We start from the raw sequence: 115,371 nt of genomic DNA, 5'->3' as shown, positions 1-115,371 counted from the left end.
AAAGGATAAATGTGTGTGTGCTTCTGTGTGTATGTGCTTGTGAACTACAATGAGACATACTGTATTTCCTAGTATCATTTTATTTAGCCAGTGACTGAGTCAATGCTTCACAGAGTTGTATTTCACAGAAATCACAGCGCTTTTGAGAAATGTGACTAAAGACTTTGTACATCGGGAGAAGAAAGATTTTCCTTCATTACTCAAGATTAAGCAAAATGGATGGAGAACAAATGTGAACTTACATTTTATTACTTGAGACTTTAGTCTGGCCTGTGACTGATCCCTTCAAAGTAAATAAACAAGTACAATGTATCCATATAGCACTTTTTACATGTGAAAAACAAAGTCTCTCACATAAGCTACAAAATGTAAAGAATAGTGACATTTACAGAGTGAAAACTCTGTCAGTTGCTTCCTTGGCCTCAATTTAAGTTTATTAAATGAAAAGCAGTTCATTGGCTGCTGAAATCAGGTTGTGAGAACAGAAAAACACAAAAACATACAGCAAATGTACATGTGGATGGTATGTAGTGTTATTATTTTGCCAGTTTGGTTTTATCTGACCAGAGTATCTTCCTCCACTTGGTCCCCACGTCTATTCATCCAGAGTTACCAAATTACTATTTTCAGATGAATTCATAGTCTACCACTCCTGAATCAAATGGGTGAATTCCCTCATCCGTTCCTTCGTTGTGCATCTCTTCAGAGGTCTGGTAGGTACTCATTTGATCTGTGCTGGGAAAGAGATGCATCCAGAAGTTGCAGAGTAGCAGCTTTGTAAGTTTGGACATGTGTAACCGTGTTTAACCATATTTTTACTGTGTAAAAATGGGTTCTCATGGATTTCTTTCAACAAGAGCTTTCTTTTGAAAGCATCTCTTTCATAAAGCTGGATCTGAAGGGTGCACAATTAAAAGTTGTCATTTTTGTATATTATTATTCCACCTGAGTCTTGAAACTCTGCAGCTCCTCCAGAATTTATGCTGCCATTGTCCTGAAACGTTGACAGCTTTGGACGTTCCTCTACACTGTAACCCTGTTTCAAATGTGTCCTCTACTTTTTCACACAGGTTTTACAACTGTTTTCCTCTCTACTAGTGCAAATCTTCTAGATTTTATAGTTAATATTTCAGAAGATTAAAAAGATAAACAAAGACTGGCATTGCTGGATTATTGTTTTTTGTACCAGCTCACCAAACTGATTTAATTTTTGTGCGCCTATAACAGAATGCAGTGAGTGCTGAGGCTCATGCTGTGCATGGCTTGACTTCATACCTTTATTCACTCATGTTGCTATGCCAAGTCTTTTTTTTTTTTGTATTTGGTCTATTTAGGTGAAGAAAATTGTTCTCTCTCTTTATTTTTAGACCATTGCTTTAAAAAAGGCCCAAAAGAATTACAAAGAAAAATGTCAGGCAGAAATCCACATATAATGATTAATGAGTTGAAGGCAAGAACAAGCTGCTTTTTTCAGTTGATAATTCCAGTTTATTTCAATTAAAACTAAAACTAATTACGGCAATTTCATTCAAAATTGCATCCAGTGGTATTTGGTGTTGGATTAGATGAAAAAACTAAAGAATTGAATTTGGTTGGTTGGGTTTTGTACCCAATTTGAAATTTCACTCTCAAACAACAGATGTAATTTGTCTGTCTTTGGGTTTCTCTAAGAGTTAAAAAAAGAGCTTCACATACTAATTGATACAACATTTTATTTACATGCTTATTAAGAAAGGAGGGCATACACTGGGGAAAACAAAACTGCAAAATCTCTGACCATCTTCGAAAAATAAATGAAATGCAACTGACAGGTCTAACGATGTGGTTTGTTGTCCATAAAGGACAAACAGCCCCCACTCAGACTGTCTTTGTCCCTTCATATAAGTTTTAAGGCATTCAAACAAAATTGTTTTTTAATCATCACTGATTGCAAATTGATACAAATTATCTCATCAAACACATTTAGTGCAAATTGCAGAGTCTGCGCAATTAACATAAACAATATTTAGAAGTTATGTTTCTCTTTACACACAGATTGTTTGACAAAGGTTCTCTCATCACTGGATTGGGTAAATGTATTCCACCAGAACTTTCTGCAAAATAATTAAACTTTACTGAAATGCTCTCACAGATGGATCAAGAAAAACCATGAAAGTAACAAGATATTGGTCCACTGACACTGAACAGCAGCTTTTCAAAAACCAAGGTTGAATTGTATGTAATTATGATAAAAAGCACGACTTTAAAAATTAGAGTAAAATGCGTATCTTGTGGAAAAACTATGGTTTCTGAGAGGTGAATTACAGTTGGGAACATTTCCATGCGTAAAAGACTTTTTACATACAGATTCTCCCACATGGGTTTTAAACTCATGATTTCCACAAATGCAAAACAGGTGGGAAACGATGAAACAATATAACTACATATGAAACGAATGTGTGCAAACGTTTGACACATGGATGCTGTAGTTCATTGGAGTTGTAATTTGAGTGGTTGTATCACCAGGTTATGAAATTTATTCCAATTTTCCCACCCAAAAATTGAAGTGTTTCAGAAAAATTCACTCAGTTGTTTGTCGCTGAAACCAGAGAAGGGCCGTAAGAGTTCAGTTTGAATATAACTTGAAATGGGCATCATTGGTTTTCACATGGAAACAAAACTTATTCTAGCTATTTCACATGTGTGACATGTGTTTCATACTTTATACCATTAATGTGGTTTCAAAACAAGGTCCCTATGTGGAAAAATTTCTTACATGTTTAACATGTAAGGAATTTTGCTTATAAAATTTCATGACATTTTATAAGCATAGCATGTGATTAAATGTATTTAGTGACTTTTCTGCTCAGACTTGTGAGTTATTCATTTTCCTATTATAATTTTTTTTATATGGGACTCATTTGATTAACATTGAATTCTTTCAAATTATGCATTTTTAAGTAGTTTATTTGCTTGGTAGCAGGAGCTCAAGCTGTTTTTACATATTGATATTTATACCACAAGCTGTCCTCTACAAACACCAATATGTTGTTTACACACAGAGAGGCACAGCATCTCTTTTAGGAAGGTAATTGTGACTTTGTATTAGAGAAAAACTTTTGTATTGATATTCAACCAAACTAAGCAGAGGATAAATAGTTCCAATCAAAGTATTGTAATTGCTATGAGTAATGAGTCTGAAGTGAAACACATTGTGAACCTGATTTCTTCACAGAATTAAAACCAAGAAGATACAGATGTAGATAGACAAAAAGACACTCAGGTGGAAAATAAAAAAAAACACAATTTCTAAAATATGATTATCTATGCTACACATCATAAGTAAGACTAGTATGTAGCTCCTTGATTTTTTTTTCTGGCTGAATCCAGTAGATCTGGCTTCAAATTGTTTGTCAACTACTCTTCTTGGGTCGACTAAATATTTCAGCAGCCATTTGACTAACAAATTAAGATCTTTGCTTTGCATCAAATGGATATTGTTAATTTCTCCAACACATACAGCTTTTACCAAAACTTTTCCTAAATCGAATCAATATAGGCAAAAACATGAGGTTGTTCTGTAACCTGTGGGGAGTCCCATTTTGGGGGAACATTCACAATTTATTTCCTCCTCATATGGCCACCATATGTAAATGTCTGTCTGGATTTCCCATCAAAAATAACTAATCAGTGTTTTCCAGATTCAAGCGCTTTGGTCTACAGAGCTGTTACGTTGCAGAAACGCCTGTCCTTAAATGAACAGCGACCAACACACACCTTTCACTGGATAAAAGTCAGACTGTCCAGGAGAAAAGAGATGAGTTAAGATGTGCTTATCTTTACAAAAATGCAAAGGGCTGAGCCACCTTCCAAGCCTCCCACTATCATACTCACGCACACACACACAACCACATACACACTGTCAATTCCACTACTTCTGCTGCAGTCCAGCTGGCACTGTGAAAAGGATGCTTTGATGTTGGAAGAGACCAAAAAAAAAAAAAAAGAAAACCTGCTGCAATTGCATGATGGGAAGAAGCTGTAAGTGCTTCTGTCAGTACTAGAACTATTTTAACTACTGTGCTGCAGGCAGCATGGAGACAGCTGGAACAGGAAGATTTAAATAACGACAGAATCTCTTAAGAACAGGTTGCTTGTTTGGAGCACCTTTCATCAGAGGGAAGACTGGACACACTATTTCTGACTGAGAACTTAGTTTGAGGTGAAAATGAAATACTGATTATGTTTGTGTAGATGTATTTGCATCAGAGAGTGAACTAGCACCATACAGAGCTCATTTATCAATATTTTATGGATCTCTGTGGCAAAACAATACCAGTTAGCCAACTAAATCCACCTCCCTCTTAATTCAGGATCTGTCTGATTAGAAAGCCAATATTGAGGTGTTATAGCACCGTTTTAGACGGATTCTCTAATCAAAGCTCCCCTTGGCCAGACTGAGCTATTACAATAAAATGTGATCGGACTGTGGAAATAAGGGGGCATTTGTTTCACCAGACGTTGCTATAAAATAACCAAACATTACATCAACTATTTCCTGCTTTTTATTAGTACCACTGAGCTCCACACACACACTCACAGATCAAACAAGCAAAAATAAATAAATAAAAAGACATCTGTAGGACTCTAGACTTTGTCATTAGAGCCTCCTCTGAGACTGCAACCAGGTCTGTGTCCCATTTTCACATCGCTGATTATTCCTCAGCACCAGATCAGAATGAAGCAGTGATCAAAGACCAAGTGGATTTACTCCACTGGAATCCCCAGCCCCTCATGCAAAAGAGGTTTGTGCTCTGACACCTGTTGATCAAACTACAGAATTGCAGCCTCGTCTGAGGAGGACTGTTATTGATTCAGTAAGTCTCATATGTGTAAGTGAGCTTGATAAAAAAATAAAAAAATAAATAAAAAACTTGCAGAGATGGAAACATGAAAGAGTATTGTACTGATTGGGAGCTAAAAAGCAGCTTGGGAAGGGTTAACTCTCCTAATGCCATATCTCTGTGATGCATTTCAGATGTCCAAGGACCCATGAATTCCTGCCCTGATAAGCTGTCAGGAGCATCACCCTTTGAACAAATTGTGCATGTGTGCATCTGTGTGCTGAGGAACTGTGAGCTTGAATGGACAGCCTCAAGGTTAAATGCTTTTAAAAACAAGACTGCATAAATTCTGCCTAATAATTCATAATAACGACCCGCAGTTTGCTGGCTGCTTGTTTATCTCATGTTCATTAACATGCCCGGCTCGTGGTGCTTATTCTGTAAAACTTCTCCGAAGTGGGAGAAAGGGAAAATCATTAGAGGGCATATGGAAATGATTAGACTCTGCACAACTGGATCCATCCACAACTCTTCGGATAGAAACCTCAGAAAAACAGTGAGGGTTGAGAGAAATGTTCTGTTAATCGGTTCTGAACTGTATGTGTGTGAGTTTGAGACTGAGTGTGCCACTTCCTCTGCTGAGCTATTTTGACCTCTCTTGGCTCTCATTCTGTTTCCTTGGCCCGTAACTTCCTTGATCATGATCTCAGATTCCCGCAGAGGCCTTGAGTGTCAGGCCTTGATTTTTCATGTTTTCCAGCCCAAAACACTGAATAAGGTTATTTCAGTTCTTTTAACCACCAATTTCTTTTATTCCCATTGCAGCTTTCACTAATCACTGTTTTATCCCTTGCATAATATTATTTGCTCTCCGTTGTTGTAATGTTTTGTCATTTGGTGTCAATTATGATAAGGCTAATGAGGATATGTTTGAGCTGTTCCTCTAAATATTTGAAATGCTCTTTGGGGACCAATAAAGTTTTTTTTTTAACTGAATTGAATTAAATATACTAAACATAAAGATAATTCACCTTTTTTCTCAGTCAGTGACATTAAAACAAAGAATTTTTTTGTTGTTTTAGGTCCGTTGGGATTAGTAAAGCTATTTCTATTTGCTGAAAGCCAGAATTAGACAATTAATTCAACTCTATAAGATTGCTATGTCTTTAAATAATTTCAGAGTCAAGATGTGGATGTTTTCTCTTTCCCAACTTAATTCACAACATGAGTTAAATGGAGGCAATGCTGTGACTGTACTTTAAACAAAATTTCCTTTTGGTAATTCTAACTGATTAAATAGGAAACATTTGGTTTGACATCATATAACCCAATGTCCATTTTTTGGACAATATTTTATTTTACCAAGAGTTCTGCTGGACGGTGAGTTTGTTTCTAACAATATGTCTGATATGACGACACTCAACTAAAGTCTTCTGTAAACTCTCAAAAAAAAAAAAAAAAAAAAAAGGTTTTCTGCAGATTCATATTTTTGGCTTTTTGCTTTAAAATTAAAACATAAAATTCTGTTTCCCTACATAAGGAAGGGATAAACCACAGTCTGAGCAATGCTGATAAAGCAGGTGACACAAAACAGCAGTCAGGAAAATGTAGCAGCCAGTACAGTATCTCTTTTGTTACATACCTCATGTTGAAAGTGGAAAAAAATCTTGATTTTTTTAAGTTATGCGTATGTATGTTAATGTTTTCTAAATTGCCAGCATAAGACAAGTCTTTAAAACTCACTAGAAAAAAAATCACAGACTATACAACAACAGCTACAACAACAGAAATAAGGAGACTTTTGACAGGAAACTCTTACATCCACAATCTGATCCAACGTATTAGATCACAGTTTCCCAAACATTTTTTTTTCTTTCATTTCAACTGGAAAATTCAAGATAACCATTACCAAATAATGGTTTGTCCTTCAGAATACCCATAAATGTGGGGCGTGCTGTGGTGGCGCAGGGGGTTAGCACGCCCCACGTTTGGAGGCCCTAGTCCTCGACGCGGACGTCACGGGTTCGACTCCCGGTCCCGACGACCTTTACCGCATGTCTTCCCCCCTCTCCTCGCCCTCTTTCCTGTCTGCCTACTGTGGAAAAAAATACGAGCCACTAGCGCCGCAAAAACTCTTCGGAGAAGAAAAAAAAAAAAAAAAAAAAGAATATCCATAAATGTGACAAAGCAAAATGGATTGAAGAACGTGTAGGACAATAACAGCTGCTGCTTAGATTAATATTTTTATTCTGTTGTGAATTATAATCACTCGTCTTCTGGAACAATGGATAACTATGTAACAAGGATCATGAAAGATTAACTTAAAGCTCAATGTTCTAGTGTGCAGATAAATTATTTACTTTTTAAATAAGTTACCGTAATAGTAGAAGAGAAACTTTGTCTGTGTTCATAATTGTTCTCCTATAAAGTTGTTGCTGGTCTTCACAGGCACTAAATCTTTAGATTTATCTTTCCACAGCTCATTTCACCAAAGAGCTGGTTCTTTGCCTAAATGCTTGTTGGCAAACTACGATGTGAGTCTAATGCTTCTTTAGAACAGTTGAAAAGCATTTTTGATATGCTGCCATGGCAGTCAAGTCAAAATGGGCATTTTCCTCAAAATTGTTTTTGAAATTACTTGCAGGTGCTGAATGTTTGATTCATTTAAAATTTGAGTGTAGAAACCATCGAGCTTGTTTGTTTATTTATTTCTCAGATTTTTTTTTTTTTATTATTATTTTCAGTTTGCATTTTTGGGTGTAGTATTTTGCAACATTTTGGATTTAATTATAATTCCCAGTGTGAACATCACAGAAAGATGAGTATGATACACTTAAAGAAAAGGGAAAAAATGCAACAACAGTCCCTGGTCAGATTTGGTCACCTGAAGCGGTGTCTGTGGACTGTGTGAGGAATCCCAACTGAGATCCAATCAATTCGTCACCAGCGGGAGTATTGAGTGGTTGGGGAGATTAATGCAGACACTTGGCTCATTAGAAATGTCACAGGCTTACACTTTATACTTCATCCAAACGGTTGACCAATTGATCAAATGAAGGCATGTGTATTGCCTTCTCTTAGGATCCCGAAAGTTAAAAAAAAAAAAAAAAGAAAAAGAACTAAGGGGATCTATTATCCAAAATTCACTCTTTGCATGTTTTTGTACCTCCATTTGAGTTTCTACTGTTTCCATTTTATGGAAATAAGTCAATGTTTTTTGGTGTCTGGAAAACAAGCCATTTAAAAAAAAAACTCCCAATTATTAAGTCACAATGGGAGAGGACACCCCCGTTACCTAGCAACCCCAGCCAAGCCCAACCCCTCACCTAGCAATCTAACCTTTTACATTTGGTCAGCTAGCTTTATCGCTGTATGTGCTGTTCAATGGCTGCTGGAAAAAATAAATCATTTGTTGTTCACTTATCATCCAGAAACAACTGGCTGCTTTCTTGTTGTTCTACTTCTGCTTCTGGATCTGATTCAGAGTCAAAGATGCACATCTGTATAATTGTATAATTGCACATCTGCTTGCAGGTATTTTCAAGTGCAAGTGTAAAGGTTGAGTTGGGGGGGCATAGCCAGCAGCAACTTATTTGGATTTAAAGTGACAAGATGCCCTAAAACAGCTCATTTGGATAGAAGCTCAAAATAAGCAGAACTGAGCAGACTAAAATCTCACTATGTGAGGATGATTTTGTGCAAAAACTGTAATGTACATGTTTTGTGTAGCCCATCCCACCCTATCTTGCATAAAAGGTCCACTTTAATAACTTCTGAATGAAAAACTTTGCAATGCTAGGGTTGCAAGTTGCATTCCTAAGGCAACATATACAAGACATGTTGTGATAGGTATTTTCTCAACCTATATAAAAAGAAACACAGACGTTAGGGTCTCAATTCTTGCAAGAATTGAGAAGGCACAGAGGATCAGCTCCTACAAGCCGATCTCCTTGCGTTCTGCCATCCTGCTGCAGAATTTTTCTTTTTATTAACAGAGAAAGGGAGTGAATGGGAAGTGGGAGAGTGATCTTAACAAGAAGGGGGCTACCCTGATAACAAGCAAGGGAAACAGAAACTAAATTCTACACACAGACAGTTAGAGGTACTAAGGAGTATGTCAGGAAGGGCCCCTAAAGAAACATCTGTGAAAACATGCTCGAGGTCAAGGAAAGGTTAGTTATGTCTTACACAGTTTAACAAGTTCCTCCTCTCTGGGGTGAGAACACTAAACCTTAAAATATAAAACAACTAGTGATATAAAACTACTAATGTAAGAAAGATAACAAAACATAATAATTCTAACATGTTGCAATGTCTTGTATATAAATACAAGACATTGCAAATATGCATTTTGCATTTAATTGGCATTTTACGTGTCAACATTTTGTGGTAGACCATCAAAGACCAGGTAGTGCATAATGGACCTTACCACAGGGGCCGCTTTTCATTGGCTGATGGCCGTCTCACTAACACACGCTTCCCGTTAGCTAAGTACAGCATAATGGCAGCACTGATACAACTTCTATACCTTGAAGCCTGTCTGTTACACAGTCTTACGTTAGCTAAACAGATCAATATGCAATGTGTACTGTATCTGACATACACTAAAGATTTTATTTGAGCAGAAAAGGCTTTGGACTAAACTGTTACTCGTGTTAGCCACTCTAGCACCAAGTACAGTGTATCAGGCCTAAGCACACTCAAACATTTACCAACAAACTACAGGAATCACTGACTGATTTCAAAAGTAACCTACAAAACGATGAATGCCCGACTTATCCAGCCTTGCAAGAGCAATAGGCATCAGTGATCTTGTCCACAGCTATATTGATGTAGAGGGTGTGTGGATCTGCCGTTTTCCTCACCGAGCGAAAGCATTTTGCTGTGACGTGCACAATGTTGGAGGCATCGCGTGGCTCAAACACCTTGATCTCATCCAAAAAGGATGACATGAACGTCTTAGTTCCTCTGTCCATTGTAGTAGCTGATATATTGTGAAAATCCGGTAGAAATGATGCACTAATCGAGTCAGAAATACACTGCAGAGAATCAGTTGAAGTGGAAGACGCCATGTTTACATAGAAACAACGCGCCGCAAGGCTTTGTTTGTGAGACTTGGGGCCACGTGGGATTTTCTAGGTCGGTTGTGGGCAGAGCTTGGTAAGGTCCATGGAGAAGAAGAACAAAAAAATACATGTTTTTCTTCAACCGCCTTTACTTTGATGATTAATTCTTGATAATGGATGGAGAAACTGTTACTATTAGAGATGGTGATGGAGACTTGCGTGACGTTTTAAAGAGGAAAGAGGAAGCAGACCATATATACTGACTATTAATGAGGTAACTGGCTCCTACCAGGACTAACCAAATGGTAAGAGGAGAAGTAATGAAAGAATGGAAGGTATTTTAAAAAACTTTTTTACACTGGCATCTGCTTTGCTCTGACAGATGCCAGCGCAAAACAATCTGGCATCTGTCTCAGTGATTCCGCTCCTCTTTGTGCTCCTAACAATCTCACTCTGCTGCTCACTGATGCTATGCTGGTCAGAGTTGATTTAAAAATGGGTGGAACTAAATACAGGAGAACCCTGGAGGAAAACCTGTACATGTCCACAAAGGACTTGAGACTGAGGCAGAGGTTTACTGGACACCAATCCTAAACATACAGGCAGAGATACACAGTCAAAATCCAATCAAGAAATTACTTTAAGCTGGTTTTGGTAGATGTTCTTCATCCAATATAACTTGGCTTGGGAAAAATAATGGAAAATATTCCAGTCAAAGCCAGGAGATTCATTCAAAAGACTTACATCTGCAATTTCAGTAAAAGGCATTTCTACAAAGTGTTAGTGTCTAATTATGTGCTGCTTTTTGTATAAGCAAATTTCCAGTAGCATACATTGAAGTTTGTGGTTGCAATGTGGTAATAATATTAAGAGTCCTTGCATTTGCATTTTTTTCTACCTTCATTAAATTTTCTTCTGAATGATTCGAAGCAAAATGATTATTCCTGTTTCAGGCACAGCAATACCTGGAAAACATATTAAAAATGTTTAATGGTTTATCCAATCACGGTAGTAATCCTGTAGTAATGTTTTTATTTCAGTAAAAAAGGAAAAAAAAACATTGGTGTGGTAAGAAGGCACTGCAGCAACACACAGCAGCATGAGCATATCAGCAGGGTGACATTGAGAGGAACGGGGCGAGGAGAAGCTGCGTCGTGGCCCTGGATGTTTTATGCCCTGCTTAGGAAACTCTTGTTAGTTTTTGGCTCTGTTGAGTCTGACAGAGCTGGAAATAAGCTATTCCTCATTGCGAAGCTACAACGAGAGTCAGGACTAAGACAAAAAGGGACTCTCAGAAGAACACACCCGGTGCTCCTGCTGCCAATTACCTCACACACCACACTGACGTGTGCTTTCTGTTGAACTTTCTCCCTGAAATGTCAGTTTTGGTGTGGAAACAGCAAGTAAACAGTGTTTGACACTGATGGCTCCTTCTAATGACTGCAGCTTTGCTGTAACTCTGTCCCTGTGTTTCACTGATTGTGCTATTTCTGTGTTGTGTACTTTGCTTCTGGTCTATTTTTGAAATTGTCTCGTCTGGTTTAATGCAGGCTGGTGCTGCTGAACTGTCTCCTCTTGCGTGGCATCACTTTTTGTGTTATGTTGTGTTCTCGCTCGCTGCTTTTGTGCTCTGATAACCAGCAGGAAGCTGACAGGTCAACAGCCTTCCACCCAGAGGTAAGAAGAGCCTGTTCACTTAAAATGAAGCCTCCAACAATAGTAACAAAAGCAGGTTCGCAATCACACCTATTGCATGTCATGTCACATGCATGCAGCTCTGAATTAGTCCATTTCATTTTTAACTTGACAAATGCATTGTGGATGTCACCATGTTTGACTTTTGGCTGCTCACAACCAGCTTCATGGAATTTTTTTGTTTGTTTTTTGTTTTGTTTCTTTGTTTTTAACATCCTGTCTACCTAAAAGAAAAAAACTAAAATATAACCTAGTATTTGCTTTAGTCTATGGAGCCTTCCAAAGTTTTTCCACATTTTGTCAGCTCACACTAGCACAATAAATGAATAAATAAACCAGCTTAAAATTGCGAAGTGAAAGTAAAATACTGTTTTACAAGTTAAAATGTGAAAAGTGTTGAGTGTATTTTTTATCCAATCGCTTTTAGGTTGATACCCATAGATGTCGTTCAGTCAAATAGTGTAAATTACTTTAAAGTGGAAATAAGTTACATCAATAAGCTGGTAGTTAAGTTCATAGTTAGCAAATTGTATTACTAAATTCATGGATGCAATTTTGGGGTTTGAAATTTGATCAGAATGTGACATCTGTGTTATTAACAATTGTTGTCATGTTGCGTTTGCCGAAACATGACGGAGTAAGCGCTCTTTGCATCAAACAGTCTTTGACATAAATGGCTTGTGAACACTCTGAAAGAGCTTTATACGCTTTGTATCTTGGAAAACTTTCGCCTTTGTAAGTATTTATGCGCTTGGAAGATACTTTGGCATGATGTGTTTTTTCCTTGGTAGATTAAATGTAGATCAGTGTACAGATTTTTGATCAGTGTACTAAACTTTTTGAGTGTAACATTAAGATGAGTGTATTAAACAATAATGTATTTTTCCCTATTGTTGTATTTCAGTTACAAAAATCCATGTATAAAACATCATCAGTTAAGAAAAGTAAGGCTAACATTTAATATTATTAAAGTAATTTCTAATTTGAATTTTATTTGGAGACCTTTAATTAGTTGTTCACTGGCTATAGTCACGTGTTGTGAGGAAAACACAGTGGTGCAAAGTTGGGTTATAAAACAGCATCCCAGGCTTTGACTATCCCACAGAGAACGGTTCAGCATAGCGCTAAATAAACTACAGGTAGGGCAAAGACAGCATTATTCATAGAAGCAACCAAGAGCTCAGAAGGAAGAATGTATTGACAGTTCAATTCCACACACTTGGCCTTGAAGGAAGAGTTGCAAGAAGTGAAAAAAAAAGAGAAAGAAAAAAAAACATAAGAAGTCTTGTTTCTTGTTTGCCACAAGCAATATTCAATAAACATATAAGAAGGCGCTCTGGTCAGATCAGACCACATGCTTTCTGCGGTGGAAAGGAACTGTGCACATCATATGAAGTATATTTGAGTTTAAATATGATCAGAAGAGGAATGGATGAAAATACAGGGCAATCCTAGTAGAGGTTGCAAAAGTCTTAAAATTGATTTAACTTACAGCCCCCTAAGGCGCAGAGATGAACGCTGCTCTAGATGCAAATCACTTCAACTGATGACAGTATTACAGTGACAAGACAATAATATCACAGCATACAACATATGGAAATAAGAAGACGACTAAATTGTCTTATTTAACTCCCTCATGCAGCCCAGACAAAATTGAAAATCTGCTCTCACTCAGATTTGAAAATCATGTCTGAAGGCTGATCCAAGTGAAGGTTTAATAGCTGGAACAGCTGACTGGCTCTGTGGAAAGAGCCAGGAGTCGAGTTAGGTAGAGGACTTCCAAGGCTTCTGCAGTGTGCAGTGCCTCAGCTTCGTCCGGATATGGATGAACTTTAGAACAGCTGGATGCATGTATGGCTATTACACCTTGAAGGTTTTAAAAGTCCTTTCTTTATGTTATGTCCAGCTTATTCTGGACTTTGAATAAGCCAAAGTCAAAGTCCAGGGCTAAATTAAATTAAGAATTTGTGTCAGGATTTAAATATTATTTGTTCACAGATGTTTCCATCTTCATCAGTGATGGCCAACTGACGTCCATCAAAACATGCTGTTCTGCATGAATAAGACTGAACTTTTAAAACATGCAGGACACAGACTCTTAAGGACTGGCCTTGGATAGCACTCATATCATCAGATTGAGCTTAACTTCTCTTGTAAAAAAATATATGGTAAAATTGAGTTCTCTAGAGGTAGAAAGCTATTAGAGACATCCCCAGTCAACTTGTCTCTACAACTGGAAGGTGGTTCTACACATTAGTGATTCAAGGGAGCTGAAAAGAAAAAGCCATATTTTTATTTATTTATTTTTTAGATTTTTACTTGTAAAACATTTTTCTACTTTACATAGCAGGGATGGAGGATCCGACAGGTTTCGACCAGTTTTTTTTCCCTGCCTTGATCTCTGTTTTGGATTGTTAGATCTCTTTGGTCTCAAATGGGTCGAGGTTAGCTAGAGACTATAGTTTTTGTCAAAATTGCAAAAACGTAGCTCTGTTATCTTCACCCACAGACACACAACAAGATGAATGTGAATTAAAAGCAACATTTAAAAAAAAAAAAAAAAAAAAAAAAGGTTTTGTTGGCTCTAGTGACCCCCATCTGAAAGTAGACGACAGGAAACAGGGCAACGAGAGAGGGGGGAGACATGCGGCAAATGGCGCCAGGCTGGGAATCAAACCTGCGACCACCGCCACGAGGACCAAGTCCCCAACACGTGGACCACGCCCCGTCCCTGTGCCACCACACCGCCCCCATTAAAAGCAACATTAAGAGATCAGCTGCACCCCAACATCTCAGAAACAACAAAACAATAACGACCGCAAAATTGTGTTGCGAATGTTCACAACAACATTGATTTAAAATGGCGTATCTATGTCCACATGTGTTGCGGTCTAGCTTTTGCTGAGCAAACACAGAAAATTATTCAATATGCTTTTCAAAAACATGAGTTTTAAGAGAAGGAAAAGAATAAAACATTCAACAGTAAATTTTGTCCACCGCCAGACTTAACGATATGCGAAGTGAGCGGGGCGACGAATAGTTTTACTAGGCTACAAAGGAAGAGTAAGCAGCAATGCCAAAAATATGAACAACACCCAGTTTCAACCCTAAAAAATCTAAATAATATCAAAACGTAAATGCTAAAAACACACAGTAACGCAGGTGCAACAGTGTCTTAGCCACCCCTGCAACATTTTAAATTAAACCGCAGTCAGCATCGCTGCTCTGCGTTTAAAATGCACTGAACCAACAGCCGGTGAGGAGGAAAAGCAAGGCTCATTTCATCAAGCCAAAAACATAAATTCAGTCCTGCCTTCTATGTTTTATGGTCATAATCTGTGCTAGAGAAAATATTCCCTCTTGACTCCTGCAATCTGTTGTCCCTGCGTCATTTCTGGTACCTAATTTTTGTAAGTCCGATGGATTCCATTGGATTCCCCATGACAGGCAATTTGCGAACCGTCATGGACTAATAATAAAACTAAAATGCCTAATAACTTATTGATACGTCCAGGTTATGTGTTTTTATAAATATTAAGCTGTTTAATATCTGATACTTTGATTAATTGCTTTTATTCAGGATCAGATGATAATATGAAAACATTTTTTTTTTTAGAATATGACAATTTTTTTATTAGCCTGATAGCACTGTTTTTTTTATTATTTATCATACAACTATTGTGCAATGTTAGTTGATTAATTCAGCATAAAGAAGGTGTATCGATGTGTGGCTGCTTTTAATAACTTAAATATTAGCTCATCACGACCATCATTAGTTTACTAAGAATTAGTTTTGGCTGAGTAATTAACTTTTTCCATAATTGTTTGCCTTTTGTGGTGTACAAAATGTAATGTTCTTAAATATTTGCCGAAGTTAAACATTCGTCTTCGGCCTTGGACTCCATCCCTGTTTCACAGTCATGCACTGCTTTGAGTTGGACTGAGACAAATGGCAAATAAAGTACACTAAGCTTTGTGATGCGCAAGTTCAAAAGTTATAAGTACTTATGCAAGACACAGCGTCTTCCAAAGAGTGAACATGATCTAAGATTCTGTATGATGCTGCAAAGTGTAGACATGACCTCGGTCCTCTGCAGATGAATTGTTGTTTGTCTTCTTACAGATGAGGACACCATCTGAGCCTGTGGGGCTTTGGCAGGCCGAAGACATGAAATGTGTACAACGTGTTCCTCACCAGTTCCACCAAATACAGACTAGCAAAGCGACTCAAAGATTTATGAAAAAAGTCATCTGATAACCACGAAGAGACAGAAAAAGCTCCAACATGAAGTAAATTATAGGAAATAGAGACATCAACCTCCTCTGCTCTGTCTTGGAAAAGGGAGTTCAAACACTTGAGAACACCTTTCTCAAAAGGTTTGTCACCTTTAAAAGATTATTAAAGCATTGCCCTAAGAGAACTTATTTAATAACATCTCAAAACCCTGTTTTCATTTGATAGTTATTTAATCTGCAATTGATTCAAAATGATATTTTAGTTAGGAGCTGCACTAAGAGGTAAGAATTTGCGAGCAATATTTGTGGCCAAATTGTCAAAAATAAATCTACTTTCATAAATCCAATGTTAAGAGCTCCTAAAGGCAGCATCAGTATAACAACTGAACCGGAGCATCTGTTACAATAAGCATAACATCTTTATTTCTGTTGTCTCCCAAGCAAGCGTGGCATTGAGAGGTGATGTAGCTTTGATTTTCTGAATTGAATCATCTTGCTTTTCTCTCTTCCTGCTGTGCATGACCTTCTTGGTGCGAAGTGAAGCACAGCGTGGCGGTTAGCAGGAAGATGTGGGCAGATTGAAGTCCACATGCATAAATTAGCCTCCCTCTGTCACGGCTTCTTTTCTCTACAGGGTTAAACACACTGGAGCCTCTCGGTGAGTGTGCTTTGCCGTAAATCTTGCAGGGAATATGCAAGAGTCTTGCTCAACAGTACCGGGCAGTAACCTCTTCAAAGAATTGGGAGTTTATGTGTGTGTGTGTGTGGGATGGGTACTGCTGCAGTGAGAAGAAGACGGTGATGTTGCTGCCTTGGTTACACGGGTCAAAGTGGCATTATGGGGCAGGACAAGACAGCATAAAATGGGTTCAGGGTCGCTGGCAGCACAGCAGATTGAACTAACTACGCTGGTGACACAAAACTCTTCATCTGACACAAACCTGCAACATGTGGCTTGGGTTGTCCCTAGCGATGAAAGAGGTTGTAAAAGTAAATGAGTAAAAGTGGGTCTTGATTTATTTACTGCTTAAAAACAGGATTAAAATTTGATTTTCAAAGCCAAAAACCCAACACACTATATTAGCTGTCTTTTTCCAGAGTTCACTTGAAGTGATGTCAAAAACTTTATCTACACTTTGGCTCATAAACCCATATTTTAATAGGGTTGGCTTCAGAAATTTAGTGAGATCATTGCAGTACGCTGAGTGCTAATCTGATTAATCAGTTTTAAAATTTGTTTTTATGTATGTTTGGAATTATTTAATATCCATTTGGGATCAATCAAATATTTTTTATTTGATTGAATTATTGTACAGTTTGGGCATTCATTTGTTTGCCAGTTTTAATTTATTTGATCGAAACTGTCACAATAAGATGAAAGAAAATGACATAGGATTTTCAAGAATAGCCCCGGAACCACCAAATTTATCTTAACCAAGAAGTTTCTGGAACACAAGCGTCACTGTCCGCTGCAGAATAAAATCTATATCTGAGACTTGGAGCCTGCTGAAAAAGAAAGTAACAGCGTATAGTTTTATAAGACAAAGACTGAGCTGTTTGACTTAAAGAAAAAAGAAAACTTTTGTTGGGAGACGCCAATTTGAGACTTTCAAAATCAATAGCATTGTGCCAGTTGCCAAGCAAGGTAGAGGATGGCATTCGCAATTTTTAGCAGAGCTTAAAAGTGTTGATTTTTGACCATTTCCTTCATATCTAAAAGTGGCATTTGAAGTCAATCGGTTACAATGGAAACTCACTTGGGTTCCCCAAAAAGATACCCTTGAGATAGACATTATTAATGGATTTAGAATGGATAAAGCTAGATAACAATAAGCTTCTGGATATCTCAATCCCACAGAAAATGCATGAACTATGCTTAGTTGGTTGTTGTTTTCCAGAAAGCCAATTGATTTAAAAATGTCTGATAAGAAGAGAGGACAGACATCCAGCCAGAATTAAGCCCATTTTACAAATACTAACCATAATAGGCACTGAAGGCTGTAAAGAGCATAAAGTTGCATTCCTCCTGTAGTTACACCAAAGTGACTTCATCAAATCTCCTACAATCAGCTTTCATGCTCACCACCCACCAAACGTCATGCAGGTTCTGCTCTGCAGTCAAAAAAAAAGAAAAAAAGAGGTTGGGGTTTTCACTCAGATCAGACTTTCACAGGGTGAGCAACCTCACAATTACAACAGTCCCTGCATCTGATCCAAGAGCTCAAGGAGAAAGAAAAAAAAACTGAGTAAAGGAGAGAGACTATTTAGCCTTGTACCTCTGGCCTGGTAAGATAAAGCCACCCTGAGGGTTGTTTTATCATCAACTTCAAAAAGATTGCGCAGGGGGTTTTTTTAATATAGTTTTTTTTTTTTTCATTTGTGTGTTAATATTCTTTTTCTAGTTTTCATCCAGTAGTGAGCACTGGCCCGGTGTCAGGCATGGCTCCCCGGGCAGTCTGGCTCCTAGTCGCGCTGTCCGCTGTCCTGAAGCTGCGCTCCTGCTGGGCTTATACCTGTCCGGCCATCTGCCGCTGTAGCGCCGACACGTTTCAGTGCAGCAGAGACACTCAGCTGGCCTCCAGGACCGCAGCAACATCTGTGCTGCGACTGTAAGTAACCCAGCTTGTCTCTGGCTTTCAACAGGTACAAGTCACAGAGAGGAGTCTTTTCTTTCAGCTTATGCCATCCTATAAACTTTTTACTCTCCGCTGCGTTCAGTCCCTCTTCAACTTAACTTTTTTTTATTTTATTTTACTGTCACTGTAAACTTCCTCTTAGCACAGTTTTATATGATAAATGTAGAGTAATCCTGAGAGACAACTTAAAGAGACATTTTTGCTGCCTATTTTCCATTTTATTTTTTTTTATATGTCGCAGTATAGCTGTGGATTTAACTGCTTTCCTCATGAATCTTACAGAAGGCTCACCCAGCTGCCCTTGAAACAAGTTCCCACTCATGCCTTCAAGGAGCTGATCAACATTACCATAATGTAAGTGGCTTTCTCCTTTACATATAAAAGGAAATTTAAAGTGGTGGATTTATATTAAATTCAATTAGGGGGGTTAGAGAGACTCATTTTCTTTTAAACATAACAGTATGCATAAGAAAATAAAACGTTTTAATCAGTGTAATTACTCATTTCGCAAAGTAGTGCTAGTAAATACATGTTGCCAGACTTGCACAGTGACCTTAACTGAAAATGTATTTAACATTTTGACTAATGTTGAATGAAATTTATGTAAATAAAAAGCCTACTAACCTGAAAATACATCACCACTGGCCCTTTTCCGTGTGGGACGTCAGTATTTAATATCTTTCTGGCAATGTAAGGCATTATGAGACCAATGATTTATTTTATAAGACACAACACAATATGCTTCTAATTCTTTAAATTCACTCTGTTTTCCTGCTTATTGACGATAAATTCAGTTTTTAACATTCTAACGTACAGCAATTTTAATATTTGTGCTAAATCTTTGTGAGTACTCACTAGCGTTGCGTGATCTCAAGAAAATATTTAATTGTGATACTAATGCTAAACTTTGCGATGTTAATATAAGTTGGAATAAACATTTTCTTACCGTTTCGTTATCATTAACAGTATCTTAGCCACTAAACCTATTCATCAGATGTAATACTACAGATCCAGGTTCCAGTATATTCATACACGCCCACTTCTACTTTGTTATTGGTCAACCACACACTTTTTGTAGTTATCAACAAGCTTCTGGACTGGGTATCTGAAGACTTTTTTGTCACATTTGATAGATTTTTTCTAAGTTCTCAAGCTCAGATCCAGGTATTAAGCATAGTGCATAAACATTCTAGAAACCTAAAGTAGGTTTCCTCGTTTAATTTATTCCAAAGCCAGTTTTAATTTTAGATGGTTGTTAGAACATCCAACCAGCCATCTGAACCAAGTTGTCAGCAACAATGAAAGAAAATTGGTTAGGATGAACAGGAAAATCCAGGAACCAACAAAGCTCTATCGATCATGAAGTTATTGAAGCACCAGTCTGTGTTACCAGAGAGGCAAAGTTCATAACCTTCACAACTTTTGAAAACCCACCAGCCCAGCAGAGCTTTGTAGTCTCCCTCAATTTGTCGTTTTCTGTTTCTGGTCCAACAGCTTTGAAAAAATAGTCTTCTCTATGATTAGCACGTCGTCTCTGACCTTGTTCAAAATATATTAACTCAAGACCCATTTATTTAAACAGGTTTTTAATGTTTGACTTTTAGTATTCTTTACTTTTTTAACATAGTTGTATTTTTTTTGCTTTTACTTTGCACTGCTTCCTTTTTATTGTGTTTTGTATTTGTTCTTACTTTGTAAAACAAAACGAGGCATTGTTGGAAGGCGTTATATATAAAGTTTGAAAGTGAAATATCTTCTGCAGAAAAACATTCACTGTCAGATGAGCTAAAGATGTACAGTATATATCTGATCAGAGATCTTGTGATTGCAGAAGATGGAATAATTAAACCAGCTCTAAATTTATCTCTGCTTCCCAACCACAACAAGTGGCTGGTTGAAACTTGGGCAAAGTTGCTTATTTTAAAAGAAAAATTACCCGAAATCCATCAAATCTGATTTTTCGAAAAGACAAAATAAGCTAAGATTAATCTTTTAGAAAGGCTTTACCTCAACCCTGTTAAAAATTTGTTGACTATGGTTAACAGCTAAGCCTATGCAAGTCAAAAATCCTTTTAAATGGATTCCAAACTTTGAATTTGATTCTGTTTTAAGAAATTGTGACTTAGACTTAGACTTAGACTGACTTTATTGTCATTTTGCATGCACCATGTGTTACTTGCATTAAATAGATCATACATTGTTGTCTGATCCATCTGATTTATTCTTGAAACAAGCATAAGTCAGATGGATCATTATTCATCAGCCTGACAGGATTATTATTATCCTGGTCATGATGAGTGGATGTAAACTTAAAAAAAAGCCCTCAGATTCAAATTAGGAACATCTGTTATGGATCATGTGTTCCAAGGATCTGAATCAGATTTAAAGTTAAAACATAAAATTTAAAACTGTCTTAGTTGTAATAAACTCAAAATACATTCAAAGTGTTGTGAGTCATTCTTCTCCCTGGACTCTCATCGATTTATATATTTCCTTTTGATTCTAAAACACAAATAATTTTCATCATTGCTCGATGATGAAACATGAGTTAAATGTTTCTTCGGCTCCTCTTCTTGTCAACATTGTTTTAACAAGCATGTTTCTTTAAAAGCAATTGCTTGCGGTTGAAATTGATCTGTATTGCAATGTTAGACCACTGGCCATTAATCATCGACAGAAACTGACCTAATGCAAGACTTTCATGGCGATGTTAGAGAAGATTAGGACCACCAACTGACTCCTGAACAGTGTATCATTCATGTACTACCGCCCAACTGTCAAGTTCAAACATCTCAACTCTCTTACACATAGAGCAAAAAAAATCCTCCCTTTATATGGAAGGGGTGACTTTAATGGAGCCCGTGGGTTGTAAAATCCCCTGGAGCTCAGCGGTGGATGTCTCGGCAGCATAATTATCCTCGGCACAGCAGCAAATCCGCCAAGAAATGACTTAAAAGAACAAACCCAAGTGTTATGTTATCACTTTGTCGTATTAATCACACAGAAGTGCTGCAGGGGACCGCGATCAAATCAGGTGAGAAAACCCTGAAATGTAGTGAAACTAGGGAAACGGCGCACAGAAAGAGGGGGCAAGTTGGAATCCTGTGGTTACTTATGCAAAATGCCCACTTGAACTAAACTCTGAGAGGAGACACCTGGGCTCTAATCGTCCATGTTTCCTTTTTTTAATTATCAAAATTTTTTGCATGTGACTATGTGACTTTTTCATGCTGTGCTGAGCATGTTTGACTTTGCTCTGTTCCTCAGGGACACGCCTTATCAGTCTAAGATACTTATTGTACTTTAGTCTGATCTGCTAAATGGAGCACAAATTTAGTCTGTTTTAATATAAAAGAGGTCCTAACTGTCCAAGTAGCTTTAAACCTAAATGAAATGGCAGTTTTACAGCTGCAATCCTTCATTTCCTCCTCGTCATTAAGTCTGTAACGGTAGAATGACATGACAGTGTGCTTTTGTCAATGGTGATGCATGCTTGAAATCACAGCAGCACTTCATTTAGGCGATCATGTGAGGAAGCTTTTTATGACCTCTAAGCAGTAATTATGACACTATATGTGAAGCAATTAAGAGACGGGATGAAGGGAACGAGGATCCGCGGTACAGATGGAGTACTTTAATTGTTTCTCGGTTGAAGATAGAAGGACGTCGAAGTTAGACGTGCAAAAGGTATCGGCTGATTACAGCTGAGCGACAGTCGAAAATGATGATTGCAGGCAGAAGATGGAGAACGTTTTACGAAGTCAGCCATCACACAACAAAGTAATCAAGGACGAATACAAAAAAAAAAAAGGTCTTGGTAACTTTGTCTCCGTGTCTTTGTTTAGTCCTACTTTTCCAACATCTTCACCTACTCTTGTTGACCCAAAAGCATCAGTGATGTATGTTTGGAGCTTTTCCACACATGAGTTCCTGGCATGTGAGTGCTAGTGGCCTAGAAAACGTGAATTGGTGGTGGGATTTTGTTTTTGGAAATTTCCCTGATGGTTTGCATTGGTGTATCAATCATCCCCGTCCTATTTTTACTCTGAATGCATTAAAAGTTAAGCATTCCAAATCAAACCTAACACAGAAGGGGAAAAAAAGATGTTTTATTTACCAGCTTCATGTGAGATAATTCCAGTGTATGTTCTTAACTAATGACTGAAAGAGACTCATTCTTTTTTGTTGTTTTGCAGAGAGATCTCCCAGAGTGACTGCATCACACATATTCAGAAGCACGCATTTTTCTCCCTCCACAGTCTGGTGCAGATGTAAGCTAAGCAACATTTTTACCTTATACGAAATACCCCCCATCCACTCCCTGCATATCAGTTTCAAACATGATTGAAGAAATATTCATTTGCATGTCATTTATGTTTCATTGGATTATTCTGTCAGTTACAAGGCAGAGTGTTTAATCATTGAGTTTCAGTGCAGCTGATACATAAATATTTTGTGTGAATGTGAACGCTTTTGCATGTCAGACATCGCAATTGCTGATTTGTTTCCCAATTATTGTTTCTGCAGCTCAGTGCAGAATATCAACAGTCTGAGGGTCATTGAAAGGGGAGCCTTCACGGATCTGCCCAGGCTGGAATATTTGTAAGTAACTTTGTTTTGCATAAAGACGTGACGATAAGTTTTGGGATTCTGATGTTTTCACTGCAACAATACAAAATTTGCCAAGTATTTTTGTCTAGTTTGTCATGCAAATATCTTAGTACACTTTAAATAAGACAAAGACGACACTAACTCAAAAAGTAACTTTCCAGCAAGATATATTACTTACTTACATAAATAATCCTTGAATATTTCCGAAAAAAAGTCTTAGTTTTACCAACAATTTTAAAAAAAATATTTGCCAGTGGAACTAGTACTTTTTTAAAATCTATACTTCAGAATTATTTACTTAAAATAAGCTTATATATCTTGCTGAAAAGTTACTTTTAAATTTGTCTTGTCTCATTTCAAGTGATAGATATTTGCACTAGAAAGTAGCCGAAACAGTAAAATGTTGAGTTTTTGCCATGTTAAAGCTTCCAAAAAGAGACTTGGAATAAATTTCACATTTATTTCACATGTATTTACAAATGATCCACAGAGGATGAACCCAATGAAAAAAACTCTTATTTTACAATTATGTGGCCCTAAAAATGTGAACATACCAGGTTTTTCTGATGTAATCAAATGAGATCTTAAAAAACAGAAAATAGAGTATTTTCCACCTTTCCCATTACAGATGCTGCAATAACCTGATTATATAAATAACATTAATGAATCTTTTGATTCAATTTTCTCAATAATTCTTGTACCTAATTTTTGGTTCGTCTGGTCTGGAGGAAAGTGTCTGACATTTTCCTCCTGTAGCTAAATACATAGTTTGCAGAAAGTTACAAGAAGCTTTGCATCATTTTTATATGTCTTCTTATCTATTCATGGTCGCCTGTATCTGCCACTTGTCAATGCAGGAGCATCTCAAACACAGGCCTAACACACTTCCCAGACTTGACAACCATATCCACCCTGGCATCAGATATCATCCTGTGAGTATTTTCATTTCAAATCGGAGCTTCTCTGCCCCAGCTTAACGTACATTTGCAAGTCTTAAAATGCCTTTTCCTTAGGTCACATTTTTGGACAAGAGCCATTGCCTCTGAGCTCAGTTTTACTTTTATTCTGTCAATGTCACACTGCTATCAACCCTGACTGGTACTCTGTCTCACTGTGACACAGTTCAAACAGCCCTTATTTGTATAAATATGCATAATTTAGTCTAACCGAGAATGGAGCCAAGCAGCCTAAATGAGCGTTATCTCCCCCGCCTGCAGAGAAATGGCAGACAACATGAGGATCGACATCATTCCTGCCAATTCCTTCCAGGGCATCACAAAGGAATATGTCGACATGTGAGTGCAGAGGCCTTATTCTCTTTGTTGCTTCATTATCTGAGCTAAAAGCAGCAATTTGTCACTATTTGTTTTGTTGATGCATGTTTGCATATTTAAATGTTCGGCTCGCTGACCTTGGCAATATGTGCCACTGGCGAAGAAGTAGAATTAATAAGTGTGTCCTCAACAGGAACCTGGTTAGGAACGGCTTCAAGGAAATAAAATCTCATGCGTTCAACGGGACCAAGCTCAACAATCTGTAAGCAGTTTGGATTATTTAGAAATTTGCCTCATGCTAATGCAATATGCTGCAGCAAAGCAGCCTGTCGCAGCTAAGTGCAAAGGATTTCCTACTCCAATCATAAATTACTAATCGTACCAGTAAACAACCCTTATGTAAGACTAAACAAAGATTGGACGCCTCGTTGTTTTCTTGCCTTGTTCCATAATGTTGAACGTCAATGAAGACGAGATCCATACAGACACCCTGCAGTCTAAAAATAAGACCCATCCTCCTCAGTGCTGGCTCCAGAGAACAATAAGGAGATGAATAAATACACTGGGGGCAGCGTTGGTCATTATTATGTCATCTCAAGTTTCCGTTCAAAATGTGTGTGAAGCAGAAAACTGCAGCTTGGGTTTGAGGTTACTTGTGTTGCATTCTTCTTCATGTGTTTTGTAGAATATTGAGGGACAACAGGAACCTGCGTCATATTCAGGAAGAGGCTTTTGAAGGAGCCACAGGTCCAAGCTATCTGTAAGTGTTCCTGTAATTTATATATTTTCACCAATATATGGTGTTAAGGGATGTTTCAACAGATTTTTGCACAAATGCGTTCATCTACACGTATTTGAACGTTTTATAAATTTGCTCATAATCACAGAAGCCATTTTAGAATCCAGTAGCATATATTCACCGAGTGCATCTGATGCACCATTTTCAGCTGAGAAAGTGATCACAACATTCATTACGAACTTTTAATTTCAAAGGGCATAAAGATAAAATTCATTAGATTAGATTCATATTGCTTTTCTTACACCATGGCTAGATAAGCACAGTTCTCCAGACTTAAACATCCCTGGTAAAGATGTAAGATCACTGAAAATAAATTAATCTTCAGTTTACAACGTTAAATCTCACATGCCAGAAATTTTAAAAATTATTCCCTAATTTGATACGATTTATTTAGTAGAGAAAATTGGTCCAACTTTGAGTGGAATATCCAACTTATTTCTCTTGATTGTTTCAGAATTACTAAATATCTTTGCCTCTGTTGGTTTATTTTAATAAGTTTAAAATGAATGCAGTCAAATAGAGAAGCAAAGAAGAACCCCGATGTTACGTTTCTTTGCACAGAAACGTAACATCTGTGCAAAGAAACGTATAGTATATTAAAAGTATATTAGTTAACTTCCCTTGCTGATAGACTGGCTTTGCAAAACTGCTGAGCTCAAATTGAAAATGAAAAACACGCAGAGATCAAGGTTAATCCAAAGATAGGCGGCAGCATTTTATTGAAATAAATTCCCATCGTTGTCATTTTGTCCAACCCTCTCGGTCGTGTTCTGTGTTTCAGGGATGTTTCGTCCACGGCTCTCAGTTCCCTGCCGAGTAAAGGCCTGAGTCAAGTGCTATCTCTGAAAGCCACCTCTGTGTTCTCCCTGAAGAGCCTCCCGCCATTAGACGGCCTTGCCGAGCTGCTGGAGGCCGAGCTCACTTACCCGAGCCACTGCTGTGCTTTCCACACGTGGCGCAGGAAACAAAGGTAAGCGACCAGCACTCCCAGCGATGTGACAAATCCATTTATATCTGCATAAGAGGGGGCGTGCTGTGGTGGTGCAAGGGGTTAGCACGCCCCACGTTTGGAGGCCTTAGTCCTCGACGCGGACGTCACGGGTTCGACTCCCGGTCCCGACGACCTTTGCCGCATATCCTCCCTCCTCTCCTCACCCCCCTTCCTGTCTGCCTACTGTTGAAAAAAATACGAGCCACTAGCGCCACAAAAACTCTTCGGAGAAAAAAAATACGTATATATCTGCATAAGAGAACCAGGCCGTGTTGCTGAATACAGATCATCAGTCGGACGGTAATTAGCAGTCAGCTTTATTGACAATTCTTGCAAATTAAAGTTTTCTGCTCTTTTTTTTCTCCTTTCTTTCAAGGGAAAGTGCCTCAAGGAACTTTACAAAGTTGTGTGATCTCAGCAACTCCGAAATGTAAGTTACAACCTGGATCAACATTAGAAATCATCCTCTCCGCCATCTTTAAGTCTACTTGTGTATAATTTAATCTTGGTGTACAGACAGCTGTTTTGTAAAAGCCTGAGCTTTTCTCCTCGAGTTGGACTATCACACCGTTTACCAATAATATCTACTGAAGTTTCAATATAAAAAAGTTTAATGGGCATTATTACTTTTGCAAGTCACCATCTACCCTTAAAAATGTGCGAACGGATCTCAGCCTTTAACAACAACATCCATGAACTGTGACGGCTCTAATAAAACGCACCAGCTGCACTTATGATTCTGGTTTTGATTAATGTTTGCATTAACAGAAGGCATTTGTATTTTTTTTTATGTTATAATTTTGTTATGAAGAGCTGTGAGTTGGATAACATATTGTTTCATTATGTGTGGGAAGTGAACTGCTGACAATCAGCATCTATTTTGTTTCTCTAAATCAGATGAGATTATCTTCTTAATGCTTCAGATGATACATTTCACCAGTGAGGCACAAACAACCTTTAATGATAACATTGTTTCTTCGTTCTTCAGGGAGCCCACTGATGACGGCATGAATCTCGTCTTCGACATAAGCTTCCAATACCCGGACCTAGAGTTTGGTTGCCATAGCAGGCCGTTCGTAATGTGCACGCCGATGCCGGATGCGTTCAACCCCTGTGAGGACCTGCTGGGCTTCCCCTTCCTGCGCTGCCTCACCTGGCTCATCACGATCTTCGCTGTGGCCGGTAACCTGGCCGTCTTGGTCATCCTGCTCATCAGTCGCCACAAGCTGACCATCTCAAGATTCCTCATGTGCAACCTGGCCTTTGCCGACCTGTGCATGGGGCTCTACCTGATGCTGATTGCCTTCATGGACTTCAACTCCCGCCACGAGTACTACAACCACGCCACCAGCTGGCAGACGGGGCCCGGCTGCAGCACGGCCGGGTTCCTTACCGTGTTTGCCAGCGAGTTGTCAGTCTACACACTGACGGTCATCAGCCTGGAGCGCTGGCACACCATCACCAACGCCATGCACGTCAACAGGAGGCTGCGACTGCACCACGTGGCGGCCATAATGGCGGCCGGCTGGGGCTTCTCCCTGCTCGTGGCTCTGCTTCCTCTGGTGGGAGTGAGCAGCTACAGCAAGGTGAGCATCTGCCTGCCCATGGACATCGACATGATGGGCTCTCAGATTTATGTCATGGCCGTTCTCATCCTCAATGTGGTCGCGTTCCTAGTCGTCTGCTTCTGCTATGTATGCATCTATCTCAGCGTCCACAACCCGGAGCACGCCACCCGCCACGGCGACACCAAGATCGCCAAGCGCATGGCCGTGCTCATATTCACAGACTTCATGTGCATGGCGCCAATCTCCTTCTTTGCCATCTCGGCCGCGCTGCGCATGCCCCTCATAACCGTGTCCCACTCCAAAATCCTGCTGATTCTCTTTTACCCCATCAACTCCCTCTGCAACCCCTTCCTGTACACCATCTTCACTCGTGCCTTCAGGAGGGACATGTGCCGGCTGCTGAGCCGCTGTGGCTGCTGCGATGCCAACTCTGATTTCTACAGATCACAGACTGTGGCGTCGCAGCACACCTGCATCAACAAAGTGGCCGACAGAAAACCTCACTCGCTGAGCTTTTATGCCTATCACATTAAGATGAAGGGCTGCTTTCTAAGCAAGGGAGCGACATGATTGTCAGCGTGTGGGCTGGGAACTCAGAGGCAACATCTGCTCGCTGAAGATGCCGCGTTTGAGAATTAAGGTGAAGGTGGAGAGACTGCTGGCATCACGCATTGCAAATATCTGATAGAATCTCATCTGGTTTATTTTGCAAACAGAAAATGTTCATTTAAACTGAGGAGGTTTGAAGGTAAGGAAAGTGCATCCTCTCTTCTGCACAGGTATTGTAAAAAGAAGCAGATAGGCAGAGAAGAAGAAAAAATGAGCTTGTTGAAGAAATGTAAAGCATCACTGTTTGGTTGTACTCTAAACTATTGCTCAATGAGATATTTAAAGTGGTTCTAAAAGGTTTACCCATCCCTGTTAAAATGGTAGCTTTTTGTGAAGTACATAAATTAGATCCATGATTTATTTCAAACCTTTTTCCATCCTAAATGTGAAACATTTTCTACAACACAGATTTGTTTAGAGGAAACTGAGGCGCAATTCTACAATTACCCACTTGCATAACTGTGCACACCTGTGAGATAATACTTAGATGAAGAATCTTGATTCAATTTAGAGCTGCATGATAACAGGAAAACACGGAATATGCAATGGTATCGGCGACGGTTGCAATAATGCAGATAGACCCCAGTTAATGATTATCCCACTGAGCTGCTTAAAAGAAGAAAAAACAAACTAAACTAGCTTTTATTGAAAAACTTGCATCTGACCAGAGTCTGCAGTTTTGGATTACCAAATTCTGAAATATAGATTAGATATCTATGCACAGAGGGACACACAGAACAAAATGAGACTTTTCCATAAATGAGTCTGCGTAAGACTCAAACTGTCTGAATGTGAATCGCTCAGATGAAACAAAGCCTGGGCTTTTGCAAGGAGAGTGAAGAATTAAATAACATTTCATGTAAATAACATGAAATATTTAAATGTCATTAATTTATTAAAACTGGAGATAAACAGAAATAAATGTATTTATATGTGCCTCAATGAAATGTATTGAATTCATTCTATTATTTTTGACAACTTTATGTTCCTGTGCTGAACCACATCATGAATTTTAAATTTCAAAAATATATTTTAATTATTTCTGTATTTCCAAAACTAAAAATTTTATATCATTTAAAATCTTTATTTCATAAATTATTTATTTATTGAAACTGGGCAGTCTTCACTCTCCATACTTTTTGAGCATGGTGCCACAGATGCAGCTCAGAACACAAAGCAGCTCACACACAGTGAAACATAGTGGTGGCGACATCATGCTGTGGGATTGCCGTTCATGGTCGCAGTAGACCAAATTGTAAAAGGTATCAAATACCAGGCAGTTTTGACCTAAAATCTTAGTTTCTGCTAAAAAGTTGATTCTGTCCAAACATACTGCATACCAAAAATAAAAAGCTGCTTTGCTGTAAGGAAGTTTTGTTCCTAACGGTCCAGTCAGAGTCCAGAACCAAAAACCAACATTTTGACAGATGAAAAAGCACACACTGAAAATAATTCAAATGTTCTTCAAGAAGTATTTCTAGGTCTGCAAACCTAAGAAAGTCAATTTTTTTACATTTTCCCCTAACATTTTTCCAGTGGAATTGCACAGAATCTTCACATCCACATTAAAAGTTGGGAACAATTTTAAAAGGATTCCTCATTTTGTTTTTCAAACTCCTAGCATTTTCATAGGGGTGTACACACTTGAGATCCACCATGAATCCATTAATGATTTCAGAAATATCTTTATTAAATCGAGACTTTTCCATTTGTATATAATAAAAAGGTTTAAATGTCTTTTTAAATGGTTCTACTCAAAGTTGACTTTTAGCGCCACCTTTTGGGTTCAGGAGACATTTTGACAGGAGTGTTTGAAGACTGTAGTAACATATGAAAAGTCAAACTTTATACTGAAATGTCTGTTTTATTTAAATAAAATTGTGGTCATTTACTTTTTGTATTTATCAAATCTCTTCTTGGATCTTCCTTTCCACAGTTTCACACTTGGCTACCGAAAACACTCTGCAACAGGTGGAATTTCTTAGACATTTGGTGGGGAAAAAAACATACCAAAAGAAACCCCCAAAAACAAAGCAGAAGAGAAAGGGTCTTCGTTTAATAAAATTCTCTCAAACATAACATAAATCCCTTACATTTCTCTCAGTAAACTGGAGCAAAATAAACTAAAGGAAACTTCAAAGTTCCCACTTTCAGCCTTGGTTTGATAAATAATGACAAGAACTAACAGTGATTTGAAACAGAAACGGCTTAATGTGACTGTTAACTGAATTTCCACACTTCATTTTTATTCATGGTTTTCCTTTATGAAACGATCCGCTCACCACTCCGCTTCCCCTATAGCTTTAGAAAACACGTAGTCCCTGCCTCCGTAACTCATCACTCCATCCTTCAGGTGAAACTTCCAGCGATTTTTACTGCGGTGAATCTGCAACATGAACAAATATTGCAATATTTAATGTCCAGTGCTGGACTTTGTTTAGAGTCGGTTGTTCAGAATGAGGGAACGGACGTTCTTACTTTGTCATACTGACAAACGATCACATTGTCCGTGTCAAAAAGATCCAGGATGTCCTGTTCAACAACATCGTCCCCAGAATTAAGAGGATCCTAAATGACAGTGCATCATGATTAACAAAAATAAAGCCTACAATACAGCTGTAGGCCCTTTTTAAATATTTGGGACTCCAGTGAAGAAAATCATGAGAAGCAGGGAATTTTCCAGGAATACTTATTCAGCTAAAGTTAGCATAAAAGCAAATGATCCACTCAACCAGGAGGTCAAAAACAAAACAGCAGCTGCTCAATTATGGAGAATCAAAAAATTAAAAAGCAAACTAAATTTCTCCATCAACATTAATATCACGATTCTTTGCGGAGTTTGATGAAAACAGCATTAATTACAATTCAACGGTGAATTGGCTTCAACCTTCACAGATACCTTCTTTATTTAAAGGTGATAGTATTTATACTTAAAAAAAATATTTTGGAGGTGAAAATGAGGGTGATAAATACTTTAGGAAATGGAAAACAAAATTAGAGTAATTGTTTGATTTATGTAATCAAACAAAAATGCTCACGACGGTTTGCTCAGCCACCGATATATCCTGCATGTATATTTAAATTTAGTCTAAATATATTAGTTATTCCATTTATTTCATACATAATCTCACTGATTATTAAGAGTTTTCAGGAAATTGAACACAACTGCTGTGTTGCTGGGTGGTGCAGTAACAAAACATTGTGTTTGTTTTTTAATCTGCACCGTATTATTAAATTTGTTCCCACTCCAATTAACGGACTATTCTGCTAAACGTCACTACTACAGGCCTGTGGTCATTTCATCCCTTTACAGTTTTAGTTATTTCATAGCCAACTGCTTTAAGGGACAAAATTGTGCCAACACTGCGGTTTCATACCAACCGCATGTATTTTTATAGCCACCAGGGCGGCGCTGCTGTCCTCTCTTTGCTCCATCCTAAGCCTTTGAAAGAGGCAGAAGATTTTATCAAAGAATAAACTAAAGTAATAATGCAAATACACTGTTCAGTAAATACTTTGTTTTAGTGATCAAAAATAGAAGTTGATTTATTTACTTAATTGCACAGCACTGAGGAACTGCAGGCCTCCCTTTCTTCAGCTATGATCGGTGTTGATGTATCAACGATGAGGAAGAAAAGAGTTTCATGGCTGACACCTCAGCTCAGCAGAAAACACAAAAACCTTCATTTCATTTCCAAGAAAACAAAAACATCTGGGTGATCCCCAAAGAGTTCGAGATAATAATGAAAACCAAAGTGATTTTTTTTTAGGCTGGAGTAATTGTTTTACAGGCTAAATAAAAATGAAACAGCACTTCATAAAGAGTCAAACACGGTAGTGGTAGTGTGATAGTCTTGGGCTGCTGTGGGACCTAAAGGAGCCAAAGTTTCTTTCCTACATACTACAAGTGTGAGTTGGATTGATAGAACTGCGCCGCTCAGAGCAGCAGCAGGTCTGAACTTTGAGATTTTTTCCCTTTTTCAAACTTTCAATTTCATCTTCCTGGGGAAAAAGAAATTGCTTTTTTTGAGACAACCGTTCCTTCTCATTTGGATGCTGTGTAGCTGAACTGATTTTTGCCATAACCATAGCAACAGGGTGGCAGATGTTTATTGATTCCAAAGGGAATTTAGATACAGTATTGAAGAATTTGAATTTTTGTCCCTCCCTAAATAAATGACTGAAAACAGAGTAAAGCAAAAACAGGAAATTACCTACAACTGGACAAACACAATTCACACAGCTCAGTAAACGAGACAAAACATAAGACTGAACATGAAGGTCACCCTCACCTCATCTTCTACGTTGGCGAGTTCGCCCTCCGTGCCTTCGTCACTGCTGGAGGAGATGCTGTTGCTGTCGCTGCAGTTTTCCTCCTGCAGCACTCTGATTGCTTCTGCATTGATCAAACCCAGGAAGTCGCTCTCTTCCATGGGAGCCTCCTCTTCCTCCTCTGGGTCCGAGTCATCGGCAGGGCCATCCAGCTGAACGATATCGGACAGCTCTCTGTAGGGGTAGTCCAAGTCCAGCTTTGCAAAGAAACACAAGGAGGAGCTGGAGTTATGTGGTGCAACCTGAAGTTGATGCTCACTTGTTTCATCAAGTTCAAAATTAAAATGAAACAATCTGACAAGGATCTGCTACCTTTACAGCCCAAAGTGACATATTCTACTGTAGCATCTGCAGTTATTTTGAAAGAGACAACATTTTATTTCTCGTTTGGTTTATTAAAGCAATATGAACCAGCATTTTTCACAAACGCAAATTCTGCATTACTTTAGTCAAAGTTATGAAAACGCACATTGTATGTAAGAATTAAGTGGTATTCAACACAGTTGCTTGGAGGTTCAAAGAGGGAAAATGCTCAGTTACCCCAAGATCAGCTCCAGACTGGTTCCCAGCATTCCCAGCACCTAGTTTCCACACCCTGCTGGCTTTCTCCCTCTCCTCTTCTATCACTTCTTTCAGGATTTCGTCAATGTCTCTGCTTTGCTTCTTCTGTGCAAGAGCAGCCTCCTCTGCAGAGATCTGGAAGTCTAACAGCTGAGTGCAGGGAGAGGCAGGTTCAGACTGGGAGCTCGAATCACTTCCTCCCAATGTGACCTCTCGACCTGGAGGCTCCTGAGGAAGGCCGCTCTCCTGATTCAGGGTGAGACTGGTTCTCGATTGTGTGATGAAAGAATCGGAAGCAGAGCAGGACTCCGGCTCGTGAAGCGGGATGGGATTTGGTAGAGCTGCTGCTGCTGCTGCTGCTGCTGGCGCTTCGCTCTGTTCTGGGACGGTTTGAGCAACACGGGACGCAGCCTGCTGCCCCACTGGAGCTTGAGTAACGACGACAGGAACATTGACTTTGTAAAGTTGCCCTTCAGGAAACAGAAAAGGGAATTTTTACTTTCCAATAGTTACCATTTAAAACCCAAGAACAAGAAGGTAAGGAAGACTAAAGCTGTTCGGTACCAGAAGCCGTCTGCAGAGTGACGCCTGCCGGTATCTTAACGGAGTAGGGGAGCGCAGCGGGGAGCGAAAAAGTAGCAAGAGCTTTTGTTTTGTTCTGGTAAAAAGAGGAAATACAATGTTAGTTTTCAGATTTACATTTTAAAAAATTCACAGCAAATTCACAAAATACAGGTTCTACTAATAAAGATGTCTTATAGTAATGAAAATGTCTCTTCTTGGCAACATATGGCTTTATTTGTCCACATGTCTAATATTTAGGTTATGTGCCTAAGAGGTGGGGGGGGAGCTAAAATAAGCAAATGCACCATAAAATTATGAAATCAAGTTCATAATTAAATGCAATTATTTATTACATTAAAAGAAAAATTTATTGAAAAAATTCCAATTAAATTCTGAAAATATGCAGAAATTTTTTTGTTAAATGGTGGAAATCCCAGAGCTAATCTGTTCATTTTATGCTCTTATTTAGTATTATAAAGTTTTACATCTTTTTTTTTTTTTTAAAGGCAATTTGCTTTGATTCTTTGTTGCAATTAAGAATGATGAGATCAGATGCAACTGATTACCAAATTTATGAAAATTAACTTCAACCCAATTAATTTAATCCAAAAGACAAAAAAATAATATCACTTTTTCATCCCTTCTTGCGTCATTTTAACAATCAGAGGAAAGTAACGAGGACAAGGCAGCTGATTATTGTGATCCTGAAATAAAACAGTTGCTTCTATACATGAAGCGAAGTGGAGAAAGTCTGTTTCTTAGATAAAACCCAAGACCATTTTACCACATCTGGAGACAGGACTGTCTAAAGAAAACATGAAAAATATCCTGGGACTTGGACAGTGAAGCACCCAGATGATATTTATGTGTCAACTCAGTCATCAATTTCAATAAAATAAAACTTTAAAGAAGCCATACATTTAAAAACACACCAGGAGTATATTGCTTCAAAAGACAAAAAAAATTGAAGTGAGTCAAACTCCCAGGACTTTAATCCCATTAAAATCTCTGTGCTTTTCTTAATCCTTTATGAAATTATGGCACTTCAGCATGGTAAGATTAAATAATGATTTTGCTGAAGCTTTAAATATAAAAAGCAAAATACTTGTCAGTTTCAAACCTTTTTTGCCATGACTGAATAAAAAAAAAGAGGAATACAAGTTACTTTTCAGGAGCTTTCACAGAACTCACCAGGTATTTTAGGTAACTTTAATAAAAGTTACATTCAGTCACATTCAGAGCTTACCAAATATTTTCCAGAACTTTTATGGCTTTCTCCATAAATGTACCAAGATCTGGAAAAGTTCTGGATAAGTTTCTTGTAAGTTACCAGTAAGCTCCAGGAAGGTATGAGCTGTATGAAACTGACCGTTTCTATGACACTTACCTGGACCGGTAAGCTGTGGACGTTCTGACCTGTTTGCATCAAATCTGGAGAAAGAAAAAGAAAACAGAATCTAAACAGGTGACACCCAAACAAGCCTCCCTCCATTTAAATGATTTCAATAGTTCTTACAGTGACACAATGATTAAACTTAATTGACTGATTAGAGAGGTAAGATGCTTAAAGGTGTGGATCATCACCTAGACGTTCCTGGTTCTGGTCGGCCTGTGAGTAGCTGGCAGGAAGCTGGAGAACAAAGTTGGAGGAGTTGTTGTTGTTCTTCCTGAAGTCCTCCATTGCTTTGGACTGCATCACTTTTGACTCCCAAAGCTGCAGAGAAGACACAGCGGCGCGTCTTCCTGGTGTAGTTCACCCTCCCCCCGCTAGGTGGCCTTACTTTGTTGCGCTTGGAAACTTTTGTTTTCTGCTTTACTCACATGCCTCAAGTCGTCCAGCACTCGATCTTCAAGGCCTTCATCCAAAAACAGTTCCTTCATGCCGTCAATCACATCATCCATGATGGACAGGTAGAGTTTGGCCTGCGGAAATAATTAGGATAAAAAAATAAAAACAAGCCGTAAGATCAGCCAAATATGTTCTCTATAGATAGAGTAAATAAACATTTCCGAAATAAAGCAGCTTTTGGAAACAAGTGTGACTTTTCTCACCACTGGGCCTGAATTATTCAGCATCGTATAAGTCAGACTGCGTATCAATAACAGTGAACCTGGAAGCGTAATGCAGAAAAATCACGCTGATAACCCTCCGTCTGTTTCCTGATCTTGCACACAGGTGACAGTAATTATCATCATCAAGCTCCAGCCCAAAGGAGCAAAACCCGAGGTGACGTCATAGGCGGGTTAAAAAAAAACTGCGGTCCGGGGCGCAGAGATCCAAAAAGCCCTCCTTCAAAACACCAATGATACAAAACAACCGCAAATCATGATATTATTATCAGTGACATTACTGAGGTAACATCTGTATATATGACAAGTTGGGTTGAATATAGTGCAAAACTACTGTGCATTTGTATTAGCACGATATACTTTTGGGATTATTTCAGTGTCTTAGTGTTTATTTTTGAGCTATTTTTCTATTATTAGTTATGGAAGATGATTTTTGTATCCGATGAGAATCATTAAAATTACCTTTGCCTATTGATAGGGCGTTTATAAAAACCCCTCTTTGTGTTTTTATGTAGAAAATTATTTTTTTTCCTGCTTGCCGTTTAGTTACTGAAACTCTGAGAACATCTGCTGCATGGCATACTTTTCTTTTTCCACTGGGGCTTATTGTGCTACAATTATAGGAGCTCTTAGCACTTCCTTGTTTACAGTGGGGAAATACAAGGCAGGTCTAGACGAGGTCAGCCAGCAGTCCCTATAGACTATGAAGTCAGACAACAATGTGATCCGTAGGATTAATGTCTGGAGATGTGGAGGGATCCAGTTGAAGCATTTTCAGCTTCATAACACAATGATAGCTCCTATATGACCTGCTGTAGTCTGGGTTAGAAAGCTGAAAATGTAATGACTAGAAACTGCATATAAGACACATAACTTTTTCCCTCTTCACTGTTTGCAGGTGAGATTAACTTTGGTAATTAGAATTACCAAAGTTATTTGCTAAATAATCATTTTTATTTTCTTTTTAATAATAGCATTTTTCATTTCTAGAAGTTGGCAAACAGTTATTACCTTTAAAATGTTTTAAGAAAGCTCAGATCATGATGGTACATAGGTTTTTCAACCTGAAATACATTTAATAAGCAACATATGTGTTAAAGAGAGGCACACTTCATTCTGCCCTTTTTTTATGACCCGATGAAAAACTTGTGGACCTCAACAAAAATCCAGATTAAAAAACCTGGTTTGCAAACGCATCCAGGTAAAAATACTAAAAATGATCTTTTATGGTCTAATGAATGTATGTTCATAATACGTCCATAATAACCATAAATATACATTTAGACAGAGAAGGAAATGTGAAGGCAGCTTAATGTTGTGGTGGTTTACTGCAGGAGGGACTGGTGCGTTTTATTAAACAGATTTTATCATGGAAAAAAAAAAGATATTTCGTGGAAATACTGAGACATCAACCAGGAAGTTGGCCACAAAAGGGTCTCCCACATTGATAATAACCATAAGCATATCAGCAAAGGATAATGATCCTGATAAAGCTCATTATACTTAATAATCCCATTTTACCTCTGAAAATAGTGTTTTCTTCGTTTTTATAGGTAAAAGTCAACAGGTTTCCCGTCATTACATCCTCTTTTCCAGTTTAAAAGAAAATATATTTCAGTCCTGCTTTATGGTTACTTTCAAACAAAAAACAATGCAGTAAACTGAATCTAGTACACCACTGCAAGCTGAACCACTGAACCCAGAGTACGACATACAACCAGTTAAAAAATATCTATCGTTTTGTTTTGTTTTTTTTGCAAAAAGAGCCTTATCCTTTTCAAAACTTTATGTTCAATAGATTCACAGCAGCATAACTCCTGACCCCTTCTTCCTCTGAGCTGGCTGCTCGCCGATTACGGCTCTCTTTCCGGCCTCGAGGTCGACTCTTCCTCTGCCGAGGGCGAAAGTGCTGCAGCTGAAAGCGGCAACATGAAACACATCTCCACACAGAGCAGTTTACTGTAGCTGTCACTTTGCTACAGAGCTGCTCTAAATTTTGCACTTAAGTTTATGCTGCAAATATAGAAAAGTGAAGACTTGTTCTTAAGATACATGGCATAGCCATCCACTCTGGAACTACATGTTTAATTTATCAGCACATATCTTGGAAATAGAAATTACTCTGTCATTTAAATAAATTTTAGATTCATAAAATGTACCTTCAGTTTCAGCTTCTTCATAATACATACAACTAAACCCAGTTTCATTATTGAAGAGTGGTAAAAGGAGAGCCACTGTTGAAATAAAGCCATAAGTAGCCCTGGCTCACTGCAGTCAGATACAATCATTTTTTTTATTTTTATGGCCACATGCACAACGTGTGTGGCAGAAAACTAACATTTCACATTATCCTATAATGAAACAAGGTGGTAGCTGCATCATGCTGTGGGGAGGCTTTTCCTCAGCAGAGATGGAAAACTTTAGACTCACTTTTCAGCAGAACAGCCTGAAACGTACAACCAGAGTTACAATAGAAAGGATCAGATAAAAAAATATTCATGCGTTTGAATGAAATGGTCAAAGCTGAGGCCTCAGCACCATCTGGAATGTGTGAAAACTTTTCTAAACTGCAGTTTATGAATGCTCTCATTCAGATTTCAATCACCTTGAGTTATTTTTGCAAAGATAAATTTCCACCTAAAGAAAGAAAGAAATCAGTGTCTGGCTGAGCAAAGCAATCAGAATCATGCCCTGAAGGGTTTGATGTTGTACCAGCAGCAAAATGTGTTTAAACAAAGTACAGCATTAACTTGGAGGCCAATAACACATCAACACCACTCCTTGATCCTCTGTATATTTACACACTACTTTTTGTTGATTTATTACCTGAAAACACCATAAACAAGTTGAAGTTTCTGATTGTGACTTGACAACACGTCAGAAAGCATAATCTTTGTAGAGGCTGTAAACAATGAAGGGGTAACATAACCAGAATACATCGTTTTGGGACGTTCTTTTTCACAAAGGGAAGAACTGGATGAGTTCCTGCAAGTCGAAGCTTCTGCCAGGAGTGAGTCATGAAAAGAAGAGCCAAAACATAAGCCTTATAAAACAAGAGTAATCTGGTGAAACAATGGCGATCCGTGTGCAGCTCTCTCTCTCTCTATCTAAGCGTGCCAATCCGGCGTGTTCAGCTCCGGCTCTGATGTTTTCTCTGCTGGCCACTTACCTTTACACCATGTAGCACTTCGGAAAATCATTACCGGAGCGCTGCATGCAATCTGTTGAGGAACACGGTGTCAGTACTGGATATCTCATCCCGCTATCAAAGGTACAATCACTGAGAGCCAGAAGTACATCTCATTAAATCAACCTTTTGCTTTTGCTGCGTAGATTTAAACTCAAGAATTTGTCCCAAGTTTAATGGGTGGAAAAGAACAAAATAACTACTCAGTCGTAAAGGTTTAATTCAGTTTTTATTCTTGATGCACATAATATCCAGCGTAAGCCAGGTACCTCATACATAAAATAAAAAAAATAAAAAAATTACCTTCACCATTTTTAATTAATTCTTTTATTCAGACCTTATTCCCAGCCAAGAGGCAAAAAAGACCTCATAATAAAGATTTGATTTGCTTAAATAAAATTAAAGTCGTCCATAAAGCAGCCTTCGTTTAGAGTCAGGGGTCAGCTCTGTATTGATGATGACAAAATGCTGGTAAGTATGAAAGTCTAAAACTGCCACAATCAGATAATATACCCATAATTTTAAATGAAATTGTTAATTTTATCATATTAGTATGTAAAAAAAATACTAAATACACATCATGAAATGTCAAAAACAATTAAAACTTAGTAGTTTAATGTTGTATTTATGTTATATAATTTTTTGACTTCATTCCTATGCAGCAGCCCACCATGAAATGTCAATAGCAGCTTTTATAACACACACTGAACAGGACAGATAAGAATGTTAATGAAATAATACAATAATTTATTCTTTATTTGATGCCCTTACACTTTCTAAATTGTATCTATTTATACAATTTATATATGTATATATTTAACTCATATTTGTGGTTGAATTGTGGCAATTAATAATTAATTGTGCCTTGTCAATAATGAGGCTCATACTGTCTCACAGTAAAGTTAAGACATGAGTTTGTACATTCATTATTACCAACAATGCTTCAAATACCTTTCTTCTCATGTAACCTATCAATAATAGAAGATGCTTTAGTACAAATTTAAAGGAATGATTCTTAAGTCTGTTTGACAGAATTGTAAGAAACGGCCTGACCCCCAACTAAGATGATGAAAATAAATGATGATTTTAGCTGATTACTGGATAAATTCTGTTTAGCATGACTTTAATGAGACTGTGAGTCATTCCGGAGAGCAGTGCAGAGAGGATGCGAATGCAAGATTTTATATACACACAGTAGTATAGAAATATAATTAATAAATCTATTGTAAAATCTATATAAAGTGCTAGGCAAAAAGAATGTTAAGTTGTTTTAAGCCTAGAGACATTCAGTCTCAGGGTTAAGGATGCAGAATTTCATGGGAAATACAACCAGTTACGGAAGAATTATCTGAATCTGACAAAAACCTCAAAGCCTCTCAGTACCCTCACGTTTTTTGATCCTCATTAGGATGATTTTGGAAAGAGTGTCGAGCTAAAGAAATGCCGTTTTGGAAATTACTGGGTCATACAACCAGATTGCCTCTGTGAGTCTGTTTCAATCCATTTCTTCTCCACTTCCACCTTAAAAAAAAAGACAAAAACACACAATTAGAGAAACCAATATAGAGTTTGAGCTACAGTGGAAATAAAAAGTCTACAAATCCCTTTTAAAATCCCAAGTTTTTACAATGAGAAAAATATGATCCCTCATACAATCTGCACAAATTAAATTTGAAAATTACATTTTGCAGGGGAAAAAATGCAAAATCTAAAGCTAAAATAATGTGGCTGCACAAATTTCTTATATCTTGAGATGTGGCCGTCAGCATTAACCACATAACTCTGCTATTATTTAAAGTGCATCTGTTTAACCCTAAATGAAAGTTAAGCTTGGTTTTTTTTTCTGACATAGTCATATCTTACAGCCAAGTCATGGCCACAGGCATCTCAGCGTCAAAATGTATCAGTCAGGAGATGGGCACAAAGTAATTTACAAGCCATTAAATTCATCATAGAGCAAAGTAAAACCACTCATTATCAAGTGAGGAAAATAGGACGCATCAGTGACATTAGCAACACCAAATAGGAAGAAAATAAATCACATTATTTGTGTTTCTATTTTGCGTTTTTTCTCCTAAAAGATTTCGGTTTGTTTTTCAGTCAAGCAATTCAGGTCAGGGATGACGATGAGGGTCAAAAAGGCTCTGAAGTAATTTATTTTGGTTCCATCTCTTAGCATGTGTCCGCAGACTTTAATTCACCTTGTATAATGAAGTTTCCTGAGGACTCGTCTCACCTGACAGTGATAGCGCGTCCACTTGGTCACGTGTTTCTGCGGTTGAATGTCGTTCACAGTACCGAGGGACTTGACCCTGGTCTGCGACACGACTGCGCCCGAGATTTCACATTCCATGGAGACAAAGGGGTACCAGTCACTGGGGATCTCCTGATCAGATCCCAGCTCCAGTTTACAGGAGAATGAATGGGGATGATCCACTGCTGCAAGAGGGGGGGGAAAAAACAATGTGCTCTTGTAGTTAACAATGGTAACAGCAGCAAATAAATATGCAATGCCAAGTAAGCCAAAAGTCCTGAGGGGCTCATCAAAAATGGATAAGCAAGGGTGAAGCATGCAGCGGACCTTAGGTGCAAAGAGAGACAATAAAGCTGAAATCTGCAGAGATTTTGTTGCCAAGTTTTGATTTTGTAAAGCTAATCTACCAGTTCTGATTTTATCTTAATATCTTAATTTTTCCTTATCAAATATAAAAAAGCCAGAATACTTCTAGCTTTTGGGGAAAACCAGAGTAAACTTCAAAATGCTTTCTTAGTAAAATAAAATGACTTTCTCACAGACAGCCCAGAGCCATCTCTCCTTACATCACAGATAATCTACAAATACAACTAAATCCTCCAGGTTTGCAACAGATGTGTCTGTAGATAAAACATGACTAAAAATGATTTCAAGTTGCCTTTTGAAGACAGGTTATGCTTCACTAAATTTGTAGCTGCAAATTGTACCACAAGAAGTTCAGTGACTGATATGAGATCTATTCTAAATAAATAAAAACCGAGTTTAACAATAAAGGGAAGAATGGAGTAGATGCAAGATGACTCTTCTTCCAGCTGATCCACAGGCGCCCAGGTTAGTCATCATTAGTCTCTGTTTGTAGAGGAATTAGATTTTTATCTTAAAAAGTGAGATTTCTGAATGGCTGGTAACGCATCCTAACTCAGTATAATCTTTGACAGAAACAGTCAGATTCCTCAAACGGATAAAACAAAACACAGTCAGACTTTTGTTTATTTTCTGAACTTTCTGCAGCCGCCTGAACAAATACCCAGCATGCCTCAGTTGAAAATGGAGTTTCTCTGAGCTTTTGTGCTTTCTCTTCAAAACGATCATTGATACTAAAAATAGCTACATTAGTCTTCTTCCCTCATTAAGTTTGAGGCGTGAGACCTGAGAGCCAAAAAATCTCTGATCATGAAAACAACTAGAGGAAAAAAAATCTGATTTTTGCTACCAATCACTGATCAGAACCTGGTTTCTGTGTCCAATTCTAAAATATTTCTGTCAGCTGTTGTTCTTTGTGAAATATTTTCATGTTTTCTGATTTTTTTTGTTTGTATCCACCTATGTCACAGGTTTGATTCATTGCTCATTTTGACTACTTTTACTTCCAAAAAACAAATATTTTTCTATAACTTTATGAGTGGTCTTGAGCCCATTTCCTAAGGCTTTCCGGAGAGTCTAAATGATTTTGGTTGCTCAACATTTAAAAATACAACTACACCCACTACATCCAAAATATTTTACACCTTAATTACATCCTGTTAAGATTACTTCCAGTTCTTTTCCATTCTGTCTACAAAATATTCAAAACGCTGCTGATCACCTTCTGATTGGAAAAAAAAAAAAATAGTGACAGCTGTTCTGGCTTTGCTGCACTGAACATTAAAGGATCCAGTTAAAATTTTTTTGGTTGTTTTCAGGATTTCAAACAATATGACACCAACTTATTTCTCTGAACATTTATGAGATTCACACACCAGTTACTGCTGGAGTCAAAGCCAGAAGTAACACAAACCTTTCATATGTTGTCAGTCAGAGGTGTTCCAACATTCGATTATTTAACCTTCCAGGTTAAAATACAAAAGTTTTTCTCTCTTTTAATTGTAATTGTGTAACTGTTTTATCAGATTTACTATATTTCTGCAAAATTTTATTGTATTTTAATTGCAGCATGACCTTGAATCAGCCGGCTATAGAATGGATACCAGAGCAGATAGCTCTGATATTATACAATTAATAAATATTAACCCTTCTTTATTCTGTCAAAAATAAAATGTTCACATATTTGGTCTCTTCTTCTTTTCCCTCTGTTGTTTAGAGAACCTTCAGATTGACCTTTGTGTTTTTCCTTCAGAGCAAAAGACTCCCATTAAACTAAAACATCATCATTCTGGATGCATAGGAATGAAGTTTCATATCAGCAGAAAGTTTTCTGTCAGTTTCATAACAAGATTTTAGGGATTTTGGAGACTTTCTCCCATCTGTTGCATGAGTAAATTTGGTTGGATACTAGATCTGGGTATGCCAGCTGTTGTTTTAAGACTTGATTGTCCTCCATTAGCATTTCTACTTAACTGATTTTAAATTCCTCTTAATCTCATCAGTCTTAGATTCTTTCATCGGATGTCCTAATTTTGTTTTTACATGAATGTATATTGTATTTTTTGGTACCAGCAGCAACAACTTATCTCTTTTAATTGTAATTGTATAGCTTTTTATCAGATTTACTATATTTCTGCAAAATTTTCTTGCAGAAATTTTGTTTTGAAATATCAAGTTATACTTTTCTGGTTTATGTTTTTTGTGGAAATATTCTCAAGCTGTAGCATTTCTTAAGGTTACCAGTATGAGAACCAATTCATTTCAATCAATCTCTTCATGAAGTGTTACCTGTGTTCTTGGCAGGCAGTCTATCGATCCTCCACACAATGGCTGAATAAACATTCTCGTACTTGACAGACCCGATGGACACCTGCATGACGGGCTGTGAGTCCGTGGCTCTGACTGAGCCCAGGCAGGCGTTTCTGTTCATTCGGGCCTTCAGCGACCTTTGCCGCAGCAAGGCCACCGTCTGCGTCACCTTGACCCAGTCACCTGGAACCGGGACGCAGATCACCACGTTTTCACACAGCGGTTGGGAGGTGTCGGACGTCCTGAGGGAGGAGAGGAAGGTGGCGGACATGTTGAGGAAGGCCTGCAACTCCACATAGGCTCCTTGGACCGTGACCACGGCTTTGATCGAAAAGGGAATCTCGGTGCAGCCCAGGACCGCTGTTTTGTACCGCATCAGCTCCACCCTGCACGCATCCGGAGGGGAGAACTTGATGAGCCGGGACATCTGAAACTCAGTCTCGTTCACGCATTGGTGAAAATGTCGGTCGGTGATCTCCATCCAGAGGTCACTGTCCTCCTCGTACCCGTAGCTGGAGTTAGAATGCAGCAAGCCGAGATCGTTCAGGGCGAGAAAACAGTCGCCCTGTCCGCTCAGGAAGGCCAGACAGTGGATCTGGGTGAAAGCTGCTCTCTCCATGACTGTCCCCGACTTATCCAGCTGTATCCAGATGTGGTCAGTGACCTGCAGCGACAGCTCCTGCTCCTCGTACTGCCGCCTCTGCTGATGCTGTATGCTCAGCTTGAAGATCTCCTCCTCCATGGAGACAACCAGATCCTCCATGTCCTCGTGCGCCGTGGAGCCAAACTTCAGCAGCTGCTCCACCTCCGCCTCATGACTCACCTCCAGCTTTGGGTGGAAGCGCTTCTTCTCAGTGTAAGAGAAGAGCTCCACCTTGAAGGTGAGGACCTTCCTAGGCTCGCTGTAGCTCTCCACCTTCAACTCCGACGGCCTGCACTGGGGGAGGAGCTGAAACTCTTTGTACGGCTTCTCCAGGCCTTTCTCGTAAAACATCTGCAGCACGCCTCCGGGCAGCAGGCGGAGATAGATGGGCCCCCACTGTCGGGACGACATGCGATTCTTTTTTTCAGGAATCCTGAGCATGACGGGCCAGCCGTCCCTCTTCTGACTACGGAAAAGACCCCTAGGGACGAACTGTGCCGAACCATCGCCTATCACTTCGTTTCTTCCCTCCAGTATGTCCGTATGTCCCTCCTTTCCTACTTGCAGGTCTTCCAGTTTATTGCAGACAAAGGAGAAAGGGTTCTGGGGTTGGTCGCGGGGAGGCGTGCTGCCATCTTTGGTCCGAATAAAGAATCGCGGTAGGCTGTTGTCTGTGTCTGAGTCTGAGGAGGAGCTGCTTATATCCACGCTCCGTCTGGAATCGTCCCAGAAGGGGTTAAAGTGACCAGAGTTTCCCCTGAAAGCTGGGAAGGGGCTCGGCCCATCCGCGGGTTGACTCGGAGTCTCTGGTGCCGGTGAGGGCACTGAGACGCCCGATGGGCTGGAAAAACTCCGGAAGAAGGAATTTTTTTCGCACGATGGGCTAGCGCTGGTGGAGACTCTAGTCACAGGAGTACTCAAGGCGCTGCTGCAGGGTCTGAAAGACTTCCCACTGGAACCTGACTGGCTTTGAGGGGATTCCAGCGACCTGCTGAAGCTCCAGGAAGTGTCTTTGATTGGAGGAAGCACCAACTTCAGACCATTGGGACGTGGTACTGATGCTTTGATAAGAGCAGGTGACTGCAGGGGCTTCTGAGGCGATGAGACCGGCGTGACTTCGTCGTCAAAGGTGACCCAGTTGGAATGGTTAGTGGAGCACATGGCTGGACGCTTCAAAGGACAACGGCTCCTGGATCACAGGTCCTCCGATTCAAAGTCTTTTTCCATCTGTCAAAGGAACAAAAACAGGAGTCAGAAAGAAATATTAAAAAAGATTTTCAGTTGCTAAAGATAAAAATTAAACAGGATTTTAAACACAAGCTCCAGTTATCACAGAGAAAACACGACCCTGAGGACATTAATAGAGCATTTTTCCTGAGGGCAAATTCCTAAAATAAAACTCATGCCTGTCACTCCATCGGCTTGATCTGAAGATTATCTTTCAGCCTTGAAGAGGCTGGAGCTGCAGTGAGAAAAGATACCAATGAATTTGTAGTCAATTTAAATTTATTGTATTTGATTAACCTGTTTTGATTTAGAATTTATTGTATTTTATACCTCAGGTAAAGTTGATAAAAATACCACACTGCCTAACTTTTTCTGACTTTTTTTATGCTACAACCACAAACCTTTATGTTTTATTGAGATAAAACACAGTTCCAGTGTATAATGTTATTTGCAAAATTAAAGTTTATTAGTTTTTGAGATCCATATATCACTTGAAAATCATCTCAAAACAACATTTTCATTTATTGCAATAATTATTAAAACAATTTATTGTCCAGCAAAATTTGTTCCCTACTGATCTAAACCAGGAATGTCCAACTCCTGTCCTCAAGAGTCCCTGTCATGTATATTTAAGATCTTAACAAGAGCTGGACATCTCTGATCTCTCCAATCAACACTTTCAAAAGGAACAGTCACTTATTTTTCTGACTGCATTTTGGTTAGAATCTCAAAAAAACCCTTTAGATTCAAAGGTTTGAAAGAACTGCATATTGTGCACTTTCAACTTCCTGAGATCTGATTAAAAAAATAGGATGGTCTAAATATTTTATGGTGAACTTGCTCCAAAATGCATCTGAGAGAAGTTGGTCGTTGTGGCAAAAACCCAGCCACATTAAAGGGTCTGATTGGTCCATAATGTGATGCAGCAGCTGGTAAAGCAAGAAGCTAGAGAAACATAATGCCTGTTTAATGTCTCTGCCACTGCTGTAGGATGAACGTCATAGATGTGAGACATATTTCCAAAAAAATAATTAATTTGACAGCAGATAGAGATTAAACATGCTGCAATCCTCATACAGTCTTGCAGTTAATTTTCCTGCAAATCAATCATCGTCTGTCCTTTGATGTGCTGGCAGCTCTGCTCTCAGAAACATCAGGCTCAAAGGCCACAGAGAGAAGCCACTTATGAACTGCTGAAGCTCCATCTCCCAATAAAGACAAGCAAGCTGAAAGCCTCAATTACAGCCTCCCTCCTCCCTCCAAGATCACAGCCACCACTTGCAAGTTGGAAACATCCGATGGAAAGTTCCCCTCGGTATTAATATACTCGGGTTTTGTGAGGGATCCAATTCGGGAAGAGCGGATTGACAGCCACTCAGTCAAACACAGAAGAACATCTTCCTAATGAGAGGATGTTTGTAAATCATACGCACGCATCCGCAAGTTCGCCCGTCCTCTCCGACTTATAGAAGGCAGTCAGCTTTGATTCAAAGAGAAGGATGTGTTCTTTCAGGAGGAGGGAGTTCACTGACAGGCTTATTTCCAGTTTTCTTCCTGGGCTCTCTCGCAGGCGGTGCAGAAATGAGACGCAGCTAAATCTATGGAGGACAAAAGAACACATTCCACTCATTCCTCTGGGACCAGCGGCTTTGCACACAGGAAATACCCGCCTGCTCCACTTGTGTGAACTTACAACAAATATTATCCATGTCACTTTATCACATTCTGATGCGTCTGGTTATTAACCTGAGTCAAACTCAAGCAGACATGCAGAAAGAGAGACTCTGCAGTTCAATACAGGCACAGTATAATACAAGAACAGAGATGCTTTATTTGGACGTTTTTGCACTTTGAAATTCTTAATTTTAAAAAAAAAAGTGCAACTGAATCAAAAACACGTCAGCAAACATCCAAGTTTTCACAGTGGAGCTGTCCCCTCTGGGGAACTGAGGTGAAATGTTCTGACCGTGACAGAAACCAGTACTTATCGTCATTTAGCCACAAACGATGACTGAGCTGAAACAGCTCCAGAGTAAAACTGCTGAGCTGAGAGAAAAGAAAAAAAAGATGAGCATGCAGATGCTTCCTGATGACACGAGGCAGGTTCCTGTTGGATCCTCTACATGTTTCCTGCTCATCGAGTAAGTCTGTGGTTTTCCTGGGATGACATGAATATAAAGGCCATGGCACACCCTCAAGTTTAATTTAAAGCGAAAAGATTTCTGTTGTGACAAACAATGACGATGTAATCCGGGGCAGTGGCTGAAAATGAGATGAGCCATCTCCAAGGGAATCTCTATCACCAGCTTAAAAAACAGAAAAGAAAAGAAAGGAAAATAAAAGAAAAGAAAAGATAGCTTCAAGCAAAGCAAAGCTAATAGGGGAGTCTGGGTCCTGCAGTTGATTTTTTCCGCTCATACACTTAATAAAGTTTTTATTGTTGCACCCGTAGAGTTTGTTTCAGACGCAGCTTGACTGGGAGGGGAAAAAAAAGGATATATAGATTAAATATGTGAGTGTGTGCAGTTTTCTCTCAGGCAATTAGGGAAGGCTAATGAGGAAAAAAAGAACAGTTAAAGTTAAAGTTGGGCTGTCACTTGTGGAAATAATATAAGATTATTTTCAGGAGAAGTAAAACAGTCTGTGGGCAAGGATTCTGCTTGTACTGTGAATGTATTAAGAGGAAATGTAGATTTTACAAAACCAAGCTGGTTTAAAGGGCAAATATCATCATAGTTTAGCGCCAAAACCATCCTAAAAAATGGGAATTTTAAAACATTAAATTAGAACCTGCCTAAACGGCTTGATTTTAGAAACAGAGAGAGAGAGAAAAAACAGAGTGGTTTTAAGTTCACTGTTGGAAACACTTTTTGCTCTAGTATGAAAAAACTGAAAACTTGGCTTCAAATAATAGAACATCTTTAAAGCTGCAGTATATAACTTTTATAAACAATATGTTTTCTTTACATGTTTCTTAAAACTGGCACTATGTCTCACTATGTGATTGACAGTGATAAGTTCTTCCTCTTGGCTCTGATTGGTTGTTTCTGACTGGGAGCGGTGAATGAATTTCTGCAGATGGCAGTAGAACCACAGGTAATCTGTCACACATTATTTTGTTGACAGTTCTAACAAATACATAAAAAACATATTGTTTGTAAAAAATTACATACTGCAGCTTTAAGAGACATTGATAATAATGTTTCTGCCACAGCTATTAGCAGTGAAGCAGCAGCCATATTGGATTGTGATCTCAGGATTGCTCCACTAGCATTGATTTTCCTTTTGGGACTCTCATTTTAGGAGACTTCTTGTGGTTTTCCCGACTTGAAACTCTGAAAAATTAACTTCCGGGTACACAAATGTATGGATTTCCGAACTGCCTACGTTCGGAACTCCATGCCTGACGTCGCCACTCTTCGGCTACTTTCGGCTAATGTCGGGGTGCTTGTCTTTTATCTTTCACGACTTCAGACACAGAAACTATTATGACTATCAACAACTACACGTAAGAACACAATGAACAGTAATTAAAAAACAAACTTGTATCCCTTTTATTAGACTAGACTTTTACAACGAATTACACAGTGGTCTTAAAGTGCAAAACACGCTATACAGCAACACCCCAGAAGGTAGTTTTAAAATATTTTTTTGTTGAATTACTTCCGTTTCTGAGTTTCGTTGTGCCAGCCACATTTACACAGGTTTAGCTCTTGAAACCAAAAGTGAACAAAGTCTCTTTCATTTTGTTTATTTTTTTAAAGTTCTCAGCTGAACTTACGCATTAGAAAAGCCACATTAAAATGCCATTCCTTTTCGTAAATTAACTGGATCTCCATCTCGTTTCGCATCTTGATGCACTGTTAGCACCATTGTTGCACGCAGAGGGGGGTCAGTAAATCCCGGCCAAACACACTAGTTACCGAGTGAACAATTTAATTTCTCCCACAGCAGCTGGTAGAAAACCAAAACAGAACGAGGATGCTGTCATCCACAACAGAGGCCCCTGTAACCCGGACACAGAGGCCCAATTCGGGTCCCAGTTTAGTTTTACTGTTATGACAAACACACTCGGAGTTGTTGTTACAACTTTTAAAGCTGTATCACTGCATGCAACATTTACTCACAGCAGAACCAAAACGGACTAAACACCGAGGTCACCAGCGTCTACAAACACCCCGAAACTTGCTCATGTCCCTGATTTTTTTTTTTTTTTTTTTAAAGTGTCCATGTTTGTTTTTGTTTTGTTTTTTTTTGCGGGATGCAAAAGAAATTCATGAATACTCACAAAGTCCCGCCGAACTGTTGTGCTTTAATTCAGGTCATGACCGCCGCTTGATGGACACGTCTGAACTCCGCTGTCGGCAGTCTTTTACTCAAAATGGCAGAGTGTAAATCCTGGGAGTTTTCACAGCATAGCGCTTCCCCTCCCGAGTTTACAGACCGTCTTCCAACCGGACAGAGTGGTGGTGTGTTCAAGGCTGTCGGACTTTTGGAAACCGGTCACATTGCGCGTAGAAACGTAGCAAGCGGAGAACACAGCAGACTTTGCGACTAAATAACAGCAGACCAGACTTTGGTTAGACTATTTTTGGTTTGGGTTTTGCTATATTTTTAACTGTGGTCTTTATGAGTCTCTGTTCTTGGTGCGTCACGCTAGTGAGGATGATACAGCGGATGTCTACATGCCCCACAATTCAAAAACAGCAAGAGCCCGCTTAGTTTCCCTCGAAAAGGTATTCACACCCCAGAACTTTTTCATTTTCTGTCACTTTACAAACACAAACTTTAGTATATTTCATTAAAATGCTTGCGATAAAGCCTAAATAGCTTTAAGTTAACAATTTAAAATTACAAGAGGGGGAAAAATGACATTCACACCTAAACCTTCAGAAACCACTTTATTGGTGATACTGAAGCTGAATCTTTTAACCATCATGCAAAACTATAAGAAAACTAAAACTGACTCACACTATCATCCCCTTTGTGAAACATGGTGGTGGCAGTCACATGTTGCGGGGTTGTTCTACTTTAACAGTGACAGGGAATCTGATGAAAACTGACAGTAGGATGTATGGAGCTAAATATATGCCAAAACAGGAAGAAAACCTCTTAGGACTTGGAGCTGGGGTGGGGATTCATGTTCAAGCAGAACAAACCCTAAACATACACGTAGGGGTACGATTAAATAATTTAAATCAAAGAATATTCATGCTGTAATGGCCTACTCAAAGTTCAAACCTGCAGCAGCTGAGAAACTTGAAAAATACTATTGGCAGTAATGATCCAGGCAGGCTGAATACCATCGTATCTGTTACAGTTTTTATTTTCTGATTTACAAAAACCTTTTAAACCATGTATCATCATATGTTACTGCTGTTTTCTCTTAACTCCCAAAAAACACTAACCAAAAAGCATAAGTTCAAGAATACTTTTTAATTATTTTTTTTTTGCTTGTTGGTAGTAATAAAAATAGACATGTATATTTCATCTGGCCATTTTTATCACAGCATCCACTTAAAACAAGTGGTTGTTATTGTTTATTTTTCCACTTTGACCTCAGATGTAAATAAATTTCCAAAATTAGCATATTCCTAAGAGGTTCAAATGACTTTTTGACCTTTCAAAACCAAGTGACGACATTAAAAACGAGTGTTCCCCCTGCTCTTACACATCTCTTCAACAGTGCTGCCTCAACTCCTAGTGGTTAGTTTGTTACAGGCTGTTTTTGTGTTTTAAATTACAGACTAGTCACAGACCAGGTCTTCTCCATTTACCAGACATGAAACGTGTACACTAGTGTCAGGCAAGTTAAAGAAAACAAAAAAACCTCAATAACCAGGTAAATCTGACACACTTCAATATTGAGCAAGGTTTTTATTTTAATTCACATATGTGCCTTTTAACGTGTTACATTGTGAAATACAGATTTGTTTTCTCCCGTGGGTTAAAGGGTGTTTTCAAATCTCTGTGATCAAATTTCAGTCTTGAATTAACGGTTCTGGAGCAACGCTTCTTTATTTGTTTCACATAGAAAAGTCTGTCACGAGTCACAATTTCCCTAATCTTTGTTTACATTGTGGTTCAATCTGTCAACGACTCTTCCCAGTTACATAGACAGCTACTGAAATAAAAAAAAAAAAAAAAAACAGCTGCAGAATCTGTATAAAATAAAAATCTGGGTAAAATAAAGATTTGTAACTTCTGAATAAATGCAAATTTTTGTATACATAATTTTAAGAAACATTTAATTACATCATGATTTCAGATGAATTCACATGAACTCCTTTTATTCTTACATCTTAGATTAATGTAAGGAGCTTTGAGTATGCATCCACATTTCCTTTGGTGATGATAAAAAAAAAAAAAAAAAAAAAAACTATTGTTACCGATCAACTTCTTAAGACTCAGACTTGGACAATTTCACAAGCCTCAACCTGCCCAGGTAAACAGAGCTCATCAGTGCTGAAAATCTTCTTCAATCCACTTCCAGAGGACTGAAAATGAAAACGTTTCCGGAAAGGGTAATGATTTCAAGTGCATCTGTATAAGCTATTTGATCATACTCAACAGCTTGTTACATTATCCATGTATCAGAAGGGGTAGATTTACACAGTTACCACCTGCACAGATAATCTCAAATCCAAAAAGATTTAGCCATTTCATTGTAAAACAATACTCTCACGTTGCAAAGCGCGGTGTCAGAGTCGCTTCAGGAGGCAACACCCTGCAAACGTACGACCACACCAACATTTACTCTGTTCACCTACTTACAGAAAAGCAGCAAAGGGTGCACAGTTCAATTTTCTCTCGCACACTCAGGCACACACTTAGTCAGAAAATTACACACATTAACAGGGTTTGGTCTTCAAGTCTTGACTTCGGTGAGCATTAAAAACTTCCACTTCAGCTGTTTTTCTATCCTCTTTGACCTGAGAGGTCAGCCAAACCATTTATAGATAATCATAATCATTAAAAAGGTGACGTGACAAGAAAACAGAAAAACAAAGCTTTTATCAAACATGTTCGAGTCTCTGAACTCGCAGTCATCCTGAAGGTCAAAAGACTGCGTCGGTACCAAGAGGTTCTGCAGCATGGAAATCCTCCGCACATGTTGACGGTTTGAGAGCAGCTCTAACGACTCTTGTTCTTTTTCGCATTCGCCTAAAAACAAAAATAGAATAATATAAAAAAGAAACTATGAATTCCAAACGGTGTAGTGTAAAATAAACAAGTTAAACTTGATCTAGTTAAAGTTCTTTTCCACTGACTTAAACATTATTGAATGAATTCCTTTAAAAACTGTGAAACAGTCCTTTACTGAAATACCAAATCGGATAACTTCAGCCAGCCGTGGTGAACAAAGTTTCTTACAACGCTCACACTGTGCATAATGTGTCCACACTTTCATACTTTACTCATAATACATACAAAACTTGCTTGAGAAACAACTCATAAAAAAAAAATACAATTTTAAAGTGTATTGTCCCACCGGCCCGTTAATAAGTTGGTTTCTTTTAACTTTCAGAGTCAATAAAGTTTCCACCTCACCAGGTCTTTGTCCCTCTCCACACATTGAAAGCAGGTAAAGTTGCACTTTGAGACATAATACCGATATCTAAAGCTGCTACTTCAGGGAAGTTTATAGCCAGGGAGTTAAAAGTTAATTAAAAGTATTTAAACTGATTGAAGAGCTAACATTTATTTTGGAACGAATGAGTTTAAAAATTTTTTGAGTTTTAATGAGCTGAACTATGTAAGGAGAGAGAAATAAAAACAGAAGACAGGACTAACTCTGATAGAGAAATGTACCTCTTTTTTTCTCAGTCTAAATTTAAATCAGACCAAACTTCTGTTTCAGGTCAGATAGAATTACAGAGGGAGAATATGTCAAGATATTTATTTATTAATGTCTCCAAAATCAGACGTTTATATCAGGATGATCACTGTCTCTTTAATCAATGAGGAAGAATCCTCTTCATGTCATGGAAACTTCTTATAAGTTTATTGGCACATTTGAGTTAATTGGTGGAACACCTGTAGATGTATTTTGCATTTCAATGAATTATGCTTTAAGAAACAGATTGCTGTTACAAATGCACACACGAACAAATGCTTTCCTGTTTGGACAAATATCCTGTGATGTGATGAAACCAAAGTGGAACTGTTTAGACATAAAGAATGCTATCAAAAACTGAGGAAATGTATGTAAACTTCAGATTTTAAAGGCATTAATATACGAACACATCTCCGACATATTTATTCTCTCATTATTGTGGAATTACTAAATAGAAATAATCTTGGTAATTCTACCTGATCATAAACAAGAGCAGCTTGATTTTGATTTAACTTCAGAAGGTGAGGAAAAAAAGGTGCATGTGTTTTTTTTATTCAGTGTATGTATTGTGGCTTCAACTGTATTGCATCTGGCTCTAACCAGGTGATCAGTGCTGGTTCTGAACCTGTTCACAGAGCAAAGCTCTCCAAACCAACCACTTTAGGGAAAGGAATCGTCACAAAGGAATGACTAGCCAATACGAGGAGCTCTTGTAGGCACATTAGATAAACGGGGAAAAGTAAAAACTACTATTTCCTCTCACAGCATTTTTTATCTATAGGAGAAGCCAAACATGTCAACCAGTTATCACTATAGATTAAATACTACATCATTACTGGAGTTGTTTTCATTTCTAAGGTTTGAGTCATTCTATCTAATAAAAACATATACTGAGAAGATTTAAGGAAACTAGCTGCTTGGGATGTTGTTGTGACTAGATGTAAAAGGTCCAGCATATTTCAAAGTGACCAGGAGAAAATATGTGTAAGGTCAAATCTGAGGTGTTTTATTCACAGTAAAATCAGAGATTGGCATAAAAACCAAAGTTTTGTGTAGCATTTAAGTGCAGCACACAGCTGAAGCTCACTTTTACAGATTCTTTAGAAATCCAAAACATGCAGAGGCTAGCTTGTGAAGTTCCAGTAGAAAATGGCTACCTTCAAAGAACAACATGTTTTGACCTGTGACTTCCTGACGTGCAGAGATTAGTGTGCATACGAGCAAGAACATGCACGCTCGGGAACAGGCCTCTCTTTTACTGTCGACTTCGACTTAATTACTTTTTCAGACGACTTGAGCGGGCGCGCCCTACATAAAACGCGACTAGGAGTCAGACAAACCACAGATGACCTCTCAGCTCATCTCCTGTCTGACTGAACCCTCACAAAGTCACATTTAAACCTCCACCTGATCCTGATCTAGCCTTTAAAACGGTCTGTAACCAAAACCCTTCTCGGCGCAGTACCTTGCCACCCAGCTTGAGCATGTCGATTTCCTCTCGCTGCTTGCTCAACGTCTCATTCATGCTGCATAAATGGTCGCTCATCATGCTGAGCTGGTCCTCGTAGCTCCTTTTAGTTGTAGTCAGCTCGTCCTGCGTGAGACGCGCTCCAGTTAGTGTAAGCGTGTATTCTGATTAGGAAAGAGATCCATGTGTGCATACAGAGAAGGTGCTAGTTTTTGCTTTACCTGCAGCCGTGTGATGTTCTCGTTAGCCAGTTTGACCTCTTCGCTCAGAGTCTCCCGTGCTTTCTCTGCGATGGCTAATCTCTTTGCCAAGGCTCGGCACTAAAGGCAGGAACAACAAAGTGAACATCTGCTGAACTCTGGCAGCGACCAAGGAAACATAAACACCTCAATAAAAGATGCTTAAGTGATCCAACTTACAGAAAAAAAACAAAACAAAATACAAAGCCTAATGATAACCTTAACACCTTAATTAAAAGAAAAATAAATGCAAGTAATTGTTAGATGCAAGGTATAAACGATAGAAAAAAGAACAGGTTGTTTTTTATAAATAGGAAATAAAAATCTCAAATGCAGAGTTAGAATTACAGATGGAAGTTTTTTGGTGCATCTTACGATTTTTATACACAGAGATTGAAATTTGTACCTGTTCTTTTCAAAATAGCTCATGTTCATCAAAATGAAATGAAAAGCTTTTTTGAAAAGTAATTTTCAAGTCTTGCCAAGGATTCTTAATTAGATTCAGGTCTGGATTTTGACTGGAGCACTTTAACACATGGATATGTTTGGATCTCAGCTGAATGTTTAAGGTTTTTGTCCTGCTGGAAGGTGAGTCTCCTGGTTCTCAGGTTTTCTGGAGCCTCTAATAGGTTTTGTTCCAGCAAAGCTCCATCCATTTTCTCATCAACTCTGACAGAAAGTTCAATTTTGGTCTCCTCGGATCAGAACATCTTCTCTTGCATACTTAACTTTCTCACTTGCCACACTTCAATAAAGGTCAGATTTGCATTGTGCATCATGATGCAGTTTGTTCATAAAGGCTTTCCCCCATAAAGTGACCTATATCTGATCTTTTCACCCAGAAAAAAAAAATCTGATTTGAGTCACTTCCATATGTGGAACGAAATCGGAATCGAAAGCATCTGCAGCCTGAACGGTCATGCCACATTTTACACGACTTCTATGTCGTTGCCATGAGGCATAAATTGTAATTATGAACCAGAAGAAGCCAGACCAGATGTAAGCAACGGTTGAAAAAGGAAATTATAATTCTAAAATTATGAAACAAGTTTGCTTCACTGAAATGCATCACATCACAATCAGAACACTCCTGGCTCTGATTACACATCAGAAGTTGCATTCAACGCGTCACAAAACACCACTGCTATTAGTTGTGCTTTCTTTTTATCAGCTTCCTTCATCTTGCTATAACTTTATGATAATACTGTCAGCACTCATTGCTGAATAAACTTTGAAATCGATCCGTAAACAATGCGCTGCTGTGTGACGTCATCGTTCTTCTTCTGCGGATGCAGGCCGCTTTGGGGTCAGAAATTGTTCACACAGATTGCGTTCGGTTTATTCAATACACAGAAAAAAAAAAATCTAATTTCAATCTAATTTCCAGTTTGACCTCTTCGCTCAGAGTCTCCAGTGCTTTCTCTGAATTTAAAAATATCTGAATTGCGCATCAAGACCTAGTGTGTGAACAGTTGGACTTAGGCTGAGGTTTGATTACCTGCAGGAGGGCTCCGTTTACCGGTAAAGTCAATTCTCAAAGCAATTTCTTTGCACTGGAATGTATGTAGTTGTATTAAAGTAATTGGGGGATTAAATAAAAATGCATGGCACACTTTTTTTGCAAACACTTCCTCCTGTCAGACAGGACGCAGTCCTCACCTCTGAGTGAAAGTGAACAGCTTTGCTGTCTGAAATCTGGAGCTGGGTGGTGAGTTCTCCCACTCTCGTCATATAGTGAGTCTTTATCAGCTGTTCACGAGACTCTTCGTCTCCCACCTGCAACACAGACACAACAGCAGGATGAGACTTTTCTTTTTCTTACTAAGGCAGAATAAATAATGATCTTTTCTGTTTTTGTGTGGAGCTATTGGTTAATTATGCTATGACTTACGTGCTCATTTGTTGGTGTTGTGCACAACATGCCAACCTGGAGTCGAAACAGATAAATAAATGTGAGTTTCATCAGTGTTGATGTGTTAAAGAGACTGCATCAGACAGCGACGGGCTTATGTGGGGAGATGGGATGGCAAAAAATAGCTAAATTCAAAGTAGACTTGGAAAAACAAACAGCTCTGATTTGTGACTTCACCGTGAACTTTGTTCTGACTCGCATTAAAAAAAAAATAAATTTCTGCCACATCAGCACATTGGAAGCGTGAGTTGTTGTTTTTTTTAAAGCTAAAACTTGCTTAGTGGGAGCTGGAAAAAAAAGAGTGATAATACTCCCTTTGTTGAAGCTAATCAGACATGCTGCCACGGGCAAAAAAAAAAAAAAAAAAAAAAACTTTCCCTGCAAGCGAAAAACAAACAGCAGCTTGAACAGTAACGGTACCAGGCTGGTGCAGAGAGTCGTTTCTTTCCCTGTGGCTTTCTGCGCCGTCTCAGCTTCCTCGTGGCTCTGTGTGAGCCGCCCGTCTGCGGCTGTCTGGGAGCTCTGACTTCCCCCCAGAGCCGCTGCCAGCTGCGTTTCCAGGTCGGCTATGCGCTGGTTCTCCTTCTCCAGCCGCACCTTCCCCAGCTGGGCCTCCAGGAGCCAGTGCTCCTTCTCTTGCTCCAGCCTGGCGATCTTCTCCTGGCTCTGCTGCACCTGCACCGAAACGACGGGGTGATGAGAAGACAGTGACGCTCGTGGGGAAACGGAGGTTTGGAGAAGCGAAAGGACGCCAAGTGTTTATGAAGAAATGAGGAAACATAACAGAACTGTTTCTGATGAAGAGAGAGTGAAAAAACACACTTTCCAAAGACAGAACGCAGACACACAGCCAGGCTCTCAACACTTCACACCCCATCCCTAAAGAGCAACTCCTCACGTTTCACATGACATATTGCACAACCTTAAGTATTTGAATTACTGCCATTTCAACATGTCTTATTTAACTAGAAAACAATGTTTTAACAATTTCCACTTCACATTTTCATTCTCATTAACAGAGACACAGATGAACATGGCTGCATGTGGGTAACCTTTAACCCTGAATTCAATGTTAACAGGTGACCTAAACACAGCTCAATTAAATGTAATATTATTATCTTATTAATATATAAACTGTTCTCACAGATATCTATAGAAATCAGTTTTATCTCTGTGTTTTACCTGTTGAGTGAGACCCTCTCTGCTCTCAGTGGAGCTGGTGAGAATCCGACGGTTTGACAGAGCTTCTCTGTAAGGAACCGACTGTGGCCTCGGCTGAACAAAAACACAAAAAACAAACACATGTAAATAAAACTTACAGAAAAAAATGATATAAACCGTAACATTTTAGAATGTTAAGTTTATAAAACCTTAACATTATTAATGCAGGTTTCAGCAAGTCAAATTTCAAGACCTTTTCAATCCCACTATGAATTAAATTTAAGACAGGAAAAAAAAACTAGAAATATAGGGGATGATTGGGAATCCTGCTGTGCTACAATCAAGTATAGTAAAAACTCATGACCCAATAACATTTTGACAAAACCCCACAGAGGTGATGACTTACCGTTTTGATGGCGTCGATGTAGGCAGCTGCTTTCTTTTTGTTGGCCAGCATGCTCTCTGCTTGCTGCGGGTTGAGGCTCACTGTGCATCCTCTCGGACTGTAGCCTGGAGACGTGAAGAAGTCCAAGTTGTTGCTGAAGAAAGTGGCAATCTGTGAAAAATAATTAAGATCTTAAGAATCACTTTATTTAACACAGAATGGCTACATTTATCAAATCAGTTCTCAGTTCTTTTATCCAATTTTATTCAATACAAAACCTCATTGCGAACTCAACCTTTTACAGATAAATCCGATTCTCATTCTGTTGACAGTAATATTAAGCAACGTGAATAAACTGAATGGTGATGATTCTTCCGTTACTCTGGAAAATAAATATTCTGAGCAATCAGGCTTTCACAGTTGCCTTCAGGTTGCAGAAGCAAATCTCATGCTTGCACGTTAGCAGATGCTGCCACCAAGTTGGATCGCAGAGAGAAATCATTTATCCCATTATTCTGACCAGAGAGCAGCTGTGCAAACTGTGAATTGGGCGTTATCTTCCAAAAATCTAACCACTGCCCAGCTGAGTCCTCCTGTTATTTGTTAACACATTAGTGTCGTTTTACAACTGTGATCCTATTGCAGTGAAGTAAAAAAAAAAAAAAAAAAAGCATTACAGTGAACAAATCAGACATATTGCTCAGCAAGCCAGGTTAGACGCCAGAAACCCAACTGCTGCCTGCCCCCTGGTGGCCATACCTTGCCAGTGATGCTGGTCAACGAGCCCAACGATCCGAGGAGGCACTCTGTGGTGGTGCAGAGCTTCTGCGTGACTGTGGGGAGCTCCTGCTCTATGCTTGCCTTCTGGTTGTAATGTTTTGACATCTCTGGAAATGCAAGAACAGCAGGTGAGGCGTTCATACAATTAATGACCAAAAATAAAGCCTGAATTTTCAAAGCACAAGGTAGAAAATGCTTTATATCCAATTCAAAACACAGCAGAGATTAAATGCAACAATGGAACAATAAGCAGAGCAGTCTCATATACGAATCACAGAGAAAATACTTAAAAAGATTTTGCCATCTAAACAGGAAGAGCGTTACACAGATTTGAGGACTTCTGATTTCATTGATCCACACTGAAAACTCAATCAGAAGACGGTAGGGGTCTAAAGTATGGAGTTACCAGATCAATAATGTAGGCGGGGGGGCCAAGTTATTTATCACTTAGATCAGATTTTCTGTTCAATTCTGGGCTGGACTGGCAGCCAGAGAAACTATATGAGAAGTGAGATGATAAACTAAAAATGCCTTAGATAAATATTCTTAGATTGAACAACTGACACAGATATTTAGTTGTTTATCAATGATAAACAACTACGGTAATTAATATTAATATTAATCTGGATTTGTATATACATTTTCAGGTTTCCACAGGATGTTGTCATTTCAGGGGGAAAAAAAATTAGCAAATTTGTTTCACTGTGATTTAATTAGAGAAAACAAAAGGGCATCCAGGTGCTAATCTCCACTAAGAATTAGTGCATAGTAGTGAGTTTTGATGACTTGTAACACACAGTTACACTTTTGTATTTGGACCAAAAGGTCCAAAGGAAACTTACAAAAGCACTGACTGGTAAATATGACAAATTTATTCTCTTTTGACTTGTATGCAAATGGTGTCACAGTCCCTACTGTAACACTGAAGATAATTAATGTATATATTAGACCACAATGACTATTTGTACAGAAACAGCGACGAAGACACATCAAAGACAGGCTGGTGTTTTCTTCATAATCTCTAAACTGGTTGATGTTGAGTTGACACACAAAAGAAATTCAGTGTGAAAGGCTGTGGGTCAAAAGCGGCTAACGGTGCTGCTCACCTTTAATGGCATCATGAAGGCTGTGCAGGCTAGCTGCCAGCTGGGTGAAGACAGCTGAGGTGCTGCTCTGTGGCATGGCGTCCTGCTGAACACCTGAGACACAGGGTGCGCGTTTGTTAAACAAGCACAACATATTAACACCTGCAACCAGCTCTGCTCAATCAGAACCTGTGTTTCTTGTTCACTTTGTTATTATTATCAAAGAGAGAGAACATAACATATTGCAACTAAAGCCTGTGTGTCATTCTAACATATTTAAACATCTGGTTATTTACTAACAATAGAGATAAATTCAATAAATGTAACAAGAACGAAATGAGCTGAGGAGATTCTATAATTTTCAGTAAAATGTAATTAAAAGCAGGCAGTTTCCCAGAATTTGGGATCAGCAGTTGCACTGCAGTAGCTATTAGGATGTAGAGTGTATTAACGTTTTTTTCATTTAGAGTTTACATTTTTACTGAACAGGTTAATTAAATCTTTCTTTTTTCTTGAGATGAAAAATGGATTAGACATTTATAAATAAATCCACAATCTGTGAGGATTTATTTTGAAAGGAATTAATATTTAATGCAGTATGCTAATCTTTTTATATCATTAAACGTATCACTGCACATTTGTCCACATTTTGCAATTAAAAAAAATGGAATAAAATGACAAATTGACCAAAAGAAGTTCTGAATCCTTAATTCAGTAACAATCCTGAGTAATAAAAACAAAACAGAGCTGAGCTGTTGCAGGTTAACTTACTGGGTAAGGCCAAAAGATTGATGTAGTTCTGCATCTTCTCAAACACGGTGGTAACTTTCTTCATGTCACTCTGTAACTCCCGGTTTTTCGCCATCAGGGCAGCAGTGCATAGAGGCGCTTCACACTCTTCTTCCAAACTGAAAAAAAAAATAATAATAATAATAATAAAAAATCCAGAGCAGAGGATGGCTATCTGTACAGCCTCCTCCACTTCCCAGCATGCTTTCTTTCAAACACAGTGCTGACCTTTTCAGCTGGTAGGGAAGAATCTTCAGCAGGAAGTGTGTATAGGAGGAGAAATTCTCAGCGAAATTCCTCAGCATGACAACAGTCTCCTTAATTTCAACACATGTCGTTCAGAGTTTTTTTTTTATTTACTGAACATAGAAAACATTCAGTCAGAGTCTCACCAGCACTGTAACAGTGTCCTCTGTGATGCTTTGGTACAATTGCAGAAAGCTGTCCTCCAGGGGGCGCACATAGGCAGCATTCTCATGGAGATACTGAGAAAACTGTGGCGAGACAAGAACTCTACTTCTTAAATTGAACAATAATTCACAGTCCTTCTAAACAACCAAATTAAAGAGTTGTCTTTCAGCTGCTGGACGTGTTTGTGTGTGACGGCCCCACCTTCTGGTTCAGAGGAGAAATGGGTTCGATGGACGAGTCCAGGGGGTAGATGTGGACCCGCTGCTCTGTGTAGGTGTGGAAGTTCAGCAGAGCAGCCACCAGGTCCTGGATGAAACTCAGGGCTTGACTTGTTACGTCCCGAGCCTTAAGCTGCATCCAAACAAAGGCAAAGCTCCTTTAATTAGTGTGTAATTTAGTGTAATCTCTGCAACAAAGCAGTTTTCAAATAACTAAATAGCTATGAACTTGTTTCTCACTCACCTGGTGCCGTCGGTTGTGTGATGGCACATTTAGGCTGTTATAGTCGCTAAATTCTGCAGTATAAAAGAAGTTTTATCAAATCATAGCAACAACATTTATCAACAACAAAACAATATTGTAAAGCTCCAAACACAAATATGAGCTTACTGCTGAACAAAAGTTTTGATCAGATGTTTACACTCATTTGGGTCCTTGAACTATCTATTTGAATCTTTCGTTTTGGGAGATTAACAAGTAAAAACACATAATATATATGCAATAAAACAAATATAAAGATAAACAATCCCTCAACTTTACACTCTGAGTGAAACTGCATAAATATCTCTTAGCAAGTTGAAGAGAAAAGATACTTTCTGTTACCATCAGGAGCCCCTTGGTAAGGTTTTTAAGGATAGTTCCCACGTTTTAGCAGAGTTAAGGTGATTAATATTATGTTTGATTTATCTATTCAAAACCAGCTTTAGGATCATTATCCATTTGGAGCACCCAGTAGTCTCCAAGGTTCAATCATGTTGTTGTTTGAGGTTAATCTGAGGAATCGACTTGTATAATTGACCGTTATCACAGTTACAGAAACAGGCCCGAAGCATGATACTTTCACCACCATGCCTGACAACACAGTGAGTATATAACCAGGTTTGAAAGTGTAATCTAGACTCCTTCAGGCAAAGTTTTTGTCATTTTCTCCTCTGACTATCAAAACTTTACTCAAAAAGGTGTTTGGCTTGCCTAGCTGCAGGTTTCAGTTTTACTTGAAGTTGTCGTTGATAACTGGCCGCACCATCTAAGTCCATGCTTTATTATTAACACAGTTTCCAGCTTATGGTAATCTTAACTATTCAGTGGTTTCTTAACTATTTCTGATGATTCTAACCACGTTTCTTTAATCTCAAAACAAAATGTTGGGTGTCGCTGGTTTGAAACTCGATAAGAGTTGGATTTCTCCTAAACACACATCAAAATTCCTTTTGGGAAGTGTTTCAGATTCTCCTACGGACCTGACCTGAAATGTCTGGACAGAAAACCAGCCATATTAAATAGCATATTAAATAAGCTCCACTAATTCTGTGAATTAGAGCAGCCAAATCTACAGTCAGAGTTATTCCAACGTCATGTTGAAGACATGAAGTGTGTGACTACATGTGCAACTTGTTAAGAATATAAACACAATGAATTTAAACTTGTGCACTCAAGGCTTGAAGTCGTTTGCTGCATAATCATTCAGCCATGATGAATCAACATGGAAACGCATCATTAAGAACCAGAACGTAATCTGACAGTCGTGCCTGTAAAATTCTGAGGCATAAATGCTTTTAAATTGGCGTCTGCTCAGAGACAATCCCTGCCACTTACTGGTGTCGTTAAAGGGCACTTTCTCCTGAATGACGCTGCTGTTTTGCTTCACCTGCCTGCTCAGCTCCGACTGGCAGCGCCTTAACTGCTGCTGGCTGCAGACACACACCAAAAACATGATTAAAAAACAGTCTGTGTGTTTAACAACCGTTCTCTACAGGCTTCTCCAAGGAATTTAATACGATGCAGTTCACGCTTAATACTTCTGGGTTTATTCTTTCTTGAGACTGCTCCTGAATTATAATGGATGATATAGTAATATCATAATACAGCAATGGAGAACTTATTTCCTATCACAACCAAATTTTCTCACTTATTATAAAGCACCCAGGCAAATCAAGGTCATTTGTAAAGACCCTACTGACATGCAAAACTTATGAAATCTGTCCCCATAATATCAAAACTAATTTTTTCCATACCACTCTTCAGTTCGCATTCGACAGTCTTTCGCCTCCCTCTCCAGAGTTTGTGCTTTCAGCTGTTGGAAAATATAAAAATACATTTGATATGTGCTTTTTAAAATCTCAAAACTAATCTATCTCTGATGAAATCTGGTTCTCACCTCTAAACGAGCTCTGTCACCCTGCAGGCGCTCGATGGTTTCCACATACTTTGTTGTGAGTCCGTCAACAACAGCCTGGTGTTCCTCTGCTTCTCCTTCCAGCTTCTGCAGCCGGGCCCTCAGCTCAGCCTCCTTCTTCCTGTGCTGCTCATCGGCTTCATAGAACTAATAAGAATGGAGAAGAGGCAAGGTCAGAGGTCATCACACATACTTTCAGAGTAAGAAATTATACAAAGTAGATGCCTACCTGTATGTGAAGACGCTCATTCTCTTCTATCTTTTTTTGCAGATCTTCATTGAAAACACTTTGTGTCTGCAGGCCTGGCTGCAGTGGAGAGTCTCCTTTACCCTGGAAGGAAAACAACAACTGGTCAGATTTGTAAAAATTTACCTAAAATGTTCCTCAATAAACCTTTTCAAACAGGTCTATATTGTTTTATGAATAATTCTTTGACCACTACTCAGTTATAAAACCCTTTCCCCTTCACCAAGCACTCATTTCCATTGATAAAAACTCACCTTCCCCTTTCTGCTCCTGCCTTCACTAGAAGACAGCTCCTCTTGCAGCAGCTCCACCCTCTTGGCGAGCTGCTGGTTCCTGAAGCTCAGGCTGTCCATCTCCTGCTCCTGCTTCCTCAGGCTCTGGTCCCTCTGCTTCAGCTGGTCCTGAGAAACCATGAGAACAATATAAAGCAATAAAAAGAAAGACATGAGACAACAATTTTTACATTATTTCACGACCACTGTGATTTAATTTCAAGACGTACATGAACCACAAAACTTAATGTAAGAATTTACATTTAACATTGATAGGAACTTTTTCATGTATCTTTTTATTTCTTGGCTCTGCATTCAAAATTTCCTCAAAAACAGGCTGATTTGTTTCACTGCATTGTGGGCATTATAGTTTTGCCTCAGAGTAACCATCCTAAAAGAAATACAGCACATAGATCTCACAACTGGCAGTAGCAAATTTCTTGAGGAAAAAAATAAAAATTAACTCAATAAGCAGTGAATGTCCCTGTTTTGGATCTAATACAAAGTATTTAAAATCTTGGCATACTTCTGAAGATCTGCATTAGAGATGATTAAATTTAAGACTTGTATGGATAAACATCTCCTTCCACTAAAATAATTTTTCAAAGGGTCTGCGCCCATCTTTCCAGCAGGAAAACACAACAGGTTAGAAATCCAGTAGATTTCTAACTATCCAGACCTTCATTAGAAATACTAAGGTTTCAGTAAAACTAGAAAATAAAATTTTAAAAAACATAATATGATATTCCAATCAGAAAAGCAACAATTATTCCTACTCTTGCAAAAAGAATGTGTTCGGGAAAACTGTAGCAACCTTCTTTCACCCAGCTGACAGGCAGTGTGCAGCAACAGGTTGCAGAAGAGGCCATAACTAGTTCCAACCAGCCTTAGATTGGTTCTGTCAACTTGGTTCTGCACTAATATACAAAATCTTAAAGAGGACATCATTTTTTGGCAATTTTTCAGATGTATATTATGATAAACACTTTGCATGCAGATGAGACGGTGGTCTTAGCAGTATCTGTAATGTACCTTTAAAGAGGCAGAGTTAGCCTGTTCATCTACAACTGCCTTCTTCAGCACTTGGTTCTGGGCACGGAGCTGAGAACAAACACAAAAAAACAAAAACAATGACATACAGACAGAGATAAAGTCCTGAGTGAACTTGATTTACAAATACACAAAAAATTATGTGTATTACTACCAGTTCTTTGAAGTTTTTCATTCTTTCTAACCAGAATCAGAAGTCACAAAAACCTACTGAATTCTAGTAGATTTTTAAAAATCTAGACAGGGAACATGAATGCTTGACAGTTACACAGTCAGCACTTCCTGGTTCAGTATATGGTGCTTAGTTAATGGAGAGATGAGAGCTAAAGAGGAAGCAGCTTACACTCCCCGTGATGTCAGCTGACAGAGAAACAAAGGGCTGAAATAATGCTCCACAGAACGCTCTGACAGGCAGGCTTTACTGTCACCAGATCACAAATTAACCATCAGGAGTGTTTATGGCGTCTTTTAACACATCATGCATTTTGGGTAGTTAAAACATCAAACGAGACGTGCAGAGCTCAAGCTCACTGAGGCACAGCTTAGGAATTGGGGCGTGCAAACAGTTAATTAAGAACATGCGGAAGTTTAAATTACATACGCCTAAATGTTTTAGGTGAGCAAATTCCTTTACACAGAAAACATGGTCAGCTCTATCTACTCCACTGTACTCTGTAGTTGCACCAATTAATGATACATACTGGCATTTGTTACAATGAATGCTGAACCAGACTTTCAAAGCAGACTACTTATCCTGATCCAGTTGAGCATCTTTTACTTGTGTGCTATCAGGTTGTGTAAACTGCTATCAGCTCCACTTCACCTCTTTGTAAACTGAGCGTTGTCATTTTGTCCCTTCCTACTTCCATTTTTGGCCGTTTGCTTTCACCTTTGCACACCAAGATATTTTTCAGTATATTTTGATAATCTTTAAATTGTCATAAAAATGCTTCAATTTCACACATTAATTTTCAGAGAACTTTATATTACCCCCTTTTTTTGACTGATTGCGATTGTGAGAATATGATTCCGGATCAAAACAAATTGTGTTTTGATCGAATAAACTCTGCAACTGCTTGTAAGAATTTTGATGTATCCCTGTCACAATAAATTCCAATTGATGATGTATAAAATAAAACAATACAGTTTGTATCGACAGCATTGCGATTTTCACAATTTTCTCCACTGTTTTTTCATTGAAAGCATTAATAAATATTAATACATTCAAAAATATGACTAAATGCGTGTGATTTGTGCAGATTAATGCTACAATTCACACTTCTTTATGTGACTAGTGTCCTAGAGAAGTGTATTTCAAATGGTTTTTCAAGACAAGACTGGTATTTGTGTTTGTTGCCATAATTGCTGTAACACAGTTACCTAAACAAGTAGTAATAAGCAGTTCTTATTGTGATTAATCTAAGTAGATATTACCCACCCCCACACACAAAAAAAATGGTAAAATTTTAAAGGCTACATTAAAAAGAATCAAAGAGTAAATGTAATTTAACATTATCAGACAATTGTGTTGAAGCAGCTTACATTATTTGCACAAAGTAACTGTACAATATTAGACATGAAACGCTTAAAAGAGATAGTAATGGTGGTGTGGTGACCGCTAGGCTTAACTGGAAATGGGGGCCCAAATAAAACTTTCCTGGGGGCCTCATATACCCTGAGACAATTGTAGCAAGTAGAAAATTATAGAAAACAAGTTATTAAAAAACATGGTATGAAATGTGTTACTGCTGTAAGACATGCACCGTGACAATATTATTATTTTCTCTGAGCCTGTATATATTATTATAATCAGATTACAAAATTTCTGGAACTTGAATCACATGGCAAATTACGTTTAATTTTCTTTCCTTTTTACCTTTGAATACTCCTGCGCCAGCTTGCTGTATTTTGTCTGCAGGTCTGTAACATTAGCCATTGTAGCTGGAAACGTATCCGGTCCCAAACACTTGATGCTGGAAGCAGCTGACCCAGGGAGCCGATCAGCTGGTCGCCACAACCCGAATCCTCACGCTGTCGGAACTGTTCAATGCTAGCAGGCTAGCTCAGATCGGCAACTCCGCAGCTCCTTGTTCCGTTACTCGGTAGAACTGACTTTAGATACATGATGACAGACAGAGGAGATCACAGCGCGTTCATAATCTAACTTAAGTTTATTTTCAAAACCGAGAGTTGCACTGTCTTGCATGTTTAAATTAGCGCTATTAGCTAGCAGCTAACTAGCTATGTAGCAAAACAAATCCATACACCGAGCAACACGTTAAACACGCACTATTGATTAAAGAGAGCCACGTTAATCAGCAAAGTCGTTGGGTTAATTTTAACAGCGAGTGTTGCCACCGCTGAGACAATGAGACAGTCCTAAATATCCATCCGTTTGGAGGAAGACTCCCATTATCCTGCTAACCCGCAAAATCCTCTTCAAATGAGAACCGATCAGAGACAACAGAACGGAGTCAAAGTGCATGGAACTGGTGGGCCGGTGTCAGCAGAGCGCCGTCTGGCGTTCGGAGTGATGAATGAACAAATAAACAACTCAAAGGTATTCCTTTTCCTGAAACTTTTATCGCCACAAACTGAAATTAATTTTATTGAGCTGTCATGTAATAAACCAACATAAAGTAGAAGTGAACGGAAAGGATTAAAGGTTAAAACGCATGCTTTTCATGTTTAGACTATAGCAATAAAACAGGAGCTTTCCAAAGCTCAGTGATAGAGCAGGTGCATACAGAGAGGCTACAGTCCTCAGCACAGTTGTCCCAGGCTCAATCCTGATCCCGGGGCATTTGGAGACTAATATTGTCCTATTGTCTTTTGCGAAAAATAAAAAATAAAATCTCTAGCAGATTCAGGCAGATTAGATGGGGAGAATCTGTGAGCATCAAATTACACAGATTGGATTTGATAGGTCTGGGTTTATGTTAGGCTGCACAGTGATGCAGCTGGTAGCACTGATTCAAACCCAGAAGGTTCTGGGTATGAATTCCATCCTAGTGGTCACTTTCTGTATGAAATTTGTATGTTCTCCCTGTGAATGTGTGGGTTTTCTCCAGGTAAACCGGCTTACTCACGGTCCAAGGGTGCATCCCACCTCTCGCACAATGACTACAGGTGCCAGTTCCTCCTGCTACCCAATAAGGATAAACTGGTAGAAAATGGATGGATGGGTTTATGTTGATGGTCTTCTTGCTGGAAGCTGAACCTCAACCCAATTGCAACCTCTTACAGGTTTTCATGATGCTGCCTCTATTATGTTTCACTTTAGGGTTCAGGTTGATGCACAGTGCTGGTTTGTAGCAGCCACAGGTAGCATCTTACATGTATTCAAAAAATCTCACTAAAGCACCTTCACATTGCTCTGCCTATACTGTATTGCTTTTGCCAAGCCACAGATGGAACTTCTTATGGCTTTATTTAAACATATCTGAGCAATAACACATAGAGAAAAACTAGTCAGTACAGCTTCATACTCTAAATGAACAAAATCTGAACATTCCCTGTATGTACAGGTTTGTTATTTTCATCCACCTGCTGTTCTGTTGCAATTTATTGAATTGGTTACTTAATCTCAGTGAAGTTAAATAGACATTAAATAGGATAATGTGGCAAGTAAACGGCATATTTTTGTTTGAATAATATGCAGATTAAAGGTGCAATATGTTATGTGGTATTTAAAGGTAAGTTATTTATTTATAAAATCTGGGAACAGCAGCTGGTGATATACATGAATAATTGAGTCTTTATTCCTGTTAATTTACTCTGAAACGGAGGGTGAGCATGTTGAGCTTTTCGCTCCATTTTTCATTGGAAGAGCAAAGTCCTTCACTTGGTTTTAAAAACAGAAACAACTTTATAAATAAACAGAAGATTCCAAATATATATAAATTACTTTTTAGTAACATGAAATATTTTTGGAGTTAGCTTTTCCCCCCTTTTTAAAATATAAAAACCACTATACCAAGTTTTATACATAGAGATACTTCTTGTCATTCAAAAAGACTTTTAAAATAAATTACCGTTTAAAATAAGAGCATTAACCTGATTTATTGCTGAATTTCAGTAGTACATGTTCCCAGCAGCTGTAATAAAAACAGGACCAGGAATCATAGATGGTCTGTTTCATGTGAAGGACAGTCTCTGTGATTTCACTTCACACTGACCTAATTTAGCTCAGAAGTGAAATGACATGTTGCTAATGCATCCATCTCGTCACAAATCCTACACGATTAATTTGTCCTAATCCACTCTAATCTCTTTAGATTTTTCATCACGTAGCATAACTGTTTCCTTTCCCATCCTTTGCTAAAACGTATACATGCAAAACACAAACTCTCTCTTACACCACAGCCAGTGGCTTCGGCATTGTCTGGTTGCCTGGCAACTGTTGGCGTGGCGTGGTTGCTAGGGCCTGTGTAGGAGGGAGGGAGGGAAAAAGGGGGGGATGCTGCTGCTCTGATTTCCTGCTGAATTGAGGCAGTCAGTAGGGAGAAGCCCCCACCCCTCCTCTCGCTCCCTCTTCCAGTCGACACACAGGACTCTATTGAACAATAGAGCCATGCCAAAGGACCCAGGGCTAGTCAGACAAGCCCTTGTTCAGGGTCACACCGTGTTCATCCCGCAGTCCTCCATGACTAATTAACTAACAGAGCAGAGTGTCGTTAGCACATCTGATGTTGCATCCCTCAGACTTGTAGGGCTTTACGTCGATGAGCGCGTGGTGGGTTCCTGGTGCGCCCATGAAGAAGAAAAAAGGGAAAGTGATGTGGAGCTGCCACTCGAAGCGCCGAGCGCAGCTTGTGCAGTCAAAACAGAGCCGAACTACTGGACCTGACGGGAAATGCCTGGCAGATGAACCAAAGTAGTGTAACAACCTGCTGATCCTAACCAGCAGCAGTAGATGTTGTTATAAACAAGTAGCAGAGTTGATCTGAACATTTTCATAGTTTGTCATGTTACAACAAAAGTATTTTCTCAGGATTTCGTGTGTTGGACTGACATAAGATGTGCAGAATTGTGAAATGAAAGGAAAAAAAAAACTAAAAAGTGTGGCATTTGCAACATGGAGCTGGGGCACATGGTAACTGAACACATCCACAGTTAAGGTGGAAGAATATAAGCACAAAAACAATTAGTATTGAAAACACACACAAAAAAAACATGCAGAAAAAGTTGCTCTGCTCAGTTCTGATAATAAAATTGACGTTTTTGGAGTGTTTGCAAAATTATGTGTGTGGAAGAAATCATCCTATACACACCTTTCTCACTTTAAAACATGGTGGTAGCAGCATCATGATGCTTCAGTGGGAACAATGATGGTGGGTCAGTTTATGGGAAGATGTATAACATAAATATACGTTGATCCTGGAATGAAACCTGTTAAAGTGTGAAAAAAAAATGCTTACGGTTTAGCTACAATAGCGTGATTCAGATTAAAATGAATTATTGTTTTAGTGTCCCAGAGTTTTTACACAGTTGAGAATCTAGACTTAGAAATTGACTGAATTTCAGCTATTTTGCAGGATTGTCAAACATTCAAGTTTCACTATGTGCAAAACTGGTAGACATATCCACTAAAAAAGAAAAAGAAAAACATAAAACACATATTGAAACCACAGTTTTGGGTATTTGACAAGTAAATATATTCTACTTCACAATTAATTATTTTGTGTTAAGTCTATTACATAAAATCTCAATAAAGGACATTGAAGTTTGTTGTTGTTGAGACAAAATACAGAGACACTAAATCTGCTTGACTGCTTTTTATAACGTAAAATCTAAGAAACAAGAACAAAGATGCACACAAGTCGTAACAAGAACAGGATTTTATTAATATTTTTGTAATACCATATATAATGCAATTGCATATCTTTGGCGAAAATAAATCTTATAAACATTTTTATCAACAGAGGTTAGCATACAAAAAAACAAAAGATGTGTCAGTCCGATGGACATGGCAGACAACAGACACAAACTGATACTGGGTTGGCAGCTTTGTCAAATGCAAGAATTAGTACACCGAAAGGAACTGCAACAAATAATAATGATTAAAAAAAAATCACAATCAGTATTCAATAACAGCTGATGAGCAATGAAGCAACCAATCATTTAAGTTGAGTGAAAACTTATTTGGCAGCTTTGCAAATGTTGCTTTTAGACCAATTGCAAACGCTACAGAATACGAGATTTTTACTCTACATGTCTTTCCATAATTACTGAGAAATTGTTGTTGTAATCGAATGTTAGCCTTACTTCAAACAGCAGCTGCCTGGTTGGCTTTAGCAGATGTGATCCAGTTTTACAGTGATATCCCCAAACATTCCCAGCAACTCCTAAAAGTCATTTTCTTTCTGAGAGTCTAATCTGATTCTGACCACTAACCTTCAATTTCTGACAAAAGTTAAAGACAAACCATTCATGAGAGGATTGTGAGAGCTACTGAATCAACATCAGAGAATTTCTACAGCACGAGGGGAATGAGTCGGCTTTTAATTCAACCTCCCCTGCTGTACATCAGTTTTGGCAAACTAAAAAAAACAAAAAAACTCCCAGGTTCAACATTAATTCACTGCTTCTATTGAGCTTAATAAAAAAAGCAAAACAAACACAAAAAAAACTGGCAGTCATGGTTAAACTGAGGAAAATAAACCCGCTTAAAAGACATTATACATTGGCAAAATATGTAATCACTGTAACAAGAAAAAGGGGTATTGCTGTAAAATAAACAAGGGAAAAAATACTCAGACTTCACAGAGTAAAGAAAAGAAATGTGCTTAAGTCATTTTTTCACATGACCAGTGTTTGATAGAGAATGCATTCAAATATCCCATAAATTAAAGTTATAAATAAGGTGATGACTAACGAACAAATCATTTGTTCTTTTTTTCACAGCTAAACAAGACCAGTGTATGCAGGAATTAGTTCTGGGAACCACAGATTTTACCTCAATTAATGGCTCCAAGTCTAAAGTGGCAAAAAAAAGTCTAAAAAACAAAATAAAAAAATATAAAAAAAACCACAACCAAACAACTGGAGAGATTACCAGATTCTTGTTAACATTACCACAAAAAACTTGACTACAGTGTGGCAGCGAGGGAATCACAGACACATCTCAATAAGTTAGAATATCACTGAAAAGTTTATTTATTTCAATAATTCAACTGAAAAAGCTGGATTCATGTTATGCAGCTTTATGACACAGAGTGATGTTCAAACCTTATTTTTCTATCTGTATCTCGAAGATTATGATTAAAGCTAATGAACACCAACATTTAGTTTCTCAGAACATTTAAATGTTTCATAATTAAAGACAATTAATATATTAGACATTCATGGAGCGACTGTTGTGTTGACAGCTGTCCAGCAGACAGTCAAGAAAAGGTCACTGCTAGAAATGCTGGCCATTCACAGAGCTCTGCAGCATCCTAGAATGGTAATGGAAAGTTGAGTGGAAGGAGAAACGGCGGTAGAAAGCGGCGGATAAGCAACAGCAATAATCACAGGCGTGGGAGAGATATGAAGCAAAGACGAGCTGAAGTTCTCTGGGCTTCCTTAACACCTCAGCAAGATTTTAGAGCAGAAAAATAATCATCTGTTCACTGGTTTTATGTAATTTTCTGAGAAACTGAATTCTGGGTTTTCATTATCTGAACAAAAGCAAACATCTAAATATATCACTCTGTGTGAAATTAACCAATATACATGCTCCACTTTTTGAAATTGAAATTTTAAAATAAACTTTTTGATGATTTTCTAATTTATTAAGAAGTATCTGTAAAGTGACCATAACCCCCCTTTTGTTTGAAGTCAGTGGCACAAAAAAAAAAAAAAGTTTGGCAGCAACCACGTACGCTTTACCGACTGTTCCTGTGAACATCCAAGTTTTCAGGTAATGACCATCATTCCTGCCCAGGCCAACAAGAATCCCGTGGGCCTGCAGCCGACCTAAAAGCTCCAACACAACAACTTCCCTTCTGAGAGCTGCGTGCAATCAGCTGACACCAGCTTTACAAGCTTGCGAAGAGAGAGTGTGCACTTCCTTTTTTTGTTCTAGTGGGAAGAGCAACGACGAAACACTCCCTGCCAGACAGCCCCTGAGGTCAGCACTGCTCTTTAGTAACTCGGAGTGACTGTAAAGTTAAAGTTTCGCTTTCTCCACGCAGCCTTCCCGTTGCTTGCAGTCTCCCATCAGTGGATCTCTTAGCAGAAACTGAAACTCTAAGCTGCAAATTACTTTTGCCTCAGAAGAAAAACGAGGTTCAAAATCCACAGAGGGGAATCAGAGCGCTGCGTTTTTGCGTTTCAGAAGGAGCACGTATTGTTTTACGCTGGCACTCTTTTGGATTTTGGCATTTTTAGAGCCACTGTCTCAGGGTCAAGTTGAAATCAGGGATGCCACAATAAAATCTGTGGATGACAACCTAAGAATCTGGCATTGTGTGGCAGTCAGATGTTCACCAAATATGTGTTCACACGGTATTAATAATTAGCACAAAGAACTGCTGCTAGGTTCTCAACTAAATTTGGCAGTTGCAGAAAAATACTATTTTCACATCCTGAAAATAGGAGTCACGGTTTGTGTGCAGTAAACAGATCGCATACCAACATCGTAATACTCCTCTGTTCCTTTTCTTAAATGAAAAGCTAAACTCGCATGCTCGGCTGAAAGAAAGATGCCGTCACGGAAAAGAAGAGTGAAAAAGTTAAGGTTGTGGATTCATTATTGCATGTTTTTAAGAGGATTCAACGAGCGAGGGTTGCTTTCCAAATAGTGGCATTACTTTAGTTTTTTGTTGTTTTTTTTTGTCATCATGTAGCACAAAGAGGAGAAACTGATAACACCAGGAGGTTAGGTTTTGTCTGTTACAAACATGCACTCATTCGCTTCATAAATAGATTCACTTGGAAGAGGATACAAGTTTGAGGAGGAAGCATGCAACGCTTTGAGTTATAAAAACCTTCAGCTTTTTTTCCCCCATTTTTGTCTTTGAAAGAGAGATTCTTGAATCACAGTCTTCTAAATCTGACAAAAGCAGGTGGGTCGTTCTGGATAGGGGTCTTCTCGATGGTTCTCCACAGCCCGAACGCTGAACCCCCCCGAAGTTACTCTATATGGCTTTGTTCTCCTGTGTGAACGATACTATTGCCATTTGTTAGTTGGACGAGGACTCTCCCAACCAAAAGAGGCTCAAAATGGCCAGTGAACGATCAGGTGAGGAGAAGGAGGCACACTGGGACACACGATCAGGGGTCAGGGGTCAGGATTCACAGGGTCCGGAGTCTTATCAGGGTCAAGGGGAACTTCATTTCCTGTTAAGTTTTGTGCTCTTGACAGTGCGTTTGGACCCCTCTGTACAGCTGCGTATACCGGCGAGGTGTAGCAAAGACCCCGCCGCCTCTTTCAGCTCCTCGTCCAGCTCCGGCTTGACCTCGCGCCGGGGTCGCTTGTTGATGGGCCACTTGATGGCGGGCGGACGTCGAGAAGTCTGCTGGACGGCCCTCTCGTCCCAGAGGTCGGAGTCCTCGTCGCTGTGGAAACCCTCGCTGCCAGCACGCCGAGACTGGCTGCGCTCGCAGCCGCCTTCGTCCAGGGAGGAGAGGGAGGAAGAGGAGGAGCGGGACGAGCAGCGCTGCAGAGCTGCGCTGCTGTAGTTATGGTCCTGCTTCGGATCGCTGCTCACCAGGACAGAGTCGGGTCGAGAGAGGTCCAGCGGGCCGTCGGAGTTACCTGAACAGAGGAGTAAGTGACAGGCTGAATACACTTCATGGTGACATCCTGGAGAAACAAAAAGCAGGAATCAAACCCAGCCGGGTTTGCATGTGTTCTTTATGGTCAGAATATAAAGCAGATGTCAGGTTTGTCCTGATCCAAAGAGGAAAACCAAGTTGAAAACCATTAATCGGATTAATTGTGACTAATCAATTATTGAAACTAATTTAGTGCTCGATTAATCACTAACTGGAATAAACAGACTCAGAAAAAGGTCAGATGCTGAAAGAACAGTATACTAGTAATTAAGCCAAAACTGTGCAAAAAATATAAACATTATTTAAATGTACTGATCCTCAAGACCTGCATGTTTTAGGTGTTTCTTTGCCTCCACGCACCTAACTTAAAGAAAAACGGGTTCAAAACTCTGCTGCTCGCATCATTACCAAAACGGCTTCATTTCACCACATCATTCCAATTTTACAATAACTTTACTGGCTTCCAGTTTCATTCAGAATTCAATTTAAAATCCTGTTGTTTACATTGAAGGCAATCCACGACCTTGCCCCTCCCTATATGTCTGATCTTCTGCACATCACCACCCATCCCTTCGTTCTTCCTCTTCCATCCACCACAGTGTGCCTCTTGTCCGCCTCATCGCCACGGGGAAAAGAGCCTTCTCTTACTCTACTCCCCAACTCTGAAACTCTCTTCCCCTAATATCCGTAATATTGACTCTCTTCTGACCTTCAAAGCACAACTCAAAACTCATCTGTTCAAGTTAGCTTTCTCACTTTAACTGTGTAGTTATTTTGTGGTTTTGTGTCTTTGGTAGCCATTTCTTTACTATTTAATTTGTGTTTTTATGTTGTTAAGTGTCGTTGGGTGTTTTGAAAGGCGTTGACAAATAAAATGCATTATTATTATTATTATAACTATATGTTTAAGTGCAAAGCTCTTAATGTAATGTTGAGGAGGTAATTCATTCACTGGATGCAGAGAAATCTCTAATGAAAGGACAGTGGATCATGAGGACCAGGACTGGAAACCACTGATCTAGGGAATATTTAAATAAACATTGGTTTGTACAAGTTGACTTTGTGTGTGATGATCAACGTCTGACTGGTACTGTAAGCGGACTAAACGTCAAAATATTCTTCTTATGAAAGTCACATTCGTCAGTTATTCCCAGAGTGAGAACCAGAAACTTGTTTAAACAGATACAGACATATAAAAGCACATAAACCGATCAAAGAAGCAACATAAAAAGAAAGCAATGACAGGGTGGTATGAAAGAGGCAGGAGATCAAAAACCAAAAAGTATGAGTGTGGATTCTCTTACATGGGTCAACGTGGTGCCCAGGGGCAGAGTTTAAGAGCATCATGGCAGTGGCAGCATCAATGTCAGACTCTGGAAGAGGAGAAAACATGCACGATGGTCAATCCTAAGCCATGGAAGCATGGAAGAATGGCAACTCTACTCGGACTGGGATGACTGGGAATCCTTCAGGAATTTCACACAATGAGCAGGGACAGCCCATCAGTGTAAATCGGGTGAAAAACCCAAGAAGTAAAAAAAAAAAACACCCACCGACAGTGAGAGCGCATCTGATCTTTCCAGACCTGACAATGTGTCTGAAAGCCTCATAGCTCACTTCTGCAACTCTAAATTATTAATGATTACACTGAGACTGAGTGCTCGACACTGAGCACCAGCAAAACCTCTGCTTGTCGTCAAGGTTACAAATCCAAGAAGCTAAAAAGAAGGGTGGGGGGTTGTGGAGACGGGGGTGACATCGATTGAGAGCTCACAATGTTATGGTGTTCATGAGACATCCATGAGCTCAAAGCAACACACCAAACCAAGAGCTGAAGGGCAAAAAAAGATGCTGAATGTTGGACAAAAATCATGACAATGCAAACACAAGCACATGCTGATCTCTGGACACATGTATGGTCATTTGATTTTAACATTTGGATAAAGCGCCACAAACAGGAATGAAGTTGGGTTCATCCTCACCTTTGAATGAGCAGCCTTGTAGAAAGAGATGTCGAGGAGGTGAGGAGGCACTGCAACACACAAACAACACACAAACTGAGGCTCAGATGTTGTCTGAGGAGCAGAGTTTCAAAAAGCCCACTCTGATACAAACTCGGTTGTTTGAACCTCTTCTGTCATTTATGACGCCAGTTTCCTGTAACACCGCAGTTGATGGCAGTTTACCTGGGCGGGGAGGCGGGTGGCGTGCAGAAGGCATGTGCGGCTGGGAAGTGCTGCTTCTTAAGAGCTTGGATTAGGTTGGGGCGATACTCAGGGTCAACACACCAGAGGGAACCTTTCCCATTGGCCTGCAGGACAAAAGAAATGCATCCAGTTGAATCATTCAATGCTATAGCAATCCTTGCTAACCTGAAATCTTTCATTCATATGGAATCAGTGTTGCTTACCTAAAAAGCTGATTATTGAAAATATTGCCCTAAATCTACTGTTTCAGTGCATTTGTTAGAAACACAAAGCACAGTGTATTTTGATTAATTGTAATTAATCTTGATTAATCAAATGCTGAAATCATAGCCAGCTAATTCAGTAATCTATTAATCGTTAACTGGAGTACAGAAGCTCAAAAACAGGCCATTTGTTGAAAGAACAACACAGTCAGAGCAGCAATAAAGCCAAAACTGTACATAAAATATATTCAAGGATTCAAGAGTTAGGGCTACCCTACAATATAATAAAATATATTGTATTTGAGATTAACAAAATGTTTATCTATATATATGTTGAATACCCAGAGCTGTTCTAGTGGCATATTTTTAGTTTCACCTGTTTCAAAATCTGTAAGAAAAAATCTCCAATTAAGCACCTTTTGTTATCCAAGTATTAAGATTAGCCCTATGCTATTAAAGTTAAGGCAAGCAGAATGAGCTGAGCTTTTCATATGTTCATGTTAGAAATATTTTGTTTTTTGCTGAAGATGCCTCCTTTGCTACAAATGATCAAGTGTTCGGTAAAGGAATGCTGTCACTGAATTTTAAGACAATACAATGTTTACTTTCCCATTATAAAAGGAATTGAATTTTTTGTTTATCTGCATCTTTTAATGTATTTCTAATACTGAACAACAAGGCTTCAGTGGTTAAATTAAAAATCTGCAAATTGTGCCAATTTTCTATCCAATTAATGGATTGCCAGAATAATCAACAGCATTAAGTACAATTAAAAACTTGAGAAGCGTGGCCTGCATAACGAGAATGAAATTTTACACATTCTTTTTTGCAAAAGAATTTATGAATCCTCAAGACTTTGACTAGGCCATTCTGCCACAACAACATGCTTAGAATTAAGGTTGAATGTTAGCAGTTCTGGGCCAATCCTGGTAGATTTGGATTTGTGCCGGACTATTTTCAAAAGAAGGATCAAACAGTTCTCCTGAGACGTTTAACGTTTAGGATATAATTTTATAGCCTAAACCTACTTTTGAATTTTCTGAAACTTCATCCTTGAGCTGTCTGCTGTGTTCTTTTGTCTTCAGGATGCTGTTTGTCCTCTAAAGTTCCTTGAAAACCTCTGAGGTATTCACAGAACAGCTGTATTTATACTGAGATTAAATTACACACATATAGAAACCATTTCCAATTTAGATGACATTTGAAGGCAATTTTGTGCAAAAGATTTCATTTAGAAGTATCAGAAAGACCATATTTTAAAATTGTCATGTATAAAAAGTGTTCATAGTTATGCTCTACATTATGCTGGACTATCTCAAAATCCTAATAAACACACTGAAGTATGCAAGCATGTGAATAATTTTCCAATCACTTAATGTAGTGACAAAGTAAAAGCAGCTGGTCAATGACAAATAGGTTCATACAGGAAATGAATTGTGTCAAACTTTCCTATTATAAGCTACAATGAAACACATTGAAGTAGAAACAGAAAAAAAAAATGTTGCAACTCTGCAAAAGAAATCATCCACTAATCCATTCACAGACGCAAAAATTTAACGGCAGTTTTTGAACAAACGTCCAAGCAATGGTTCTCTGGATCTCAAACTGTGGAAAATTTGCTAACACCGGCTAGGAATTCACCGACAGTCTCAGCAAGCAAGAAGCATCAGTGTGACTGTGTTGCGCCAACAACCAGTGTGATGAGAGGAGCACTGTGTGCCACTTTATCTGATAGTGGCGTATTCTGGGCCCGGTACGGGAGAACAGTGCGAGGGAGGGGAGGAGGAGAATAACCTTGACTCAGATTACCAACCGGCTCTGATGCAGGAAGAAGGAAATGTCTCCATGGCAACGAAAACCACCAGCTAGTGTCATGTGAAACTGGTGCTGGTGTCTCAGCAGACGAAGGACTCACACTGTGCACCTGCATGCTGAGCAGCCTGTGCTGCGCTACGTTGCTACTCACAGAGTCAGAGCAGCCGTCTCCACCCAAGGTGGGGAAAATGATCAGGTGTTGGCTAAACATGGCCCTGGCACCCCAGGCTCAAGCTGCACCCACTCAGCACCACCCGAGCGGAGTGGTGAAAGTTAAACTGCAGGTTTTAAATCTTGTCGTGTTAATGACGCATAGTTAGCTGGTGATATCGAGTTAAAGTAGTAAAGGGCAGCTGTAGTCATCCTCCCTCACCAACATTTAAATGAACTGTAGTAAAGTAATTTCTAGATTATAGAACAGCATTGCAGAAACCACATCCGATTATCTGAACGGTGGATAGTTTCTATTAAGGCTGAAACGATTAATCGGATTAATCGCGGTGAATCGATTACTGAAATAATTGTCAACTAATTTAGTAATCGTTAACTGGAGTATACAGATTAGTATACAAAAGGCCCAATGCTGAAATAATAACACCCTCATAGCAGTAATTAAGCCAAAAGTGTACAAAAATATACATATTTTGAAATTAAGACAAAAAAAATCTTTTTGTCTCTAAATATATTCTATTCTAAATTTGATGAGCCTGTTTCCAGTTTCCCACAAGCTAAGCAGGCCACACAGTAATGTAGCCCATCTTGTTTGCCAGTAAAAGTCCAGACCCATTTCTAATTCAGAATTCGTAGGAAGATTGTTGCTTTAAACACACCAATTCTAATTTGACTGAGCTTGATGAACTTCGCAAAGAAGAACAGGCCAAAAATTCAGTCACTACAAAAGACATGCACATGTATCTGCAGCAGAAGGTGGTTCAGCAAAGTACTGACTCAGGGGGGCTGAATACAAACCACACTTTTCAGAACTTTACACGGAAAACAACTTGAAAAACCACAAATCATTTTCCCTTCACTTTATAATTACTGCATGCTGTAATCTGTGTTGATCTGTCAACTGAACTTAATCTGTACAGTAAAAATACAAACAGAAAATAAAAAACAAGTAGAGTGGTGGACCGTCAATGAAAGACCATGAAATGGGAAGAAATATGTGACTTTTTCTACTTCTAATTTACAAGATAACATTAGCTTGGATTCATAGCATCTGAATGATTTAGTCTTAACTGTGTTTTAAAGTTATGCAAGTTAAACATCAAGTGTACAAAACCATGAAAAACAGATTTCACCACACAAGCAGCATTATTTCTTTAAAACATGAATTTGGCTTTTCTTTGAAAACCAAGCTAGACTCCAAAAACATTATGCACAAACAAAACATATAAAGCTTAAAATAAATTGTTCCCTTTATATGACGTGTAGCAGCATGAAGGCAACTTTAATAGCTACGGATGTTTTCCCAGAGTTTTCCTTTTCATTGCAGTGTTCTATTTCTGGGCTTTAAAACAGGTCCAGTTTACAAAATTTCCTTCATGTTCTCATCTGTTAAATTTTCTCTCCAAAATTTCAATTTTGTTTGCCAGAATAGTTATGGTTATTTTCTTAAGCAAGAATGCATGTTAAATAATCATCCTCAACTTTAACACACAAACATTGCTACTGCAGCATGTCTTGGTTGCTTCCTTCCCTAAATTTGACATCTAGCAGTTCAACTGCTGGACATTTCCCTCCGACTAAAATAGTTGCACTACCTTGAGGTGCTTCAGGAGATAACATCCTTTATTAGTGTGCCGTGTTTGCATTTCCTCTGTAGGAGTATCTGCAACCTTGACTGGATTCCACTCTTATCGTAACAAAGTCACAGAGGTCCCTGCAGCTGCGTCAAAGCTCAGTACTCTGCCACATGAGCTGGGCTGCAGCTTAGTGCTGCAAAATTCTCCCAGTCTAAGGTGCCGCCCTCTTGATAAAAACAACCATACTAATGATCCCTGGAAGTTTTAAATAAAGTGATCACTAGAATATCCTTGAAAGATCATTTGTGGTTTAAGCTAGCTAAAACCACAAAGTTATTTCCTCAAAAAATTAACAAACTTTTTTATGTTTTGGATCTATAACGATATACGTATTTCATTTAAAAAAGTATTTATTATTGATCAGGTAAAACTAAAAATCTCAATAAGGTTTTAACATTTTTAATGTATTTATTTTTCACCAGTAGTTTAAATTTGCCAGTTTTGGGCCCCAGGGCAAAAGGTTTGGACACCTCTGAACTACACAATCATGGGGAAAACTGCTGTTTGACAGTTGTCCAGCAAACAATGACAACATAATGACAAAGAGCCTCAAAAGGGTACTGTTGGAAAAGCTGGACAAAGTTAAAGTGATACAAAAGCAGCAGTGACAAGCATAGCCTTGGGGAAACGGTGAAGCAAAGCCCATCCAAAGGTTTGACAGACTTTCCAGAGGACTACAGCTGGAGTCGGTGATTCAGGAGTATCCCACACATGGGCACTTATAAGTCAGGTGATTTATGTCTGACTTATAAATCACTCTACTTGCTCTACTATGTTTATTAAATTTTAAGTCAGCTCAGACATCTACTTAATCCCCTCTGCTGACAACTTTCATGGAGATGCTAACTTCCTCTTCTAGCAGGACTTGGCTCCTCCCCCCACTGCAAAAAGCACCAGAACCTGCTTTAATGACCTTGGTATACCTCTGCATGAACAGCCGGCAAACAAACTCGTTCTAAACAAAATAAGCTTGGTACAAACGACACAGTTTCCCAATGTGTCTGTAAAACAAAGCAGGCAAGCTGAAAGCAGGCAAGCAAAATGAGCCCCAGCCAAGGGTTGGGTCCATATTGTCTACATCAGTGGTCTCATAAACCTGTCTTTAAGAGCCGGTGTCCTCCGACTTTTTGATGTCTCTCTGCTTCAGCACACCTGGCTCCAATATTTGATCATTGGAGCTCTGTAAAGCTTGACTAGATGATGGTGAGGCAATTTCAGCATTTAATTCAAGTGTGTGGGTCAAGGGACACGTCTAAAAGTTACAGGACTCAGACCCGTGAGCACTGCAGTTTGAGGACAATGGTCTAAATGGACATACTTTTCAGCTGACTGACAAGGTAGGTAATAAAGCAATTTTAACATAATCATCAAGTTAGATTTTTTTAAGTTTAATACACATGCACAATATGTAAATTAAAAAAAAAGAAAATCTTCCAACTGGTCCAGTTGGAGTAGAATATTTATATTCTAATAACTGCATAGTATCTTTATTTTATAATTGAGTGCAGTATTTTATGACTATTATTGTTGTTATTGTTAATTAATCTTGTTTTTTTATATAATTTTTTAACACTTCTGTAACTTTTTTGTGTGAACCTACATATCTTGATGTTGCCGTAGCACCCGAATTTCCCTGCTGTGGGACAACTAAAGATATTCTAAATTTACTGAAACTAAAAATATTATATATATATATACACTGTATATACAGTATGATGTGTTAGTTACAGTTTTTGCATTGAATTACAATAACAAATTAACGTTACAGTCTCCTAAAATCAGAAGGAACACCTTCCTGACCTACCTTTCCCAAACTCTTGTCGACCTTGCGGAAGCATTTATTTAGAGACAAGTTGTGACGAACGGAGTTCTTCCAGCCTGTGGGAGCGTTGGAGAAGTAAGGGAAGTGCTCCAGAATCCACCCGTAAATTTCTTTAACGGGCAGAGACTTGCTGGGAGACTGCTCGATAGCCATGTAGATGAGGAGGGAAAACGAGAAAGGAGGCTTAGATTTCAGCGAGTCCCTCTCCCGGCCCCTGTTTTGCGACAAAGATGACGAGGACGATGAAGGACCCTGGTTTTGTTTGTAGTCTCCTTCAATGTCAAAAAGGGGGCTACCACTTGTCTGAGCTTCTGGGCCCCCGAGAGTGAAGTTCTGGAGCAGATTCTCGTGAAGCCAGTTGAGGTTGGTGAGCTCCTCATCCTCTGCACCTGAAGCGCGATCCACGCTCGTCGCCAGTGGACTGGATGCGCACTCCGCCTCGGGCAGGGTCCCCACACCGCAGACACCTCTGAGTCCCGTCCGCTCTTCTTGCATACCCGGAATTTCCGTTTTCTTATCTGGTGACATCCCAATGATTGGACCCATTAAACCAAAGAGGTCTGGAGAAACAAGAGAGAGGTTGTTAGAGTTGAAACAATCTGAAAGCAAGAGCTCAGACAACTGTATGCTACACTTTCAAATGATGCGCCCTTTCAAGCAATGGCCTCGTTTTCTAGAAGCCCATCCCTCGAAACTGTCTCTGCTGCACTTCTTGGATTTCTCCCTCTTCCTCATGCCTGGATTGCACGATAAAAGCCTCTCAGCTCCCCCCACCTCCTCTTGACACCCATGGAGGACCTTCGAGGACACCATCTCAAGCAACTGAACTGACTTAAGGCTCCACTCCTCAACACCCACCTCATTTCCAGTCAAGATTCAGCTGCTCATTGTGTGTAAATGAGCAGGAGACCATCCAGTCACTGCAGGCCTGCATCTTACAAAGTGGATGGCTCTTAAAAACTGCTCAGCATTCAGCGAGGATCAAGTCTCAATTAGTTGCATCCAAGATTAAGTAGCATAAAAAGGCTGCAGACCTGGGAGATATCAGCCATTTAACAGCACAAAGAAATTCAACCTTAGCAGTGATTTATCATTAGCAAATCCCACCCAAGTACCCTTACTTAGAGAATGACACTTGAGAATGGCAGAGAAGGAAGCAGGATATGTAAAACAGCAGCAAAGATCACATCCAAGCTTTTCATTGGAGAACATCTATTAAAGAGTGCAAAGAGGGGAAACTAGTACAAAGATACTGTATTACTGAGGAGCTGAACATTGGCGCAGTTGGTAGCACTGCTGCCTTGCAGCAAGAAAGTCCTGGGTTTGAATCCTAACTTTCTGCAGAGGGTTTGCAGGTTCTCCTTCTGCATGCGTCTTCTCTAAATTTTGGCTGTTTGTCCTGTGTATCGTTACGTTTTCCTGTTATGGACTGGCGAACTGTCCAGGATGCACCCCACTTCTTGTCTAATGACTGCTGGAGACAGGATACCTTCCAACGATCCAATGGATCTACTATTGCGTATTTATTTTAAAGATATACAGAGAAATTGACCTGGAATCAATAAAGTAGCATCAAGAGCAACTCTTTTCTGTAGTTGCCATGACTGAGGGAAGTAGGCTCAAAGGTAGCAACATGTGAAAACATAATTAGGCTATTTGAGCGCTTGGTTTAGAAAACCGTATTTATACAACAGTGAGGCTCACTGAGGCTGCCAGAGAGCGAGAGAGAGCTTAACACACAAAGTCATAATAGAGTTGATAATAGCTGCCCAATTCCATCCTTCTGAGGTGACATGATCCACCCACTGTGTCACCTAACATGGTGGGTCAAGAAATCTCAGAGTACAGGACCAAATTATTTAGTTTTACCTCTAAAATAGTGTGAATCCCCAAGGTACAGCAACTTCTCTCTCCACACCCAGCATGTTGTCGCCTCTGCTCTTAACATAAATAATTAAGGACCACTCGCAGCAGTGAGAGTATTTTTGGAATAATGTGTTTTTTTCCCCCATTCTTCTTATACAGAGTGTGTAATAAACTAAAATTGGTGCTGCAAATTAAACTACAGCCTATATATGTGCTCAAACATTCTGATCAGTTTATCTCTAGTTGCTAATTTTTTTAAATCATAAACCATAAGTGATGGCTTAGCACACTGCTTAGTGAGGCCAAGAGCATAAAGAGCTCACTCTTTGTCTCGACTCACAACAAGCTTTATGTCCTGGTTGTCACCATGACAACCATGTCATCCCTTCAACATGAGCAGAAATCCCATAAACAAGAGTCAGTAAGAATATAAGTAATCCACGCTGGCTAACACCGACACAGATGATGACTGTGGACCCCTCCACTCCCATCCCCCATTTAAACCAATAATCAACGTCATCATCCGCTATCGTTTTTCCTGGGGGGGTCTGGGAGGTTGTGGATATGGACTGAAGTCAGTAAAGGCGCACCGTGTGCGGTGGATAGCCATGTCTTTCATTTCTGAGATAGGATAAGAATTGGGTCAAACTCAAGAGTGTGTGTCAGAGACAAGAGAGCGAGTGAGCATACACATAAATCAGTTTGTAAAAGCCAGTCAACGAGGATGGGGGCGAAGGGTAGGCATTAGTGCTTTTACAGAATAACCCATCGACTCTCACTGAGCAGATTTGTTCGACTCAGATTAGGAATAATTTTCTAATCTGGTTTCTTTTGCCTTAAAAGCATGTGTTGTTTTCATATCTTTATTAATAAAGCATATTGCTTCTTTTAAGTTGTTGTCTCTCTAACATGTACCCTCAGTCCATCTCTTTATCCGTTAAGTATTGCACAACAGAATTATACTGTTGCACTGCATTCACTTCTGCAATTTTGCCCACTAACTAAAAAGAGGCTATTAAGTTCCCAAAGACAAATGAAGAAGCCACTTGAACAAAGGAAGAGAAGACAATAGTAATAAGTAAGATTCTACACTAAACTGGAAAAAATGAAGTCCAAAGGACTAAAAAAACAACAACAAAGAGAACAAGTGGTAGGAAGAAAGACTGGGTAGGTTTTCCACAGTCTGTGATGAATCACAGCTCTCAGCAAAGTAGAGCAAGCAGATATGTCAGGCAGCATGAGGACTGCTTGTTAGTGTCACAGGAAAATATCTGCTCAACAACACAGATATCCCTCCACATGACAGCTTCTTCTTTCTGATTTAATTTGCAACCAGTAAAAAGCTCTACAAGTCCCCAGACTCAAACAGAAAATATCATTTGAGCTTCTGAAAACAACTGTAGACTACGGATAGAGGTCTTTTGTAGTATCATAATAAGCCCCTGAGATGAGTCATCTTACTTATTTTCTTAAAAAGCACATAGATGATAGGTCGTTGAGCACATGCCACTTGAGATTTAATGTAAGGCAGCTACATATATCTCCATTTATACATCAGTGAGAAAGAAAAAAGAGACGGAACAATGTAAAGAACCCGTTCAATTGATATGTCCTAAACATCTCAAACTGTTTAAGAGTTTCAGTGAAGTTTGAAGGTATAACTGTGGTAGACATGGGTGGTTTACCTGTATCAAAGTATAATCAAGACTTTTAAAAGGTTCACGTTTCTAAACCGCTAAATATGCTTCATCACATCGTTCCTATTGTATAAAGTCCTGTGAATAAGAGTAGAGTAAAGCCTAAACTGATGATCTATATGCTATAAAGTTTGTCTTAGGAAGCGTCAATCATTAATTGTTTTAGCCCATCACATATAATGTGGAAGATGTTCCCGGTCTTTACTGTTTGGTTCTTCTTTCCTTTAAATATTTGTGAATTTAATTTAATCAATCAAATTACATCTCTCATTAAAATCTATGCACGTTTGTCCATTTCTGATGTTTTCTTGTTCTTCATCTTCACACAACTGCATTTCCTCTGTCCTTGAAAGTTATATAATCTCTGTTTATTTGAGGTATCTGTACTTTTATCACATATTAATCTTTGCTTAGCTCATTAGCTCTTAGTCATTGCTGTTTCTGTTTTTCCTTGTTTTTGTCTGATGTGTCAATCTCACAGTTTGACAACTGCTTAATAAAGACCAACTGACTGAGACAGACTGAAGGAAGAATTATTTGCCTTTTTATATATAATAGAAATCATGGAAACATTTAAAGACGTTCGCGGCATCATTTTAATTAAACTGTAGTAGGGAATCTACAGAGTTATAATCCCATTGTTACTATGAAGAGCAAAATGAGAAAAAGGAACATTATTCTGTGCAATAATCACAACTTAAGAAGTTTATTCTAGATTTTTGTTCACGTCTAATAATACATAAATGTAACAAAAATATAACTCTCCCAATCAACATGTCAGGATAAGCTTGTAGCATAAGGATTCATTACTGCACTTTTAAATAAAATTAGTTTGATCATTTTATAGATTTTAGTAATACTTTTAGTCAAGATAGTTATGATGTATGAATTTCATAACAGCCCAAGCTTGCGCTATGTGTTCTGATGACAAGTAGGTCAGATTACACCAGACATCCACACAGGTGTGGCCAAACGAAGACTTGAGTGCCATCTTGATGGATTAGGAGGTGCGGCCTACAGTCTGCTGTAAACAGCCCACATGGCCCTTGTTTCTACGTAAACAGACCGTGACTGGCCGTAAACCTGCATGGCGAAGCTTTATGGGAGAAACGGGCAGTGGAACTATAAAATGAGTGAAGTGATTAGTCTAAAAGCCAGCAGTGGAAATAAAAATCTGTAACAGACAGAAAAAAACTTTGCAAGCCACCATTTGCTTCAAACTAAACTTATGGAAATTTGATGTTTATTTATAATTATTGAGTACAAAGAATTGCAGTGTAAAGAAAGTGTATGATATAAAATGGACGGTTTATTTTTCCAAGCATTTTTGAAGACAAAAACAACCATAAAAGCGATGAGTTTCAATGTACACCTTCATTTAATTGTTTTTTTTTTCTTGACTCAGATTAGTCTCATGAAATATGAAAAATTGGAGTAACACAAACATGTTTCCTTACAGAGAAAACTACTTTAAACCAGGACGAAGATTTTAAAAAGTTGGGAACATAAAAGATTTATTATTTCTCAACATCAGCAAACTTGCTAGTGTTGTTGGAAACAAAAAATACTGATTGTTTCTCTTGTCTAAGACTACCGAATCATGTGTTTCATTACATGGTTTTTAACTTCACTGCCGCCTGCTTTACACCAGGAATGCAATGCCGCATTACTATTCAGTTCTTCTTCTACCAGTGGCATTGACACCAGTCTAGTGGCAGATCAGACGCAATGGGTCAGGTGAGGAATCTGACACTGTTTTCCTGTTTGAATTGCAAACCTGCCACTGCAGCTGTAAGCTGACCAAATTTACCTGCCCCTTCATGAATTTCCACCTGTTTGGCCAGGTGCTGGTGCTAATTTCCACAAGTAAAAGCACACGAAAGCTTTCAGTCAGTCGATTTTACCCACTTGACCTCTTTGCTTGGCTTTTGGGAGTCAGAGAGAGCTTATCTCCCTTGAGTCGCCTCTTTCAAATGACTTTCATTTGAATATTACCAGACGGAGGGTGGACAAGCGAGGAAGCCGTCTTACATCCATCCTAACACAGGAAGTATTTTGCCATGCCTGCAGCTGTTCAATTACCAGTGCTTTTGCAGTGATCACAGTTATTATTGCTCTTATGAAAAAGGCATCAAAGAGAGTCGGCTGGGACCGCGGTGAATAAAGGAAGACTCATGAGTGGAGTCGAGAGGCAGCTAATAAGGCATCCTGGCCCGTTGACTGCTGCCCATCCTTGAAAATACACCAAAGCTTTAATGGTGCTGACCTGATGGCTCATCTGCAAGTTAAAAAAGCCAGCCAGACTCATCATATTCATGTGCAAACGGGCAGGCTAACAGCAGGTGCCACGGGACACCCCCCTCTGTTCAAACTGCTCTTTTATCCCGTTAAGCACTTGGTCTATTCAGAAATACACAAAGACATATGGAGATGGCTTTAAGTGGCAAATCGGTGGAGCTGCTATGCCAGAGAACGTACAGGAGGTTCAGAAAAGAAGCGCTGCTCTGAGATGTTTCCCTAGAAGTGAATCTCATGACCGGGACTCAGTTGCCACGACAGCCAGTGTTGTAAGGGAAGCAATTGTGCTCATGTCTGTGCATGAAGAGAGAGCTAATGTGGGGAGATCAATACAGGCGGAAACTGCTGAGGCCAGCAGTCTGCTGCTGTTCTCCACAAACCTGTCTGACAAAGGAAGCTGCCAACCTGGATGCCATGGCGCTCCCGTCTAAGTGCCACTAAGGCTCACTTTATAACGCTTCATAAAAAGTGATGCTTCAGTTAGGCGGACAATTACCTGTGCCGAATCTTTTATATGGACACAACAGAGCTGGATTTAAGAATAAAGATGCCAGAAATTATAAACACAACTGCCTTCAGTTTGCATATTCACGCCACACCCTTTTCGCATGGAATAAAGCAGTTGACACAAACCAGTTATACAAAGGTGTGTCGCAAAGCCCCGTGCTGACGACGGCTGTTATTTGAAACCCTAACTGATATTTTAGTTGACTACTCAGTCTGGTTGGAGCTCGAAATATGTGAATGACACAAAGGCGAGCGTAGGCAGAGTGGGGCAGAGGGAGAAGCTGTTCCAGTGTGAGGCAATTCTTTTATTTAATAGCAAAGTCAAATTATATGGAAATGAATAAAATGACCATTAGTGCTTGGGTTAATGAGGCTTTAGTTAAAGCAGCACTACATTCTAAAATAAAGCTGCTTGGTAAAAGTGTGAAAACGCTCACACAAAGCACTACAACCAGCCCCACACTCAGCTGCTACAAAGACGCAGTTGTTTTTCCTCTAATCATGTTTCCGAAGTGCTCAGTATTCGCTCAGTATTCACCTCGCACTTTCAAACAGGGGCCTCGGAGGGAAGGAAGCACCTCCTGCCTGTTGAGGAAGTTCGCTTTTTCAGAACAAATTCTCACAAACATGGCAAAGTCTTCTCCACGTCAAAACACAAGAATCAGACAGAGTGAAAGGCGAGACGGGGGAGCTCGTTGCTGGAGCGACAGCAGCCAGATTTGCAAAACTACAAACTTCATCGCCCATCAGACGCAAGCTGATCATGAAGTATTCAAGCTTACGACCTCAACAACAGACGATTGTGACATTATGTTCACACAGAGACTTTAAACTGAAACAAACAAACTCCACTCTGACTATAAACAGAGGTGAGGCCTTCCAAAGTACACGGAAAACCCCCCTTCGGCCAACTCTGAAACCTTATCTCTTTGGTCATGTGTCTGTAGGTTCAGAGTACCAACACTCAACCCCCCCGCCGCCACCATCAACAGTCTCAATTATAGTCTTACAACTACATATTCCCATATACGTACCCCGGTTAATAAAAGCAGTTTTTATGCAAAGAGCTTTCACACAGAAGCTGGAAGTTATATAACACAAACTTTTTAAGCTCATTGCTCCACTTTGGGCAGCAGTGAAGAGTTGGTATCTGCATGTGGCATTCCTCGCTACTGAACAGCAGCAGCCCTGAGTAAATAAATGTTAGTTTACAAAAAAAGTCTACTTGGTTTGAATCCTTGCACAATGAACAGTAAATTGTATTATTTGTGATAAAGTTTAAGATGTTATGTATCATTTAAGAACTAATTCTGGACATTCTCCATGACACCTACACAGCCTCTGTTACATCAAACCTCATTTTTCAAAATGTTGTCACTTCACAGCCATTAATTCCCAAACAGATAAACACAAAGTAGTATGTAACTACATTTAAAAATAAAAATAAAACTCTGAAAAGGGTGGTGTTCAGAAGTCCCCTCACTTGTAAATTTAATCCTCAGTATAGACTCAGCTGCTCTGTAAAGGCCTCAGGGATCTTGTGGGGAACATTAGTGTTCAGCAACCTATAAAGATATGGCCGTCCATCTGATTCGACAGGCTGGGTAAGGCGGGCATTAATCAGAGAAGTAGCATATGGTAACTGGAGGAGCTGCACAAAAGCACAGCTCAGGGAGAAGAATCTGCTTGCTTGCATTTAATCATCGTGCTCTACAATTCTGGTCTGCATATACAGCAACTGATGAAACAAAACTATAACAAGCACTGCCACAAACCACAAAGACACAACAACCTGTGTTCTGGTTTGATGAGACTAGGAGAGGCGTTTTCACACCTGATTCTCTGATAGGCTCGGTTTGATTTGGGATCAAAATTGCAACATTTGTTACATTTTCAGCTGATGCCCTTCACTTTCACACTGCAATTTGTCAAGCGATCCAAACCCCTTGAAAAACTAGTTCCTCTCCCTCACTTGTGGTGGCACTGTACCGAGAACCACTTACGGAAACGACACAAAACCTCCAAAGAAGACAATGAAGATGGAAACCTCTACCTTCAGAAAATATAATCAAAAACAGAGAGCGTCAGAATTTAGCGGTTGTAGGATTTCTCTTTTGTCATTGATAAACAACCACAAGCCACTTGTCCTGCTAATGTTAGACGTGCATTTGTTTTGGTTGTATTTACCCAGAATGCCTTGTGCTACAGTCTGTTTCCTGCTTTTGAACCGGTCTATTGTCCGCTTAGGATTCACATATGAATACGCTCAACGTATCCAATTTCACTTCAACCAAACTGAGGCCTAGATTTTTAGACAGACCGGAGTTCGCTATTCTGGTTCGCATCAGAGTCTGTCACGCATTCACACCTCCCCAAACACATCTTCAAAAGATATTTATTCATAAAAGTAATATTAACATAGTCATAAACCTCAACCTAACCTATTGTTATATACAAGCTTGTTGGCCAGTATCCTCGTCGACATCCACGCATGCTGTTATTTCAGCCAAAAGTGATAAGACAAAGACCTATTGTGACACAGGACACAGCCGTCTTCCCCTCTTCCTTTCTCCCAATCAAGGAAACGCTCATGTCACTGTTGCCTTCAGTAAGGCGGCCCCTAATGGGTTGTGTCTTGAGTCCACACATAAGAAATGAGGCAGGCGCTCAAGACGGTGAGGATCAACGAATGGGAGGAAGAAGGGCGGGATTCAGCTCACCACAGGGACCAAAACATCCAGCAATCCAGAGATGTAAGAGAACAAGTGGAGCAGAAAGAGAGAGGGTAAAACGACAACATTTAGGCAAAAGGCACACTAAAACTGACCAGGATTCTGAAACAAACTCACAATAATTTCATTGCTTTTAGTACATCTCTCAACAGGTGACAAAAACATCAAGTTTATAGCGTCCTGAAAGAGAAGTGAACTAATGCAAGACATCAAAAGGAACAAACAAGCACATAGTCTAAAAACAACAGAAACAAAATGACGCCTACAGAAATGTAAAGAAGAAGGCAGCAAACATGAAAGCGTACAATGTCTCAGAAGGCGTTTACATATGCAGCTGAAATTCAGAGCCGCCACGCATGTTTGATCAGCAGAATGTCACAGACCCAAAAAGACAGCGAACTACATCCTCCTGGGGACGTCCCCCTAAATCACGCAGGGGCTGCGTGGGTGATCACTCCGGCAAGCTACTACGGAAAGGCTTCGGCTTCATGATTCACACAGGTCAGTGTTACCAGAGAGCTCAGGCTACATTAATTCATCTCAAGTACATAAAACTTTGGAGTTTAACAACCTAAGCTGACCGATGCAAAACAAGAAGGAAATCATATTGTTCAAAAATGTCTACATTTTATTTTAGCTGATAAGAAGAGAAGTCAACTTATAATCAGTTTTTGTGAGAAGCAAATCAGTGCAGAAGGAGCCCTGCAGCATAATTATGGGAAAAACAGTCACTTCAGTAGCACAATCACCAACTTCCTGTTTCTGCCTAACTATGAATTTACATTACAAGAATAAGGGCAACTAAAAATTCAGCTGCTTAATCTGTCGATATAATCAAAGTCACATTGACTTGGTAATGACAGGGTTCTGAACAAATCAGTCACAAAGCTGTGAGGTTTTTTTTTTTGTTTTTTTTCCCCCATTCAGTTGATTCATTCAGGAGAAATCAGGTTCAGCCTGTGTTGAGCAATCGGCAAAAAGTTTCTGCCACACAGATCGGCTTTCGAAATGAATTCAATGCCACAGACACTCGGCTGCAGTGAATTCCAGAGGACTCAGCCTTTCATTTGCTCCGGGCCAAAGTGCATAGTCCTGTGATAAGAGATAATAAAACGGCAACATTTTAAGCTGATGACTGGTGCCAACCCATGTTCAGAAAGTCAATCAGAGTCACACTTCACGAATAAAAAAAAGTTTTAACCAAAAGATATACTGTGTAATGTGGCATGGTCATTTGGTATTCTGTTTTGTGGTGTTATTTTTACATCCTGATTGGAGCACCTTCCTGTTCTGTCATCAACACAGTACAAAGGAACAACTACCTCATTAAAAACACAATAAAGAGTTTACAAAGTTGTTAAAGCCAAGAGGAAAGTTCTGTGGTGTTCTATTACGGCTTAGAATATATTTGATACCAGACACCGTGGAAGCAAAATACTCCAAATGGAACATGAACTTTTAAACTCTTTTTAGAACATATAAACTATAAACAAAGCTGTTGGAGACAGTCGGAAGCGTTCATCATCAAGGCTACATGATGAAAATCTGAAATTAGAAGGAGAACATAATATCACATGTCACACAAACTGGAAGGAAATTTCAGTTTCAAGTTACACTATCAGGCGAACTTTCTCACCCTCAATTCAGCCAGTAACCTTTTCAAAACTGTGGGCCAGCCATGGGTCGGTGTATGTTTCTTGGTTTCTGTGCCATTTTTAAAAGGAAAATCAAAATAATCTAATTGCTGTTTATACATTTTTTTTCATTATTTTTGTTAGACTTACAGAAAAAATATATACACAATAAAAACTCCTGAATTTAGTTGTAGTTTTCCAGTGTTTATTGTGCATAATATTATCATGTTTTGCGGTTCTGGTGATTATTGAGTAACAATGGGGAGTACAACATGATGACATTAGTTGGTCATTGAGTTGAAGGTAGTAGTCAGCCTTCAGCTGCACATGTTGCTTGCTGTTTTGCAACGGGAGTTTTAAAACTGTTAATAAACAGTGATATGTGGTGCTAATTTAGTTTCCATTCCTTAGCTGTAGTGGAAACTGGTGAATCTGTCTTTCACACAACTGACTGGCAGTGCACAGCAAAAAATGCGAGATGGAAAAAAAATAGCGGAACTATAATTTAAACTAAAAGAACAATATGATAAAAAGGGGTATCGGCTGAGGTTACATAACTTCTCCCCACAAGCGGTTTGCTAATAAAACCCTGAATATTCACAAAATTTTGTTTCCCACATACTAAATTAGAAAGAGTTGTGATGAGGCTGTTCAAGTATATATAGGAACAATTCAACTCTGACATCACCTCAAAGCCGTGTTGTCATTAAATTCATTTGATATCACAACACTCTTCACTAGCTTCTATTTGTAGCAATGGGCATTAATAAAGTTCTGGCAGACACCAAACCCCTTCAGAAGCTGCTCAACACTGAAACAGGGTTCACAAGAGGATAGATGAGAAGGTATAACAAAACAAAAGCAAAGACAACAGATGCTTGGACCACTGAAATTCTGGCAATAAATTAATGGCTGACTGGCAACATCTGTTCCTTTTATTGTCTGCGTTTGACCCTCAGGGTCCACTTGCCTTTGTCTTCCATTTACCACTAAAGATTTAACAACTGGCAAGTATGAAGAAAGCGACAACTTCTATGTACAGCAAAGTCACCACCTCACAAAACGTGAATGAAAATTTCTATAATTTATTGATCAAGTACACAGAGAAACCTCTGAGCACACAATAAATTTTAGATGAGGTTTGTACAATTCAGTGAGTCCAATAGCGACAGGCAGCAAGAAAAAAGGCTTAAACGGCCAGAGAGTGCTGTATTGCATACTCTGACTGGGAAACAGAGATTTTTTTTCTTAGAACTTCACCAAGTAATTACCATTGTACATATAATATATTAACTGACGGCTACAGCTGTATGCTTTCAACTAGGCAATAAAATAAATCCTACACATGTAATCCAGGTTTTCTGAGGTGGGGTTGTATATGACGTTCTCAGATACAAAAGAAAAGTTACAAGATGTTTTATTCTGACTTTTATTGCATCAATTCATACCCACAATGTGAATGATTTACACCCTTTTTAACAACTGATGCATTTTTTTTATTTTCTAGGATCTACTCTTCTGTACTGTGAAAAATATGGTTACATGACATGTTTTTTACAATTATAGCCATAATACCCAGAGAATGCAAATGCTACACAATACTTAACATGGGTACAAAGTGATTTATTCAGGGGTACAAAGTAGAAATAGATTGAGGTGAAATCGCAAACGAACTTTACACATCTAGCATGTGGACAATCTTCCTTGACATTAGCACCTGGAGCAAAATTAAATAAGTTCTGCCTAGAGACCAAAATTCATTAATCGAAGTATACATATTAGTTTTTACATTCTTTGCATATGAGCAACCCTAATTTGTTTAGTGTTGTTATTGTTTGGTTTAGCAAGTTAGAGTTGTTTTACTCACTCTAACTTGCTGTTGTCAGGTGAATGAATACTGGCCACTTATCTCTGTAACAATGACGTAGAGCCCCAAATTTTATGCTTTACCAGAAAGACAAAAATGAGAGCATATTGATGTAAAACTCTTCATTTTTAACTTTGTACAGTCACACATATTACAATTGTAAATTATTTCGTATCCTAAATAACTCAAAACATTTCCAAGCAGATTTTTTTTTTAACGCATCTGTAACGTATAAATGTTCTATGCAAAAGTAAACATAGCCTCATTCTTCAAACCCATAACTACAAATTGTAAGTTTTGACACATATATTATGTTAGAAGTGTTAATCGCTCCTTAGTGCCCCCTGCTGGCCTGGAGAGATCTTATGCTTGTCTCTTGATAAATAAAATGTCCTAAAAGGTGTAACAATGTAGCCAAAGCTATCATTTCTCACATGACATTTTAGAAGGAATATATATTCTGCTCCTTTTCACCTCTAGTGCTTGATATATATATTTCTATTTGCAATATTTTAACTATACATAACTTCTTTTAAATCCTGAGCGAATCAGGACTTTTTAAAGAATATTTGATATTTTCTATGTATAAACCTTCTAAGTGAATCCAATATTTACCTTATTATTAATCAACACAAATACAAGGGTGAAGTTTTGACATATTCTGTGTGAAAGGTTCAGCGCTCTAAGGGGCCATGTCTGGCCTGGAAGCTATAAGCAGCTACTTGTTTCAGTAGTACCTTGGGCCGGCTGCGTATCTAGTAAAAAGCCAGAACATATGGAGTCAATTATAAAGACTACCATATTAGTTAGTGAATGATTTAAATACTTTACTTCTTAGTAAAAGTATATTAAAACCTATTGGCATATGGCACAAGCAAAGCAACCACAGTAGACATATTTTTCTACACCAACATCGTAGAGCTCCGTATCTGGGACAATCTTGTGATAATCCATTACATCATGTGCCTAGCTTAGCCACCGTACCTCATAACCTCTAGTGCTGTCAATACATACCATGAAATATTCAACTATTTATAGATACCAAAAAAAATGGAACGAGTGTCTCACATCAGAACCAACAAAAGAACAGACTTAGTATTGCCTTGTGCTACAACTTGAGACAAAATGAGTCGACCAAGGCGGTTTTAATGCAGCAATTAAGACTAAAAGCCAGTAGGAAAAACAGATAAGCTGAAAGTGCTGTTCGCACTGAAATCCAATATGCTTTGTAGCGTCTTGCTTGAAGACCACAACTTACAAGAAACCACAGCACTAACGCAGCGATGAACTCAAAGTTAGTCAGAGGCAAATTATTCTCAGCAATTTCCGATAAACAACACCGGTAACTAAGTAACTTTACACCCGTTAGTTCACCAAGTTTAGTTCCCTATTTAGTGTTGTAAGTTCACTACATGTTTCGTTATCGGTCTCCCACAGCACAACCGTGAAAAGAAGTAGCGTTAGCAGTCGCTCGATGAGTCAGTGAAGGTAAATCTGCTGCTAGCTTTAGCATGACATTTAAACTATTTAGAATTACGTAGCCATAAAAAACATCTCCAAGTGTCAGCCGAGAGCTGTTCTCTGCTTCTGTAATTCAGTCTCTGTCCTCTTCCCGGAAAAAAAAACAGAGAAGTAACGTTAACTAGGTGGCCACATGCTGTCGCTTGATCTGCCATGCTGGCTCCTCTAAGCAAAGTCACTTGACCAATTTTACTTTTAGCTTGTTCGCAACGCTAACCCTTTTCCAGCCGAGCACATTTTGATCCCGTAGATTACAGAAATATGTATTTTTAAAAAAAATACTTACAATCATGCACGTCGCTACCCTGGAGCGGTGTGTGTAAAAGCAGAGTTTAATTCAGATGTCTGTCTCACACAATGTCAGAGATCAGATCAGCAGCTGCTTCCTCCATACACGCAGCGCGCAGATCACACAGCGCACGGCAACGCTACCAAACCCCTCGCCGTCGTCATGGCAACAGGTCCACTTCAGCCAATCACAACCCCTCCCCTCCTATCTCCCCTGGCAACTGCCGCAGCGCTGGAGCGCCGCGAACGCGCACGCCATCCAGTTTTTTGCATCGTGCAATGTTTTTTTTTGTTGTTTTTTTTAGTTTATCTTCCAGCGCTCACAGCGTTCAGTGGGAGGAGAATGTGTTTTTAGAGCCTTTTAAACCCGGTTCATTGGAAAGCATTAATGGGTTGATTTGTCTGTTATTAAAGAGTGAAAGCAAAGCAGCCGGACGGGTCCCGCGTTATTCAGGGCAGGCTGCACAAACACCTCGGGGCGGAGAGAAAGGATGTGTCACCGCGCCCTGCCTCATGACGATAGTGGACCTTCAACTGGGCCCCTCCTAGAGTAAACGATGATGGGGGGGGGACATGACCCCTGGACAAACGTGATAGACAAAATATCAAATTATTGAAAGAAAATTGCAGCCTTCTAGAGTAGGCTACTTTACTTAATTAACTTATTTTGTCAATGTAAAACACACACATCTGTTTATTTTTAAATCCGAACACAAGTGCCACTATTGCCCCTCAGGGAACTTGACAGTTATAGGTTAGTATCTTTGCCTGGCTATCATTAGAGGGCAGCTTTACTGGCCAACTGACTTCACACCAAACTGTAACTTTCACATAATGGTGATGCCTTACTCATCTCAGCCACTCCATTTCATAAGCGCACACGAGTAGCTCTCTGTGAACTGATCTAATAGCCTCTCTGTTTTCTTTTAACCCCAAGTGCCTGCCATGCAGCGGCACTGTAAATACTTCTGGAACAGCGTTGGTGCACACGTTGCACTTCCTCTTCTCTGAACCTGACAAACAGGCTTGGGTAGCGGTGGTGTGTTTTGTGTTGTCATGTTAACATGAATGGCAGGAAGACAGCCTGAAAAATTGATGCCAATCAATTATGTTTTCTCCATGCTTTTTATTCAGTATAAAGTTTACATAATGAAAAAAGCATATTTAAGAAAGGGGTGAATAATGAAATTAAAGTGAAGACATAGTTTGGGTTTTTTTCGTCTTTGAGCATTTGCATCTTTTTCTATTGAGCACTGAGCTATTCTTAGGGCCAGCAGGCAGCATCCAGTCTGCCCCATTTTTCCTTTTCGTATCACTCCCAGGGATGATGATGAAGTTACAAAGCTGGCGAATGAGAAATAGGGGAGCAAGATGCATTAATCACCACGGAAACAGCTGATTGAGGCTGACTTAAAAAGACAGACCCATTAGTCTGTGTGCATGCATTGGTACTAATCTGATTGTGAAACTGTTAGGCTAAAACAACATAGTCCATTGACCACCATCAGTGACTTTCATAGTGATGCTATCTGTAAAAAGATGACAACTTCATGGTTATCATGCTGTTCAAGATTAGCAAAATAAGAATACTGTACACAGCTCAATTTATATTAAGAGTACTGTGAAGAAAACCTGAATTACAGACTACGAGCGGAGTTCATGGATGGCAGTAAAAGTGTGACTGATGAAGGGATGAACAATAGGGATGCTAGTCTGTGATGGAGAGTACTGACCAAGCATGAATAAGGGGGCAGTGTGTCTTAGAAGCCAGTCAACAGTGCCACAGTGGTCAGGAGGCCTGCTGCTTTAATGGTCCATAAATCTGTGTGGACTGGCTGGTCTGATGCTGCCCCTCTGAGACCCTCTCATGCGGAAAATGAATCACACCATTTTTACGGATCGTAAGTGTGGAAGCTCTAGCCCTCCCTTGCCCTGCTTCCAGCAAGCTGATAAGAGTGCTCCATTTTAGCAGGCCTGCAGCTCATAAAAATCTCTATTAAAGACTACCTGTGTTTGTGCATTGTTCTTCATTCAGTCTGTCCTCCTGCCTTTGTTGTTCGTTCTTTGTTCTCTCTTTACACTTTTGCTTTCTGGAGTGTGAACAGAGACACTTTGGCACACAGTCAGTAATAGGGTGTAAACCTCCAGGATTAACCGAAACCCATTTCAATATACTCTACAGTCAAAAGTACTTCTAAATTTAAGCCAAAGGGACAGGCGTAGCATGAAGAGTAATTTTTGCATGCAACAATGATTGATTTAAGAAAATACTAATAAATAACTCACATTTGTGGCATGCATTTGTAATTACTTCCCTTTACTCTGTTACTTCAAAAAACAATTAAAATTTTTTGTCTCATAAGTCAGTGGTCAGAGTCAAATTTATTTATATAGTACATATAAGTGCTACACATTTAAAATAATCAAATGAGATATAATCAAAGGAAATCATTACAAATTTTAAGAAAATAAGCATAAAATGACAAACTAGAAAAACATAATTGGAGAGGCTAAATAGAGACTATTAAAATAGTATTAAAATAGTAGAAACAAGATGAGATAAATGTATTGATAACTCTCTCGAGGTCTCTGAAACCAAGGAATGGCTTCACTTTTGCAAGTACCTGGCGAAAAAAGAAGCTAGTTTTGATTACTGTATCGACCTTCTCACCAACTGTTAGGTTACTGTCAAACTTCACTTCTAGTTTCCTCACAAAGGTTTTTATTTTTTTTTTACCATAAATCGTTTAAGGTTCCAAATTGTAGGAGTATCAGGGAACAAACACAATGACTTCTGTTTTCTGTTCATTTAAAGTAGGAAAATTTAAAGGCATTTATGATGGACTGACTTTTGGTGCAATGGCAGCTGCAGGCCTTATGGTATATCTATACCAGTTTGCTCATCTAGGGACCTAAGGTTTTGCCTATCTATGCTAAACTGTTCATGTTATATCAGATTGACTATAAAAAGGAATGATTAAGTCTTGCTCTGAACTTTGACTGGGCCATTCCAAAACCTGAACATGGTTTGCTTTAAATACCATAATAACTCTGGTTGTTTTTGTTAATTGTTCTGTTGGAAGTTGAAACTCCACCCCAGACTCAATGATTCACACTCTAATGGGGTTTCTTTTCTGTTTTTAGCTTATTTTATGTTCTGGCCAATTTAATCATGGCCAGCTTCTCTATTTCGAGTGAAGAAAAGCATCTGTGTTATGATACCATTGCCACATTTTATCATGGGGACAGGGTTTTACATAAAAACCAAAGAGTTAAATTTCTTTGGAAAAAATACTCTGAAATCACTCATATTTATACAAACAGTAAATTACACTAAAAATATGTCACATTGCCTTTGTGACCTAAAGAACTGCTATTGTGAAACATATTTCCACTTTGTTGTAATTTAACTATAAATTACAAATAGCAATTCATTAGGTTGGTTTCAGTTTATTTTTCTACTTTAAGATTCTCTAGAGTGCACTATTAAAATAATTTCAGCAAACCAACAGACAATCTGATCCCTGACCTAATTAGGTTGACCCCCATTTGAATTGTGAAGTGGAAAAGATTCTCAAGAGAATTAGAGCGAACACTGAAGAAGGCCAGTATGCACAGGTGTGCATGTAGAAAAATGTAATTTGCATGTGTGCATTATTGCATGGATGCTTTGTGGCATGTCATTTTCCTAGATATATGCGTATTGTCAGGGTGGTAGCTGGCTGAGCAGGTAGTATTTGCATTCTTCCTACAACATGATGTACAACTGACTATGAAGTTTTGGAGGCTGCCCAAGGACAGGACACACTCCAGAGGTGTACAAACCACACATAATTGCTTTGGAGAGGAAGCCTCTCTTGTGAAGGGAGACAGCTCAAAGCAAGAATCTCATACTGCTTATTTTTATCTCTAAGTGTCCCCTGTTAAATCCCACATTAAATACGTGCAGGCTAATTATAAGTTTTTAGTCTGAGGCAGTAAATGTGAGTTGAACACACCCTCTAACTACAAGCAGAGCATTCAGGTGTGGTCAGCTTGTTTCCAATGTAACGCCTTAGCCTTTTGTTTCTTAGGTTTGTTTTCTCTAAAGGCTCTCTGAGCCACTGCCTGCAGTTATTCACAACTGAAGAGTATGTTTGCCTACAAAAGCCTTTGTTTGACTATCCTTTCTGCCAGCCTCGTCTCATGAATTGTGTCAGTAGTGTGCTGATTGTCTGTTATCTGGCAGCAGATAAGTGCCTACTTTAACGCACAAGCAATAAAATCTAACAGGTAAGACAGAGAAATGATCTCGTCCTAGAGTCAAACAAATGTGCCATAATTCTCTATTGATTCTCGTCTGTGCAGATAAGGCTAGGTAAACTCTAGTATTAGCAGAACTAAACATATGTGCAACTCTGGTGGAATTAACATGTAAACAATGGGGTAAACTTTAAATAGCTCATTTTTAAAATATTTAAAGAAGTGGTTATGTTACCTTTAAATTGCTAAAACTGGGAATCTGTAATTCTCCTTTAGCTCTGCTGCCCCCGAATAAAATCAACCCATCCATTTTATTACCAAGCAAAATCTCCTAAATCGTTAACAGCAAGACTAAATAACACACCAGATAAAGTTGTGGGGACATTAAATGGTAAAGTTATCAAAAATGTGCCTTGCTTTGAACATCTCACAGAGGACTCATCACTTCATCATCAGAGCACAGAAAGAAGACGTAAAGAAAAAGTTGTTTGTTCAGATGAAACCAAAACATTTTGGGCTGTTATGCAAAATTCTTTGTGTGGTGGAAAACCACAAAACACAATGCTGTCAGCATAGAACTGAACAGAGTAGAGTAGCCAAAATGTGTATTCCAGTAAAAGCAGCACTACTTCAACATGTCTTTACTCAAGTACAAGGACATGTAGTAAGCCAAGAAATTACTTAACAGAAAGTAAAAAAGTATATGGTAAAAAAAATAAAAATAAAAATGAATACAAAGAGATAATATAAATGCAAAATAACAATTTTGAATAAAAGAAACACTTTTGCAATTCTTCCAAAGTAAAACTAAAGAAACCAAGACTTAGTTAATATATTATGTTAATATATTATGCTAGACCAGTGATAATATATACACCGTTTACTGTATTTCACTCCAATTGATACAACAGGCTCAGAAGATGGAAGAAAAAAACGTTAAGATGATGAAGCACAAACAGGAAGTCTCACTTTACCATAAACTGTCAATGTGAGTCACGTGCATTTTTGGTTAAAATATGTCTGTTCTTCATTCAGTAAAGTTACTTGGTGAGAGTAACCAGAAATGTAACTCATGTAAGAGTAACAATACTTCATAACAATGTTACTCAAGTAAAAGTAGAAAGTATGGTGCAGTAAAACATGTAAAAGTATATTGTTTCGAGAAATTACTTAGGTAAAGTAAAATATATGCTGGAAGAAAGCCTTGACACTCGGGGCAGGTTCTCCTTCCAGCTGAATAACAAATTCAGCATAAAACCAGACCTGCAATGGAATGGTTTCAATAAAAGCATATCAATATATGAGAATGGCCCAGTCAAAGTAGAGACAACAATTCCAGTGAAATTTAAGACCTAAATTTAATTAGAATCTGTAGCCAGAAACTGATGGCTACATCATTGGCCATCAGAAATTGATGGCGAATGATGCTCATTAGTCACTCTGATGGTTTTGGTCTATTTTGCCAAAAAAGGATAAAGAAAATGATCTCAGGAAGTACAAAACCTTAAAAGACAGATTAAGCAAAAAGTGAAGAATAAAAACAATGTTTATCCTTTTCTCCCCAATCATACACTAGTTTATGTTTGTCTGTCACATAAAATCCCATTAAAATACATTCTGAAGTTTGTGGTTTTAATGTGACAAAATGTAAAAAAGGTTCAGGGGAAAACAAAACCTTTTTGACACACTCAAGTCTAATATGTATAATATTTAGCATATTATAGTGGAAACTTCTGATTTCCTTAAATAGCTGCTGTGCATAAGACAAAAATGGCAATAAGTTGTTAAAGATTTGACTCCATAGATGAAAAAGAAATATCAGATTAGAATTTTATAAGTGTTTGAATGTTTGCGAACTAATGTCCACACAAAAGCCAGTTAGAGTAAAATAATTCAGCCCTAAAATAAGAATTGTTTGAGTAATCAACTCATGTCTTTCTACAATCATTGACTTGTTGTTAGTTTTAATCTTGTATGCAGTGACAGCACTTTCTAAAAAGTAACAAGTAGGTGCAAAAAGAGTTTTTTCCACCTCTCAGTATATAACAGGTTTAAATGTCACCAAGCACACATCCAGGAAACTTTGCTACTTTTTTTATTTCACTGCTCAAATGCTGTATTTCTGCACTTTAAAAACATTAAAACTGTAGGACTTCACTATAAAGATCTTCAAACTGACCTGTTATACAATAAACAACATGCGGGGGCAATTGGATTAACCCATTGATCCCTGGGTGCTCTACTGCTGAGCTAAATTTTGTTATTCAGCCCTAATGACTGCTCCTCCAGGCAAATGAACACTTGCAGTCAATTAGCTGTGAAGCAGGAAGAGGCTGAAGGAAAGACGACTGACAAGTCGCACCAACAATTTCAAAATGTGGATCTGACGTATGTAGAAACATTCGTCAGAGGGCTTGACTATAAACAATAAAACAACACCCAAAGCTTTGTCCTTTGACACTTGCTTATCTTTTCACAGCATCAGCTGGGCCCCGCCTTGCCTTGGTCACAAGCACACTTTATCTTGTGGGACAATAGCCGTCTTGTGCCCTGTAGTGTCGTCTGGCACAACCAGCTCCACAGTGGGCAGTGACACATTAGAGGGATAGCATTCTTCGGGGAGAGTGAATGAGTGGGTGTTGTGTTTTCTCATGTATTTACATTGCAATAAGCTTTCTCCCTAAAGCCTGGCAGTACAAATTTCACACAGATCAACAATCACATCATGTTAGGAATAATCCGAACTAATGAGTACGGAGCAGATGCACACAATATACAAAAACATCTTGAAGCTCTGCAGGACTTTGGGGGGAAATATTCTGTGAACTGAGAAGACAATAGGGAAACATTTTGGAAAGTGTTTGTGTGGGTCCCCTCTGCAACTGCCTTAAACTAACTAAACATTTAGGAAAAGAAAGGATCATAGTAATAGTCAAGCATGGTGGTGGGAGTGTGATGGTCTGGGTGGGTGGGGGCGCTCTGCTGCTTCAGGAGTTAAAGAACAAACATGAATTCTGCTCTGCCTGATAGAAAATGTCCTAGCGTTAGTGCATGACCTTTAGCTCCATTGCTCCTGGGTCATGAAGCAGGACAATGGTCCAAAGCACAATCAGCAAGATCATCTCTGAATGGATGAAAAGTGAAGGTTAGGTTGGCCAACTCAAAGTCTGGATTAAACCATATTGCAAACTAAATGGCTGCAAAACAAAATGCAATGAAAAGTATAAATGTAAAATCAGAAAATCAATATCACTTGCCGTTTAAACTTGCGCAATGATAAACTTAAACCCAAACTGGTGGGAAATTATGAAAAGTATTTGAAAGGTATCGTTTTGTTTTGGTTGAACTCTCTCCTAGTTTTGGTATCAATACTTGTCAATGCAGTTCAGTTAATTTTTCTGCAATAAATAATAAAAACAAAAATCCACATATCTACTGTTTTATTCAGATTAAAATGGATTGAATAGAGCATACTGTAACCCCTTGTATCTTCTATGCGATTAAAACAACTTAACCTATGATAATGTAGGTATGTCTGCTAAAAAATATTGAAATCCAGTGCTTTGAATGTGCAGACACAAGTACAGAACTCCCATGACTGTCTCTCTACATTGTGCATGAAAAGTGAGTGTGACCTGATGCCTGAGGGACAGTATATACGCTGGCTGGGTCTGAGGGGAGCCTCATCGAGAGGCAAAGCTGCGAGCGGGCGCACGGCTGTAACGGGGAGAAAGTGGTGCAGTGCCTCTCCGTGCCTGGATGAACACTGTTTAATGAAGCGTGGCAGATGAGAGAGGAAAGGAGTGTGTCTGCAGGGTAGGCATGGCCCTCTTGTTCCTATGCAACCAGGGCGGCTGGTGAGGTGATGCAGGAACGCCTCTTTCCTGCTTATTTCTCATGCTGCCAACATGCTGTCTCTCCTTGGTTGTGGACAGTTGTCCTTTTTCTGCCTCCCTTTTACATTCATCTTTCCCCATATCATGTGATGGAGTGGACTTAAACATCCTCCAGATATTATGTATGGAAATGTCTCAAAGTTGCATCAGTAATAGTAAATTAAATTATAAGTCATGACTATTACTGTTGTGTCTATGTTTTTAGCCTATTATGAAAAGTTTTATTTTATTTGTGTTCATAATCACAAATGCACATATACTGTATGCATTATACATCATTTACTGCACTTAATTTGCCAGTAACTCTTACTTATTATATTAAATTGATGTAAGTGCACAAATGTGATAAATAGGGAGGTTTGCTTCTGCAGTATGAACTAACATCTTAATCTTCCAGAAAATAAATTTGTTTTCTTAACCAATCAGTTGGTTGCTCTTGCTCTTTCAACCAGAAGTTCAAGCAAGAACAGATGTGCTTTTTTTCAGAGATAGTTCCTTGACTGTGGTTCACTAAATAAGAGGAAGAACCTATTTCTGTGCATAGTTTGTTTACATAATAATGCAAAACACAAAATGAAATGAGCTACAATGAAGAAGACAATGGTATAGTCCAAATTTTCAGCAATGACTTCAAAAACCTAACTTTAGATCCTCTGGTTCTCTCCTATAGTCACGAAACAAACAAGTTATTGTGATTTAACCTAAGCTAAAGGTGACCTGACCACGCTGAGGAAAGAAATCATAGAGAGCAATGTTCTGTTATTTCTGAGAGATAAATAACCAAAGCTTTATAAAAGCTTGAAAAAGTGTTAATTTGTTCAATTTAAGTAATTTATGTTACTTCCAAAAACCAGAGTATGCTGCCAGGTGTAAACATCTGCTCTGATCCAGAGGTTTGGCTCTGCAAGTGATGAGTGAGTCCTGGCTCCATGAGGGCGACCCCATTACCCTTCTGCAATTGCGGTTTGGTTATGACTGTGGTCCAGCATCACATCAATATGCACAGAGAACAATACAAATCTGACAGGGCGAGGACCCAAGCTGTACTGTAACCTGTGAGTTGTTGGTTTAAATCCCTACTCCGTCCATCTCAGTCATTGGGTTATTTTCTGCTTTTCCTGCTGGTGTTGGCCGTAGGGCGTTGATTGTAAGACAGCCTTGCTACTGGCAGTCTGCCCCAATGCAGCTGTGGCCAGAATGTATCTTACCACCATTAGCATGTGAATGAGTGAATAATTGAATTGTGCTTTGGAGTCCTCTGGACTAGATAAAGCATGAAACAAGTATATAATGTCTCGGAATTGCCATGACTTTACAATTAATTTAATGTTTTTATTGTTTTTGTGTCTACTTTGTTTTCAACTGGACCTTTAGGAAATGGTAACTGCTATGCTATGTACCATCTACCACAAATTTTTATGTGTAAATAATCAGCCTAAGTGTCTGTTTAGACTCCAGTTCCTATTCCATCCTCTTATGTGTCAGGTTGTATCTTTGAAAATGTGTTTTGGTTGTTTGGCTTGTTTGCTGTTTTCAGTTTTACACCTCTTCTATTAAAATCAAACCGTCTGATGTTTTGTAATTACTCTGATGAAGGCCACATGCTGAAACAAGTCGGTCTATTAATACTTTTGGTTTCTCAATGCTGCTCTCGGAGTCCTCACCGCAGGACTGTGACTCACGCTTATTTGCCTTGGGAAGTCCTATTGAGAGGAAAAGCCCTGGATAACAAAGCCCCTGGGTCACAGAACTACTCAAACCCCTGCGCCACCTCAAGGGGCAGTTCTTCAGAGGGGCAGAGGTCAATCTCTACGCCAAACAGAGAGGTTTAAGTATCTTGGTGTCCTAGTAGATGGATGGATGAATTTGGGCGCCATTCTTTCTGTGGTGGTGAAGATAGCTAAGGCAAAATTTGAAGCTCTGACAGGTTTATTTATGTTCCAACACTTACTTGTTGTCATGACATATGACTCATGGCTGAAAATCCCAGATGAAAGAAACTGAAATTAGCTTGCAGCATAGTTTGACTTAACTCGACTTCTTCATATATGGGACCTCAAAGTAGAATGAATTAAGGTGGTTCATGTGTTTGACTGAGATGCCTCTTTGGCAACAACCTTTAGAGGTTTTTGATCTTCTTGGGATTGATCTAGAACCTGCTGGAAATACTATCCATCCCTGCTGGTGTTGGAAAGCCTTAATATCTCAGAGAATGAGCTAGGGAGTGTCACAGGGATGTCTGTATTCCCCCCACCATCCATGACCTGATCTTGGATAAACAGAAGAGAATGCATACATTAGACCCTATTCAGACTTTAAAAAAATCTTTTATTATACTGGGATGTCTGATCTGAGGAAGCTCACAATAAAATCTTTGATGTCAAATCTAGTCCAGTTTTTCTTGTAACATGGCTTCCAAAATCAAGATGTGAAATGCAGTGACAAAATTAATAATGCTGATTTAATTTTTTCATAATCACTCTTGGATTGGACCATTATCTTGTAGAAGACAATGTCTTTGTCAATGATTTTGGTAAACACCAGAGTTGACACTGAGACTCCCCCAAAACACATCAGTAGTCATAAGCAGTTCTGTTACAACCCTACTTTTGCCAATGCTTTGTGAAATTACATGTTACATCAATACAAAAAACAAAACAAAAAATGAACAATAAAAGCAGTGCAGAAAAGGAGTCTGTAATCACACTTAGAGAACGATTTCTTCCAAGCAAGAGTGCTACACCACTACAACCTCTTCAAAAAATTACCATCTATTGTGCAGCCACACATTTCCTGTGGGCAACAAGTGCAGATCTATTCTTAGCTGATGGCCACGACTTCATCACTTTCCACTCCTGCCTTTCATAGGTTGGACGGGATTAGGTGTGATGCAGCCCTGCCAGGACTCGCTGTGTTGGTGCAGCTTGCGTCCAGCTGTAGGACGGTGGGGCCCATTGACCATCTGTCTCCAACCAACAGATTCAAGTCTGAGTCTTCAGAACAGGAGTATAAAGGGGGCGGGAGTGAATTGAGGTTGGATGGGGGGAATCAGCTTTGTGTTGCCATAAAGCTGTCTCTCCTCTCTCCTAGCAACGGACTCCCATTTTCTTGGTTTTCGGGCATCATGGTCCTGTTGGTTTGGTGCACATGGCCCCCTTACTGACTCTCTCTTTCTCTCTCTCTGTCCTATTTATGGTAATGAGCCATCTGCCCTCTCTGAAACAGCCGCCCAAATGAAGGAGAAGCTGGGAGGGGGTAGGGGCTGCTGGTTGTGGGGTGTCTCTGACAGACAGGAGTCTGAGACAAAGACGCTTATCCTGTTGTGTCTGCCTCTGCACCAGTAGATGCCTTCAGATAGTAATGGGCTCAGTGATGACCAGAAACAGGAACAATGTTTTAAACCTGGCTGCATTGTGTAGAAAGAATGCACTTTATCAAAGGGGAGTTGTTTAAAAGAAGAAATTAAATATAGACCTTGTTTGCTCGTGCACCTGACAGATGGAGGAAGCAACACAGAGAGAGTGCTACCACCTGCAGGTTACAGCCTTAAATTGTTCTACACCTTGAACATTTGAGATAGCAGTTCAGGTTTGCCTCACACACACCTAACACCCCCACCATTTTTAAGACCTGCTTTGTAAATGTGCCTCTATGACTTGATGACACAGGAGACTGGTTGGAACAGAAGCACATGCAGAGCCACCCAGCATTCAATAGACCTCTGTTGCCACTGGATACTAGATTGGTTACCAAGCCAACACATGTTCCTCACTGTCATATCTTCAATATATTAGTGTCAAAAATAACAGAGATCCCCAGAGCTAAACTCTACATAGTTAATGCCTGGATGGAGTGGCTCGTTTTGGTGTATATCTCCTGAATATACGTCGTGGTCAAATCCTGTGAATAAAAATAGAAGTTAAAGATAGTCAAATATCTGTGTGCTGCATGATAAATGTTCCCCTTTAGCTATAACAACACTGAGTCAAAGCATTTCCTCAATAGCAGACAACAATGAATCATGAACACATGCCGCCATTTCAAGCCAAGTAACCTGTTAATATATTAACTGTACCCTGTGAACTTATTCAGACCACCCGAAATCTTATTTTGATTTTTTGCATTAAAACAGCAGTTACTGGGATTTTTGTGTTTTGAACCAACACAAAATACTGTAGTGCAGAAATATGTAATATGTAAATATTCTAAAAAATGAATTTCTAATTTAACGTTTTAAAGAAAAACATTTCACTGTGTCTAAAAACTGAACTTTTTGTTCATTTTCTGTCCAAAAAAGCTTAAACTCAGTCTGTGGAAACACAAATTTTAAATTCTTTTAGATCTAGGTCTGGACTAGTTAATGAATGATCAAAAGGTTATTTCAATAAAGATGCTTCTTCTTGCTCTTTTTTTATAACTCAGATGTTTTCATCGAACAAGTAATACTTCTCTTGAGAGATTCTCCCACCTTAGCTGTGGCTCTATGTAGCTCATTCAGAGTTATCTGAATTGTCTGGTGAGTTCCTTGGTCTCCATGATGTTGTTTGTTCTCAAACAAACCTCTGAGTCCTTGGGGCGATCACTAAAGCAAAACAAAATGTGAAATCATGACAGTAAATCCACCAATATCATCATGGCCAGTCCGTACGGCAAAGTCAAGAAAATATTCAGACTTTATTTGTAAGACATTTTGGAAGCTGTGCACAATTATGTGTTGGTGTATCACATAAAATCCCAATACAGTACAAATAAGTTTGTGATTGCAATGGAATAGGGAAAAACCTTTGAAAGGCACTCTGACCATTTGAAAATGTAATTCCATGTAAAAGACCCTGAGGCTCCCTCTTTTTGTATGTATGATCAGCACAAGACCTCCAGATGACTCCTTTCATGAGGTCAGTCACCTTTAACCCCCTCAGGCAAAGACACAGACAAATCAATAAACCTTTAACTCACACATGGCCCTACATTTGTAATTTCATATGGTTGTCCTTCTTGGCATTAAAGTTTATTCACTTCTCTTCCAAATATCTTTTTCAGTTACATCTGACTGTCTTGGAGATTAAGGATTATGATGAGTTTAAGGCCTAAGAACTGATTAGGGACATCCTGAGTGTAGTTAAAGTCACATGTGTGGCACTGATCCATTCTGTTGTTAATTTGGGTGTTTGAAACCTGATTTGATTACCTCACTGACCAACATCTCAGATGTTTTGGTCACATGTCTCAAAATGTGAATGATAGTGAAACCACCTGTGGAGAGGATAAAAGACTAGATTGTGTTTGTAGGTAGATGATAGCTGAGCCCACACCAAATATTCCCCCAAAATAAAACTCTAAGAATTAAAGATTGTACTAATTCTGTCCTCATGAGTCAAGACTTTTTATTTCTCTACTACTATATCATTGTTCAAGTCATGAAACAAATTTTTTACTGGACTTGTGCTTGGATCTTTACTTGGTCATTCTAAGTATGACCAAGTAACACATCCACTAGATGTGTTGAGGACATCACAGCCAAAGTCTTTTGGAGCCTTTGGCTGGTTCTCACCAATCTTTTCATCAACTCTAACCAGCTTCCTCGTTCCTGCTGAAGAAAAGAATGACCACAGCATGATCTCGCCACTACTATGTTCTACTGTGAAGATGTGTACAGGATGATGTGCAGTGTTGTTTTTCCACTACACGTGGCATTTTGACCTAACTAGATTTTCTTTAGGGACGTCAGGCTAAACAGATATGCACACTTCCAATAAAATAGATGTTTATATGTAGCTAAGATGTTACAAGATGAAGAATTGCAAGAATCCTATTTGATAGATACCTAAAACCCTCCTGGAACAGCACTAAGTGTTGTTCTCCTCCTTGAAACAAGTCCTGAAATTACTTGTCAGATCATCCGTTCCCACAAAAGCAATGATTATATTATTCTCCTTTAAAATAAAATAAACCTCCTTTAACAACTCCTCAGTTTCTTAGCGATTCTGCTTAATGGTCACAACAAACTCTAAATATGACAATATTTTGAGGATAAATACAGACTTTAGATCTTACATTGAGCTTACAACCAAGAATGAGAGATGTCTGTAGGAGAGTTAGCATCACTTAGCAAAATGGAAACAACTTAAAGTCTAATTCAGACAAAAAAAGGCATGGGGCAGTCATGTGATCCTCTTTACTAACACAGCATTCACTCAGATGATGACTTAAGAGGACATCTAGTGGACAATACAGCAAATGACATGATGCAAGGGAGCATTATTACTGGCCAACTACAAATACATCAGGAAGTACAAGTTCAACTGCTCAGAAATAAATAAAAATCTCTCAGACAAATAAAGCCCCCAACTTTATTAAGGTTTGCTGCATTGTATTGCTTTTAGTGCACTGACACTGCTCCATCCACATATCAGCTGAATCTTGCATTAACATGGTGGAGGCTGCTTTTACATGGCAGTTCTCGTCATGAGCAAGGACAACTACAAACAAATATAAATTTCTGAGTCACCTCATTTACTTAGGGCACGTTTCCACTGCAGAAACATTTTCAGTAACCAGGAGATATTTCCACTGATGCATGTCTCTCTAACAATGAGACATGCATCCACTTTAGACCTGTAGCAAACATGCGATATAACCTCTCTAGGAGAATTTTCAGGTTACCTCAAATATGACACGCAACTATTTTATTCACCAGCTGAACATTTTGGATAAATCCCAAATGAATAAATGAAACTATTGTAATTAATAAAAATTAATAATCTTACATCTACTGGTTCTCCTTCAGATCTGGTGCAATAAAAATATGGAATCACTGGAACCAATGTTGGGAATAAGATATGACAAGAAAAGACTAATTTCTTAAATAATGTCTTTTCAACATTCCTGTTTAGTAGATGCGAGAACAACTTTGCAGGGTGGAGTTTTACTACACACCATTTTTTTTACAGTAAGACATCTTTTGGGTTTACTAGCCATGTTATTGAGTAAATAAGCCTTTCCTAAGGAAAAAATATATATTCAGTGCAGGTATGATGCATCATTTTCTTGAAAAATGTCTTCATCATCAGCAAAAATACTTTAGATTTATAGACAAACAGAAGTGTGTAAATGGCACCAAAAATATTCATCGCTGAATAAAACTTCAGCTATCTGCAGACCATAGCTGCCTCTCTTCAACCTTGGAAGATTGTTTTCTTCTTTTTATGTATAATTGGTGGTTTCCTCTTGGCTTTTCTGCAAATAATAACAATTTCCTTCAGCAGATTTCCAACAGCAGACACAAACATTGACTCCAGCGTGAGCTCGTTTGACTTTTACTTCTTAGATTGTGCATTTTATATTTCCAAGGGAAATTACTTTGAGTTTTCTGTCCTGAAGTTACAATGTACTCATTGGTATAGCAGTTTTTCTTTTACACCTTTCCCATTATGCTGGTAGTTGCTCTAAATTGTTCTGCAGACACAACTGACTTGGAACTACCAGCATCGTTTGCTAAACTCCATGTGGATTTAGTTTTTTGAAGGACTTCTACAATAATTTTTAGTGTTTCAACAGACAGTTCACTTGTTGAGGAAATGGTTCCTGCTAATCAGATAAGTGCTCTCTTTTAACTGAAGACTCATTTGCACAATTAGAGTAGTGCACATATTGATTTTAGAAATGCAAATTAAAGAGCGATTCTGTGCTTTGTTCATTTAGTTAATCAAAATAAGGAAGATTAATTTCAATAATGTAATTTATTTAACTATTTCAGGTATACGTCCCAAATCCAGGCTTTTTTCAAGGAATTTAGATTTATTTCACATTTGTGTTTTTCCTTTTTGCTTTGAAGAGAAACATTTGACAGAAATTCACTTAAGAACAGTGATCATATTTTTTTTCTTTTTTTAGAAAAATGGCCTATAATCAGGCTAGAATGAAACTCTCTAACAATGAGACAACTTAACTTGTTAATGTTTGTTGTTGCTTTCTGGCCCATTGTGCTTAAATAGTTTGCTTGCTTTTGTATTCAGTCATACTGTCTGTGACATCATTTTGTTTTTCAAATTTTGCTGTACAATCAACCAAAATTACTTAATATGCTGTTTTTATAACAACATAACAACATGTCATGGTCAGTTGTTTTTATAATTATTATGTTTTTTTGGTCAATAATATCTAGTTTGGTTTGTTTAATTTATATCTTACGGTTGTCACGTATTTTAAAATATATTTGTCTTTATGTGATCCTTTTATGTTTTTTGTTTTTCTTCTAGATGTCGTCTGGGTTCAGGCCCAGTCACTTAAATTAGTAAAGTTTCCATGAACACAAGTGAACCCAAACAGATAACAGAATCAAAAAGGTAATTTGTCAAAATACTAAAACTAAAAGTCATTACTCATAGTGTGATATGTATTGATTGATTGCTTTATTCAACAGACTCGTGTCATATCCACAAAGACATGATACACAGCAACACATGCAAAATAAAAAAAACTAAAATCTTATAAAAGACTTGCATACCAATGCATGTTTTCATTTTTTCTAATTTTGATGATTATGGTTTACATGTAAGAAAAACCCAACATAAGATCACTATGATAAATAAGACCATGAAAAGGTTTCATGTCTTTTCATGGTCTTAAAAATGTCATATCTTATGGCATTTTTACAGTCTGCACCATTATAGGGAAGACTGCTGACTTGACAGCTGACTAGTAGCTACTCACATCCACCGCAAAAGTAAGTAACATAAGATAATTGCTAAAGAAGCTGTTTTTTTTTTACAGAGTGCTGTATCCAAGCACAGTGAAAGTTGAGTGGAAGGAAAAGGTTCACATGGGAAGCAATGTTAAGTACTTCCTGATTTTTTATTTATTTAACCTTTATTCAATGAGGGGAGTTATTAAAAACAATTTATTATTTACAATAACGATCTGGTTTCCCGCCGCTGACATTGTTAATGTAAATGCTGATTTCCAGCAGGAGTTGGCGCCTGCCTCCACTGCCAAAAGAATAAATTCTGGTTTAATACCCAGGATACCACTGTGCTTTACTGGTAAACGAAACTGCCTCACCTAAATCTCATTGACAATCCATGGGTGGTTGTCGAAAAGAAGGTGAGACAGGAAACAATTGATAGGAGCTGAAGGCCGATGAAACACTGCCTCTTGACTCCACAAGTTGCATTGATACATATAAAAAGGTGCACCGATCACTTTAGAGATTATAAATAGCTCATATCTTTGTAATAAAAACTCGTTTCTAACATGTACTATTATTATTTTTTTATATCATAGTCCTCTTTTAATACTAAAGTTTTTATTTGCTACAGCAACAGTCATAAAAAGTTTCAGAAATAAACGCTAAAATC

General features: G+C 38.8%; 4 protein-coding genes across 5 annotated transcripts; 1 reads left to right on the top strand and 3 right to left on the bottom strand.

Moving 5' to 3' along the window:
- The first annotated feature begins 18,235 nt into the window (after positions 1-18,235).
- LOC116713038 (lutropin-choriogonadotropic hormone receptor-like) lies at positions 18,236-30,199 on the top strand. Its single transcript, XM_032552946.1, has 11 exons — positions 18,236-18,429; positions 18,739-18,810; positions 22,653-22,727; positions 22,984-23,058; positions 23,925-23,999; positions 24,285-24,362; positions 24,535-24,603; positions 25,027-25,101; positions 25,922-26,110; positions 26,508-26,561; positions 27,120-30,199. The coding sequence occupies exons 1-11, from the start codon at positions 18,260-18,262 to the stop codon at positions 28,267-28,269; spliced, it is 2,082 nt and encodes a 693-aa protein (XP_032408837.1). The 5' UTR covers positions 18,236-18,259; the 3' UTR covers positions 28,270-30,199.
- Positions 30,200-30,342: 143 nt separating this feature from the next.
- On the bottom strand, positions 30,343-50,421 carry ston1 (stonin 1). Its single transcript, XM_032552947.1, has 11 exons — positions 50,108-50,421; positions 43,929-45,819; positions 41,259-41,461; positions 35,587-35,688; positions 35,350-35,479; positions 35,153-35,196; positions 33,766-33,859; positions 33,181-33,671; positions 32,601-32,837; positions 30,787-30,876; positions 30,343-30,694 (listed from the first exon to the last, which is right to left on the bottom strand). Exons 2-11 carry the CDS (start codon positions 45,751-45,753, stop codon positions 30,587-30,589), a joined length of 3,324 nt encoding a protein of 1,107 aa, XP_032408838.1. The 5' UTR covers positions 45,754-45,819; positions 50,108-50,421; the 3' UTR covers positions 30,343-30,586.
- Positions 50,422-51,676: 1,255 nt separating this feature from the next.
- ppp1r21 (protein phosphatase 1, regulatory subunit 21) lies at positions 51,677-68,327 on the bottom strand. Its single transcript, XM_032552945.1, has 22 exons — positions 67,727-68,327; positions 65,833-65,901; positions 64,783-64,929; positions 64,511-64,612; positions 64,264-64,428; positions 64,121-64,179; positions 63,702-63,796; positions 62,349-62,401; positions 62,088-62,237; positions 61,868-61,969; positions 61,704-61,792; positions 61,458-61,594; positions 60,708-60,800; positions 59,581-59,708; positions 58,843-58,992; positions 58,458-58,550; positions 57,696-57,950; positions 57,255-57,290; positions 57,023-57,139; positions 55,346-55,444; positions 55,122-55,250; positions 51,677-52,983 (listed from the first exon to the last, which is right to left on the bottom strand). Exons 1-22 carry the CDS (start codon positions 67,784-67,786, stop codon positions 52,954-52,956), a joined length of 2,358 nt encoding a protein of 785 aa, XP_032408836.1. The 5' UTR covers positions 67,787-68,327; the 3' UTR covers positions 51,677-52,953.
- Positions 68,328-71,675: 3,348 nt separating this feature from the next.
- Positions 71,676-98,319, bottom strand: foxn2a (forkhead box N2a). Of its 2 annotated transcripts, XM_032553411.1 has the most exons (6): positions 97,876-98,316; positions 83,450-84,027; positions 77,799-77,923; positions 77,595-77,644; positions 76,917-76,985; positions 71,676-75,592 (listed from the first exon to the last, which is right to left on the bottom strand). In XM_032553411.1, the coding sequence occupies exons 2-6, from the start codon at positions 84,011-84,013 to the stop codon at positions 75,168-75,170; spliced, it is 1,233 nt and encodes a 410-aa protein (XP_032409302.1). In that variant the 5' UTR covers positions 84,014-84,027; positions 97,876-98,316; the 3' UTR covers positions 71,676-75,167. The 2 variants fall into 2 exon arrangements, with proteins under 2 accessions (XP_032409302.1, XP_032409303.1); XM_032553412.1 differs by lacking the exon at positions 76,917-76,985 and having other exon boundaries at positions 97,876-98,319.
- Positions 98,320-115,371: the final 17,052 nt, after the last annotated feature.

The sequence above is a fragment of the Xiphophorus hellerii genome, chromosome 22 (assembly GCF_003331165.1).
Source record: "Xiphophorus hellerii strain 12219 chromosome 22, Xiphophorus_hellerii-4.1, whole genome shotgun sequence".
Taxonomy (NCBI): domain Eukaryota; kingdom Metazoa; phylum Chordata; class Actinopteri; order Cyprinodontiformes; family Poeciliidae; genus Xiphophorus; species Xiphophorus hellerii.
This window is presented reverse-complemented; position numbering and strand designations above follow the sequence as displayed.

Excerpts from the sequence above, each read along its gene's own strand:
- LOC116713038 (XM_032552946.1), top strand. The coding sequence starts at position 18,260 with ATGGCTCCCCGGGCAGTCTGGCTCCTAGTCGCGCTGTCCGCTGTCCTG. Across the intron at positions 24,000-24,284 it reads CTGGCATCAGATATCATCCT|AGAAATGGCAGACAACATGA; the intron begins GTGAGTATTTTC and ends CCCCGCCTGCAG. Across the intron at positions 26,111-26,507 it reads ACGTGGCGCAGGAAACAAAG|GGAAAGTGCCTCAAGGAACT; the intron begins GTAAGCGACCAG and ends CTTTCTTTCAAG.
- ston1 (XM_032552947.1), bottom strand. The coding sequence starts at position 45,753 with ATGTGCTCCACTAACCATTCCAACTGGGTCACCTTTGACGACGAAGTC. Across the intron at positions 35,689-41,258 it reads GGACGCGCTATCACTGTCAG|GCCAAACTCTACCTGTCCAT; the intron begins GTGAGACGAGTC and ends TTATTTCCGCAG. Across the intron at positions 35,197-35,349 it reads CCAGAACCAGGAACGTCTAG|ATTTGATGCAAACAGGTCAG; the intron begins GTGATGATCCAC and ends TTCTTTCTCCAG.
- ppp1r21 (XM_032552945.1), bottom strand. The coding sequence starts at position 67,786 with ATGGCTAATGTTACAGACCTGCAGACAAAATACAGCAAGCTGGCGCAG. Across the intron at positions 65,902-67,726 it reads TGGCGCAGGAGTATTCAAAG|CTCCGTGCCCAGAACCAAGT; the intron begins GTAAAAAGGAAA and ends GTTTGTTCTCAG. Across the intron at positions 57,291-57,695 it reads CGACTCTCTGCACCAGCCTG|GTTGGCATGTTGTGCACAAC; the intron begins GTACCGTTACTG and ends TTTCGACTCCAG.
- foxn2a (XM_032553411.1), bottom strand. The coding sequence starts at position 84,013 with ATGGGTCCAATCATTGGGATGTCACCAGATAAGAAAACGGAAATTCCG. Across the intron at positions 77,924-83,449 it reads TCGACAAGAGTTTGGGAAAG|GCCAATGGGAAAGGTTCCCT; the intron begins GTAGGTCAGGAA and ends TTTGTCCTGCAG. Across the intron at positions 75,593-76,916 it reads TGGGCACCACGTTGACCCAT|GTAACTCCGACGGCCCGCTG; the intron begins GTAAGAGAATCC and ends TCCTCTGTTCAG.